This window comes from Anabrus simplex, chromosome X, assembly GCF_040414725.1.
Source record: "Anabrus simplex isolate iqAnaSimp1 chromosome X, ASM4041472v1, whole genome shotgun sequence".
In the NCBI taxonomy this organism is placed as follows: Eukaryota; Metazoa; Arthropoda; class Insecta; order Orthoptera; family Tettigoniidae; genus Anabrus; species Anabrus simplex.
This window is the reverse complement of record NC_090279.1, coordinates 112,212,206-112,356,384: the sequence shown is the minus strand read 5'-3', so window position 1 is coordinate 112,356,384 and position 144,179 is coordinate 112,212,206. Positions and strand designations below refer to the sequence as shown.

Genomic DNA, 144,179 nt, shown 5'->3' with positions numbered 1-144,179 from the left:
CCATCACAATCTTGGCCAGACGGGTGGTAGAGGTGCTGGTAGATTGCGTACAAAAGCCTGGATTCATTACAAACCTCACCACATTGCTCATTTAGAGTGAGGGCATAGGTCGCATTTATGACGGATGGCGAAGTTGAGCCATGAGCAAATTGCTTGCTGTTTCATGACCGAAGTAGGCTGCATGTCGGCACCGCGTATCACCCTCTCCTTTTCCGCTATCGTTCCTCACGTCCTTCACTTCATCTCATTATCTCCTCTTCTGTACGCTAAGGTGTCTCCTGATCATGTCATGCATCGAAGAGTACGACAAATAATGAAGGATCGTCATGTCCACTCGTAGGATGGTCTAAAATATGAACGTGTGATGTTCTATCTGCCCACAGGTTACCGACTGTTTGATGGTTTCAATTGTTATAAGGGATACAAGGATTTGATGAACTGGAGTGAAGCCAGGGAGCAGTGCAAGAGAGACGGAGGCGATCTCATGGTGGCGGAGAGTGAACGGGAGAGGAACGAGGTGTTCCCTACAATGTTGCCGAGTGTGGGGTACTGGAACCCCTAGATGGGAGTTTACAAGCCCGAAGGTGAAGATCGTTGGGTGTCTGTGAAAGGTGAGTTCTTCTCTAGCTCTCTTCTACTCATGAAGTACCGGATGTCGGACGGAAGACATTTGTCGTATTATGCAACAGAAGCCGACATTTAGCTGTAGTTAGCGATGTCACACCGTATTGCCTATAATCAGGGGAGGAATGAATAAGTCTTACCCATAGAATCTCAGGTGGTAGAGCGCTGGCCTTCTGAGACCAAATTAGCAGGTTCGATTCTCGCTCAGTCCGGTGGTACGACAGACTCGTGTCGTTAGATTTACTGGCACATAAAATAAAGCCTGATGGACAAAATTCCGGCACGTTGGCGTATCCCAAACCATACGAATATAGTTACTGGAACATAAAGTGAATAATATTAGTTATGTCTAAATGAAGGGAAAGAGTCGTAAAGTGAGGGTATGAGGAAATTCATCTGTCGGATGGCGACGTTAATCCTTGAGCAGACCTCTCGGTGTTCTTTGACAGGAGTAGGCTATGTGCCGCACCAAGACGGGCAGGTTTCTCACGGGAGTCAACTAGAGAGTAGGACACACTGTGGTCGTGGTAGGGACATCATCATTATAGACTGTTGTACCCTCGTTTGGTTCCACACCTCTTGTCTTTAAGTCATTAGAAACTGAGTCCTGGTCTCCTCTACTGCTCTTACCCTCGATGACCGACTCCGTTATTCTCGCAGGTAACCCATCAACCTCTATTTATCTCACGCGACCTCAACACTGGAGTACCGCTTCATCCAAGGAAATTATGTCTAACTCAGCATTTGTCTTCTCATTGTGGGTACCTTCCTGTCATTGTTCCCACCCGGTGTTTCCAGACATCATTCTCATTATTTCAACGTATATTACAACTAACGTATGGACGAGATATCCAAAGTTCTCCGAGCTTGCACTCCCACACAGCGAAGTTGTCCTGAAAACAGACCGTTTCATCCCAGAGTTCACTGCATTAGCTTTGCTGCACCTTGCTTCCTGGGAGAAGTGATCTACCTGTTCCACTTTTGTATCTGCAACCTGACATTCAGTTCTCGAAACTTTCTTCCCCACTGACATGACTTTATTCTTGGTAATAAAAAAAGCAAAGACATCTGTGTACAGGCCATGAAGGCCCTGGGAGTGGTGGAAGGTAAAGGCTTCCACCTCGGCACTTGATGGGGTAGAGTGGTTAGCTCTACGCCCGGTCGCCTTTGCCCCGCAGAATTAACCCGGTACTCATTTTTGGTGTAGGATGAGTGAACCTCAGGGCCATATGCACCTCCGGAAGTGGAAATCTCATTTCCTTAATTTTACAACTTTCTGACGGGGATTCGAACCCACGTCCTTCCGGGCGAACCGAGTGCGCCTTTACCGCCTCAGCCAGGGAGCTTCTTTATTCTTGGTAATGCCAATATTAATGTCCTACTCACTGCACCTATTTTAAGTTCCAAGAAATTAGACTGCAGGCTTTCAGCTCTGTCTGCCCTTAACACCAAAATGCTTACGACATTTCCGCATCCCTGGCGCTTTATACTTCCAGCAGATGATCCTTGTAAACTATGAACAACAACATTGAAGATTGCAGCCATATCCCACCCCTGTAACCTTGAACCAAGATCTCATTCTACCATCAACGTTTAGCGTCAACATAAGTGAGTCTGATTGCTTTTATTCACCTACGCTTAATATTACTTTCTCTCAGTATGGCTAACATCCTTTCCTGAAGTACTCTGTCATATGCCTTCTCCAGATCTACGAGACATAAACACAACTTGCTATTCATATCATAGCACTTTTTAATTATCTGACGAATACTGAAGATCTGACCATGAAAACCCCTCTGAGGTCTGAAACCACACTGGTCTCATCCAACATAGCATAAAACATTTATTGGTTTCTCCCTCCAAAAATACTAGTGAATACCTTGCCCGGGGCTCGAATGAATCACCATCATCAGTGTCATTGAAGTACCTTGATGGTACTAGCAGTCTTTTGATAGCTTACAGATAGCTGCAATTACTGCTTTCGTCAAATCAGAAGGATCTTTACTAACTTTCCAGGCTCACTTTATTACTCTGTGAGCTCGGTTGTTCACGACGTCAAGATACATATTTCCTCTTACATTTCTTCCACCTGTACCGTGCTATGAGTTCAGCAGATTAACTCAGAACATTATTTATTTACGTTTTCCCTCCGTTCCCCCCATACACTGCCAATCCCTCTTCAACACTTGTTAAAAGCATTTGATTTTCTCCTATCCCTTCCTCATTATCACTGCTTGCCGAAATATCATTATTTCCTAACTCTTCCTAACTCGCCCATTTCTACTTTATTTGTTATGTTTTCCCCTCTATTGTGGATGGATAGATGTATATCGAATACCATTTAGTTCATCTCTTTGCTTCCAATGAATCTGGCACTGTCAAAAGGAATTGGAAATCCTTTACTCCCATAGGCTTGCTTAAAATATTCTCAGCTCGGTAAATTATGTGAAGCAGGCTGCTAATCTACTTATACATAGTCCAATTGACAGTCTCTTCTCTGACAGGTTAGCGATCTGCGGTTGATTGTATAGTCCTCGCCTCTTGAGCACAAGGAGGGTCATGACTCAGAATATGTCCGAGGTACCCAATACTAATTCCGACTCAAGGAGGACCATGACTCAGAATATGTCCGAGGTGCCCAATACTAATTCCGACTCAAGGAGGACCATGACTCAGAATATGTCTGAGGTGCCCAATACTACTCCCGACTCAAGGAGGGCCATTACTCAGAATATGTCTGAGGTGCCAATACTACTCCTGACTCAAGGAGGGCCATGACTCAGAATATGTCCGAGGTGCCCAATACTACTCCCGACTCAAGGAGGGCCATGACTCAGAATATGTCTGAGGTGCCCAATACTAATTCCGACTCAAGGAGGGCCATGACTCAGAATATGTCCGAGGTGCCCAATACTACTCCCGACTCAAGGAGGGCCATTACTCAGAATATGTCCGAGGTGCCCAATACTACTCCCGACTCAAGGAGGGCCATGACTCAGAATATGTCTGAGGTGCCCAATACTACTCCCGACTCAAGGAGGACCATGACTCAGAATATGTCTGAGGTGCCCAATACTAATTCCGACTCAAGGAGGACCATGACTCAGAATATGTCTGAGGTGCCCAATACTACTCCCGACTGAAGGAGGACCATGACTCAGAATATGTCCGAGAGAAACGGGTGTGAATGCTCCTGCATCGCGTAGGAGAAGTGAATTGCATTTAGTGATGCACATCCTATTTAATAAAAATTCCTCGTCATGGAGTTCTCGTTGTGAGTATTGTTACTACCAACTAGCAGGTACAGGGTGTTTCTTCATCAACAACACCATCATGGCGAGAAGAGGACCCGCATGAGCGACGATAAGTATTACAGGTAAAGCTCGTAGACAAACAGCCCGAGTGAATAAGAATGTGTCGCTTCCTGTATAAAGGTACTGCATGTCGTCATATTTTATTATTCTCTTTTCACACACACTACCAATCACCAGCAGCTGTCAGTTACTCCGATCCCTATTTATAGCTCACGTCGTGTTTTACCGATTTCTTACTGAACATTTCCTTATTTTCTGCGACTCATTTGAAGTAATTCGTGAGGCAGGGCCCAGAAATATGCTTACAATATCCATATTTCAATTTGCTACCCGCTCAGATGGTCTCGAAAACAATATTTTTATATTTAACAAACGGTTTTGAACGATGACGACCGTACGTAAATGCTGTCTCTGTTTCAGGATATATATCGCCGTGAATTAGCTAGAAGGATACGCGTATCACCGTTATCACCGTCATTGATATTACTGAGCAGATCCAGAGCAGGAATGTCTTTACTTTGACACGTGAAAATGTTTGAGGAGCCCTCGTAGACTTTAACAGTTCTCACAGGCAGCAAGCTACAACTTCTAGATTGCCAGATTACCAGGTCCCATTTACATCAGAGCCAGAACTTTATATTCCTCCAAGATACTGATTTATCTCAGTCTCAAGTGCAGAAACGCAGTCCCGTGTTTTGTCGCAGACTTTCTCATTTCTGATTGGTAGAATGTGTGGCGTTGTCCTTACCGTTTGCACTCAAAGACAATGAACAGTTCCGTTGGGGATAAAACAGCACTTGTCCGGTCATCACATTCTCCTCAGACACATACGAGGTCATCTCTACTCTCTGGTGGGGTCACACAGTTTTACAGGCGGATGGCCTCCGTGATGTGGGGAGAGGTGTTCTCTATTGTGTGAGCTGAGAACTTTCTTGTGACGACAAAACGGAAACCAGATTTTGAGTAGTACCGAATGCATCTCACAGTGGACAAAGACCAAGTGTTCGTAAACCTCCGCTGAGAAACTCCTTGGTGTGTTTTGTAAATGAGTTTTTCAAATTATTTATTTAAATAATGTAATCATACGTTGCAAATATATGGATCTTATTGTTCAGCAAATGTCTACAAAGCGGAAAATCTCCGAGGACTGGAGGAAATCCTGAATAAAGACATTATATAAAGGAAAGGACAAGGCGACAACTGAATCTCATAGCGAGGGATTGCTCTAGAGAACAATATATTCAATGTCTTCTGCAGTGTAATAGCAGAAAGACTAATGAACTTCACTGACCATCAAATATAAGAGTATCAGTTAGGATTAAGAAGAATCGATCACCTTCACGGGCTATAAAATGTCTACAAGAAGACATCTGGGCGGCTTAAGAAACCCCAAAGGCAAATACTGTACAGTGTTCACAGACTTTACAAAGGCATTCGACATGTTGGACAGGAACAGTATGGACTCCATGACAGAAGACAAGGCAATTGTAAAACTCATAGGGAAACTCCTGTCACAAAACAATGTAGCGATAAACGACGAGATAATTATATCAAAATAAATCCTTCAAACAAGTGGAGTACTCCAAGGTGACCCAGTTAGTCCCCTCCTGTTTAACATTGCCACATCTGACGCAGAAAATCCATTGCAAATCTTAAATCGGTGTCGCTCATGACATGGTCCTAGGTTCGCAGACCGATAATGACCTTAAAGAAGCCTTAAACAAACTGAACATTTGAGCTGAAAACAACAAAATCGTCATAAACCAGGAAAAAGTATACATATGGTTTTTCGAAGAGGGGCAGGTTACCGACCGAAGACAAGATATTACTAGGAGCAAATACTTAGCACTAACTCTAGAGACATCGGGACCGTCATACAGGATCCACATCAGGGAAAGAGCGATAAGAGCCATGTACGATCTGAAGAATATAACGAAGCTCTCTATGAATACAGCTATGACTCTGTTCAGAGCTAAAATAGTGCCAATTATCACGTCTGGCTTGGAACTGATCTAGGAATTTCTAGACACAATAGAAAAAGTAAAAGCCCGCTTCCTAAAATGAGCCCTCGGAATAGCAAAAAACGCGCCCTCAATGCTTGCCTATGAACTTGAAAAAGACACCTTCTTCATTGAGCAGTTGAGATGTCACTTAATGCTGCCATCAACCAGTCAAGAAAATAATTATTGACGCTCCGGCGAGAAAAACGTATGAAAATAGACGAAAATTTCTACTCTACTGACGCCATGATTGGTAGAGGATGGACAGAAGAAACCACGAGATGCGTTCCGCACTGACAAGGCTGGCGATACATGAATACAAAATACCATAAACCCAACACATATTGTTCATGTAGTTTGTTTGATCACTTCTCCTGGTGCAAGAATTGCAGGAGAACCCTACTATAAGCCACACTTCTCTATGTGCGTTCGTATGCTCTTATTAATTAATTGATTAAAAAGTGCCAGCATGGCTCGTCGTGAAACCTCACTTTGACATAATCGACAAGAACTCTCTCTACTCGAACGTGAACAGTAATTTACAAATTGAGATGCTAACACTTCAGAGACACAGAATGAAAGTTGTGTGGCAATATCGTCCATATCCCTGGTATCGATTACGGAACCTCAGACCAAGTAGTGACATCGTCGATAATAAGACGACCAAAGCCAACTTCGTTGTTCTAATAGTCTCTGCGATTTGATCCCGGAAATGTTTTCTTATGAACACATTACGTCTAGCCGTGAGCCGCGGTGTCTTCACTTGACCTCAGGTTAACTCATCGAAATATATCTAATTGCTCTCTTCACCTTCACATCATCGTCTTCCGAAGCAGTTTCTACTTTCTGGTGCGTTTGAATTTTCATACTTTTTTGTGATATTTGAAGCCATCTCCTACCCGTTTCTTCTCAGTTATAATAAAAGTAAATGCTTGTATTTGTTGTGAATCTGCCTGTGCTGTATTTTCAGTTTACTTATTGTAGCTACTACAATTTCCGTTTCTCATTGAGTCTGCGATTTGCACGTTTCGGATTCTTATTCTTATTCTTCTTCTTGCGTTACGGCCTCTGTAGGACCATGGACAGCTCCTTTATGGATTGCATTTTCTTCTCCTCCCAGAACCTCTTCATCCTTTCTCTTCTTCTCTCCCGCTCTTCTTCCGCGATATTCAGTATCCTCTTCTCTTGTCTACTCCACTGGTGACTCTCAATACTTTTCCTGTACCCATCCCTATCATTGATCTCTGGCATATTAGTCGGTATGTACTTGCTTCTCCAATTTTCCTTTTCTTCCACCTTGATCCCCAATTCCGACCAATCTTTCCGGAGTTCAACTACCCACTTGGTTCCTGTCTTTCCTCGTGTCCTCGCTGTTATTTCCCATACTCTTTTCGTCATTCTATCCATATTCATCCTGATTACATGTCCCGCAAACCTTGCCCTTTTCAGTCTGATTTCTTCTGAGATTGTCCTCATGTTCCGGTATAGTTCTTCCCTGGGTCTCCTCATCCATCTCTCACCTCCTCTCTTAGGGCCTAGTATTTTCCTCAATATTTTTCTCTCCTCTTTCTCTAGTTGTTCCGCACCATTTCTTCCTAGTGCTATTGTCTCAGCAGCATATAATACAGCATTTCTCACCGTTGCCTTGTAATGTCTAATCTTTGCGTCTGTAGATATATTCTTTTTATTGTATATATCTCTGATCGCATCTTCTTTATCCTCTCTGTTATTCCCTCATTGCTCCTATTCCTTCCTGTTATAAATTCTCCTAGGTACTTGAATTTGTCCACCTTTTGCACGGTGCCTGAAGCACCAGACAGGGCAGGTGGGGAACCCTCAATGCCTTTCTGCTAGCACAAGCACCAGCTTCGTAACATCAAAGTTATCGGATTGATAACTGAAGCACCAGACAGGGCAGGTGGGGAACCCTCATTGCCTTTCTGCTAGCACAAGTACCAGCTTCGTTACATCAAATTTATCGGATTGATAATTGAAGCATCAGAGAGGGCAGCTGGGGGAACTCTCAATGCCTTTCTGCTAGCACAAGCACCAGCTTCGTAACATCAAAGTTATCGGATTGATAACTGGAGCACGACATAACATCCAAGACTTCCTTATAAGCTTCCACAAAGTGCCTCAGCTGCCTGTGAAAAGCGTAGATAAAATTGACATCGCTCTAATTCGTGGATCTGTGAACATATTCCGATCTCATTTACACGGACCTGGTTGACTTCATGATAAAAATATGTAATATCAGTCTGACGAACCGCTCACGTGGTAAGTTGTTGCCATCGCAACAAATTATTCTTAGAAACAGATTACTGGTGGCTTCACAGTGCAGTCAAGTAGAACATCAGTGAATATTGTTTTAATAGGAACAACCTTCCTCTATTAGCACCAATCAGAAGCGGTCAGGAACTTCTAAAAGTTGAAGGTACCGGAAAGATAGAGAAGCCCCACGACGGTCGTGATTATGAAAGACTCCCAAGCCGTCGGTGTTGGACTGGAACAAGTGTTGACCAAGAGAGGTCGCACAAGAAAGACAAGAGAGATTAGCCTGACGAAAGTTTATTGGGAACGATGCCAGGCTCAGCTAGAGTACCCGTGATGCTCCTTTTATTCTCTTACCACAAACATGGCATATCGTGGATGCTCTTCTAACTCCCAAACCCACTGGAAGTCTGAAGGCTGAGGTTCGAATCCCTCTCTATACTGGGTTGATATTTTCATACAGAAATGGGCGTGTCAGGAAGTCCATCTGGCCGTAAATCTGAGGCGAAAACCAAAATGAGCCTGGGGTGTTCCAGTGACCGCGGAAATAACTGGGATAATCTGAAGAAAGACAATGTGTTATAGAACTACTGTACGACACTTATGTTCTGTGTTTCCAGGTGAGCCTGCTCTCAGCAGTTGGTGGAAGCCTGGTGCACCGGATGGCGCAGCTGATGATAAGTGCGCCGTTGCTGACAGGAGAGGTCTGCTGTGGTACTACAATTGTGCAAATCTCCGGCCCTTCATCTGCGAGATCCCGCTGTGAACAGATCTCTTGTACAGTGTTGATACATAAAAAGATACTTGTAAATAAGTCGTGACGTTCTTTCTCCTGTTTCAACACTAACTACAGGGGAACTTTACAAAACAACGCGGTCATCAGACATGTAATGTTCTACCTTCCCAGAAACAACAAGGTCATCAGATATGTAATGTTTTACCTTCCTTTAAAACGACAAGGTCATCGGACATATAATTTTCTACCTTCCCTAAAAATAACAAGGTCATCAGATATGTAATGTCCTACCTTCCTTTAAAAACAACAAGGTCATCAGACATATAATGTTCTACCTTCCCTCAAAAACAACAAGGTCATCAGATATGTAATGTTTTACCTTCCTTTAAAACGACAAGGTCATCAGACATATAATTTTCTACCTTCCCTCAAAAACAACAACGTCATCAGATATGTAATGTTCTACCTTCCCTCAGAAACAACAAGGTCATCAGTCATGTGTTGTTCTACCTTCCTTTAAAACAACAAGGTCAACAGACATTAACGTCCTACCTTTCCTCAAAAACAACAACGTCATCAGTCATGTATTGTTCTACCTTCCCTCAAAAACAACTAGGTCATCAGACATGTCATGTTTTATGTTCCGTTAGAAACAACAATGTCATGGGACATGTAATGTTCTACCTTACCTGAAAAACAACAAGGTCATCAGACATGTGATGTTCTATATTCCATTAGATACAACAAGGTCGTGAGGCATCTAAAGTTCTACCATGCCTTAAAAAACAAGGTCATCAAACATGTAGTTATCTACGTCCCTTAAAAACAACAAGGTCATCACCAGCGTAATATTCTACTTTCCTTTAAAACAACAAGATCACCAGACACGTAATATTCAGCCTTTCCTTAAAACCGACAGAGTTATGAGACATGTAATGTTCTAATTTCCGTTATAAACAACAAGGTCATCAGAAATGTAATGTTCTACCAACCTTTAAAAACAACATGGTCACCAGACACATAATGTTCTACCTTCCCTGAAAAACAACACGGTCATCAGACACGTAATGTTCAGCCTTCCCTAAAAGCAACAAAGTTATGAGACATGTAATGGGTTACCTTCTTTTATAAAATACAAGGTCATCTGGCATATGTAGTGGGCATTGAGGTATCACGCGATTGTTGATAGAAGTGTGCAACTGTGGTTTTCTCTACTGTCTCTCGACTCGTTCGACACTTCATTCAGGGACCGTCACAATTCTGGAGCTCAAATGTACAGCTGACAGTCTACGTATAGCGATGGAACGACTGCGAACAGAGCGGCATTCAGTAAAGATCTCCATGATTTTGAACGTAATACACGAACCGGAAAACGCATGAGGGACATGAAGTCCCCTCAATCCCCTCTGTGTTATGGTGGAAATACCACCAGGTACCGTTCTGAGACATTCCCAGGTAAAAATAAAACACGGCGACTAAGTGCTACTGCCGAGGAGCAGCCTCCTGAATTGTGATCCACGGCAGACCGTCACACACGTCAAGAAACCTCGCTCATCGAAGGCCCGCAAAAGCCTTCCATTATCCATCCCTACAGGCAGCTTTCAGAGGCATAATCTTTACCTGGCTCGGGAATTGGAATCCCAGTGCCCTTACGCCATATGCTGTTGATCAGTCACTCAAATGGTTATGGATTTTGTACGCCCCAGGAGTCGCTTTGCTGCACTCCTCAAGTCCATCTCCATGAAGGGCGCCTGAGATTGTGTGCCACAACCTCGCGCTTTATAGCCAAAACTGAACATACCTGCCGAAAGTGACCGGAGATAGAGATGAGTAGGTGAATTGTGTACTCCGACGATACGCGGGAGTTCTGCCCACACTTGCGATGATGGAGTATGTGCCGTCACGGAAGACACATACTATACCTGCCATCTCGAATCCTTTAGCCCGTAGGTGTTTAATTGCTATATGTTCGGTCATCTGACTAATTGCGAGAGATGCCGGAAGAGGAAACACTTGTTTGTTCTGCCGCAGTCGCAATTCCCAGCGTGGTTTTCAACAGACCCGCAATCACTTGGCGTTTGGAAAATTACGGCCAGTTTTCCCATGAGGCAGGCAGTGTTTCGACAAACGGACTCTCTTTGTTACCGCCATCCATTTGCTATGGTGATGTTATCTGAGTTCGCGTTACATTGAAGAGCTAGGGAAGGAACGCAACTGGAAAGTACTCCAGTGTAACCACGGGGGAACCAAGAAGACTTACGTACTTCAGGTTTCAAGTCAAAAGTAACAAAACCTAAATTCAACAAATTGCCTAATCATTTGCTTGCATCCCTGAAATCTGCAGGACTCCCAAAGTGAGGGCTGGTCCTGCTCAATGATGAAAGGGATTAAATAATTCTAATATTCTAATTGTTCTGTTTAATATTACTCTTCGTGTTTGCGATAATACAACAGGGTTTAAATCTATGTTTTTTCTATTGTAACTAAATCAGATTATCGTTTACCGAGCCAGTTGGCTATGCATTATATGCACAGTGTGTTTTTGATATTTACACTAGGCAGATCATTGAAATTGTACTTTTGCTCTGAACACATCAAACAATGTTCTGATTACATGTTAAAGTTAACAGCAACAATTCTAGTCTTGTTATGTTTCAATCTAATCTTCTTAGAACAAAGGTATCCCCTAACATGTTCTAAACCCATGTTGTATCGAGTACATTGTTCGATTCTAGTCTTAATGACTTATGTAGTGTTCCCAACACATCAATCAATATTCTGATCACATGTTGAGGTTGACGATATCGATTCTAGTCTTGTTATGTTTCGCAAATCTAAACATGCACGATGATGTTATCGCTGCACACTCTTGCCTTCGCGATGCAGGTTTAAACTTGTTCGATAGAGCTATGCCTTGACAGAGGAAGAGGCCTTAACAGCTTATGTATAACCGCTATTGTTTAAAGATGACCGCTGTTAGCTGTCAAAAAAGCACGAAGAATATTTTTAATTACTCACCACCACATTTCAAAGGTAGTAGCTGAAGATAGCAGCACGATGCTCTGTTGATTATGCACATAGAATTTCAAATTGTCCTCCACCGCATGCATAACAGCAGCCGTCATCTTGCACAGTAGCCTCTAAGCTAGCCTTCTTCACACGAGTAGCCGCCATCTTGTGAGAGCACCCTTAAGCTGTCTCATAAGGAGCTATGTATAGCCACCATTCTGTGTCCGCCATCTTGCGTAAGCATCTCTAGGGTGTCTCAAGCCATCTTGTGCAGGCACCCTTAAACTGTCTCATAAGAAGCTATGTGTAGCCGCCACCTTGTGGAATTAGATAGCTGCCAATGCCACAGGGCTTAAGTAGGAATCGAACCGTTGATCTCATCATTAGACTATTTTTTTCTTATGCTATCATGTTCCTAATACTGCGAACCTGGTTATTAGGCGGAAAAATTTTGTCCGTTTTGCTCTACGATGCACCGTTTTCGAGATTGTTACCGTGTTTTGGTGGTAGTTATGCATGAAAGAAGGTGCTGGGTGGTGAATGGGTCTCAAGCTACTAAAGTGAAATTAATTTTAAAATTTAACAAGGTTATATTTTCTTTTCAAAATTAGGTAACAACAAATAGAACAGGTACTTAGTAGCCGAAACACGATTGACAAATACATTTACATAGGTACCCCATTTGGGGCTTCAAAAGTCAGAAACATAATTCTTGAGCAATGAGCCCAACCTTACAATGAACACCATACAACAAAGGGGCCGAAAACCCCCAAACATGCCAGAAACATCTGCTTCCAATTACATCCAAAAGCCTCCTTGAGGCAGAAACACAATTTTCAAAAAGGGCAACTTCCCCCTAAAATACAAGCCTATCATAGGCCACTCCGAACTCCACCTTTAAGCCGTCCTCAAAGGACATATACACAGGGGCAAAATACCCAACCTACTGAGGTCTGTTAAATAACAAGAAGATTAATACATGACCTCTAAAATACAATTTGAGAGGAGGCGAACTTGCACTCCTAATACACTTTGCTTAAGACCTACTTGGCACTAGGCCGTTAATACAAGGGCTAATCCCATACTACAGAGGTGACTTAATAGCAATTTACATTACATTACGGAAGAATTGGTTGAGAAAAATAAGTTCACCTCAGGACGATGTGAGTGGGAGCTCGAGAGGGTTAAGCACTCTCTATCCCGATATGTCGTTTTAAAAGAGAATATATGAAAAGAGTAGTTACATTTTAGGAAAAGGTTGCATGGTTGAACGCTTAGAACCCGCCCCGAAAGTTAAACTGCTGAGCTAGCAAAGAAAGAAGTTATTAATCGGCCATTACCTTGTTGTTGACCGCTGCCGAAGAAAGAGGCGCTTCCCGCCCCCTGCTATGTACTTAACACACTGAAAGATGGAACACAAGTGGCCCGGAGACCCGAAAATCAGCAGTTTATATCCTCTCGCGGAAGGTTCTAGGCGTTAGGGGAAAGAAAACACTCTCCCACAAACTCTTTATTGGGTAGGACCCCGCAACGGATTCAAGTTGGGGGAAGATACACCAGATTGGTCAGAAATTAATAGAAGAAATTCGGGATTGGATACATTCATAACAAGGGGAAGAAAGGGGTAAATATTGCCAACTTAAACAATGACAGAAAGAAATTTAACAAAGAACAAATTCTTGAAATTAAATTTTCTCCAAAAAAATAGTTCTTTGACTCCGCACTAGGTTGCACTATTGTAGATCTTCAGTAGTGTCCTCTAGAAGAGATAGTTCACACTTCTTACTTCAAGCGAAACAAAAACACATCAAAAGTGACACAGTTCTAAAACTCCAAAATTTACAGGTAGTGACATCTTCTGAGAAGGTAGAAAATTAATAACGTCAATAAAGTTCAGACTTCCTCCAGCAGAGGAGTTTTAACTGGCGCGCATTTAAATTAGCGGCGTGGAGGTGTACCACCCGGTACAGACCTCCCCCCCCCAAAAAAGTTCCTCCAAGGGGTAACACAGAAGAACATAAACTTTTGTTTGAAAATAAGGTCCAAGTTTTGATGTTGATATTAAAATAAATTGCAGAAGTATTTGAGAAATTTCTTAATTCAGTTCCAAAATTTTTGTTGTAATTGGTAACGTAAGGTATTTATGTTTGTAGAAGGCGAATTTCTGAAGATAATCTTTTAAAAGGTGATGAAAAATTTTGCAATGTCCACCAAATTTGTTGTTGAATTCCCAAGTGTAGTCATCTCTAATAGTGACTGTCCATGTAGTTGATGTAGGCTAAGTTGGATGGCCAGACCGGCCGTTGCAGCTTGCGTCCAAAGGGGGCCGCTCGGACCCCTCAAGTACCCTGAGATACCGCTCGCCCGCACTATGAGGGGAGCAGAGGTGTTGAAGCACGCCGCGCCCGCGGTGAACATATACAGGCTGCGGGCAAGTAGCAGGTCGTGCGCCGCACATCAGCCTTGGCCGGGAGGAGAACTCCGGCTCGCCGTGCACACGTCGTCCTCGCTGGGGCCGAGGGGGCCCGTCCTCTGCTCCAGTAGCTGCACGGCGTCGCGCGGCTGCGGGGGCACTGAAACATTAAAGCTTGGCGGCAGAATTGTGTTGGACTATCATCTTCTTTGAGGGTACAGGCTTGTGGAGAGGTTGAGGGGCCAGCGGCGTGCAAATATCCATGGCATAAGTTAAGCCACTGTGTAAGGTGGAGCAGGGGACGGGAGCGTGGTAATGGCCGAGGCAAGGACAGAATGGCAGTTTAACGGATCGGGGAAGGTTTTACAAGAGGCTTACATATAAGACAAAATATTATAGAAGGGGCAGAAAGCCTTAAAAGTTGAACTCAAAAAAAAATATAACCTTCATATTCCTTTCAAATTATATGAAGCAAGTTGACACAAAATTTACACTGGTTTCACCTGTGACAGGTGAACCCTAAATATCCTCTCGGTGGCTGGATTGCTTAATAACAACGTAACCGGGGTGAGGAAATCGAGAATAACACATGGCCCATGGAATCTGGGAGCAAGCTTGCCCGCGGGAACAAAATTTTTGACCATTACTTGGTCACCTACCTTTAAAGGGGTGGGTCTCCGTCCACGATCATACCTTTCCCTAACCTTTTCATGAGATACTTTAAGATTAGCTTTAGCCTTCTTCCAAAGATCTTTAATGTTGTCCGGATCTATTGTCTCGGGCAGAATGTCACTCAGAGACCAGAGGTTAGAGAGCGGCGTGTTGGGAACAAACTTAAACATCAAAGAAGCTGGAGTACACTTGTGAGATTCATGAACCGCTGAATTCAAAGCAAAAGCTAACCAATGCAGGGACGTGTCCCACCTGGAATGATCATCATGATGATAGGCAATCAGTGCGGACCTGAGATTACGATTAACCCGTTCAGCGAGAGATGGTTGAGGGTAATAAGCAGAAGTAGTTACATGAGAGATGGATAAGTCAAAACAGAATTTACGAAATAAATTAGATGTAAAAGCCTTAGCATTATCAGATACAATATATTGGCACGGACCAAAAGAAGCAAGAATAGAATTTAAGCAAGTAATTGTAGACTGAGCGGTAGCCAGCTTAGTCGGAAATAACCACGAAAATCTTGTAAAACCATCTACACATACAAAGATGAATTTGTTGGCATTTCCCTTTGACTGGGGGAAGGGTCCTACATAATCAATATACAGGCGTTCCATGGGGCGCGATGCTTGATGCGAAGACAAGAGGCCTACCTTGGTGGACATGGTTGGTTTACTGAGCAAACAAGATTTACAAGCATTTACAAGTTCACGAATTTCGCCGTCCATACCTTTCCAGATGAACATTTCACGAATCTTTTCGCGGGTTTTAAAGATTCCAAGATGCCCTCCTAATGGGGTCTCATGATAATACTTGAAGATCATAGGTACAAGAACCGCTGGAACAACAACTTTCATCAACTTATCATGCCTCGAAGGGCAACACAGAACACCATTCCTCAGAACATAAGGGACAGCATGTTCCCCAGAAGAAAGGGTTTCCATTATCGGAGCCAGCGTCGGATCTTCACGTTGGTATTTCTCAATATCCCTAAAAAGCATGGGAGCATCTGTTAAGATGGCATTAACACCAGATAGTATGGACTCGGAAGGTGATGAACTATCGACCGGTTCGTGGGTCTCGACGTCGTTATGAAACATACGGCTGAGTCCATCAGCAACAACATTTTCAGTACCTCTGATATGTCTAACATCAAACTGGAAGGCGGAAATACGAATAGCCCAGCGGGCTATACGACCAGTACGACGCGGCCTACCTAAGACCCAGCTTAAGGCTTGATTATCTGTCTCCAGGTCGAATTTGACATGTTCCAGATAGAGACGGAACTTTTCTAAGGCAAATAAGACTGCCAAACCTTCGAGCTCATAGATGGAATACTTGGCTTCTTGAGCCGATAGAGTCCTAGATGCATAGGCGATGGGTCGCCTCCCTAGTTCAGTCTCTTGAAGAAGGACTGCAGCTACAGCTGACGATGACGCGTCCGTTTGGACGATGAATTTCTTTGAGAAATCAGGCATAGCAAGGACAGGGGCATTACTGAGAGCTAATTTCAGATCTTCAAAAGCGGCTTGTTGAGAAGGTCCCCACTCGAATTTGATGCCTTTCCTACGAAGAAGGTTTAAGGGCGCCGCTCTATTAGCAAAGTTAGGAATGAACTTTCTGAAGAAATTCACCATACCAATGAACCTGGCGATACCTTTAATGTCCTTGGGAGGTTTAAAATCACGGATGGCCTGTGTTCTAGAATGATCGACTGCTACACCATCGGGTGACACAATATGCCCTAGGAATGACATAGAGGGCTTAGCAAAGGCGACCTTGGACAACTTAACGGTTAACCCAGCCTTACGAAGGCGATCGAGAATTTCTCGCAGATGATCTAGATGTTCTTCAAAAGTCTCTGAAAATACGACGACATCATCTAAATAGTGATATAAGTACTCGAATTTGATGTCGGAGAAAACCCTATCTAGTAGCCTAGTGAGCACAGCTGCTCCCGTAGGGAGCCCGAAAGGCACGCGGTTGTATTCATATAAATTCCAGTCCGTGGCAAACGCTGTAAGGTGTTTAGACTCTTCGGCAAGGGGAATTTGATTATAGGCCTGATTTAAGTCCAAGATGGTGAAGAACTTGGCCTTACGAAACCATGAAAAACAAGAATGAAGGTCAGGAAGGGGCACAGATTGCAACACCACCTTCCGATTGAGAGCCCTGTAATCAATGACAGGCCTGAAGCCTCCTTGGGGTTTCGGGACTAGAAAAATAGGCGATGAATACGCCGACTTAGAGGGCCTAATAATACCATCCTTCAACATCTGATCGATAATTTCTTTCAGAGCCTTCATTTTAGGTGGAGATAGCCTATACGGTGGAAAACGAACAGGAATCGAATCCGTGACCTCAATTTTGTATTCAATAAGGTCAGTAACACCAAGAGTATCAGAGAACACCTCGGGAAACGACTGACACAGTTTGCGAATACTATCAGCCTGCTCCTCAGGTAGATGTCTAAGGTCTAACAACATCTCATCCTGGGTAGGCGAAATAGAAGAACATGACACAGAATTACACTTTAATAGTGGTATTTTACAACTAGAAGCAAATTTGAATGTGAACGACTTAGACTGGAGATCGAGCACAAGACCAGTGTGAGAAATAAAGTCAGCTCCCAATATAATGGGGCAAGACAATTGCTTGGCCACAAACAATTTAATTTTCCATGTAAACTTAAAAATACGAATCTTGACCAGTAAGGAACCTAGAATTTCTAATGGAGATGAATTAGCCGAAATGTATTGAACAGGAGAAGAGACATAGTCAGGAAGTTTACAAACCGATTTCAATTTAGAATACCATTCAGCCGAAATAATCGAACAAACACTCCCTGAATCTAAGAGAGCTGTTATAGGCTCGTTATTTAACTCAATCTTAAGAAAAGGAACAGGTGCGGGTGTATCCGCCGCAATCCTAAGACATTCTTTAGGGCATTCAAAAGATGAATTTGAAGGCTGATCGTTCTCTGCATTTACAACCTGTTTACTAAGGGCTGAGTCTCGGGAAGATGGATTAGTCGACTCAGCCGGAGCCACAAGTCACTTTTTATTATTGGCATAGGTGGAATTTGCACCAGAAGTTGAGCAGGAGGGGGTGCTATTTGAGTTGGGACAATTCTTGGCAATATGTGAGAAAGCCCCACATTTAAAACAGCCTTGTGATGACCCGGCTCCATTCCTTGTCCCACTTGACTTGATCAGCGGACACTTGTTGCGCAGATGGTCAGGCGACCCGCAAGCATAACATTTACGGGGATTGACTGGTCGGCGAGGTGGAGGCCGAGTGTTACTAAAGGAAGGCGGGGGTTCTTTCGCGACACGCAAAGAATCGGCGTATCTAACTCCTTCCGCTGAGACGGCCAATGCTTCAAGTTCAGAGAAGGTTTGCGGGCACGCCGCTAAACACAAATATGACCTATAGGGGGGTGAAATTCCCTCTACAATAGCCTGTACAATCTGATCTTCAGGAAAATGAAGGGCAAACACCCTAGTATAAAACTTAATGTCCTGTATGAAATCAGCCAAGTTTTCATCCAAGCGCTGTACACGATAATAGTACTTCTGAATAAGGGAGGACCTGGCCCTAGCCGGGATGAAGTTAGCTAGCAAATGGGCATGGAAATCCTCAATAGAAGATTGCTCGGCAATGGCTCTAACTATTTTGTCAGAGAGAATACCAATAGCATACGGATAGATAATTTGCAAGATTTGACATGGAGAAAGAGAAAAAACAAGGGCATGATCCTGAAATTCCACTAGAAATCTTAAAAACGAAATTACGTCACTGGTGGTATTAACGGAAAACTTAGAAATACCTCTGAGCAACATTGCCAATGGATGAGGCAAGCTACTAAACCCGGGTGACATAGTAGGTAAAGGTTTCAATGGCAAAGAAGTTAATTCAGAACGGATGTTACTCAGCGATGCACGGCGTTCAGACTCGTTGTCCAATGGGGCAGAGATAGTTTGAGCAGCGATGGTTTTCCTATTTACTTCTCCCTTAGCAGGTTCTTCCTCGCTACCTACATTCACTATGGTGGGCTGATCAGATTTGGGAGGAACTTCCCCAGTTAACAATTGAGTGACCTTACTAGATAATTCGGAAATATTTTCCAGGAGCGTACTAGCTTCCTTCCTCTGAACATCATTCAGTTTTAGAGACAACAGATCGTTAACCCTATTGGAAAAATGATATAGCCTGCCTTGCACACGCTTAATTTGATTCGGAGACGGATCATTTTCATCAAAAAAACTAACTACAGAAGCTAGCCCAGTAACATTCTCCGTGATCGTGGAAAGAGAATCGTCAATTTCTTTCTCTCCCAAATTGGGGATGGAAATGGGCAAATCAAGGGACTCTCTAAGCTTGTTAGTGTCTACTGCAACCGTGCCTCCAGATTGCACATTTCTGATAGTTAATTCATAGATCAACTCCTCCTTGCGCAAATAGTTAAGAAGGAGAACATCGCGAGGGCCGGGCATGATGACAGACCAATTTTGAAAAGGTCAAAAAATTCCAGCAACTGAGAAAATGGTTAGAGTTCGGAACAAACAATATTTAGCCGTCAAAAGGGGCTAAATTGAGACCCATTCAACCACGCTCTGCTACCACTTGTTACCGTGTTTTGGTGGTAGTTATGCATGAAAGAAGGTGCTGGGTGGTGAATGGGTCTCAAGCTACTAAAGTGAAATTAATTTTAAAATTTAACAAGGTTATATTTTCTTTTCAAAATTAGGTAACAACAAATAGAACAGGTACTTAGTAGCCGAAACACGATTGACAAATACATTTACATAGGTACCCCATTTGGGGCTTCAAAAGTCAGAAACATAATTCTTGAGCAATGAGCCCAACCTTACAATGAACACCATACAACAAAGGGGCTGAAAACCCCCAAACATGCCAGAAACATCTGCTTCCAATTACATCCAAAAGCCTCCTTGAGGCAGAAACACTATTTTCAAAAAGGGCAACTTCCCCCTAAAATACAAGCCTATCATAGGCCACTCCGAACTCCACCTTTAAGCCGTCCTCAAAGGACATATACACAGGGGCAAAATACCCAACCTACTGAGGTCTGTTAAATAACAAGAAGATTAATACATGACCTCTAAAATACAATTTGAGAGGAGGCGAACTTGCACTCCTAATACACTTTGCTTAAGACCTACTTGGCACTAGGCCGTTAATACAAGGGCTAATCCCATACTACAGAGGTGACTTAATAGCAATTTACATTACATTACGGAAGAATTGGTTGAGAAAAATAAGTTCACCTCAGGACGATGTGAGTGGGAGCTCGAGAGGGTTAAGCACTCTCTATCCCGATATGTCGTTTTAAAAGAGAATATATGAAAAGAGTAGTTACATTTTAGGAAAAGGTTACATGGTTGAACGCTTAGAACCCGCCCCGAAAGTTAAACTGCTGAGCTAGCAAAGAAAGAAGTTATTAATCGGCCATTACCTTGTTGTTGACCGCTGCCGAAGAAAGAGGCGCTTCCCGCCCCCTGCTATGTACTTAACACACTGAAAGATGGAACACAAGTGGCCCGGAGACCCGAAAATCAGCAGTTTATATCCTCTCGCGGAAGGTTCTAGGCGTTAGGGGAAATAAAACACCCTCCCACAAACTCTTTATTGGGTAGGACCCCGCAACGGATTCAAGTTGGGGGAAGATACACCAGATTGGTCAGAAATTAATAGAAGAAATTCGGGATTGGATACATTCATAACAAGGGGAAGAAAGGGGTAAATATTGCCAACTTAAACAATGATAGAAAGAAATTTAACAAAGAACAAACTCTTGAAATTAAATTTTCTCCAAAAAAATAGTTCTTTGACTCCGCACTAGGTTGCACTATTGTAGATCTTCAGTAGTGTCCTCTAGAAGAGAAAGTTCACACTTCTTACTTCAAGCGAAACAAAAACACATCAAAAGTGACACAGTTCTAAAACTCCAAAATTTACAGGTAGTGACATCTTCTGAGAAGGTAGAAAATTAATAACGTCAATAAAGTTCAGACTTCCTCCAGCAGAGGAGTTTTAACTGGCGCGCATTTAAATTAGCGGCGTGGAGGTGTACCACCCGGTACAGAGATATTTAACATTTTGCATTTAAGCCCCAAATTTAATGAATCGAACTAGCACGACACGTTAGCCTCTAAGCTAACTTTCTTCATAAGACCAGCAGCCATCCTGCGCAAGCACCCTTAAGGAGTCTCATAAGGAGTCACGTATAGCAGCCATCTTTTGTCCGCCATCTTGCGCAAGCATCCCAAGGGAGTCTTATGAGACCCTGTGTATAGAAGACATCTTGCGTAAGCACCCTTAAGGAGTCATGTACAGCCACCCTCTTGTGCAATAAGCGTCGAGAGATTGCTCCTGTAGAATTATTTTAAATTTTCTGCCACCATATTTCAAAGGTATGTAGCTAAAGAGTGCAGCCATAGGTTTGTGATGCGAGATGGCGGATGACAGCTGTCAAAAAGCACGTGAGTTTGTTTCCAAACAAGAACACGTGGAATTTTTCAATTCGCCGCCACCACATTTCAAAGGTAGTAGCTAAAGATAGCAGCAAGGTGCTGTCTTGATTAAAGATGGCGGATGACTGCTAACGGAACTTTTCAAATTGCCCCCTACTACGTGCTTACGGTAGTAGCCGTAAAAAGGGCAGCACGGTGTACTGTTAATTAAAAATGGCGGATGACAGCTGTCAAAAAACACGTGGCTTTGTTTCCAAAGAAGAGCACGTGGAATTTGCCGCCAGCACACGTCAAAGGTATCTAGCTAAAGAGTGCAGCACTGAGGTTTGTGATGCAAGATGGCGGATGACAGCTCAAAAAAGTACGTGAGTTTGTTTCCAAACAAGAGCACGTGGAATTTTTCAAATTGCCGCCACCACATTTAAAAGGTATGCAGCTAAAAAGGGCAGCACGGTGCTCTGTCGATTAAAGATGGCTGCTGTCAAAAAACATTTTTCAAATTATCCGCCACTACATTTCAAGGATATGTAGCTAAATAGGGCAGCACTGTGCTCTGTTGATTAAAGATGGCGGATAACATTTGTCAAAAAAGCACGTGGATTGTTTACCGATTCAAATCTCGCGCCAGTGAGGTTAAGTTGGCAGCACTGAGGTTTAGACCCGTCATGATAGCTGCAGTGAGGTTAGCGATGCTTTGTTGTTGATGATAGCTGTCAAAAAAGCACGTGGCTGTCAGAAAATCACGTGGTTTTGTTTACCAATTCAAATTTCGCGCTAGTAAGTTTAAGTCGGCAGCACTGGAAGAGGCCCCTGGCTTCGGAGGAGCGGGCCCATGGTACGGCCTCCCGGGCTGCGGCGGAGGTGGAAGTCCCTGGGAGCCCCGTGGAGGTGGAGGAGGCAGAACTGTCAAATATACCTACTGGGCGCTGCCGCAAAATCACGGCTATGTAATTGCGCGAGATGACTACTATACTTACGCTCTTATGAGACGGCCTAGGGACTCTTGCCAAGATCATGGCTATGTAATTGAACGAGATGACGGCTATCTAATTGCGCAAGGTGACTGCTATACATACACTCTTATGAGACGGCTTAGGGACGCTTGCGCAAGTTGGCGCCTATCTAATTGGGCATGATGACTGCTATAAATACGCTCTTATGAGACAACCTAGGGGCCCTTGCGTAAGATGGCGGCTATACACATTCTCTTTTAAGACGGCCTGTTGACGCTTTTGCAAGATGACAGTAGTGTAATGTGGAGAGTTCGGCGGCCTCCTTCTCCTCAGGCCCTCCGCTGAGGCTTCCTCCTCCCTCGTGAAATTTGAATTTCAGCGGGATATTTGAATTTTGGCGCGAGATTTGAATTTGTAAACAAAGCCACGTGCTTTTGGACAGCTGTCATCCGCCATCTTTAAACAAGAACGTATCGCTAACCTCAGTACTGCCATCTTGACCGGCCTAAACCACAGTACCGCCAACTAAACCTTACTAGCGCGAGATTTGAATTTGTAAACAAAGCCACGTGCTTTTCGACAGCTGTCAACCTCAGATTCCTGATTGTATGACACTACTGTATGTTATTTTGATATATACTTTCCCTTGCATATTGTGTATAATTTCAGTTTTTATGTTTATCACTCTTGTGTACTCTCCTCCACATTTCCCATTCTGTTTGACGGTATAGAGAATATACAAGACCCTGTGTGTATAAACCCTCCTTGTGTTGATCAACAAAACGTTTCGGGCGCATCAAATGATAGCTCTTCTATACATTCAAATAAGGAGAACAACAATGCCAGTGCTATGGTAAACAATCGATCTAGTGCATTTATCTCTCGTACCAACAGTGAGCCTGTTTGTCATACTTCACACCCGGTTACTAACCTAACATTGCTCTTGATATTATCCGGAGGTGGAATTTGAGGTTCTCCTGTGAGGAGAAACGTTTTTCAATTATTGAATATGTGTAGAGGGTCGAAGATGTCGCTGCATGTGCCTCGATGCCCCTAGATTCCTTTATTCCTGTTATTCCTCTTATGTTAGAGGAAAGTGCGAGCAAATGGTTCCGGTTCGTGAAATATAAAATCCATAGTTGTTCCGACTTTACTAAGGAGCTTAAATGAGACGGAAATTTTTGATACATTCTATCCAAATCTTGCCCCAAATTACAAATTGTTTATCAAAAGGTCGGAAGTAAACTTCGTCGATGACATTGTGAATCTAGGCCGTGAATACGAGTGTACTCTTCAATCGAATCACCTAAGCCTACTTCTGCCCCCGCCCTCCAGTTGCTCTTTTCCTCATGTCGCCTGTCGTTCTGCATCATATGTTTCTTTTTCCAAGTCACCCCCCGTGCGTCATCTACTAAACGCCATTCCGACTGTTTCGAATCCCTCGCGTGTTCCGTAACATTTGCCCGCGATGTAACGGAAAACCGAAAATCTAACCTCGCACCAACGTGAAGGCCCGTTGTTGGTGTCTCAATCATTTTCTCATCGCCAAATTTGCGGCCTCCGCTTTTCGTCACCGTGGGCCAAAGTTCATTCCGGTTCGCGTTCTGTATACGCTTTACTTGATACTGGATCCTCTACTTCATTCGTAAATCAATCTGTGTTGGAGGGAATGATCTTCGAGATCGCGAAAGTTCTACAACCTACATGTCACGCGACGGTCGACGCATATGTGCCAAAGAACGTACCAAAACACATTTCAAAATTCATAACTATTCTTGTGATTGGAATTTCTACATCGTCCCCGAACTCTCTGTTCCCCTGATCCTTGGTGCTGATTTTGTGTTAGCTACTGGTTTCCATTGGCTTCTTCAGCCACTCATTCGCTTTTCGTTTCCGATCTAATGAGAACTTTCGAGTTGAGTACCCTACCAATAATAGACCGTTATGTTTTGTGTCGAACCACAGTCCTCTTATCGATTTATCTAATCTCTCCAACAATCAAGCCTCCGTGCGTAACAATTTCCTAATTGATTTCCCCGATGTGCTTACCGCAAAATTAGGTTGTGCTAAACAATGTTCGTACTGTATTAGACTGAAAGACCATACTCCCGTTAGACACTTTCCTTTTAGTTTCTCTCCTCCCAAGCTTGCTGCCAAGAGGAAATACATTAATGATTTGTTGGAGAAAGGTGGCATCAGCCCCTGTAAGCCTTCTTTCAGTATCCCCGCCTTTCTTATTCCCAAAACGGATGGCCAGCCCCGCCTCGTGATCGATTATCGATCTCAGAACCTCAATGTAGTATTCGGCAGCTTCCCTCTCCCGACCATCGATCTGCGCTTCAGTCTTTTGGAATAGCCCAGTATTATTCTGTTTTTGATTTTAATTCCGCCTATTTTCAAATTCCCCTCGAACACAGTTCCCGAGAATTTATATCTTTTGCCACTCCCTTTGGCTTGTACCAATTCAATAATGTACCGATGGACATTTCCATAGGTGGTCGAGCGCTGAGTCAAATTCCTGATTCTGTCTTCGGTGATTTGAAATTTTCCTGTCTGTTTTCATGCTTAGACGACGTCGCGAGTTATTCCAACACCTTTGAAGAGCATATTAGTCATCTTCGGGAATTCTTCACCAGATTGAAAAGACACGGACTCACAATCAATCCTGAGAATGTACCTAAAAGTTCCAAAAGAATTAAGTTTTCGAGTCATGTTGTCTCCGGGTCCGGCCGGGATTTCTCTTAATCCCGACGAGTTAAATGTATTCGTGACTTCCCCAGGCCAAGAAATCTCCGTGGTGTCCGTAGATTTCTCGGCATGATTCGATTTTATATTAGGTTCATCCCTAACATCTCTGAAATTGCAGCCCCTTAAAATTCTCTAAAAAGAAGTGTGTTCGGTTCTTCTGGAGCGATGATCAGGAACAAGCCTTTTGTCAACTTAAATATGCCCTATGTCGAGCGCCGGTGTTACACAGTCCCGACTTCAATGGCGAATTTGTCCCTCAGTGTGACGCTAGTGACATAGCCGTCTCGGCTGTACTGAATCAAAAGCTTCAGGATGGTAGCCTAGCTCCTATTGCCTATTTTAGCAACAGATTACTGGACTCTGAAACAAGGTATTCCATATATAAGAAGGAATGTTTAGCCGTAGTCCTCGGCGTCGAAAAATTCCATTCCAACCTCGAGCATCAGCATTTTTGGGTCCATACTGACTATCAGGCATTGTCTTGGATGAGTGCAAATGTTAGGAAGAACGGCTCGCTGGATTCTTCATATAATTTTACTCTTGTACACGTCAGGGGAAAAGACAACATTGTTGCCGATTGTTTATAGCGCATGTCTGATGGTGTTGAAACAGCTGATTGCGAGATTGGATGCAGTCCCGATAATTATCTTTCTGCCTGTCTACTTCAGAATTACTCTTTTAGTTTCACTGATTTGTCCGAGTTCAAAAGAATGACGATGAATGTGTTCGTCTGATTGACAAACTTTCTAGGAAGGAACAGGGTTGTGAGTCCTTTGAATTGAAACAGGGACTTCTGTACCGCAATAATCCTCGCGGCCACTCTTCTAAAATTTTCATCCCTCTCAATTTAAGGCCCATGATTTTAAATTACTACCATGATTCCTATTTAGGCGCTCATCTTGGCCAACTAAGGACCTTTCACAATATTGCCCGTATCTACTACTGGCCAAACTTGAAAATATATGTCTTCGAATACGTCAGATCATCTGACGTCTGTCAGAAATGCAAACCAGCCCAGAATAGTCAGGTCGGTCTGCACTCTGTCGACGTTGCCAATTTTCCAGTGGAGAAATTATTCATTGACTTCTTCGGACATTTAACAAAATCTCGAAATGGCAACATCCGTTATTGATGCATTCTGTAAATTCATCTGGCTGTTCCCAGTTCGCAAGATCAATTCCAACGTTACTATGAGCTTGCTCTATAAACATATTTTAGGAAGTTTTGGCCCGCCTAGAGTACTGCTTTCCGACAACTACTCTGTTTTCACCAGCCCGAATTTTCACAATCTTAGCTTTTCATGGGGGATCCGCCATGTTCGCCTCAGTCCCCATCACCTTCAGCCGAACCTTGTTGAGAGGTTCCACCGTAATTTAAAAACATGCTTGTCTGCTTGTCACTATAACGCACAATCCCTCTGGTATTGTTGCCATTCTCTTTTCGACCTGGGATTCAACACTGCAGTCCATGAATCCAGCCGGTTCACTCCTGCCCAGTTATTCCTGGGCAGAGTCCTCAACGATCCGCTCTCCCGGGGGTGGAATATCGGGTATCATTCAGAGCACTCCCGCAGCCCGAGTGTACTGGAAAAATGGAAGATAGCCTCCGAGCACCTGCTCAAAGCCCGAGATAGGGTGGCAACGGAAACAGTTGTACTTTTACTACTTAAAATACACTACATTTGCAACTATCTCTTAAACACATTAAATGACATAATTATTGTTATTAATATTATTACTGTTATTATTTTAATTACTTTTAAGTTTATGTCGTGGTTTGCCGTGGGATGAGAAGTGTTAGGTTTCAATGAGTGGACAACTGAATACCACTTGGACTACTTTGGCAAGGATATCAAGACTAGCGGTACTCTATGTCAATAATCAGGAAAAAACAAGCCAGAATGAATGGACTCTCAATGAACATATACTCCGACTTATATATGTTTATCTCAATATTAACATATCTCAAGATTTCAAGTTTTCAAGCTGTTTTTCGCATTGTAAAACCATACTGGGTGGAGGGCTGTACCGGGGGTACATCCCGCCCGGCCAGTGCCTTCTACAATGCACGTGAACTAGTGCACTACAAGACACTTTGGTATTCATCTGTTCTATTTGCACCCTCTAGCGGGATGAACTCTAAGTATTGAATTTTAAAAATTTAATTTTGCTGATGGCAAACCTTAGGTTTTGAGTATTATTTTGTTTATGTATCAGAATTGTCAACACTTAAGCTGGTTCCTTATTCAATAGTAATCAGCCAATCAGAAACTTGTAAATATTTTCTCTCGCCAATTAAAATTGAATGGGTGAAAACCATAACGGTATAAGTGACATTAAAAAAATGAGTTAAGTGCAGGATGTGTCCTTTCACCAGCAAGGAGATACAAGTGATAGCGGTAATATTCTGCGCTCTAGTGATGGGTGGTATAACTACAAGTAGCATGCTTTATATGAGTGTTAAGATGTTTAAATGCCTTTTTCTCTGAATGACCAAAATGCTACTTATACCGTTATGGTTTTCATCCATTCAGTTGTGGGTGTGTCCTGTCATCCAGCCTATCAGTGAGGTGTACTGGAACCTTTCCCTCAGAAGTGCTAAGCTTTAAGGCCGTGATGTCTGAATTACTCCAGTGTGAGGAGAGTGTATTGACGTGAACCAGGAGGCAGGGGCGCGGGCCCAGCAACTCAAGTAATGGCAGAATTCTCATAGCTGCTGCGCTTGGTTTTAGGGGAACGTTTCAACCTCTTAAATGTCTAAATTTGGTGGTTTAAATGCGTGAGGACTCAAACGTATTCCCTACTGGGAAATTGTAGTGTAAGGGATCAAGGATTAATTACCCTCTGTGGGTTCCCATGGGGTGACAATATCTGTAAATGTCTTTAACACTTCTTACTTAGTCACCTCGCTGTATCGTTGTGCAATAAGCCCACTTACGGCTTTAACACTTCTTACTTAGTCACCTCGCTGTATCGTTGTGCAATAAGCCCACTTGTTCTCTGAGGATTGCGAGTGGTTCCCCTCCAAGCCTTTTGGTTTATGGCCAGTCATGTTCAACATTATCTTTTTACATTAAGGCAATCATTCCCTGTTTATTCGGTAAATGTGTGTAGTTCCCTTTAGGAACAGTAAGTTATAAACTATTTGAGCAATAGAAAAGCTACGTGATGAGGACAACTGATGGATTGTCACGTGGAACTTAAGTGCGGCGAGGTTGGACTGCAGTACCTTTTGAAGCTCAGACTTGTATGTTGTATAAATGATCGGAGCAAACATGCTCTTTCTAAAATATTGTTCCTGTCAAGAGCATTAACAACCTTTCCTATGTAAATCAACCAAGCTATTAACAACTGTAAACTTTGTACCTCATTTTCAGACTTCTAAATCCTTCTTCTTGCTACAGATTACGAGACCATTAATACTGTTGTTGTTCACTCAGATTTTCTATTTATCAATTTTTAACTTTAAAAAAAGGGATACAAATAAAAGTTCAAAATTTGTGGTATTAAGTTGTCCACTTATTGAAACCTAACAGTTCTCATCCCACGGCAAACCACGACATAAACTTAAAAGTAATTAAAATAATAACAGTAATAATATTAATAACAATAATTATGTCATTTAATGTGTGGAAGAGATAGTTGCAAATGTAGTGTATTTTAAGTAGTAAAAGTACAACTGTAAAATGTAAGAGCCTGTTGCAAGATCAATGAGTAAACAATGACTACTTCAAAACGTTAGATACATCAGGAAAATTACATAATTTGTATTAGGAAATATTTAAACACTACGGTATTCTGCATTGTATACGAATATTGAATTAAATACTGTAAATAAGATTGTTTTAAAATAGCATGTCTCTTAGGCCCGGTTTCACAGTTTGAGTTTAAGCCGAAGCTTTAGTAAGCCACGCACGCCGCTTAAGCAAGGCTTACTCTTTGGCTTAAACACTACGAGTTTCACAGTAGGGGGACCATGTGCAGCTTTACTAAGCTGAACATCTCCGAAGTTGGTAATGCTTGCGCATGCGCAGTGATTCAGTTCTCATCTTTGTTTACATCCGTAGCCTATGATTGATTGACTTGTAGGTTATACATCGTTTCTAGAGGGCAAACGGTTGGAAATAGGTATATACCATCGCGGACTTTTTTGTAGAGGTTTCTATGCTCTACAATTCGTACACTTACACTTGGGGTCTATCGTTGATGGTTCGCGCAGCGTAAGCCAAGAAAGCAAGTGACCGACCGACATTTTTGTCTCTTGAGCCTCGAAATATATTCAGAAATATAAGTTATTTATTAATGCAATTGGTTTTACGTCCCACTAACTATGAATTTGAGCACCTTCACCACAGGACTGAGACAGGATCGAACCTGCCAAGTTGGGCTATAAGAGGGCCAGCGCTCTACCATCTGATCTGAATCCTTAGCTTAAACCTCAGTTTCATACAGCTTAAGCCAGTCACAGATAAGCTCGGCTTACCACTTGCACTCCCCACTGTGAAACTCGTCCAGAGTTTAAGCTCCCGCTTAAGCCCGATCCAAGGCTTAAGCGTATACTGTGAAACCGGGCCTTAGCGTTATCCAAGAAACAGCATGGAGAGGTCCCCATACGTTGCTTACAATGTAAAGTGCTTGTTGCGGATTTGTGATGATAACGGCAGGCTCACTTGCCTATTGCCATTCACAATCGAGTTGGGAAGTTTACATTATAATTGCAGGCCCCATTGCCTACTGCGCGGTCACAATCGATTTGGGGAGTTTCCGTTACAATGACAGCCCCATTTTTCTACTTCCAGACATATTACAAATTGAGGAGTTATTATTATAATGGCAGGAAACTTCCCTACAACCAGTCAAAATTGAGTTGTGTAGTTATCATTATAATGACAGGCCCCTTTTCCAACTGCCAGCCAGCTTACTGCCAGTCACACCAAGTTGGTGAGTTTCCATCACATTAGCAGGCCAGTATGCCTAATGACAGTCACATTTTAGATGGATACTTCTGTTTATAACTGCGGGAACGCTTGCCTACAGCTAAACACAATGGGGTAAGTGGAGTTTTGAACAAAACTGCATGCTCCCTTGCCTTCTGCAAGTCAAGTCGAGAAGTGGATTATTCATTACAATGGTAGGCCTGCCTTATTAATGCCAGTTACACAGGAATTGGAGAAGGACCCCATTCCTACTGTCAGTCAAAGTCGGTGTGGGGAGTACTGATTGCAATAGCAGACGCCGGATTTAGCGGCTTAAATTGCTGGTCTTATGATATCTCATCGATTCATGGGTCAGATTGAGTGAGAAACGTGGAATAGGGTAAAATTTGCGTAAGATTATCTCACATTGCATTTCTTTTCGGATAATTGACAGCTACATACATAGCATTTGGCTCACATATGGCTACTGGGTGGACCAATTTTCGTGCAGAGATTCATGATTCTATCTTTCCTATAAGTGATGGAAGGTATGAATCATGTATGTGAAAAGTCCAAATTTACTTAATAGAGAAAAATCAAACGTAAAAGGGATGGAAATACGACAAAAAGTCATAAGACCAAGGTTGTAGATCACTCCAAATTGAACGGATATTGTGCCATTCGTTATGTGATAATACTTCCCGAAGGTCTGCACTATCATTAAAATTGCCTCCATATTTCGATATTCTTCGGGGTAAAAAGGGCAAAATTTATAGATCTTGGAAGTTTTCCGTCCGTTACAGGCTAAAACGTATAATTTTGCCAAATTTCAATATCCTTCTTCGACTGGCAGATTATGCCGCAATCTGGGTTTTCGGTGAAGAGTGTAAAAATTAGGACTTTCAATAAACTAAACCAAAAAATATGCAGATGGTCATTATTACCCCTTAAACGTGTAGCTGTACGAAAATTTCGCCAAAATAGTCAATGTACAGGCACACAGTCGTTACGATTTTATTTACATAGATAGATAAGGAACCTGCTCCACGTACAACACCTTTTGGGCTATACCCGCTGGACTTAACCTGAAAAAGTAACCATTCATGATATCTCCCTTATTAATCCTCCTGTCGAAAAAATGCACATGAAAAAAAGTTTTAGAGATGGAATTCCATCACGTTTGGTCGATTTCCAGTCAGGTTGGTCTTGTACTGTATATATTGTGTAAGAGTAAAATAACCATTTCGGTTCCCTATAAACCGCCAGTCCATTCCGGGAACATGAAATGTTATTGATGATTAACACCTGCCGTTGGACAGGTGGATGTTAATGTAAAGTTTGACTCAAATATCTTCAGTAGTTTTCAAGTTGTAAAAAATACGCTTTACACTCACCCGCTCTTGAGTTAAGTCCGGTGGGACTTGTACCGGAGAACGGTCCGTTAATGACATCTCCCTTATTAATCCTCGTATTGAAATGATGCACATGAGGAAAAAGGCTTAGAAATTAATTTCCATTAAGGCAGGTAAATTTACATTAAGTTTGGTTGTGTATATTTTGAGTGAATGCAAAATCACGGTTTCTGTTTCGTATAATCCCCCAGTCAATTCAGGGATTTAGAAACAATATTTGCCCTAAAACTTACCAAAGGACAGATGGATTCTAAATATCAAGTTTGGTGGAAATATATCCGGTAGTTTCCAAGTTACAGACAATAAAAAAAAAACAAAAAAAAACAAAAACAGATAGACACCAAAACTGAATATATGCAGATGGTCATTATTACACCTGAAACGGATAACTGTACGGAAATTTCGCCAAAATTGTCAATGTACAGACACACTCTAGAAGTGCAGACCTTTATTTCGATAGTTACTGCACTGAAACTGTACGACGTATCTACAAACGGACTTTACCATCATACGCCACTTTCAGTGCTCTACATGGTTGGTCCTGTGACATCTTCTCGTATCTCCTATATTTATGGGTTGGATTGAGTTAGAGTCATTGAGTGGGGTGAAATTTTGTAAAGTTTTCATATACTATATATTTTTGATAGTCATGTGACAGCAAGAATCATAAAATTTGGCTATAACATGGCCAAGTGTCATGTCAATGTGCGTGCCGAATGTCATGATTCTACCTTTCCTGTAAGTGTGCCAAATGATAACATATACGTGTTAAAGTACAAAATCAACTTGAAATCGAGAAATACAGCTGTATTTAACGTATTAGGGATAGAAATACGACGAAAAGTCATAGGACAAAAGTTGTAGATCTCTCCAAAATGAAACGCCATTTGCTTTCTGATTTGTGATACGTCTTACTGATTAGCCACCAATAACCTCGAAACGAAGGTCTGCACCGTCGTTAAAATTGCATCCATATTTCGGAATTTTCCTGGGCCAAAAGTTATACATTTGCATAAGTAGTATAATGGGAGAGTTCTGGCGCCTCCTCCGCCGCACGCCTCCGCCCGCCTCCTCCTCCGCCGCCGCCTCCGCCTCCGCCGCCCGCGGGAAATTTGAATTTTGGCGGGAAATTTGAATTTTGGCGCGAGATTTGAATTTGTAAACAAAGCCACGTGCTTTTTGACAGCTGTCATCGACAACAACGCATCGCTAACCTCACTGCTGCCATCTTGACGGGCCTAAACCTCACTAGTGCCAACTTAACCTAACTAGCGTGAGGTAAACAAAGCCACGTGTTTTTTGACAGCCACGTGCTTTTTGACAGACAACAACGCATCGCTAACCTCAGTACTGCCATCTTGACGGGCCTAAACCTCAGTAGTGCCAACTTAACCTAACTAGCGCGAGGTAAACAAAGCCACGTGCTTTTTGACAGCCACGTGCTTTTTGACAGATTTGTAAACAAAGCCACGTGCTTTTTGACAGACAACAACGCATCGCTAACCTCAGTACTGCCATCTTGACAGGCCTAAACCTTAGTGGTACCAACTTAACCTAACTAGCGCGAGGTAAACAAAGCCACGTGCTTTTTTGACAGCTGTCATCCGCCATCTTTAAACCACAAAGCACTGTGCTGCCCTCTATATCGCAGTAGCTGCAAAATTCGTCACCTGTCATCGGCAGTGCTGCCATCTTGACGGGTGTAAACCTTAGTGCTACCAACTTAACCTAACTAGCGCGAGGTAAACAAAGCCACGTGTTTTTTGACAGCTGTCATCCGCCATCTTTGAGCACAGTGCTGCCCTCTTTAGCTACTTACCTTTGAAATGTGGTGGCGGATAATTTGAAAACTGCTTTTTGACAGCAGTCATCTTGCATCGCAAACCTCAGTGCTGCCCTCTACGTAGACAAATCCACGTGCTTTTTGACAGCTACGTGCTTTTTGACAGCTGTCATCCGCCATCTTTGAGCACTGTGCTGCCCTCTTTAGATGTTAAATTCTTCACCTGTCATCGGCAGTGCTGCCATCTTGGCAGGCCTAAACCTTAGTGCTACCAACTTAACCTTACTAGCGTGAGATAAACAAAGCCACGTGCAGCAGTCATCCGCCATCTTTAATCTATAGAGCACAGTGCTGCCCTCTTTAGCTACTTACCTTTGAAATGTGGTGGCGGATAATTTGAAAAATGCTTTTTGACAGCAACCATCTTTAATCCAGAGAGAACAGTGCTGCCCTCTATGTGGTGGCGGCAAATTGAAAAATTCTACGTGCTCTTGTTTGAAAACAAACTCACGTGCTTTTTTGACAGCTGTCATCTGCCATCTTTAATCAACAGAGCACAGTGCTGCCCTCTTTAGCGATTCCACATGACAGCAGCCATCTTTAATCAAGAGAGCACTGTGCTGCCATCTTTAGCTAGATACCTTTGAAATGTGGTGGCGGCAAATTGAAAAATTCTACATGCTCTTGTTTGAAAACAAACTCACGTGCTTTTTTGACAGCTGTCGTGCAGCTGTCATCCGCCATCTTTGAGCATAGTGCTGCCCTCTTTAGCTACTTACCTTTGAAATGTGGTACGTCATCCGCCATCTTGCATCGCAAACCTCAGTGCCGCCCTCTATGTGGTGGCAGACAATTCTACGTGACAGCAGCCATCTTTGAGCACAGCGCTACCCCTCTTTGTGGCGGCGGGAAATTCCACGTGCTTTACAAACCTATATGCTTTTCTGACAGCTGTCATCCGCCATCTTTAATCCAGAGAGCAGAGTGCTGCCCTCTATGTGGTGACGGTAAATTCCACGTGCTCTTGTTTGGAAACAAAGCCATGTGCAGCTGTCATCCGCCATCTTTAATCACCGTGCTGCCCTCTATGTGGTGACGGCAAATTCCACGTGCTCTTGTTTGGAAACAAAGCCATGTGCTTTTTTGACAGCTGTCATCCGCCATCTTTAATCACCGTGCTGCCCTCTATGTGGTGACGGCAAATTCCACGTGCTTTACAAACCTATGTGCTTTTCTGACAACTGTCATCCGCCATCTTTAAGCTGTAAACCCCCGATTCTCGTGTTAGAAGTTGTAAAACAGATTCTTAATCCGAGTTCTTTGACGTCAGGAAGGGCAACCGGTCGAAAACTATAGTGTATGAGGCTAGATACTGCCAGTTTTGCATCAGGAAGGGCGACTAGTCTTAAAACAAATTCTTGCGATTTAAAATCTTAGTTTTGCGTCAGGAAGGGCATCCGGCCGTAAAACAATAGTTCGTGATTTACAATCTAAGAAGTGCATCTAGCTGTAAATCCCCGATTCCCCGTGTTAGATGTTGTAAAACAGATTCTTAATCCGAGTTGTCAGGAAGGGCAACCGGTTGAAAACTATAGTGTATGAGGTTAGATACTGCTAGTTTTGCATCAGGAAGGACAACTCAACAAATTCATGCGATTTAAACACATTTTTATTTCTAAGAGAATCGAACCCGAGACTACTGGGTGAGAGGCATGCACGCTAAACTAAACTGTAGGCTATAGATTTGTTCTACAGTCCTTGAAAGTATCGGCACAGTCATTCTGGGCGAGTTGTGTGGAATGCATGTGTTAGCTGAAATTGTACACGTATCTTCCGGCTCGACCTTGAACGAGGACACTGCGTGCTGATAAGCAGCTTGTAACTCGCGAACGTCTTCTTAGCTGAGTAGCATGTAAGCTCTTAAAACACAGTACTAATTATGGTTGTAAAATATTCTGAAATAGTCCTCCTCTGTAGTGCAGTAGTTAGTGTGATTAGCTGCTACCCTCGGAGGTGCGAGTTCGATTCCCGGCTCTGCCACGGAATGTGTAGCATTTAGCCTATGTAAGTTCCTAACGTAAAATATCATGATTGTACGGAGAGGTTAAAACACACACAGTGCCTACTCCTATCGAAAGAACCTGCACGGTACCGGCATGTAGGCTTCTCCTGGTGAAGGAGCCTGCACATGGTTTAACGCCTCCTATCAACAGCCCTTACTTAATGGTGGCTTTTTTGCACACCCCGCCTCACACCATAGTTTTATACGACCGGTTACCCCTCCTGACTAGGATTTTAAATCAATAACTAGATGTCCCGACATAGCCTACTCCTACCGAAGAAGCCAGCTTAACGCCTCCATCTGACAAATGAATCACCCTCAACACTCTTCAATCATTCTCGCTACTTCGGAAGATAGCGGGTTCGAACTGGAAGCCGCAAATGCTAGGTGAGGGACCTGCGTGATCGTCATTGCATGATCTAGCCGGATGCCCTTCCCGACGGTATAAGTTGCCAGGATTTGAATCGCGTACCCCGACTAGAAGAAGCCTGCACATAGCTTAACGCCTCCATCCGACGAATGAATCACCCTCAACACTCTCCAATCATTCTTGCTACTTCGGGGATAGCGGGTTCGAACTAGAAGCCGTAAATGCTAGGCGAGGGGCCTGCGCGATCGTCATTACATGATCTAGCTTTAGCTCAATACCTACAAGTAAGGAATACCGCGGATGTACCCTCGAGAAGTCGAGGATCGCGCGCTAACTTTCCAAGGCTCGAACTCTTAAATTCTGACACCTCGGCATCAACAGGAGGTTCGAATACGTCAGCCTGCAGGTAGGAGCTCTTGTTGCATAAACACTTCGTTCTGACTGTACCGCAGTTGTCAGCGATTTTTTCACATCCGCTCGGTAACAAGCAGAATATTTAGCCGCTGCAGTCTGCGCGAAGTGCTCACAGTTCTCTGTATGCGTTTATTACGTACACACACATCTCCCGTCTGCAGTGAATATTAATCTTCAGCCTTTATCTTAAGGTAAGGTAGAACTGTTAGTTACTTTTTGCAAAGCAACTTCTACGCTAGACATCTACATTCATATATGTTTGTTCTTTTCTTTTTAGGTACCGTTCGAAAGTACGCAATTTTATTCATCCGAGTAACAGTCTGCAGCACGTGCATTTTTTTTAAAAGGTATGTTTTCGAACTTTGAGTTGTAAAGATAATTAGGTTAGATGATGCACCCTACACTACATTCATATATGTTTCTTCTTTTTTTTTAGGTACGACCAGAATATTATTATTCGAGTTTCAGGCTTGAACGCACGCATTTTATACATCCGAGTAACAGTTTGCAGCGCGAAGATTTTAAGGTATGTCTGACTTCTATTCGTTGAAACTTGGTTTCTTCTAAAACATCGTAACTTTAGTCTATTGATAAATAGTTGTTCTCTTTAATCCTCACGCTATAGACGAGGTGCGTACATAGCTATGTCTGCCCTCAACAGGCTGAAACTTGGTTTCTTCTGTAACTTTAAGCAAATCATAAATAATTGTTCTCTTCAATCTTCATACTATAGACGTGGTATAATTTCAAACACGCGCACATAGCTATGTCTCTCCTCAACAGGTTGAAACTTGGTTTCTTCCGAACATCGTAACTTTAGTCTATTGATAAATAGTTGTTCTCTTTAATCCTCATACTATAGACGTGGTATAATTTCAAACACATGCACATAGCTATGTCTGCCCTCAACAGGTTGAAACTTGGTTTCTTCTAAAACATCGTAACTTTAAGCAATTGATAAATAGTTGTTCTCTTTAATCCACATACTATAGACGTGGTATAATTTCAAACACATGCACATAGCTATGTCTGCCCTCAACAGGCTGAAACTTGGTTTCTTCCGAACATCGTAACTTTAAGCAATTGATAAATAGTTGTTCTCTTTAATCTACATACTATAGACGAGGTATAATTTCAAACACGCGCACATAGCTATGCCTGTCCTCAACAGGTTGAAACTTGGTTTCTTCCGAACATCGTAACTTTAAGCTAATCATAAATAGTTGTTCTCTTTAATCTACATACTATAGACGTGGTATAATTTCAAACACGCACACATGACGTGGTATAATTTCAAACACGCACACGTAGCTATGTCTGTCCTCAACAGGTTGAAACTTGGTTTCTTCTAAAACATCGTAACTTTAAGCTAATCATAAATAGTTGTTCTCTTTAATCCACATACTATAGACGTGGTATAATTTCAAACACGCACACATGACGTAGTATAATTTCAAACACGCGCACATAGCTATGCCGGTCCTCAACAGGTTGAAACTTGGTTTCTTCTAAACATCGTAACTTTAAGCTAATCATAAATAGTTGTTCTCTTTAATCTACATACTATAGACGGGATATAATTTCAAACACGCACACGTAGCTATGTCTATCCTCAACAGGTTGAAACTTGGTTTCTTCCGAACATCGTAACTTTAAGCTAATCATAAATAGTTGTTCTCTTTAATCCTCATACTATAGACGAGGTATAATTTCAAACACATGCACATAGCTATGTCTGCCCTCAACGGGCTGAAACTTGGTTTCTTCTAAAACATCGTAACTTTAGTCTATTGATAAATAGTTGTTCTCTTCAATCCTCACGCTATAGACGGGGTATAATTTCAAACACGCGCACATAGCTATGTCTGTCCTCAACGGGTTGAAACTTGGTTTCTTCTGTAACTTTAAGCTAATCATAAATAGTTGTTCTCTTTAATCTACATACTATAGACGAGGTATAATTTCAAACACGCACACGTAGCTATGTCTATCCTCAACAGGCTGAAACTTGGTTTCTTCTAAAACATCGTAACTTTAGAGTATTGATAAATAGTTGTTCTCTTTCAATCTTTCATGCTTTAGATGAGGTTAATCTTATAATTTCAAACTCACAGCAATATCTGACCTGTACAGGTTCAAACTTGGTTTCTTCCGAACATAGCAACTTTAGTCTATAGATAAATAGTTATTCTCTTCAATCTTTCACGCTGTAGAAGAGGTTAATCTTATAATTTTAAACTCACAGCCATGTCTGACCTCTATAGGTTGAAACTTGCTTTCTTCCGAACATAGCAACTTTAGTCTATAGATAAATAGTTATTCTCTTCAATCTTTCATGCTGTAGAAGAGGTTAATCTTGTAATTTCAAACTCACAGCCATGTCTGACCTCTATAGGTTGAAACTTGCTTTCTTCCGAACATCGTAACTCTAGGCTAGCACACTTACCCTTTTATATCCTATTATTACTATGTGTGATGCAAGTGCTAACGCTACATTTATATATTTATTCTTTTTAGAAAAACTATGGAGAAGATTAACCAGCTAGGTCATATTTCAACTCCAACTACCAAGCCGTTAACAAGTCTACCGCTAAATGAGCAATTTAAAGTAATTTCACTACGAAGATTAAAAACGAAATTTGGAGAAAGGATTGTATGTGTCTGCGAAGACTTTCAAGTTTTTTTAGCTAATAGATTTAGCGTGCTAACTGATTTAGAAATACAAGAACTAAATCAACGTTCTATTTTCATTATATATCACGGCATAGAGAACAAATCTTGTGTTATTAGTTTTACTGATGCGTAAAAGCATGTACATACAAGAATTACATCGAGAAAGCAAAAGTATGCAAACATCACTACAAGTAAAATCATTCATGATAAAACTAGTACATACAAGATGTGAATAAATACTGTAGAATTGGCATATTCTTTTATTTTAGATTAGGTATTACCTTCTCCTCCTAATCCTTCCTCTCGAAGAAGAATAAGAGCAAGAAAGAAGATGTTGATTAAATTCGTAAGTATGTTATCGTCTAGTACAGTAAGTATGTTGAGAAGAGATTTTTTTCCTAAACTGTGCTTGATTCTAGTCTTGTAATATAGTGTACTACAACATCGCACTATAGTATGTGTATATATGTTTTTTGAACAGTGGTATGTATTCAAGTCTAAACTTGCACACTCTCGCTTTGCGATGCATGTTCGATAAAGATGTACCTTGACAGAGTAAGTAAAGGTAAAGGAAGTTATACACATCAATTAATGTTCTGATCACATGTTAAGGTTAACGACATCGAGTGCAGTGTTCGATTCTAGTCTTGATCACTTATCTAGTGTTTTGAGCACATCAATTAATGTTCTGATTACATGTTAAGGTTAACAACATCGAGTGCAATGTTCGATTCTAGTCTTGCTATGTTTTAGTCTCATTTCATATTCTAATCACATGTTGAAGTTAACAACATCGAGTGCAGTGTTTGATTCTAGTCTTGTTATGTTTTACAATCTTGTTTTTTGCAATGCATGTTCGATAGAGGTGTACCTTGAAAGAGTAGGAAGAGTTCGATTCTAGTCCTGCTATGTTTGAACCTGATTTAATGTTCTAATCACATGTTGAAGTTAACATCAAGTGCAGTGTTCGATTCTAGTCTTGTTATGTTTTACAATCTTGCTTTTGCAATGCACGTTCGATAGAGATGTACCTTCACTGAGCAGGAAGAGCAGCTCAGTAAGTATGTTGAGAAGAGAATTTTTTGTTTTTCTAAACAGTGCTTGATTCTAGTCTCGCAATGCTGTGTTCTGCAAAATCGAGCACTAGTATGCAGTTCAAGTTGTAATAAGTTTTGAACAGTAGTATGTGTGTGTTCAAGTCTAAACATGTGTCACTGCGGGTATGCGAGCGGATAACAGCTGACGAAATTGCCCCGCATAGGGCAGCACGGTGCTCTGTTCATTAAAAGATAGCAGATGACAGCTAACGAAATTGCCTGCATGATAGCAGCATAGTGCTCTGTTGGTTAAAGATGGCAGATGACACCTGTCAAAAAGCACATGGCTTTGTTTCCAAACAAGAGCACGTGGAATTTGCCGTCACTACATAGAGGGCAGCACGGTGATTAAAGATGGCGGATGACAGCTGTCAAAAAAGCACATAGCTTTGTTTCCAAACAAGAGCGCGTAAAATTTTTCACCACCACATTTCAAAGGTATCTATCAAAAGAGGGTAGCACAGTGCTCAAAGATGGCGGATGATAGCTAACAGAACTTTTCAAATTGTCCGCTACTACGTGCTTAAGGTAGTAGCTATAAAGAGGGTAGTACGGTGTTCTGCGGATTAAAGATGACGAAATTACCCGCATGATAGCAGCATGGTGCTCTGTTGATTAAAGATGGCGGATGACAGCTGTCAAAAAAGCACATAGCTTTGTAAAGCACGTGGAATTTGCCGTCACCACATAGAGGGCAGCACGGTGATTAAAGATGGCGGATGACAGCTGTCAAAAAAGCACATAGCTTTGTAAAGCACGTGGAATTTGCCGTCACCACATAGAGGGCAGCACGGTGATTAAAGATGGCGGATGACAGCTGTCAAAAAAGCACATGGCTTTGTTTCCAAACAAGAGCACGTGGAATTTGCCGTCACCACATAGAGGGCAGCACGGTGATTAAAGATGGCGGATGACAGCTGCACATGGCTTTGTTTCCAAACAAGAGCACGTGGAATTTACCGTCACCACATAGAGGGCAGCACTCTGCTCTCTGGATTAAAGATGGCGGATGACAGCTGTCAGAAAAGCATATAGGTTTGTAAAGCACGTGGAATTTCCCGCCGCCACAAAGAGGGGTAGCGCTGTGCTCAAAGATGGCTGCTGTCACGTAGAATTGTCTGCCACCACATAGAGGGCGGCACTGAGGTTTGCGATGCAAGATGGCGGATGACGTACCACATTTCAAAGGTAAGTAGCTAAAGAGGGCAGCACTATGCTCAAAGATGGCGGATGACAGCTGCACGACAGCTGTCAAAAAAGCACGTGAGTTTGTTTTCAAACAAGAGCATGTAGAATTTTTCAATTTGCCGCCACCGCATTTCAAAGGTATCTAGCTAAAGATGGCAGCACAGTGCTCTCTTGATTAAAGATGGCTGCTGTCATGTGGAATCGCTAAAGAGGGCAGCACTGTGCTCTGTTGATTAAAGATGGCAGATGACAGCTGTCAAAAAAGCACGTGAGTTTGTTTTCAAACAAGAGCACGTAGAATTTTTCAATTTGCCGCCACCACATAGAGGGCAGCACTGTTCTCTCTGTATTAAAGATGGTTGCTGTCAAAAAGCATTTTTCAAATTATCCGCCACCACATTTCAAAGGTAAGTAGCTAAAGAGGGCAGCACTGTGCTCTATAGATTAAAGATGGCGGATGACTGCTGCACGTGGCTTTGTTTATCTCACGCTAGTAAGGTTAAGTTGGTAGCACTAAGGTTTAGGCCTGCCAAGATGGCAGCACTGTCGATGACAGGTGAAGAATTTAACATCTAAAGAGGGCAGCACAGTGCTCAAAGATGGCGGATGTCAGCTGTCAAAAAGCACGTAGCTGTCAAAAAGCACGTGGATTTGTCTACGTAGAGGGCAGCACTGAGGTTTGCGATGCAAGATGACTGCTGTCAAAAAGCAGTTTTCAAATTATCCGCCACCACATTTCAAAGGTAAGTAGCTAAAGAGGGCAGCACTGTGCTCAAAGATGGCGGATGACAGCTGTCAAAAAACACGTGGCTTTGTTTACCTCGCGCTAGTTAGGTTAAGTTGGTAGCACTAAGGTTTACACCCCTTCAAGATGGCAGCACTGCCGATGACAGGTGACGAATTTTGCAGCTACTGCGATATAGAGGGCAGCACAGTGCTTTGTGGTTTAAAGATGGCGGATGACAGCTGTCAAAAAAGCACGTGGCTTTGTTTACCTCGCGCTAGTTAGGTTAAGTTGGTACCACTAAGGTTTAGGCCTGTCAAGATGGCAGTACTGAGGTTAGCGATGCGTTGTTCTCTGTCAAAAAGCACGTGGCTTTGTTTACAAATCTGTCAAAAAGCACGTGGCTGTCAAAAAGCACGTGGCTTTGTTTACCTCGCGCTAGTTAGGTTAAGTTGGCACTACTGAGGTTTAGGCCCGTCAAGATGGCAGTACTGAGGTTAGCGGAGCGTTGTTGTCTGTCAAAAAGCACGTGGCTGTCAAAAAACACGTGGCTTTGTTTACCTCACGCTAGTTAGGTTAAGTTGGCACTAGTGAGGTTTAGGCCCGTCAAGATGGCAGCAGTGAGGTTAGCGATGCGTTGTTGTCGATGACAGCTGTCAAAAAGCACGTGGCTTTGTTTACAAATTCAAATCTCGCGCCAAAATTCAAATTTCCCGCCAAAATTCAAATTTCCCGCGGGCGGCGGAGGCGGAGGCGGAGGCGTCGGCGGAGGAGGAGCCGGGCGGAGGCGTGCGGCGGAGGAGGCGCCAGAACTCTCCCATTATACTACTTGCATAGCTTAGAATATTTCCTCAAAGAAAAGAGTGTCCAGCATTCGGGATTAGCACTCGCATACATACGTGGTAATTAAGGAAGAAAATAATACGACAAATATGTAAATACCAAGTGAATGTATTGGAAAATCAAATGCTCCTCAATAAATTATGCCGGTGTGAGTTATGTATATAAGAAAGCGGTAATCGGAGAGAAATTTAGGCGCAGGGATTCTTAGGTTATCAGATAAGAAGATGAATATTTGTGTTATTACTTAAGCTATTCGAGGACGGTTATAATCTCCAATGATATTCCACCAATAACCCGCAGAATGGCCGATTGACGACTCTCTTGCTTTCTACCCAAGGAACAACCACGAATTTAAAGGAATCATGAGGAAAATGGCAATATGTCACTTCCCTGCTGGCAAGCAGTCAGAGACGTTGCCATGGTAACCCATATATTCGTTGTCGGTCTGTCGGTCACTCAATACAGAGCGTGGTATCGGCAGAAAATAGTAAATTTCTCCGTCATTTGAAGAGTAAGGTAAATTATGAACATAACGAAAGTTGTTTATAATGAAGAGACCTTTCACATACGGTCCACAGAGTTTACAGAAAATCAATAGTGTAAGAGAAAATCGACGAAAACCGTTGTGGTTTTCCTATAAAACCCCCCGTCTTTTCAAAGATTTTAAAATGATATGCATATCGAAACCTTCCTCGGGATGAGTAGGCCTATACTCTAAATATGAAGTTTGGTTGAGTTCTATCCAGCCGTTTCGACGTAATTATGGAACAGACAAACAGACAAACAAACAAACAAACACGAAAAGTAAAAACCACCGATTCGGTCTTGAGTTGACCTAAAACGGATAAATATTTGAAAATTTGGCAGAAAAAAAGGAATTACAGACAGTGGACCCCCTATAACTTTCTTTATAAGATTTCTTCTTCCGTGTTATGCCAAGTTCATTCCAAACAGCTCTCTTTGTTGATGCACCATCAATAACTACTCATTATTATTATTAACATTATTTTTACTATTGCAGACATTAAAATAAGAGCAGATAACACTTCAAGAATCCACATATTATGTATCGGGAGAAGCAATCGCACTGAACGCCCACACAACCCACTGTCACCTCGCATTGAATTATGTGACATTACGAGAAAATGGCCAGTACAGTCACGTCATGGCATGAAATGAAATATTGAACGTCACATTCCTGTAATATATGATTCTACTTTCCTTTTTCTCCGATAATCGCAAAATTAAACAATAGGAAGTAAATCAAATGCAATATTATCATGTACTTTCCTTTATCTTCCAGCCCAGTAACTACATTGTCATGTCGATATTCACACACCTTCAGGTATATATTCATCAAGGCAAGCACTGGCCATTGTCAGAATACGCCCTACGTCAACATGAAGATCATCTGGGTCCTACTTCTCGTGCTGGTAAGTTCTTTGCTTTCAAATACTTGTATTCTTTTCATAACTTTCTTCTGCATTCATAGTACAAGCAATTCGACCGAGTCGGTAATTCTCATTGTTGCACGAATATCTCTAACAAGTACTGTCTCATGCCGGAAAAAGTTGTGTGTCCAAACGCAAGTACCACTGAAGTGCCACCTGTCGATACAATCGTGTACTTTATTTACTTCGTACTTATGGCTCTGACAGTATGAAAGTTTTTGAAGCAGGCTGGTCTTGAATACGACTTCACACTGGTGTTGTTATTAGGTGAGGAAAGCAATGGCAAAATCTCCTCCGCCGGTTTTGTGTAATTCCTATACCCGCATATCATTCGGTGGTGCTGCCAGGCTAATTATCTCCCAGAAACAGAACCAGAAACGTTCTCAAGAAATGAAAGTAAATCTCTCTTCTGAAGGTAATTTACTACCTCAATGACGGAGAGCGAAGATAACTAAAGCCGCATCCAGCAGCAAAGAGCCAGGGAATGTACAGAGAAACCACACTCCTCTTATAATGAACAAGAATTCAATTAGACAAATTTCGCTTATCGAAATTCAAATTACAGTCACATAATGGTAACAATAATAGTAATAATAATGAAATTGTATCTCAGTCCCCAGTATCAAACGTTGCTGTAGGCTATGATTCATGTAGCAGGTGCCTGCTGTATCAAAGGGCCTCGGTCACAAGTAAACTGTGACCGAGGAAGATAGCAGATGGTTCTCTAAAAACAAATGCTACACACTTCAGTGTCTAGTACGTCCCAATGTGTTATCGCCAGAGCCATCTACAGTTGAAGCCGGAAGGTACGCTTGGCAACACTGTATCTATCTGTCAAGCGGAGGCCGAGAGAAAAGGGGGCGTGTCCGAATTTGAATTGACTTCAATGATATTCAGCGCACTTAGACCGACATGATGGCTATGAAAAATATACACACTGTGAAAAATGACACTAAGAAACACACACATCAAGAAATGCACTCAGTAAAGTTAGAAATACACATTTTACATGCATAAAAACAAAACCCTTTAAAGAACAGTACTCACAAGCTCAATATTTATGGAGTGTCAACAGCTTCCTTCGTTTACTGATTTTATCATCACTGCTGGCATGACTCTTGTTCTTAATCTGTTTTCTATAATTATTCAACATGACGTTGCAAAATGTGAACAATAAACAGTCTATTAGACTATTATTGTCATGCCCACAGTTACCCTGTTCAAACCAGAACTGTTGATTTTCATCTCTCCCTAAAGCAGCTCTGGATAGAGAGAAGAGAACTTCTTTGTGATTTCCACAATCCAGGTAGTCTTCCTTGTAGTCTTCAGACACCAACAAGGTAAACATTCCTGTCACTGTTACAAAGACACACACAACACAATCTGATGGCACCACTAACCCACCTCTCTGAAGTTCTTCAAAATAGGGGCCATCTGTTTCATTGCACTGCAGGAGACCTAAACATGTGTCACAGCTTATCCTTTTGGATATTGCCCTTACTGCCTACCCAGAAATGTATATTACACCTGACATCTCAAAATGCCCATCAGAAATGTCACATGATAAATGTGAGTCGAACTTTTTTATCACTGCCATATTGAGCCTAATATCATCTGTCTTGGTGGAATCAGACATTTCTAACTGGCTACAGTCGAACTGCACTTTTCCATACCTAGATGAGTGCAAGCCCAGAACACTCTTAATCCTAATTTTCTTCTCACTTTCTATAACTTGAAGTGCAGTAACATTGTAGTTACATTCACTAAGCTGTCTGTACTGACCAAACCTTCTTACCAGATTGTCACTCTGAAACTTCCCTAACAGTAAATAATTTGGTTTCACAGTTTCAAATGAAAATTGGATAAGAGGACAGTTGTGGTATGTACCAAAGCTCTTGAAGTGTCAGTTGTTAAGTGACCATGAACCAAATTTAAATCATCCCAACTGCTTACCCACTCACAGAAATGTTGAAGAAATTGAATGCGGTCATCATCTAGTTTAGTAAAAGGCATTTGATTGTGGTCCCTCTTGCAAATTCCTTTACTTACACTTTTGACGTTTACAATACGCCACCACTTACTAATAATTTCTAAAAAAATTGCAGTGGCATTAGAATCTAGTTGACTGGTTTTTAAAGCAGCTACGGTGGTGTCATGGAACAGATTATCAACAAGTAACACTTTCTGCCTATCAAGATTGTTGGGATACACCGTTTTATAATTAAGTTTAAAAGCTGTAGCAATCAAGTTGGATGCATGACTGTGGTACATAAAAAGGTTCCTTAAATTATTATAGCACGCCTTACGGATAATATGATCTACTTCAAAATCAGGGAAAATAAAAGTTTTGTCTCTGTCTTTCTGATTCAGCCAGTTATTCCTGATGTTCTTAAATATATGTACAGGATAAAACATGAGAAATATCTGTAAATTCTTGTGTTGGGGATTTGGTTCACAATATGGACTTTCACTTCCTAACAATGAACACATACTGCTAAACATATTCTTATTTATCCTATTGTTGTCACATATTATGCACATAACAATTGAGTCGTCTGCGCGAACAAACATCTATGTTACATTTTTGTGGAATTTGAGAGATTCACGGAACAAACATCTATGATGTGTCCTGGATATGTATTTGCAGGTAGATTGAGCATATCTCAACAGATGGCTGTAGTATTCCGGAAATTGTGAAGAGAAATGCACTTGAAAAGTAATGGAACAAAAGTCTATATTACATCGTTTCCCGCGCGAGCGCTCGACAATGTCACGAATTGAATGCAATGTAAAAAACACATTCCAGTCCGGAGATTCTTCTGGTTTGTTCAGTCTTATATTACTGAGTGTATTTAGTTACTCATCGAAACCATAATCATGCAATCAGACGATAGTAGTGGTCGTAATATACTGTTGTCCCGAAGCAGTATATACAAGTTGACGAAAAACAGATGCAGGAAAAGGAAACGTGAGCCTAGTGAGTGGAAAGATGTACGCACCAAATCATTATAATTAGAATAAAACTTTAAAATAACACTATTCTCCTCTGCTTGCATACATTATGTACGAATGAGTGAGCGCGTGCACTTATAACATGTTGATTTACGGAATAAAAGTCTATGTTACATTCTCTCGCGTAGCCATGTCCCGCGATCAACAATTATCTTTATTGCCGTTTTTCTCAATATTTAGGGAATGTGACATAGACGTTTTTTCGCGCATACGACTCAATTAGTCCTGTATTCTGAACAAGTGTCAGAGCATTCATTGTCAGGTTAAATAAAATATCTCCGGACAGTGCTTTCACTGGGGTGAGAGAGATGACTTCTTTAAAGGATCCAAATGCAGAATGCACCATGAAAGCTTGTATTGTTCTTGCTTCTTGTAAAGGGCTATTCTTGGCTTGACCAATGAGTACTCCGTTCTTGTACTCAAGAGAGGGATTCACATAAATTTCATCAAGACTTAAAACTACATATTTTTTAATGTCTGATAAATTCCTTGTCACTCGGTAAAGAAAGTTTCTGTTTTCCCATTCCGAATTAGGTGACACTTGTAAATTTGCTGCTAATTTTTCAAGGTACTTAGGGTGTGGTAGTATCAGTGTACCACTCTCACGCAAAGAACAATAAGCAGCATGAGACTGACAGTTCAACAACCAATGTACTTTTTGAGTAACTCTTTTTCCTTTTAGTACAAAGTTCGAATTGTTCCCTTAAGAAAACAAGGTTAGATGAGAAGTCTGTGCTTTCACTGCTAACCTCACAAAACTCTATGAGCTTGTCAAGCATTTTAAGTACATTATTTTGTACACATTCAACACTAACACTACTGGCAGTGGCTCCTGTATAATTTAATAAATATTCATTTAGCTGAGACCACTTGGAGATTTTACCATCAGCTAAACATTTAATGTCTTTGACTGACACCTGATAACTATTAACATATACAGTCACATGCATATCCTGGTGAATTTTTAGTAAATTACTTACATTTGGCAAATCATCCAGATTTAACCTGTATATGCAAAGAAATTCATTACAGATACTGATCTGCCATACTGACATGTCAATTTTGGTATGAAGAAGGGATCTTAAATGATTAAAGTCAGCTATTAAGTTATCTTGAAGCTTTGATTCCTCCAAATCTGTTTTCCTCTTGTTTTCCCTACTCTTAATTTCCAGTCTCCAATCTTCAGGATATTTTCTTTTTACACTCTTTGATGACAAATATTTGGGCTAATTTGGGAAAATAGTTGGACATGCATTAGGAAGAAGTTCATTAGGTTTAGGTGGTTGTACAGTTATATTGCCTTTACTATCACAAAACGTTTCCCCTTTTGAAAAACTATCATCTGTGAAATGTTTTATAGACACGACTGAATCCTTCCCAGGTTCCCAATTATCATGCTTAACTTGACGAATCCATTTTTGTTTTAATTCCTCATCAGAAGGAAACCTAAATGAGGTAACATAACCATCCTTTTTGATGTCATAGTTGCTACGACACATTTTCTGGGCATCTGCAAATACACGAAACGTGTTATTAATAACCCAAATTCGGGCATGCCTTCACGTATTTCGATAATAGGTTCTACGCATGTCACTCAGTCACCTACCTTGTTACATATACTCGAACATATCCATGAAAAATACAAATAAACACAACACGAAGTTCACTACACATCAACATACACAGATAGCTCCCGCGCTTTCGCCTCCGCCTCCGCTGGACGTTGCCAAACTTACATGACTCCGGCTTGTAAAATGTAGACGGCTCTGGTTATCGCTGGAACCAAACTAATGTCTACCGCGGAACGAGAAAATTGTTTCACTTCATAAAATAGATAAAGAAATTGCTGAGGAAGGCAATGACGGCTGAGAGGCGAGAATGCGCTGGCTGTGATCGAGAGGCAAAATTCAGAACGGGAAGCAAAAGAGACACAATTCCAAGCTGACCGAACGGCGAATAGTTCGAACTTGAAACGCAGCCGTTCTTTTATGTATAACTATCCACACCTTGATTCATAATTACTCTCTGATTGGTTTGAATTCATTGCTATTACTCTTCCTTGTACTTATCAGTGTCTCGTGGCGGAGATACATTTTACTCCCTTTTTAAACATTGTTATTCCTTGTTTTAATTTCGCCACATTTCAAAAAACAAAATGGCGTCAATCTTTTCCCGAACGCGTTTCTCCGTTATAATAATTAGTGGATCGCTCTGATGAGTTGTGTGAGCCTTTCTTTATCATGTTATGGGAGCCGCTCGACTTTATACTTAGTATAACTTTGTCCTTACATTGCGCTCTTTCTGTTTCTCCAGTTTTCTTTCTCTCTTGTTTAATTCCACTTTGGTGCACGATCTATGTTATTGTGCCCTTCAACCTCAGTTATTGACAGAAAGAACAGAGCGATCAACGCCTCCCATCTTTGACGCATAGCCAAAATACGTTTGGTGTATGTGTCGTCTTCACCATCATTTCATCCTCATCACGACGCGCGTCAAGTCAAAAGACCCGCATTTGGCGAGCCGAACTCCCGGCACTAAAAGCCATACGCAATTTCCATTTCAGTGAGTCGGTTTGGAAAGTACGCATTTCCCAGTGATTACAGTCCCAAAGGAGGCAGTTTATATGGACTTCAGGCCGGAGCAAGACGGGCCCATACCCTACGCCGGCAACTCTCGCAGGTTGATATGACGTGACTCGGATGAATGTAGGGCACTGTAACGTTGAATTTTGGGGCAACAGTAAGTGCTTCTCAGATGGTGCTCCATTATGGTGTAGGTGAGTTTGGCGACTGTTGAGGAGGAGCACACGGAGTTTCTGACTCAGGGTTGGAGGGAGGGGCCTAAGAAGGGAAGGTTTTTACAACAGAATTTTAACAACAAACCTAGGTTAACTTAGAATGTAACTAAGAATGTACTTAACTTTTGATTTAAAAAAAAGGAGAAGATGGATTCCTTCACGTTACTTCATGTGACACTTAAACTCATAAATAACCTAAGAAAAGAAATATCATTAATTCAGCAACTTAATCACTTGGTGGCATATAATGAAAAATCTAAAGGTCTTCACGCAGGATTGACTTGAGGTAGGTGAACACAAAAAGTCCTTTAGGTCTCCGGATTATTCACGAAAAGGGTAAAAGGAGTGAGATAGGCCAGGAAATCAAATGAAATATGGGGGCAAACTTGCCTGCGGGAACGAAATGATCTCCGGCTTTTAAATTCGTGGTTTTTCGTCCACGTTCATACTCTCTTACGATATGCCTTAAAATCGCTTCTGGCTTTTCTCCGTAGATTCCGAATATTCTGTCTCTGCTCATTTATAGGCTACAAGTTGGAGACGGTAGTGTTTGAGACACACGTAAACATAAGAGAAAACATGCGCCGAGTTAACCAATGTTAGGACGTGTCACAACGGGAATTATCTTCGTGGTGAAAAGCAATAACAGAGGAACGAAGATTTAGGTTAACCCGCTCAGTAAGAGATGGTTGTGGATTATATGCTGACGTAGTGACATCTAAAGTGGATAGAGCAAACAGATCTTACGAAATAAGTTAAAAGTGAACGCCTTAGCGTTATCTGAAACAACATAATTGGCATGGTCCAAAAGCTACAAGTATAGCAATGAGACAAGAAATAGTAGTTTGTGCAGTGGCAAGTCTGAATGAAAACAGCCATGAGAATCGTGTAAAACCATCCACCTACACACACGAGAATAAAATTTTTCCCGTTCCCTTCAAATCGTGGGAAAGATCCGACATAAGCAATATACTATCGCACCATAGGGCGAGAGGTTTGGTTTGATGACTTTTTTTTTACTTTGGTAGACAACGTGGGTTTTGTTAATGAAATAAGTTTTGCAGGCTTTAAACAAATCCTTAGTTTCGCTGTCCATACTCTTCCAGATAAACAATTATTCTCCTATATTCTTTCTAGTTTTAAAGATGCTCAGATGTCCCCCTAAAGGTGTTTCATGGTAAAATTTGAAAATCGCAGATACTAGATCTGCTGGAACCACTTTTCTTATCTTTTAATAGTGCCTTGAGGGGCAACACAGAACCCGATTCCTCAAAACACAGCGGACGACATATTCAAAGAAGAAAAGGTTTCCAAAATGATAGCCAACACCGGATCTATTTAGCTACCGTATGACATCAGTCAGGATCACACTTATACCAGAAGGTGCGGAAAGGAAAGGCGTACTTCATTCCTCCGAGTCAACAGAAGTAGGATCATTGGAAAATATTCGGCTTAATGCTTCTGTGACCATATTCGCAGATCACCGAATGTATCACATCAACCTAAGAAGCTGATATGCCCGGTACGACGAGCACAAGCTTAGGGCCTGATAGCCGGTCTCTAATTCAAATATAACGTACTAAAAGTAAAGAGCACAAGCAGTCCTTCTAACTCGCATATAGAATATTTGATCCCTTGAGGTGACAAGGTACGATGGGTCGCCTTCCGAGTTCAGATTCCTTAAGAAGAACGGCAGCGTCGGTCTTGGTAGAGAAATCTGGAATAAACAAGACAAGGGCGTTGTAGAAGACTAGTATGTGATCTTCGAAAGCGACCTGTTGAGAGGGGACCCATTCGAACTTGACACATTTCCTGCGAAGAAGATTCGGTGGTGCCACCCGATTAACGTAGTTAGGGATGATTTTACTAAAGAAATGTACTATGCCGATGAATATGGCTGCCCCTTCAACATCTTTGGGAGGGTTGAAATTACAGATGACTTGCGTTGTGTAATGATCAGGGGCGATTTCTCCGAGCATGCTACGCTTGCTGCGCAAGCGCAATATTTTTCTAAAGCAGGCGAGTTAAAAAAATTACAATATATACCGTATCTGTAATAGATCTGCATTATACAAATCGCATGTTGCATTTATCTTGGCGAGTCCAGCGAGGCTTGCTCGTATCTTAGGAGCTTCAGCGGAGCTGTCGACACAGCGAGAAATGTATGCGCGCGCAGGTTTCTTCTCTCCAAGGCCGGTTGCAAGCTGTTACGTTTGTAATGTGTAGTTGGAAGCTCTGGTCTGAGAGCTACAAATCTGGTGTGTTGTGTCAGTGAGTAGTGTACTGTAAGTTCCTGATCATCTATTCTGAATGATTTGACGTGCTGCAATGGGTTCCGAACCGTGCATTATTGACAGCTTGTTATCAAATCTATTTTCTCGGAGGACTATCGAAGAGAAAACAGACATTATTAAGAATGTTAGGCCCTGTCCGGCGCTGCCAGATTTAAAGACACAGCACAGGGAGAAAAACAGAGAATATGTACGTTCGTTCTCTGTATCTCAGCTATGTTGTCCATTGAAAAAGGATTGCTTACAAAAATTAGATTACAGTCCTCTTTCTATGATGAAGTTATTGATGGTTTTGTAAAGAGAATCCGCAGAGTAGAGTTTGTTTTCAAGTAGGAAGATCTAATAAATAGTTGCAGTTTTTCTGTGTACATAGTTTGACGTTTACTTCTTTAAATTATATAATCACTGGCTTGTCATGATTTGTTAATAATTATAAAATTTGTCTGATTGTTATTCTTTTGGCCATTCTTGAAGGTGTGACGTAACCAGTTTGAATGCATGATTAAAATGTTCATGTGATTTAGCGATTTTTGGGTTTATAAATTTTATTCATTCAGAACTATGCATGTCCCACCCCACCAACTTTCACGAATGGAAGAGCAAGCCTGACTTTCATGACCAGCATTCGCCCCTGGTAATGATCTACTTACACCCCAACAGGTGACACAGCAAAATATACTTTTGACAGCTTGACCTTCAAACCTGCTTTATGAAAGCGTTTTAGTTCCTCCCCCAGATGAGTTGGATATTCTTCGAAGGTCTCAGCATCATCTAAATATCGTTAAAGATATTCAAACTTAATATCAGGGAAGACCTTATCTAGCAGCCTACTCAGAACAGCTTCGCCCGTGGAGAGCATTAAAGACCCCGGGGTATCTCTGGAACGCAGAGAGGTGAAAGGAGGTGTGGGCTTGAATGGGTCTAACTACAATATCAGGAACGCATTTAATACTTTAAGAAAGGGTTATATTTCTTTTCAGAGCTCAAACTTAACAAAACTCTTCACTCAGAGAAGGGAAACCAATGCATCAGGTACAATGACAATTTTGATACCAGAATAGAAAAGCCCAGAATTGGAAATTTAACAGTTTTGGGGTTCAAATATACAAGTTTGCATTGTCGCCAAATTAGCGTTTAATTACACACAATATTCCAAAGCATATTGCTCCAACCGATTCAATTTACAGCCTTGCAAAAGCACCGCTTCATAGAAACAGAGACAGTTACAAAATCGTAGTCACCTCACGATAAATTGAAGGAGAACTCAAGAGTGTAATGCACTCTCTATCCTCGATTTACAGTTTAAATCTTTATTAAATTTTACATGAGAAGAAGTATTTTACATTCCTAGGAAGGGGATGGTTAGACAGTTCCCCTCTGGTAAGTCTGCGGAGATAGTTACAGAGATAGGAAACTGGTGGCCAATTACCTGGGCTGATGTTCTGCCTGCCGCTCCCTGTCCTAGTTAACACACACACTCCGAGCCTCGTCGATCAATATGACAAGGTAACTTGGAAATGTCGAGGCTTATATACCCTAGAGGAGGGTTCGAGAAGGCTCCAGAATAAATCCGGACACACCCTCTTATTTTATTTGATAAACCAAAAACCTGCAATATCCCTGTGATTGGCTGAAAAGTAATTTCAGAAAATTTGTTATTGGCCAGATTTAAAGCTGGCGCGATGATAAGGAAGTGTTGAAAACCTTGAAGTACCAAAATAATGAAAGCCAATTCTGGTGAGAAAGCCTATGGGAAACGACTCAGCCGGTCAGCTGTTGTTACTAGAGGTTGAACGTGGAGGAGTACTACTTTGTAATTTACAGGTGTGTACATGATCCACATAATTTTTGAAACAGCCTGAAGGAGACGAAGGTTCATTTGTTTTCAATAGAGGACACTTGTTTCTTATGTGATCGGCCCACACTCACAGCATTTGCGGGGAATGAAAGTTTGACGAGGAGGTGACCGAGATTAGAAGAAGGTGGTGGGTCGTGAGCGACTCCCAGAGCATCGGCATATTTTACTCCTTCCGCAGACACGCACATGGCCTCAAGTTCCCTAAACGTTTGCGGACGGGAAGCAAAACACAAATATGATCTATAGAGGACGAAATCCCTTCAAAGATAGTTTGTACACTTCGACTTTCATAATAGTGCATGCAGTCAGCCTTTGCACTCGGAAATAATATTCTTGAATTTGAGGTGGCAGGGCTCTCGTAGGGATAAAGTTACAGATGTTAATTTACAGAGAAGAGAGCTGAGTTGCAAGAACCAAATTTACAAGATCACTATTTCCTCTTATCCTTTACACAATATGGGAGATTGCGCATCGTCCAACCTCACAGAGGCATCAGTTTTTAAATAGAAACTTCCACCCTATCGGTTGCTCTTAATTAAAGAACTCACACAAGGTAGCCCCTACGACAGCTTGTCTATTGCTTAACAGTTGATAACTTTCTGTCCCCCAAGCCAGTTCACATCATTTACACCAGACTCAATTCTACACCCCAAAATGGATTTACAGGAGCATGAGAGCCCATACCGAATGGCCTGGTTATAACCGGCAATAACAAAGTGAAAGAGGCAGAAAACCTGCATTCCTTCTAGAAATACTCAAACCCTAAGTGGGCCTATGGCCCAATGATACAGAGGCTAAGCCTATTCTACAGCGGTGTGACTAAATGAGAACATTAAATTTCAAAAGAGTGTTAAGAATTTGAACGGTTTAGAAACTTTCGTCACCCCAAGCCAAGTTGCAAGGGAACCAACAGAGGGCCACCACTCGTTGTTCCCGTACAGTACATATTTCCCCGTAGGGAACAGGACAGAGGGTCACCACTCGTTGTTCCCTTACAGTACATATTTCCCAGTAGGGAACAGGGCAGAGGGTCACCACTCGTTGTTCCCTTACAATACATATTTCCCAGTAGGGAACAGCACAGAATGTCACCACTCGTTGTTCCCTTACAGTACATATTTCCCAGTAGGGAACAGGACAGAGAGTCACCACTCGTTGTTCCCTTACAGTACATATCTCCCGGTAGGGAACAGGATAGAGTCCTCAGACTGGCTGAACATTCTACATTTAAGCCATCAAATACATGAAATAAAAGACGTAAACATTCCTCTCAAGATATCTACAGGAGCTATCACATGTTTTTAAAAAAATCTGCCATTACGTTGCTTTACCGTGTCATCCGAATACCGCCCGCTGACACCGCCTACGTTAGGACACGCGGCACTCAATTGACTGGAGCTATGAAGAAGACAAAACTTCCCTGATGCGCCTAGGATTTATAGTACTTTTGAGGGTAAGATTCGAGAACTCTTTAATTATAGGCTGAATTCTTGTACCCCCCCCCCCCGACTTTAATTGGCTAGAGAAAATATTTACAAAATTCTGATGGGTTGATTGCTATTGGGGAAGAAACCAAGAGAAGTATTGATAATTTTGATACATGAACAAAGCAATCTTTAAAGGTAAGGTCAGTCAATGGTAGAAATCAATTTTCCCTTAACAATTTGTTACGGAGTTATCCGTGCTAGTTAGAGGTGAAAGAAGGTGCGGGCGAGTATAAGTCTCAACTTACGAAATTAAAGTTAATTTAAAACTTTAACAAAGGTTATATTTTTTTTTCAAAATCAACAAATGACAACAAATAACAAAGATGTAACAGGTACCATGTAGCAGGTTAACAATTTCAGAATTTACAGAGCCCCCAAGATTAATTTCTGAGCTCTCAGCTCACCACCACAATAGTTACAGGGCACAAAACCCCTAAGTACAAGGAGCACTTGCTCCTAATTGCCAAGTTAAGAGGATAAGAGCAGACCCGCTCTCAATTTTACCAGCCTATCAAAGGCTACAACAACCTTCATTCCTAACTGCCCTTAAGGCACACATACAGTGAAACGGGGGTATCTTGTACCCAACCTACAGGGCCTTCACATGAAGAAAGCAAACACTAGGTTAATTAAATGGCCCAACAAACCAACTTGACTGGAGGCGTAGCTTGCACTCCTACATGAAACTTCTTAAAACCTAGGTGGCACTCGGCCAGTTATACAGGGGCTAATCCCATACTATGGAGGTGACACGATAAGAAAACTTTATTACATTACGAAGAGAAGAAAAACGGTTATGAAAACGTAGTCACCTCAAAACCATATGCGTGGGAGCTCGAGAGGGTTAGGCACTCTCTGTCCCAATTTGTAGTCAAAGAGACGACATTTTACCAAATGTCTATTACATTTTAAAGATCGGTTACATGAGAAAAGCTTCGAACCTGACCCGAGGGTTAAACTGCTGAGCTAGCAAGAAATAAAGTTATTAAACGGCCATTACCTTGTGGATGAACTGCTGCCCGAAGAAAAAGGCGCTTCCCGCCCCCTGCTATACCGTATATGTTCACACACTGCGAAAGATGTTACTGAAGTGGCCCCGAGACCATAAAATCAGCCGTTTTTATACCCTCGTGGAAAATTCGAGATCTTTCAAGAATGAAAAAGAAACACCCCTTCAACTTTATTGGTAGACAAGGAATTACACATGGAAACCTGAGGAAGAAAGCTATGATTGGAGGAAAATTAATTACAGAAATCACCGATTGGTTAAATTCAAAACTGGCGGAAAGAGAAGGGTTATACTGCCAACCCAACAAATGACTGAAAGAAATTTAACAAAGAACAAACTTATGAATACCAAATTCCGTGAAACCTTTGATTTAATACAGATTTTAAAGTTCAGAATTTCTCCTGTAGGGAGGTTTCAACTGGCGCAATATTTGAATTAGCGGCGTGGAAGTGTACCGCCCGGTACACAATTAACTATCGTTTTCCCGCCAGCGGGGAGTTGGGCAATTAAACAGTTGATAGAGACATCTAACTGTAGATAATCAAACCTTCTTGTACTACATAAGTTCAAGTTAGTATACAGAGAGAACAGAGAGAACTGGCCCCAGAGAGTGTGCCCTGGTACAGTATTAATGGCGAATGCCCTCCGAGCAGGCCTGGTGTAGGTCTTACAGGCGACCTGCATGTCTCTGGGGATGCGAACTCTACTTAGGAAGACAACACAACACCCAGCACTCGATTAACCATTTAAAGTTAAAATCCCGACACGGCAGGGAACCGAACTCGGTACCTGTTTCGCCAAACCAGACTAACCATTTCACCATGGAGATGGACAATTTAGTGTAATGGAATTTAATACAATTTGAGAGGGATATTTTTTGATTGAAGAATGTTCAAACAAGGGAACGTGTTGTACTGTCAGTGGTGGAGATAAGTGGGAGGAGAGCATTGCAGCAATAGCGGGACAACAGTACATTATTCCGTGCAATGATCAATTCCACTTTTACCTTTGGACGCTAAGTCTCCCGGATTAATTAGCATCACAGTGCCGTATCCGTCACGGGACTTAGGCGATCCTAGTTTTGCTGTTGGCTGAACCGAAGTCGCAGGTTTCCCAGCCAAGACGTGCGGGGTCTCCCAGGCCCCTTCTTCCCTCGATCCTCCGTTGTATATTTATTTGGAGGAAGGCGCCTCATGATATGAGATCTTCATGATCTTAGCAGCCGAGCACATTTCTACAGATAGACCCACATTTCAAGTGATGCTAATGGTTACAGTCCAGGACTCGACTCCATACAACAAAATGGAGAGCACACAGCTCCGCGCTATCAGCACTTTGGTCCCAGCGCTCGCTGGCGACGATATTCTCGACCCTTTGTAGCGGACTGCTTCACTACCTGGAGCAGTGACAAGTAGACTAGCAAAGCGATATCTACTGCCACAAGTAACAAGTAGTCCAGCCAGGTAAATTTACTGCTACCCTGCCTCGAGCCGTAATAAGTAGTCCAGCTTCGCGATATCTACTGCTACCCTGCCTCGAGCCGTAATAAGTTATCCAGCTCAGCGATATCTACTGCTACCCTGCCTCGAGCCGTAATAAGTTATCCAGCTCCGCGATATCTACTGCTAGCCTGCCTCGAGCCGTAATAAGTTATCCAGCTCCGCGATATCTACTGCTAGCCTGCCTCGAGCCGTAATAAGTTATCCAGCACCGCGATATCTACTGCTACCCTGGCTCGAGCCGTAATAAGTTATCCAGCTCCGCGATATCTACTGTTACACTGCCTGGAGCCGTAGTAGTCCAGGACGTACGCACGAGTGTGAAGATGAAGGATTGTTTCAAGTGGGTGTCCTTGCTCATCTTAGAAATACAGTGGATTGTGAACTAAGTGCAGGCTTTAATTTTCTATGTCAAAAGTTTCCGATCTTCGTTACAGGTTGACATGCGACGATTCGCATCAACGGAGAACCATGATAAATCTTCTCATGATAGCAGTGAAATGAAGCAGCTGGATTCGGTGACTTCTGTACATTCACCATTACACGGTAAGCCTCATTCACAGTCGGTATGCCTTAACTCAAAGGAGTAGGACCTCATTCTGTGTGGGCGGAATCTCCTCTCTATCCAGGGGCTATCAGCTAGGGAACGTGCTTGTGTCACACTCCTCCATATTCAATATAGTATACTGCGTTCTGATATTCCAGAGGGGATTGGAATTAATTTCAGCGAACGAAGAACAACAGAAACTGTACTGGTCAGAATAATGGAAGTAACAATCCACCAGCGTGTGAGACAGGTGTGTAGTCTGTCTATCTTACAGTTCAAAGTGTATATACAGCAGGCAATGTGGGATATGAAGAAGTAGTCATTGTTCTGGTGGAAATCAAACAAATCCTAGGGAAGTGCAGTGGAATGTAGTAGATAAAGTCAGGTGAAGTAAGTGATATAAACTAGTAAATGTACTCACTAAGGAAGTGGAGGAATTTCGAGAGCTAGGAAATAACAGACGACACTAGCTGGTCATTTATCGAAGATCAGCATTTGGTAAATTACGCCTTCTTTTAAACGAAACTTTCTAATCATCATAAATATACAATTCAGGGTGTCGTTCGCGAAAGTATTTACCTGAAACATGAGACTCCATGAGATAGAAACATGCTTATCAGAGAAAGAGGGTAGAGCCTTTGAAATGTGGTGTTACAGAAGAATTCTTGAGGTAAGTAACGAAAACTCGTGTACTTGCCTCGAGGTTGTGCAGTTCTTTCCAGCAGCACTCCCAATGCGGGTGAGCATATTGAACTACATACCTGCAGCACTGCCAACATTACATTTCTCGAAATAGTGGGAAAGAATCGTGGGCCCTCTAGCATTGCAAGTAATTGCGCTAACCGTTACACTGTGAAGCTTAAGGTGAGATGCACTATCATAGAACAAACCAAGAGCACTTGACTGGTGGGAGTTATGGGATAAGTATGGACAAGTGTTTAGGCTTATGACGGAGAACAGGGGAAGTTCGGAAAGACAGGTAGGCCTAATATTTTGAGGGGTAGAGAAGTGAGGGCAAAGGGATCAAGGCAAGGGGAATTTTGACGAGTGTATCTATGTGTCGTCGCTGGTAAAACACAGAGGGAAATATCAGAGTGTTACAGGAAGGTGACAGGTAAGAATAAAGAGATACGTAGAGACTAGTACGGGACGCGATCTGATGAAGTGGATGGGGTCGAGGATCTGTTCATTAAGGACTCTATAGTTATGCTCGTGGAGAAAGTACATGGAGGAAAGGGAACCAAGGTAGAGGAATGAGAACGGTAAGAATTTTGTGTGACAGTTTTCCATGTTGGTACGAAGAACGTACGGCAAGCAGGAATAACTACCAACATAGTGTGGGTACTTTACATGAACTAAGGAGTAGATATATGTGAGACTGGGAGTGAGTGTGTATGCATCAATCAGGAGAGAGATACAGAGGACAAGTGACATAATGATGCGGAAATTGTATGAAAGTTTACTGTAGAGATAGAATGTAACCGATAGCAGGGGAAGTATTTATTCGGATTAAAGAATAATTAAAAGGTTAAAGATGAGAAACACGAAGTTCAAGAGATGATAGTTTGGGGGTACAGACTTAGATAGATTGATACAAACGCGGAAACAATGATTTGGGTAACGGCACAGAAAATAATGTGAATGTGTTGATCGGTCAACTGTCAACTCGGAAGGTAATGCAAATGACAGAAATTTAAATTAACCTGTGAGGAAGAGGTGGATGACAAAGTGACGGAATCGAATAGATGAAGGAATATTATTGATGTGATGGTGGCAGAACCAGATGAGTATTTTGAGAAAATGCGGTGAAGGTGTTTCTGTTCAGCAGACGTACATATTACAATAAAAGTGTGAAAATGTAGACGCATGCATGGAAAACAGAGGGATTGTATGGACCTCTTGTAAGAAGGGAATAATTTATTTTCAACTATAAATAACTACAGTTAGGAACATGCATTTTAGTACGAGTTTCCTAATAAATTTTCACTCGGCCCTAGCGAGAACCTTGGTTTTCCACTTTCTCTCTCGCTCTTTTCCCAACAGGTCAAGTATCATTGCATGTAATTTAGTTACTGGCAAATAGTACCACCCTTCGTTTAGATCCTGTGCGGCAGTATGAGCAAGAAGAGTCTCTCTGACATTATGGAATACAAAGAACGCAAAGTGTCGCCCACTGACGTCTGGTCTTCTTCAGTCCACCGGAGTGAAAAGGCTTGTGGTACTTCAGCTTTATCACAACATTGAAGGACTAAAATCTAAGAATGTTTCCTGTTTTTAGCATTCTGAGTCTCCTTAAGAAACACGTTCACTGCTCGGTGAATGCTGGGATGGTACCTAATATTCTGTGTTCCCCGTCCAAGGGACAGTTCATACGGTGTTGGACTGGAAGACCTCGTGGGCTCACTACTGCAGGAGAGGAGGAGCAGGCCACATGTTGTTAGCTGTGTTCCAAACAGAATGCTACACACGTAACTCTCCAAACGTATAATACGGAACTTTCCGGTGAAGTTTTTCAATACACTTCACAACCGGAAACCAGCTTTTTAAAATGTGCATATCCTATCAGTTGCGAACATTTTCTCAGTTCACAACTTGAAAATTTATTCCCCCCTTTTCTTTCAGGTCAGACAGAAAAGAAAACATTCGATATTAATTTTTGTAACTTGTTTACGTGGCATCAGCTGTAACTGAGACAATTTATATCTTGCTGTAAATTCAAGGTTCCTCTCTGTAAAACTGACACCAGCATGTTTTAATATGACCGCTGCTCCTTTGAAACTACAGTAATAAGTATTAATATCTACTATAATAGCCTTCTACTTGTGCAACAGGAACTAAGTAAGGAATCTTCACCTTCAAGAATGATAAAAGAAACCAAATACACCTTTCTTATCATGATGAGGACAACAAGAAATCTTTAATAGAAAGAGTGAAAAACATACAATAATCTTGGTACATATTTTGTTAAACATAACAATAATTAGAAGTGGCCCTTTTTTGGTGAACCTGAAATAATTCTTTCTTTATATTATTTACATAGTTTCTGATAGATATTCAGGATCACAATTTATCAGAAATTAAATATTTGGTGCGTGTTTTTCTTCCAGATACCTCGATGTCTGCTACTAAAGCAAAGTCCTGTCCTCGTTCAGGTGAGTAAAAAACTGTTAATTGGTTAAACAGGTTAACTGTGACTTGTGTACGGGAGAGCAAACGAATATTCGTTTATGGCTCACATACATTCGAACCGAAACCATTCATTTCCTCAAGAGACGTTTAGAGATTTTGGCATTCCTAGTCCTGGATATCAATAAACTTAATTCGATGAGAGGAATAAAAGGAGAGAGGTGTAAACACAGACAATATAAAGGTGGCCTGGCATATTACTTAAAATCATCCCCCCACGTAGTAGGGAATTTCACGCACTTTCAAGAGATGGATAAAAAATAAGTAGAATATTAACGGAGACAGTTTCAATTGGTCATTCAGTGACACGACATATAACTAAAGAGTTGTTTAACCTGAATTACTCTTGCCGGACTCTTACACTCCACGACCCTTGAACTTCCCACAGCACAAACGTTTCACAGATAAAGTGCTCACTCTGTAGTTGCAGTATAGATGCTTGCTTGGAGCAGCAGTCTGCAGAACGAGTGCAGTAAACATAATATGATAAACTTGTTGTAAGAGGAGATACGAGAGGACCTTGCGTCTGATCTGAAGGTGGGATCCGGTGAGTGTCACGTGAAAACGACTGTAGGCTTGTATTTCAGAGGTCGTGGATGTGATTTTCCGTGGCTCCTCAGTTCGGCACGAGACAAATATCTGTGTGTGAGGTTATCTGAGTTTGTGTCATGTTGTATGGAAGGAGAGCAACAAGAACCTAGTCAATAGAACTACTAGGGATCTACACTTCCAAGCGAAATGCAATACATCCACAATTTAGCAAACAGCCTCCATGGTGTGCTCAACTCTGTCTCACTCCTCAGCTGCTAGAGGATCTAAGGGAGGTGCTAACTCCACGTATTTATTACCAGCACTGTACACGTTCCTCAAACAGCAGTGGAATACAAGACGTCTCCAAGAATTTGCGGTTCAGTTCAAATACTAATTCCGGTGTTTAAATGATAATTTCATCGGAAGCTTGTGGCAGTTCTGTGAAGTACGACAAACCTCACCCAAACGCGGACAGAATCTCAACAACGGTACAGTAAAACACTGTGACTGAACAATCAAGAAACACGTTGTTATTGATGTCTCCCTTTTTCTCTGCGCTATCAAAAAAATAAATTGACTGCTTTGTTCCATCTGTAATGCGAACGCGATGTGATATGGGCACAGCATTGCACAGGACTGCAACTAAAAATCATATCCGATATTATCCGGTTATAAGGTCAATTTGTACGTGAAAGAATCGAACAAAACCTGCAATTCCTACAACTTGTGTTATATCACATTTTTTCAGTGAACCAAACCTTAACTCAGACAACTCCTTAGACCTCCCGAAAGAGAACTAGACTATGTGATGACCCTAAAGTCACATACAGCCAATAACTGAACCCTAAATGCTTACACACCTGTGACTTATGTCCCGCCGTGTTCCAGCGTTAAGTGTTTCCTTTAACATTATTCTCGTATCATCAGTACTAATGAAGTTAAGAAAGTCTTGTATTCTATTAAATCCAAAGCAAGCCGTGTCGACCTTCATACATAATATTATTGGCGCTATTCTATCCATTCTCACCCATATTTTTAATTACTGTCTCAAAAACGGCACATTACCGACAATTTGGAAGTACGCCAATGTAATTCCACTTCCTAAAAACCCAGGTTCGGCACTCCTATCCGATTACCGTCCCATTTCGATTCTCCCTGCTCTCTCCAAAGCGTTAGAACGGTTGGTACGTGCGCAAATATTGGAATACCTTCAGGCTCACTCTCTTCTTGTCCCGCTGCAATCTGGCTTCAAGAAGGGTCATAGCACAGCCACAGCCTTACTCAAAGTGACTGAGGACATCCGACAAGCAATGGACGAAAGACAAGAGACTATACTCACACTCCTTGACGTCAGCAGTGCTTTTGACACGATAAACATCCAGACATTGCTGATGAAGCTCAAATCGTTCTTCGGTAATGTTGCTTTAAAATTTTTCACCGCATATCTCACAGATCGTATGCAACGTTTTACAGTACAAGATACTGCTTCTCAGTGGCGACTCCAGAAGGCAGGAACCCCCCAAGGTTGTGTTCTTGGTCCCCTTTTGTTTGTCCTCTATATAAATTATATCTCCTCTAAAATAAAGTATAATAGATATCACCTCTTCGCCGACGACCTCCAGATTTACTGCCACGTTAATATAAACGATATATCGAATGCAATAAGAGATATTAACTCCGACCTTCAACAACTCAGTGAGTAGTATAATTGGAGAGTTCGGGCGCCTCGTCCTCCTCCTCCCGCGGGAAATTTGAATTCTGGCGGGAAATTTGAATTTTGGCGGGAGATTTGAATTTTGGCGCGAGATTTGAATTTGTAAACAAAGCCACGTGCTTTTTGACAGCTGTCATCGACAACAACGCATCGCTAACCTCACTGCTGCCATCTTGATGGGCCTAAACCTCAGTGGTGCCAACTTAACCTAACTAGCGTGAGGTAAACAAAGCCACGTGTTTTTTGACAGCCACGTGCTTTTTGACAGACAGCAACGCATCGCTAACCTCAGTACTGCCATCTTGACGGGCCTAAACCTCAGTAGTACCAACTTAACCTAACTAGCGCGAGGTAAACAAAGCCACGTGTTTTTTGACAGCCACGTGCTTTTTGACAGTCAACAACGCATCGCTAACCTCAGTACTGCCATCTTGACGGGCCTAAACCTTAGTGGTACCAACTTAACCTAACTAGCGTGTGGTAAACAAAGCCACGTGCTTTTTTGACAGCTGTCATCCGCCATCTTTAAACCACAGAGCATTGTGCTGCCCTCTTTATCGTAGTAGATGTAAATTCATCACCTGTCACCCGCAGTGCTGCCATCTTGACGGGTCTAAACCTTAGTGCTACCAACTAAACCTCACTAGCGCGAGGTAAACAAAGCCACGTGCAGCTGTCATCCGCCATCTTTAATCTATAGAGCACAGTGCTGCCCTCTTTAGCTACTTACCTTTGAAATGTAGTACGTCACAGCTGTCATCCGCCATCTTTAATCCAGAGAGAACAGTGCTGCAATCTTTAGTTGAAATGTGGTGGCGGCAAATTCCACGTGCTCTTGATTGGAAACGAATTCACGTGCTATTTTCTGACAGCTGTCATCCGCCATCTTGCATCACAAACCTCAGTGCTACACTCTTTAGCTAGATACCTTTGAAATGTGGTGGCGGCAAATTCTACATGCTCTTGTTTGGAAACCAACCTATGCGCTTTTTTGACAGCTATCATCCGCCATCTTTAATCCAGAGAGCACCGTGCTGCCATCTTTAGCTAGATACCTTTGAAATGTGGTGGCGGCAAATTCCACGTGCTCTTGTTTGGAAACAAACCCATGTGCTTTTCTGACAGCTGTCATCCACCATCTTTAATCCAGGGAGAACAGTGCTGCACTCTTTAGTTGAAATGTGGTGGTGGCAAATTCCACGTGCTCTTGTCTGGAAACAAACCCATGTGCTTTTCTGTCATCCACCATCTTTAATCCAGAGAGAACAGTGCTGCACTCTTTAGCTGAAATGTGGTGGCGGCAAATTCCACGTTCTCTTGTTTGGAAATAAACCCATGTGCTTTTTTGACAGCTGTCATCCACCATCTTTAATCCAGAGAGAACAGCGCTGCACTCTTTACTTGAAATGTGGTGGTGGCAAATTCCACGTGCTCTTGTTTGGAAACAAACCCATGTGCTTTTTTGACAGCTGTCATCCACCATCTTTAATCCAGAGAGAACAGCGCTGCACTCTTTAGTTGAAATGTGGTGGTGGCAAATTCCACGTGTTCTTGTTTGGAAACAAACCTATGCGCTTTTCTGTCAGCTGTCATCCACCATCTTTAATCCAGAGAGAACAGTGCCGCACTCTTTAGTTGAAATGTGGTGGTGGCAAATTCTACGTGCTCTTGTTTGGAAACAAATTCTACGCGCTCTCCAGCTGTCATCCACCATCTTTAATCAAGAGAGCACCGTGCTGCCCTCTTTGTGGTGGCGGATAATTTGAAAAATTATTTTCGACAAGCAGCCATCTTTAATCCAGAGAGAACAGTGCTGCCCTCTTTAGCTACTTAACTTTGAGGCGGTTAATTTGAAAAATTCTTTTCGACAAGCAGCCATCTTTAATCCAGAGAGAACAGTGCTGCCCTCTTTAGCTACTTACCTTCAAGGCGGTTAATTTGAAAAATTCTATTTAACAAGCTGCCATCTTTAATGAAAAGAGCATCGTTGTGCTATCTTGCGGGTAATTTTTTACATCACAGCTGTCATCCACCATCTTGCATTGCTAACCTTAGTGCTGCCCTCTTTAGCTACTTACCTTTGAAAAAAAATCTTTTTGACAAGCTGTCACCCGCCATCTTGCATCGCAAACCTCAGTGCTGCACTCTATGTAGTGGCGGATAATTTGAAAAAATATTTTTGACAGGCAGCCATCTTTAATCCAGAGAGAACAGTGCTGCCATCTTTAGCTACTGCCATCTTACATCGCTGACCTCGCTGCTGCCCTCTTTAGCTACTTACCTTTGAAAAAAATCTATTTGACAAGCTGTCACCCGCCATCTTACATCGCTTACCTCGCTGCTGCACTCTTTAGTTGAAATGTGGTGGCGGTTAATTCGAAGAAGTTTAATCACGCATCGGGCAAGCTAGAGTAAAGACGTGCTGCAGTGATGACGTCATCATGCATGTTTAGACTTGTCCGTTTTCTTAAGAGTAAGTCGGTGTAAAGGAATGTGGTAGCGGTAAATTCGAACATGTTTAAACATGCATCGGGAAAGCTAGAGTAAGCACGTGCTGTTGTGATGACGTCATTGTGCATGTTTAGACCTGATCGTTTTTCTTAAGAGTAAGTCGGTGTAAAGCAATGCAATAAGTACAACATTTTTGAATGCGATTAAAAATATTTATTTACAAATGTACTACAACAGTGTTCGTTTTTGCTGCTGACAAGGTTGGTGTGCTCCTTAACAACGTATGCTTCTGAAATGCCTCCTGCAACATTCAAATTAAACAAAGCATATAGAAATATATTATACTAAGTATGTTATGCTTTACAGAGAAGATCATATACTTCTTACCTTGCTGTTATTCCTTTTCGGAATCATCATCATCATCATGAGGTACTAGAGAAAGTTCATTCATACACTGTGTACAGTGTTCAATCCTCGGATTTGGTCCATCCCAATCATCATCACCATTTTCTCCTCGATGCTTGTAATGTCGTTCACAAGTTCTGCATAAAGCTACTTCGATCGACATCTTACTGTGTAGAGGAAGGATGTCCCAAAAATTATGTACGTAAGAGGCAGCGTACGTATATAAAATCCTGGTGGTAAGTATTGAATAAGATGTTTCGGCATCGACGATCTATGTTTATAGAACATCTTAATAGCCTCACTCACTCGTGTATGATAAATAAGATGTTGCGTGTGAGCATGCAAACAGCATGCACATTTACAGTTTTGTTCCATAGCGTACGATGTCGAAGCACACACTAATGAAAATGATAAAGATCTATTCTTATTTATAGCCTCGTAACAATATTCGTTAGCGGATGGTAAGTAACATCACTCATATGAATAATAAGACAATAGGCTGCTGTGTTAGCAGGAATGTTTTCAGACGTTTCAAATTCTAAACGAATCTCAACTGGAGATTCTTTTATAGATTCTTCATGATAAGAGCAGTCTATAACTACAATCGGTGCATTATTTTTAAATTCTTGAGGTGTAAATAGCGGTCGATCTTCTTTCTGATAATATGATGATTGAAATTTACAAAACATGTCATAGAGCATCCCAAACTTATTTTTCTCAAAGTTAATGTCTATGTTTTCGTAGGGATACGTAATTCCGTTGAGATATAGTCTAACGTGTCTTAATTTACAGTGATCAAACAGTGAGCTATCTTTTTCGTGATTGAATTTACGATTAGTTTGAAATCCAAAAATAATGTACAAGGGCTTCTCAGTAAAACGTGATGTTTTAACAGCCCAGTTATGCTTGTTTGTAGGTGGTAACACAGGATATTCATGCAGCTTCCAACTTCTAAAACGTATAGGTAATGGTATATCATTTTCTACAATCTTGAGCAATCGAAGTTTTTCACGATCAGATAAGGTTACATGTGGAATCCGCCACAGTATACGATGCAGTGTTATTTTCGATTCTACTGGCGTTTCTACTGCTTTAAGAGAATTGTAATCACTTCGATCACGGATTAGAATAAGCTCTTGTTTTGCGTTGATTATAATACGTGTAAAGTCTTCTGCGAATCCAAAAATATGTTTCAGTGATAACATACCCATAAAAGTTCCATCCTCATTAATCATCCAGTTGTTAGTAGCTTTTGGACGCCATCCAGCCATCCGCAAAAGATTACTTTCTTCATCACAGAAAGAAGGGTAGAGTTTCATTGCACTTGTAATACCAACATTCTTCGTTCGATCTATTTCAACATTATTTACTTCATATCGCGCTTCAGAAAAGAGAAAAGCTAGAGCATGGTTGTTTAGTTGTGAAGTGCTTGGTCCACTTCCATCAGACTTTTCTAGTCGTCCTTCAATATAGAGGTAGCTTTCGTGTGGTAAGGTGTAAACATCTTGTTGATTAATAATAAAATGATTTTCATCATTGTTATTTAATCCAAACGTAAAAGGTTGATAGGAATGAAGCTCACTTCGTACTACACCTTCACGACTTTCTACTGTATTCGTAATGTCTAGCATTTCTTCCATTCTGTTGTAGTAGTGTATATCCTAAATCTTGGAGTATCTGCTTATGGGTATCTGTTAACTCGATGAGTCTCTGCACACATGTAGTATGTCTTCGGAATGTACACCGTGTTTTATAGATGGTTTTCATACTGGTTTAAGATGTAGTTTGTAAGCTACGTACGCGTGCTGATCTAAATGAATAAGCTGATTATGTTTATTTACAAGTATAAGAGTAATGTTGCTAATGTGTTTTACAGACACAGGATGACAAAGAACTACTGCTGGTTTCTCACAAATAGTATATCCACGTTCCTCTGTAACAATAAAGTCGTGCAGGACTTGCGAAGGTTGTAGATTACTATTCAAGTGTGTAATAATATTACAAGTAATGTTCACATTATAATCATCGAAGAGTTTTATAGGTTGATCAGACTCGTAACGTACGTTCGGTAGGAGCTCCCTCGATGAAAATCCAAGCAGTGGTCCAATCGAATCAGGTTGTGATTTGAAGTCAATCTTAAATGATGATTCAATAACACATTTATGTGTAATGTTGCTTATAGTGATTGAGAACTTGTAATTATGATTACTAAAACTATCTTCCCCAAACTGATCAATTAACGTACTTTCAATATAGTCGTGAATATCGTCTACTGTATAACTACCTGAGGGTAGTGTTAGCACATACTCATCGTAATAGAACTTGTTTAAACCATCACGCACATTATAGATTTTATTGTAGCTTTCAAACGATACTAGTCCAAGACTATGCGGCTGATAACCAAGTTCGATTGGTGGATTAAAACATACGGTTGTTTCAGGTCCTTCTCCACGTACAGCAAACGTTCTTTCACTGTTCGTCATCACGTAGACACTAATGCACTTTCTCTACTGTCTGGGTTTGATATCTATATATATAAAAGCAAGTCGGGCTGGAGCGATGTATATATAAATATTTAAAAATGAAAAAAGACGTGAATTAATGAGGCACTTCCAGAAATCTCAGAAATTTGAAATTTGGTACGAGGGAAACTGATGACCCCAGGATCCGTAGAAAAATCGGAAATCCTCAAAATTCCCTGAAGGGGGCACGCTGGAGGGGCTCAAATTTTGGGCTCAGCATAAGAACACAGTCGTATAGTATATCCAAAACGATAACCTATAGGTTTCGTGGGCTTAAAAATTTTCGGGAATTTCCTCATTTTTATCCCCCAAACCCCAAATCAAGATGGCGGCACAACCTGCGAGACGAGGTAGACAATTGAAATTTGGTGAAATTATAGCTTTTGGTCCCTAACCGACGGGAAAATTTCAAGATGTTCAAATTTTTCACTTTTTACCCCCAAAGATATCGAAATATTGAAGCAATTTTAATGACTGTGCAGACATTCCTTTCGAGCTATTTTTTGGCTAAACGGTAAGTCGTATCACAAAACGGATGGCACAATGTCGCTTCAATTCGGAGTGATCTACAACTTTGTTCCTGTGACATTTTGTCGTATCTCTCTCCCTTATACGTTAAATTTGGCCCTATTTCTGGATTGTTCGTAAATTTGGTGATTTTTACAAGTATATTCTATTGTTTGACACACTTATAAGAATGATAGGATCATCACTTTGTGTACGCACATTGGTACGATTAAGGGACATATGTGTACCAAATTTCGTGATTCTAGCTTATACATAAGTAGGCAAAATGTAATGTAAAATGTTAAAAATGCACCCAAATTTCACCCTATTCAATATTTGAACTCACTTTACCCCCTTAATATGGGAGATACGAGGAAACGGTTCAGAAACAAACATGTAGAGCGATAAATGAGGCGTCTGATGGCGCAAACCGTTTCTTAATATCATAAACCGTTTAGGAGATATGAATCACGAAGTGGAAGTCTGCACTTTTCAACTTGCTCATGCTTATCCGTCATCTAAATAAATAAAATCGTAACGACCGTGTGTCTGTACATTGATTATTTTGGCGAAATTTCCGTACAGTTATCCGTTTCAGGTGTAATAATGACCATCTGCATCATTTTTAGCTTTGGTGTCTGTTTGTCTGTTTGTCTGTCCTTCTATAACTTGAAAACAACTGGATATATTTCCATCAAACTTCATATTTAGAATCCACCTGTCCTTGGGTAGGTTTTAGCGCAAAAAGTAAAATCGTAACGACTGTGTGTCTGTACATTGATTATTTTGGCGAAATTTCCGTACAGTTATCCGTTCCAGGTGTAATAATGACCATCTGCATCATTTTTAGCTTTGGTGTCTGTTTGTCTGTATGTTTGTCTGTTAGTCTCTTTGTCTGTTTGTCTGTTTGTCTGTCCTTCTATAACTTGAAAACTACTAAATATATATTTCCACCAAACTTCATATTTAGAATCCACCTCTCCTTGGGTAGGTTTTAGCGCAAATATCGTATCTAAATCACTGAACTGAGTGGGGATTTTTACGAAACCGAAACCTTGGTTTGCTCTCCCTCAAAGTATACACAACCGAACTTAATGGAAATCAACCTGCCTTAATGAAAATTAATTTCTAAACCTTTTTTTCTCATGTGCATCATTTCGATAACAGGATTTAGTAAGGGAGATATCATTAACGGATCATTTTTCGGTACAAATCCCAGCGGACTTAACGCAAGAGCGGGTGCGTGTAAAGCGTACTTCTTACAACTTGAAAACTAACAAGATATTTGAACCAAATTTTATATATAGCATCCATCTGTCCAAGGGTAGGTTTCCTTGGTGTCTGTTAGTTAGTTAGTTAGTTAGTTTGTTTGTTTGTTTGTTTCTTTGTTTGTTTGTTTGTTTGTTTGGTCTGTTTGTCTTTCTCTAACTTGAAAACTACTGGATATATTTCCACCAAACTTCATATTTAGAATCCACCTATCCTTTGGGGAGGTTTTAGGGCAAATATTGTTTCTAAATCCCTGAACTAATTGGGGGTTTATACGAAACCGAAACCGTGATTTTGCACTCCCTCAAAATACACACAACCAAACTTAATGGAAATCTATCTGCCTTAATGGAAATTAATTTCTAAACCTTTTCTTCTCATGTGCATCATTTCAATCACTTACAGGAAAGATAGTATGATCAAACTCTACACGAACATTGGCCCACCCAGTACCCATATGTGAGCCAAATGCTATGTCACATAATTATCCGAAGAGTAATGCAATGTAAGATAATCTTACACAAATTTCAACCTATTCAACGTTTTTGATTCAATCTCACCCATGAATAGATTAGATGCGAGAAAATATCATAGGACCAGCCATTTAGATCGCTAAATACTGCGCCTTACGGTACAATCCTTTGTCGATATGACGTACCGTTTAGCAGCAGTTAATCTGTAAATGAAGGTCTACAATATTGTAAACATTCGTATACTTTCGTATGTCCATCTGTATATATTCATTGATGTCGATTTGTAGCGATCGAGAAAGGATGTGTCTGCTATTGTAATCAGTACTCCTTACACCGACTTTGACGGCTGGCAGTAGGAATAGGGTCCTTCTCCAACTCCTGTGTAACTGGCATTAGTAAGGAGGGCCTACCATTTTAATGAATAATTCACTTTTCGATTTGTCTTGCAGAAGGCAAGGGATCATGCAGTTTTGTTCGAAAGTCCCCTACTCTATTGTGTTTGGCTCTAGGCCAGGGTGCCCGCCATTATAAACAAATTTTCCAATCTAAAATTTGACTAGCATTAGGCATAGTGGCCAGCTATATTCATGGAAACTCACTAATTCTGTGTGACTGGCAGTAAGCTGGCTAGCAGCAGTAAAAAGGGACTGTCATTATAATGATAACTGCAAAACTCAATTTTGACTGGTGGTAGGGAAGTTGCCTGGTATTATAATTAAAACTCCTCAACTGTAACCTGTCTGAAAATAGGAAATGGGTCTGCCAGTGTAACTAAAACTCCCCAAATCGATTGTGACCGCGCAGTAGGCATTGGGGCCTGCAATTATAATGTAAACTTACCAACTCGATTGTGAATGGCAGTAGGCAAGTGAGCCTGGCGTTATCATCACAACTCCGCAACCCTCACTTTACATTGGAAACAACGTATGTGGACCTCCCCATGCTATTTCTCGGATAAGGCTAAGAGACATGCAATTTTAAAACAATCTCATTTGCTGCACGCACAGTATTTACGTCGATATCCGTATACAATGTAGAATACCGTAGCGAAGCACGGGTACATTTGCTAGTAAGAACATAAGACATAATCGTCCGCACATGCGTGTATTAAAGTTTTGCACACGGTTTTTATTGTAAACAATGTCTGCACTGCTTCCGAAATAACGTATGAGCTCAAAAGGAGGAGGTAAATCTCCATAGCTATCAAAATACCATACTTTAGATTTACGTTTTACATAAGCAACGTAATGAGTTCCAGGTCCACGACTGTCGTCCAAGTTAATTACGGCACTTTCACGTTCACGTGGGCGCGCTGGTAGTTGATCGCGCATATACACTCCTCGAAAATAATGAATTCCTAGTTGTTTAGCAAACGTAAAAACTTCATCATGCGTTAGAGCTCGACGTTTTTTGGAGAAATGTAGATACCAAGCCCTTTCTTGTATGGCGCTAGCGTCATGTTCACACCTTTGCCTCGTAACGCAATTGCCTCCATCGTCTTGTTATGACGTTCACTCTCTTTCAACTGTTGTTTCGCTTCTTCTACAGCTTTGACAGTTCTCGCTACAGCACTAGCACCACCTAGCAATGACCCTAAAGCTGCTAAGCCAGCAAACAGCGCAGGAAGAAATCCTCCTCGTTTTGGTACAGGAATAATTCGTGCACGTTTACTAAATATTGCTCTGCACTTTGGAGAAATTCTCGCTCTTGCTGCGCGTAACGCTTTAATAATAATTACACGAGGATTGTATTCCCCTCGAATAGCTTTTTGCGCAGCCTTTATAACATCTTTCCATCCAACAGTTTTTACTTTCTTCTTCTTCTACATGTCGTTTGGATATTGTTGTTTCACCATGCTGGACACGACTTTACTAGTCAAGAGCAAATCATAAACTAACCGTTACCTCTTGTTTCGTTTAATATATATATTACTATTACGTACTTTATGATTCAGTTATCATGAAGATTATAAAGCAGCAAGACACGCTACCTGTTACCGACATTGTACCACATCTCTTACCTAGTTCTAGTACAACTACAGGAAAACGTCATGGAACGTTGTTTCCTTTCACTGTTCGATGTATTATATCAGGTCCATCGGGATGTGGTAAAACAAATCTTTTACTCACACTTATTACTTCTGTAAATGGTGTACGCTTCGAGAATATTTACGTTTTCGCAAAGTCACTCTATCAGCCGCTATATACTATTCTACAAACTGTAATGCACGATCTAGTTAAAGATGGAATAAGATATTTTAAATTTAATTTACATGAGCAAGTACCATCACCAGACGATGTGCCTCCTAATTCTCTTATGATCTTTGATGATGTCGCAACAGAACAGCAAAACGTTATTCGTGCATTCTTTAGTATGGGTCGGCATAAATATGTTGATTGCATCTATTTGTGCCAAACCTATTCTCGTGTGCCTAAGCAGTTGATACGCGACAACGCAAATGTTATTGTGCTTTTTCGGCAAGATGAGCGCAACATGCGGCATGTGTATAACGATCATGTTAACACTGATATGACATTCGATGACTTTAAGCGTATGTGTGCTAAATGTTGGTCATTACACCGTTACAGCTTTTTAGTTATTGATAAAGAAAGTGATGTACAGCATGGACGATATCGCATGGGTTTCGATCATTTTATATGCATTAACACAGAATTACAGTAACTACTTGATTATAAACCATCATCATGTTAACATCTAGCAAGGAGATCACAAAACATATCATCCAAGCTCGAAACAATATTCGACGGAAATTTAAAGAGCTTAAACGTATTCAAGCAGACACGGATTTATTTTTAAGAACACAACTAAGTACACCACTGAAAGAAATTTTTAATTCTACTTCATTACCGCAGTCTACTTCAAGTTTTGCTTCTATGCAAACATCATATCATAAAGAGAAGCATGAAGAAGAAAAGCATGAAGAAGATACGGAAGAGAAGAAGCAGGATGTAGATCAAGAAGAGGAAGAGGAAGATAAGGAAGAAGAAGAAGAAGAAGAACTTAATGATACATCACCATCTAAGCGTGTTGAGTTTTTAACCACAGATGTTATTGCTGAAACACCTACTACATCGACGCAAAATCTACCATCTTTGTCTGAGGTTATGTTTACACCAGAGTATCGCAATCAGTTTAGAACTTTTATTCAAGATACCTATGGATCTCTCTTTGCACCTTATATAGAAAAACTTTTTACAGGACAAACTGACACTACCTACGGTATTCGCTACGAAGATGACTGTTTCCGGATAGGAAATTCAAATGTTAAGATTAATAGCAATAAACTCATTGTAAAAGGTGTTACCTATAAACCTACGAAAGGACTCTTAGAACTTCTTTTCTCACGAATACCTGACAAGGATATAATTTTACAAGGTGATCTTAAAAAATATAAAGCAATACTTTTTGCTACTGACGCAACACGACGTAATTACAAGATAACAGAAGCTGTAAATGCGAATAAGAGTTACAAGTATCGTGAGTTTATTTCTAAGCTGTTTCCGACTGCACGTAGTTTAGATGTTATCTACAAGCCTTTGTTGCCGTATGTGGATGTAAGATACTGGAATGACCCAAACTTACTCGTTGAACGATTACAACTTTTAAGAGCATCGCAAGAGGCTGGTCACACTGGTCACGGATCAGAAATTCTAGAAATAGAAAGAGAACTACGTTATGCCGGTATTATTTTGTAATGGCTCGTCAAGAGAAGATCTCACCTGTAAAGGTAAACATCGCACATGAGTTACATAAACCAGCACGTCGCACCTACTGTCGCAGACGCGTTATTACACGAGGAAAAGATGATCTCTGGCAAGCAGACTTAGTAGAAATGATTCCATATGCTTCTAGTAATAAGGGGTATAAGTATCTACTTAATGTTATCGATGTGTACTCGAAGTTTGCTTTTGCACAACCCGTGCGTTCTAAAACAGCAGCTCAAGTTAAAGAAGCATTTAAACATATTGTTGAAGAATCGAAACGCTGCCCAAGGCTTCTTCAAACTGATCAAGGTAAAGAGTTTTACAACAAGGATTTTTCTTCTTACCTCAAGTTACTTGGCATTCAACACTACTCTACGTTCAGCAATCTCAAGGCAAGTGTTGTAGAACGCTTTAATCGTACACTCAAAACAATGATGTGGCGAGAATTTACAGCGCAAGGTTCATATCGTTGGATTGATCTGCTACCTAGACTTTTATCTACCTACAACGATACACCTCATCGCACTATCGGAACAAAGCCACGTCTTGTTACAAAGAATACACCTCGTATAAATGCTATTCATCTTGTAATTAAAACAGCTGATCCAGGTCGTCATCGCTTTAAAGAAGGTGATTTTGTTCGCATCAGCAAACACAAGTCTATCTTAGCAAAAGGATACACACCTAACTGGAGCACTGAAATTTTTCAAATCAGAAGTGTTAAGCTTACTAATCCAGTTACGTATTTACTTCGCGATCTCAGAGGACAGCCTATTGAAGGAGGATTCTACATCGAAGAACTGCAGAAAACAAAATATCCTGATCACTATTTAGTTGAACGTGTTATTCGACGTCGTGGCAATAAACTGTATGTTAAATGGCTTGGTTTTAATAACAGCTTTAATTCATGGATTAATAAAGAGGATGCACTTTAAATCTTATGTGTGTTTTCTTTTAATCCTCTACGTTTCCTTTCTTCTAAGTCACTAGGACATGCTGTAGGATTAAACAACACCTGTAATATATTTTGACAATTCATATTTATTTTAGAATATGTATACATTTTTATCCTTTGTTTAATTTGCGGTCTTTGTCACTCAGTTTTCGTTTTATTACACCAACAACGACAAGTGCTGCTATATTCTTCTGAGCAGCTAAAGCACCAGGTAATAACACACACACACACAGCATAACTCTACGAAGCAGATTTTAACAGCTACACGACATACTCTATGCAGGCAGCATGTAACTACGTGTCAGGCGAACGTGTTCTAGGGCCGCAGGGGAGATGAAGCACGAAGAAAAGAAGATCAATCACTCTATTGATGAGTCCAGGCCCAACATGCTTCCTCATCTTTCTCCCAGCACGTTTCTTCACCCTTTCCTTGTTTACTCTCTCCACAGCCATGATAAGTGTTTATAAGCGAAGACAACTCGTTAGTTTTAGGTCCGTGATACAGTTTAATTAGTTGACATGTACGGCACTGTCTCACAGAAGGTCGTCTACCTAAACTCACGTGTTCATGATGTAAACTACACGTTTGAAGCTCTGACAAAACAGGATCTTGAGTCCACTCACGAGGCACCTTATCCCAAATCTTCTTTACAGCATTCGCAGCTACATTAACCAAAAATGCCTTTGGTAATGCATTTAACTCTTCTTCTGTAAAAGTGTTTAGTTTCTTTTTGCATGCATAAAACTTTACGATCGCCTTTTCAACTGCGTTACACTTAGTATCTGTTAGAAATGACATGATGTCTTTACTCTAGAAATGTTTCTTTTACACTAAGGTTATTTCGACACTGCAGTTTACATATGTTGTTCACTTCCCGGCATGCACTGCGACACAACCAATCAAAGAGCATACCTACATGTTGTAAAGACTGTTTACTTGTTTCTCTACTATGCTCCTTCGGAAGAGTTTTAAATGATGGGCACCCCAATTCATGCATGTCGATAATTTCACATGATGGTGGTAGAAAATCACGCAACCATTCTTTCTTTTCACAACCCTTTAAAAGAACAAGATCTGCTCTTGACAAATGTGCATTCATCATTAAAGGTAGAAAACGATAAGGTATTCCTTTTTCTTCCCACTTCAAACCTAAATTGTTTTCAATCCACTGAGTCTGCTTTTTATCTTCATCTGTTTGCAAACAGTAAGGGAACGGTTGGCTAAATACTAAACTAACAAGTTTTGGAGCACACAACACACTGCAATCTAACACAGCCACCTCTTTAAACACAAATTTGTTTCCGTTTACTTTAAAGCCTTGCACATCAACTATTAATGTTTTCGTCATGTTTGCACTCCACACTCTATCACTGTTTCTCAAAGACTAAAGCTTTTAGTCAGCGAACGGGGTTAAACATGCACAATGACGTCATCACTGCAGCACGTCCTTACTCCAGCTTGCCCGATGCGTGATTATACTTGTTCGAATTAACCGCCACCACATTTCAACTAAAGAGTGCAGCAGCGAGGTAAGCGATGTAAGATGGCAGTAGCTAAAGATGGCAGCACTGTTCTCTCTGGATTAAAGATGGCTGCCTGTCAAAAATATTTTTTCAAATTATCCGCCACTACATAGAGTGCAGCACTGAGGTTTGCGATGCAAGATGGCGGGTGACAGCTTGTCAAATAGATTTTTTTTCAAAGGTAAGTAGCTAAGGAGGGCAGCACTAAGGTTAGCAATGCAAGATGGTGGATGACAGCTGTGATGTAAAAAATTACCCGCAAGATAGCACCACGATGCTCTTTTCATTAAAGATGGCAGCTTGTTAAATAGAATTGTTCAAATTAACCGCCTCGAAGGTAAGTAGCTAAAGAGGGCAGCACTGTTCTCTCTGGATTAAAGATGGCTGCTTGTCGAAAAGAATTTTTCAAATTAACCGCCTCAAAGGTAAGTAGCTAAAGAGGGCACCACTGTTCTCTCTGGATTAAAAATGGCTGCTTGTCGAAAAGAATTTTCCAAATTAACCGCCTCAAAGGTAAGTAGCTAAAGAGGGCAGCACTGTTCTCTCTGGATTAAAGATGGCTGCTTGTCGAAAATAATTTTTCAAATTATCCGCCATAACAAAGAGGGCAGCACGGTGCTCTCTGGATTAAAGATGGTGGATGACAGCTGAAGAGCGCGTAGAATTTGTTTCCAAACAAGAGCACGTAGAATTTGCCACCACCACATTTCAACTAAAGAGTGCGGCACTGTTCTCTCTGGATTAAAGATGGTGGATGACAGCTGACAGAAAAGCGCATAGGTTTGTTTCCAAACAAGAACACGTGGAATTTGCCACCACCACATTTCAACTAAAGAGTGCAGCGCTGTTCTCTCTGGATTAAAAATGGTGGATGACAGCTGTCAAAAAAGCACATGGGTTTGTTTCCAAACAAGAGCACGTGGAATTTGCCGCCACCACATTTCAAAGGTATCTAGCTAAAGATGGCAGCACGGTGCTCTCTGGATTAAAGATGGCGGATGATAGCTCTCAAAAGAGCGCATAGGTTGGTTTCCAAACAAGAGCATGTAGAATTTGCCGCCACCACATTTCAACTAAAGAGTGTAGCACTGAGGTTTGTAATGCAAGATGGCGGATGACAGCTGTCAGAAAATAGCACGTGAATTTGTTTCCAAACAAGAGCACGTGGAATTTGCCGCCACCACATTTCAACTAAAGATTGCAGCACTGTTCTCTCTGGATTAAAGATGGCGGATGACAGCTGTGACGTACTACATTTCAAAGGTAAGTAGCTAAAGAGGGCAGCACTGTGCTCTATAGATTAAAGATGGCGGATGACAGCTGCACGTGGCTTTGTTTACCTCGCGCTAGTGAGGTTAAGTTGGTAGCACTAAGGTTTAGACCCGTCAAGATTGCAGCACTGCGGGTGACAGGTGATGAATTTACATCTACTACGATAAAGAGGGCAGCACAGTGCTCTGTGGTTTAAAGATGGCGGATGACAGCTGTCAAAAAAGCACGTGGCTTTGTTTACCACACGCTAGTTAGGTTAAGTTAGTACCACTAAGGTTTAGGCCCGTCAAGATGGCAGTACTGAGGTTAGCGATGCGTTGTTGTCTGTCAAAAAGCACGTGGCTGTCAAAAAACACGTGGCTTTGTTTACCTCACGCTAGTTAGGTTAAGTTGGCACCACTGAGGTTTAGGCCCGTCAAGATGGCAGCAGTGAGGTTAGCTATGCGTTGTTGTCGATGACAGCTGTCAAAAAGCACGTGGCTTTGTTTAAAAATTCAAATCTCGCGCCAAAATTCAAATCTCCCGCCAAAATTCAAATTTCCCGCCAGAATTCAAATTTCCCGCGGGAGGAGGAGGAGGCGCCCGAACTCTCCAATTATACTACTTCAGTGTGTACGCCAGTGAAAACTCTCTCCTCCTCAACCCCCAAAAATCTCAAACAATTATTACCGGTTCTCAGAAATTATTAAACATCATGTATATAAATTATGCTATTCCTCCGGTGATATTAAATGCCACCGTAATCCCGTTCAGTAAGGAAGTTAAGAACCTAGGTATGACCCTGACTGAAACTCTTGACTGGTCTGCACACGTAATAAATACATGTAGAAAGATGTACGCGACGTAAGACGTAAAGATAAAACTACTCCAAACTTTGATACTACCAATACTTGACTACTGCGACATTGTCTTCATTGATGCAACCCGTGAACAAACTATGAAACTTCAACGAGCACTGAACTCTGGACTTCGATATGTTTTTAACTTGAGTTACGATGCTCACATAACCCCTAGCTACACATTTCTTTCCTGGCTGAAACCCGAGGGGCGACGGAAATTCCATGTACTTACGTTGATATATCGAACTCAGAAGGAAAATCTACCCAAATACATCTCTTCAAAATTCCATTTATTATCCTCATTCCATAATTGTAACACTAGATCTGGCACTTCCCTCGCTATTCCCGTCAACCACTCTTCAATATATAACAGATCATTCGTTGTGGCTGGGTCACGATTTTGGAATTCACTCCCAGCTGCTGTCAGGAACTCAAACTCAATATCGAAATTTAAGATTTCATGTAGAGATTACCTGTTGAATACCGTTGATTGTCTCGTGTGTATGATGACGTATGATAGGTTGTGTGATTGTGATTATTATTATTATTATTATTATTATTATTACTATTATTATTATTATTATTATTATTATTATTATTATTATTATTATTATTATTATTACTATAGTGTAATGTACATAATTTTAGCTTCTTACTCATGTACATAGATCACTTTTATGGCCATACTTATATTTCCATTTACTTTATTACTTATTGTGTTCTCTTTTTGCATTGCTTATTTTTTTTTTTTTTTTTTTGTAGTTTGTATCTTACTTTTCATTATGACTTTGTCTCTTTCTCATTATCTATACGCTCCGAAGTTTATTCTATTTTGTTTCTTGAACTCTGCTTTCTTTCTTCATTATATGTTGTCCAAATCTGTAATTTTTAGCTTTTTATCTTTGATTTTATGATAGAATAGTACATTTGTTGTATATATGTATTATATGTAGATTAATAATGTGGTTAAGTGTAAGAGAGGGCCACTAGCCCTAACTTCGCCACTGCTAAAGTCAATAAATAAATAAATAAATAAATAAATAAATAAATAAATAAATAAATAAATAAATAAATAAATAAATAAATAAATAAATAAATAAATAAATAAATAAATAATTTGGCTTGAGAAAGGCGGTTCCCTTGACGAGTGCTGATGTCATGTATGCTACTGTTTTGTATAAGTCCTCGTTTATTGTACAGTAGTGTATAACATGGGCCTCGCAGGCCAACACTGTGTTAACTTGTTTAAAAGCTTAGATTAACCATTTAATATCTTCCAAGCGCCTGGCTTAATTCAACCAAAATGTGTACAAATGATGACGTTAACAAAATGTGGTTCACTCTTAAGAAAGAATAATCAAATATGGATCAATCTTTGTACACACAACCTACTCTCCATTTACATATTTTGAAGTGGTTCTAATGCTGCCAACTATATGCAATATTTAGAAGAAGCTTTGCAGTTACTCTTGTGGGCTGATCCGACTTTGACTGAACACTGTACGCTCTAACAAGTGATGTGTGTATGTTTAGATGGTTCCAGAATTATTAATATTGAGCAAATGGAGGTGTCAACGAAACACGGGAAATGTAGCTAAATTAAAATAAGTCATAATTACAGGTTTTTGTTAATTATCTCGCACATCTTTTACTCACGATACAATGTTAAGCCACTGATATCTCAAACAGTCAGCTCGCACTCATGAAGCTCACTGTATTGCACTTGTTACGCACTTCAGTTCCCTTCCCGTACCGTGAAGGGGTGGGACGGGCCTCTCTCAGACCAAACCGTCAGCTCACTGTATTCAACTTGTTACGCACTTCAGTTCCCTTCCGGTAACTTGAAGGGGTGGGACGGGCTTCTCTCAGACCAAACCGTCAGCTCACTGTATTCAACTTGTTACGCACTTCAGTTCTCTTCCGGTAACTTGAAGGGGTGGGACGGGCTTCTCTCAGACCAAACCGTCAGCTCACTGTATTGAACTTGTTACGCACTTCAGTTCTCTTCCGGTAACTTGAAGGGGTGGGACGGGCTTCTCTCAGACCAAACCGTCAGCTCACTGTATACAACTTGTTACGCACTTCAGTTCCCTTCCCGTAACGTGAACGGGTGGGACGGGCCTCTCTCAGACCAAACAGTCAGTTCGTAAACACAGAGCTCTCTCTATTGAACTTGTTACGCACTTCAGTTCCCTTCCGGTAACGTGAAGGGGTGGGACGGGCTTCTCTCAGACCAAACCGTCAGCTCACTGTATACAACTTGTTACGCACTTCAATTCTCATCCCGTACCGTGAAGAGGTGGGGCGGTCCTCTTTCAGTCCAGGGAGGTTTGTGGTGTGGAGAAATAGAAAATTATATTCGATAAAATGTTAAAGAAATGCCAACTGGAACTTAATAAAGGAATGAGTTGTCTTGGATTCTCTTCGTTTAAAAATGAACTCTACCAGTGGTTAACAGTACTGCACGACTTACCGCCACTTTGTCTTCTGAAGCTCATTTGAGGATACTAGTGAAGATTATTTAAATGATGTAGTACTACAACGTTTTAGTGGGAAGCAGGAGCATGCTTCATGAGCTAAAGCTCATTCTGTATAACTCTTATTCGTTGTGAGTGAAGGTTTATTTATTTTTTAGCATTTACTTCAGAGGAAAGCACGGATCAGTTAGCAAATCATGCTCTGGTACGAAACAACACATGCTGCGCCCAACGTCGCCCCTCATACCATCAGAGCAGACGTGTGGCAGCCAGTCGAATAAAATGTTATGGACTTTTTTTTTGCTAGGGGCCTTACGTCGCGCCGACACAGATAGGTCTTATGGCGACGATGGGATAGGAAAAGCCTAGGAGTTTGAAAGAAGTGGCCGTGGCCTTAATTAAGGTACAGCCCCAGCATTTGCCTGGTGAAAAAGGGGAACCACGGAAAACCATTTTCAGGGCTGCCGATAGTGGCATTCGAACCTACTATCTCCCGCATGCAAGCTCAGAGCCGCGCGCCTCTACGCGCACGGCCAGCTCGCCCAGTGTTATGGAAATCCATAGGAACATCCGGCAACATAAAAGAATCTAATATGTTCAATTTTCAATCCAGCTGAATCTAGCAGAAAACTGTGGGCTTTTTCAGAAGTGATTTAACACGATTGTGATATTGTCGATTATTCATTTTACACATGTCCGGAATAAGAAATACATCAAACACGGTTAAATCATCTCGAAAATACTGCGAACTGTCCAGCTCCTGAAATGAGTTGCACACATCAGTTTATCACGTAGATAGAAGCACTGGCAGTTCAGTCCGCACACATCAGTTTATCACGCAGATAGAAGCACTGGTACAGTCCGCACACATCAGTTTATCACGTAGATAGAAGCACTGGTAGTTCAGTCCGCACACATCAGTTTATCACGTGGATAGAAGCACTGATGGTACAGTCCGCACACATCAGTTTATCACGTAGATAGAAGCACTGGTACAGTCCGCACACATCAGTTTATCACGTAGATAGAAGCACTGGTGCAGTCCGCACACATCAGTTTATCACGTAGATAGAAGCACTGATGGACATCAGTTTATCACGTAGATAGAAGCACTGGTAGTTCAGTCCGCACACATCAGTTTATCACGTAGATAGAAGCACTGGTACAGTCCGCACACATCAGTTTATCACGTAGATAGAAGCACTGGTAGTTCAGTCCGCACACATCAGTTTATCACGTGGATAGAAGCACTGATGGTACAGTCCGCACACATCAGTTTATCACGTAGATAGAAGCACTGGTACAGTCCGCACACATCAGTTTATCTGTAGATAGAAGCACTGGTAGTTCAGTCCGCACACATCAGTTTATCACGTAGATAGAAGCACTGGTACAGTCCGCACACATCAGTTTATCACGTAGATAGAAGCACTGGTAGTTCAGTCCGCACACATCAGTTTATCACGTGGATAGAAGCACTGATGGTACAGTCCGCACACATCAGTTTATCACGTAGATAGAAGCACTGGTACAGTCCGCACACATCAGTTTATCACGTAGATAGAAGCACTGGTGCAGTCCGCACACATCAGTTTATCACGTAGATAGAAGCACTGATGGACATCAGTTTATCACGTAGATAGAAGCACTGGTAGTTCAGTCCGCACACATCAGTTTATCACGTAGATAGAAGCACTGGTACAGTCCGCACACATCAGTTTATCACGTAGATAGAAGCACTGGTAGTTCAGTCCGCACACATCAGTTTATCACGTGGATAGAAGCACTGATGGTACAGTCCGCACACATCAGTTTATCACGTAGATAGAAGCACTGGTACAGTCCGCACACATCAGTTTATCACGTAGATAGAAGCACTGGTACAGTCCGCACACATCAGTTTATCACGTAGATAGAAGCACTGGTACAGTCCGCACACATCAGTTTATCACGTAGATAGAAGCACTGGTAGTTCAGTCCGCACACATCAGTATATAACGTAGATAGATGCACTGGTACAGTCCGCACACATCAGTTTATCACGTAGATAGAAGCACTGGTACAGTCCGCACACATCAGTTTATCACGTAGATAGAAGCACTGGTAATGCAGTCCGCACACATCAGTATATAACGTAGATAGAAGCACTGGTACAGTCCGCACACATCAGTTTATCACGTAGATAGAAGCACTGGTAGTAAAGTCCGCACACATCAGTTTATCACGTGGATAGAAGCACTGGTCTGCCTGCTAGGCAAGATTGTTGAGGCGTGAAGTCTATGTGGTGGTTAGCCGATTCGAATCCCGCTATCAGAATGTTGGCCGGCAGCGATGGAGTGTTGTGGTGTACAATTTCTAATGACGAGATTGCGTACCAAAAGCCTCTCGACAGCGATCGTTTGAAGCGAGGGCATATAACACTTTTGATGGTGATTAGTTCGTCGGATGGAGAAGTTAGGCCATGAACAAACACCTTGATGCTATTTTAGGCTATGTCACGTTTCACCCTCTCCTTTCTCTTACGTTTCGTCCTTCACTTCAGCTCATTAACTCCTCTTCATACACTGACCATGTCATGCATCAGAGAGTACAACAAATAACAGAGGATCTTCATTTTAAAACGTAGGATAGTCTAAAATCTGAAAGTGTGAACTAATTGTTTAAATGGGATGTTCTATCTGCCCACAGGTTATGTGCTGTTTGAAAGATTCAACTGTTATAAGGCATACGTTGAAAGAAAGAACTGGACTGAGGCCAGGAAGCAATGCAAGAGAGACAGAGGGGATCTGATGGTGGCGGAGAGTGACGGGGAGTGGTTCGATGTGATCCCTGCAATGTACAATAATTATTCGTTGTCCAACCCCTGGATGGGAGTTCACAAGCCTGTAGGTTGCTGGGTGACTGTGCATGGTAAGTTCTTCTCTCTAGCTCTCTTCTGCTCATGAAATACTGTATGTCGGACGGAAGACATTTCTTATATTAAACATTTAGCTAGTGATGTCACTGGCTGATGAACGCACGAGGAGTAGATAACCATCTCCTATTAATTATAATCAAGCGAGGAACTAAGGAGTCCAACCCTCAGTAGCTCAGGCCGCAAAGAGCTAGCTTTCTGAGACCAAGTTGGCAGGTTCGATTCTCGCTCACTCCGGTGCTACGTCAGACTTGTGTCCATAGATTTACTGGCACATAAAATTTTATCCTGAAGGGCAAAATTCCGGCACGCTGATGTGTCGAAAAACCATGCGAATATACTTATTGGGGCGTAAAACCGATAACATGAATTAAGTCCAAAGAAAAGGAAAGAGCCGTAAAGGGCATGAACACCGTGAGAGTATGAGGACTTCTTGGTGCTGTTGGAGAAGTTATCTATATGTTCCAGTTTTGTATCATCGACCAGACATTCATTTCTCCAAACTTTCCTCCCTACTGACATTACTTTAGACTTTGTTCATGTCATTCTCACTCCACCTCTCTTCAGCTTCCATGATGTTAGATTGCAGGCTTTCAGCTCTCTCTGTCATTAACAAAAAATCATCGGCGCAGTACAAACTTCTTATGACATTTACACCTGACTGAATCAATCCCTGGCACTTCCATTAGCTGAACTGTAGTCATGTGCAACTCCCACTGTAGCCGTTCTCAAAATAAATGAGTTTGATTGCTAGTAATATTCCCTCAGTATGGCTAAATCATTTCCCGCAGTGCTCTGCCATATGACTTTTGTAGATCTACGAATCATAAACATACATTTTTATTCATCTCGCAGTACTTTGCAATAACCTGGTGTATAGTAAATCTATGATAGTGACAACCCCTCTGCGGCCTGAAACCTCACTGGTTCACATCCGGCTTACTCTCAACCATTGATCGCTCTCTCTCTTTTCAAAAATACACGTAAACGCCTTTCCTGGTGCACGAACGAGTCGCCATCAACAGCATCCTTGAAATACCTACATAGTTCTTGGAATCCTTCCCTTGGTTACAGATAGGTGCAATTACTGCTTCCTCCAATCAGAAGGTACCTCTTTAACATTGTTACTCTGTTATACCACTGACAGCCTTCCCAGGATATTTCGAGCCTAATTTCGTCCAATTGCTGCTGCTTTGAGACAATAAAGTGTATTTACCATTCTCATGGGCGACGTCCACTTACACAGAACAGGGATTTCATTTATAAACGATCTGGCCATTCTCACAGCACTCGGCCTACCTTGCTGTCGTAACGTGCCACAAAGTGGAGTTCTGGACCATGGTTGCCAACTGTTGAACTAATCTCGAACATTCGTGCTCAGTATTTATCATCAAGTGTGTATCGGCATGTTCGTCAACACTGCGCTAGATCACTTGTTAAAGATACCGTAGTGATGTAAACTGTTATCTATCATTATCAATAAGTTATTTCGTGATGTTTTATTGCACCTGGCCTTCTTTTCCACCCAACCAGGCACTGAAATACACGTACGTCACATTACTATAATTGGATAGAATACAAAGAAAATTACAATAAGAGTGATGAGTGATGAAATTAAATTAATTCGAAATAAATATAACTAGATAGCGCATGAAATGTAATAAGACTTGAAACATAAAACGATCAATAGCTTTAAGCTAATCTTCTACCATGACGACAGAATGGTTGTGATTATCAGCTTAAAGTTTATTGGCACTGAATGTCTCCAGAGTGCTTCTTTGAAAGTACGAACAGCGCTTAACTCTCTGATACTTTGAGGAACACTCGGAATGTAGCCTCAGTGTACACATTTACGATAGTTTAATCACTCCTTTACCAGAACTGCCGGCTGTTCCTGAGTCCTGTCGTAAAGTTTATCACAGTCTGGGTCATTATCTTAACATGATTGTGAAGTAAACACCATCGCTTTTGCCCGGTATATCATCTTCAGCAGAATTGCGTCGGGAGAACACTACAAACACGCAAGCATGAGGTGTTACTTGAAAGGAACCTTCAATCATCACAAGTTGAATTAATTTCCTGTGTTAAACAAAAAACGTTTTGAATTATGCGACCACCCACCTACTAAAACACCACGCGAAGGCCAAAAACAGCAGACAAAATTACAAGAAATATGCAGTTAAAGAGAGAAACCGTTGAAGGCTAAACGATACGTTTGGAAAGAGGTTACGTTAAGAATTGTAAGCCATAGGAAAGAGAGATTTGCACACATGAGGATGAGATAGGCACGACTCCTACTGGCGCAGCAAGGGGGAAGCGAGCCGTTGATTTACGTTCGGCGCGAACAAATTAAGAATTTATGCCGAAATGTTAAATTAAAGGAGCGAAAAAGAATATGTTAGCATGGCTCAGTACTGCTTGAAGGAGCTTGAATGAAAGCAAAGCACTTAGGACTGTTCGTTTCGCGGTCTAGCTCCTGTAAGGCAGGGTGGACAGCATTTGCCATGTGTGGGTAACTGCGTGTTGTGTGTAAGCTGGCGACAGCACAGACACCCAGTACTCGAGGCAGGGGAATTAACTATTTAAGATTGAAATCCCCGACACGGACGGGAATTGAACCCGGAGCCCTCTAGAACAAAGGTCAGCACGCTAACCATTTAGCCACGGGGGCGGACACTTAAGGTGTGTGGGGGTATTTCCCCTTTCGGCCTTTGTGTAGGGAATATAGCCGTGTGTTGACAAATGTCAGGAGATGAGGCGAGGGATTTCTCTGTACGCAAGTTTACAACATCGTGTCAGCCCTTGTACATCGGTTCCAGGAAACAACAATATCCCAGAGGTCCTGGCACAGCGTGGGTTGTACCGTGGATGAAAGATGTGCTGTGTTTAAGTTACGGTGTTGGGAAGACTGTGACAGGATTGTGAGCTGCACGTTAGTTCCTCGTTTTTCGCATATTACTGACTTGTTTGAATATGGAACGTTTCGTCTTAAAGAAGCTGTAAATGTGTACATCCTCGGTAAGTTATGAAAATGTTTTGTGCAGCACTAGCATGTAGTAGCAAAACATGATCGCGCATGCGTGCCTAAGTTCTAAAGGTAGGTCTGTCAGTTTGTCAAATGGCCGGGGACTGATTATAACCCCTAATGGCTCCATCAAAAGTGCAGGTAACTATTTTGTACTGTAACTGGCGAGCGTCATAACTCATTTCCAATGGTTCTATGTTCTCACCAAGACGGCCGAGGCTTGAATTACGGTCGATGCATGGAACACTTTTAAAACGGAAAGTCAGGTTCTGTTGATTCCGATTCTTCTTAAAACCGTAGATCACGTCGCTTACTTTCCGTTAGTACTTTTGAGAAATAATTGCATCATTTACGGTTGTGTATATCGAGTATCCAACAATTCTTCAGGCTTACCTTACACCTTAAACGGTGAGTGGATGCCGTGACGCACCCAGAAAGTGGGGCATAAGTCCAGGCCAGTAGTGTGGGGCGACTTTTCCTTGGGAGGATATATGAAAAGAAAACCTGTTCTACCGAGTGATGGGTCATCCGTACATATTGAAGGTTTTGTTTGGTACCATGTATGAGGGCCATTCAGAATGCAATGAGCCCGAGGCTACAAAATGAAAACCGCTGAAGGGTTCATAATGCAATTGCCTGCGGAAGAAGGTGCGGTCCCTACAAGAGCGCTGAGGTCCTAAACTCACTGCCGAATAGACCTGCAGAAGAAGGTGCGATCCCTATAAGAAAGCTGAGGTCGTAAACGCACAGCTGAAGGGACATGCGGAAGAAGGTGCTCTCCCTATAAGAGCGTTGAGGTCCTAAACTCACCGTTGAAAGGATCGTAATGCAACTACCTGCGGAAGGATGTGCGGTCTCCATAAGAGCGCTGAGATCTTACACTCACCACGGGAAGGATTGTAATGCAATTGCTTGCGGAAGGAGGTGTGGTCCCCATAATACCTCTGAGGTCCTAAACTTACCGCTAGAAGGATCGTAATCCAATTGCCTGCGGAAGGAGGTGCGGTTCCTATAAGAGCGTTGATGTCCTAAACTCACCGTTGAAAGGATCGTAATGCAACTACCTGCGGAAGGAGGTGCGGTCCCTATAAGAGCGCTGAGGTCCTAAACTCACAGCGGGAAGGATTGTTGTAATGCAATTGCTTGCGGAAAGAGGTGTGGTCCCCATAGTACCTCTGAGGTCCTAAACTTACCGCTAGAAGGATCGTAATCCAATTGCCTGCCGAAGGAGGTGCGGTCCCTATAAGAGCGTTGAGGTCCTAAACTCACCGTTGAAAGGATCGTAATGCAACTACCTGCGGAAGGAGGTGCGGTCCCTATAAGAGTGCTGAGGTCCTACGTTCACCGCTGTAAGGGTCGTAATGCAATTGCCTGCGGAAGAAGGTGCAGTCCCTATAAGAGCGCTGAGGTCCTAAACTCACCGCTGGAAGGATTGTAATGCAACTACCTGCGGAAGAAGGTGCAGTCCCTATAAGAGAGCTGAGGTCCTAAACTCACCGCTGGAAGGATTGTAATGCAATTGCCTGCGGAAGAAGGTGCAGTCCCTATAAGAGCGCTGAGGTCCTAAACTCACCGCTGGAAGGATTGTAATGCAATTGCCTGCGGAAGAAGGTGCAGTCCCTATAAGAGCGCTGAGGTCCTAAACTCACCGCTGGAAGGATTGTAATGCAATTGCCTGCGGAAGAAGGTGCAGTCCCTATAAGAGCGCTGAGGTCCTAAACTCACCGCTGGAAGGATTGTAATGCAATTGCCTGCGGAAGAAGGTGCAGTCCCTATAAGAGCGCTGAGGTCCTAAACTCACCGCTGGAAGGATTGTAATGCAATTGCCTGCGGAAGGAGGTGTGGTCCCCATAATACCTCTGAGGTCCTAGACTCACCTCTGGAAGGATCGTAATCCAATTGCCTGCGGAAGAAGGTGCAGTCCGTATAAGAGCGCTGAGGTCCAAACTCGCCGCTAGAAGGACATGGCTTCACACCACGTTACGACAGAGCGAGCACGCACATGCGTTGATCGCCCACGACACCCAGTCGTGCTGGAAACAGTGAAATGGATGCTTCAGAAGAAGAGCAAACGGTGTAGGGCTTCTCCTGACAGCAGAAGGAGTGATCGAAGAATGGCACAAATGTACAGAGAGCACTGCATGGCCGCCGCAAGGGTCAAGGCATGGCCCAACCGTTCAGGATGTTGTTGGCCGGTGACGAACGCCACACCGCATTACCGATGCCATTGTGCAGGAGGTGGATGCCCTCATTGAGTTACGGTAGCAGCCATTGCCGCAGAGGTCGGAGTGTGCTTCGGAAATATTCGTGCCTTAATTAAAAACAGATGGAAATTTCGCAGGTGGAATTGCGCGTCTCACAGTATTCAAGCAGCACAGGAAGCATGTCGAATGGACTTCGCTCCCGAACATTTGCTGCGCTATGCCAAGCAAGCCACGAGTGGTCGCTGGAGACGAGACTTCGACCTCGAGTCAAAACGACAAAGTCTCTAGTAGAAGCATGCAGGGTCACCGCCAAGGTGAGCTAAAGAATGCTCTGAGAAGCAAACAATTTTCCTCGCACGACGTCAAGCAGCGTTCGGAACTGTTTTACAACACAGCACCAGGAATTTCACAAGACGGCCATACAGTGGGAAAAGCTCCTCAACAGTACCGGGCAATACTTTTGAAATAACGGTACTGGTTTTGAATTTATAGCCTCCGGCTCTTTTCTTTTTGAATGGCCCTCATAATGCTGGAGTTGGTTTAATAATGAATATGAAAATAGGGCAGTGGGTAAGCTACTACGACCAGCATAGTTAAAGAATTATTGTCGTCAAGATAGACACCAAACCAATGCCCACCACAACAGTGCAGGTCTATATGCCTGCTAGTCCAGCGGATGATGAGAAATCGAAAGAATATACGAAGAAATAGAAGATTTATACAATATGTAAAAGGTGACGAGAATCTAATTGTGACGGGAGACTGGAATGCAGTGGTAGGCCAAGGAACAGAAGGTAATACAGTAGGAGAATTCAGATTGGGACAGAGGAACGAAAGAGGAAGTCGGCTGGTTGAATTCTGCACTGATCATAATTTAGTCCTTGCCAATACTTGGTTCAAACACCACAAACGACGGCTGTATACGTGGACGAGACCTGGAGACACTGGAAGGTATCAAATAGACTTCATTATGATTAGGCAGAGATTCAGAAACCAGGTGTTGGATTGCAAAACTTTCCCAGGAGCAGACGTGGACTCTGACTACAACTTGTTGGTCATGAAATGCCATCTGAAGTTGAAAAAATTGAAGAAAGGAAGGAATGCAAAAATATGGGATCTAGACAAGTTGAAAGAAAAGAGTGTGCGGGATTGTTTCAGGGAACATGTTGTTCAAGGAATAAATGAAAAGGCTGAAGGAAACACAATAGAGGAAGTGTGGATGGTCATGAAAAATGAAGTCAGTAGGGCTGCTGAAGAAATGTTAGGAAGGAAGAAAAGACCAAGTAAGAATCAATGGATAACTCAGGAGATACTAGACTCGATTGATGAACGACGAAAATACAAGAATGCTAGAAATGAAGAGGGCAAAAAATAATACAGGCGCTTGAATAATGACGTGGATAGAACGTGCAAGGTAGCTAAGGAGAAGTGTCTGAAGGAGAAGTGCAAGGATGTCGAAGGTTGTATGGTCTTAGGAAAGGTAGATGCTGTATACAGAAAAATCAAGGAAAACTTTGGAGAAAGGAAATCTAGGTGTATGAATATTAAGAGGTAAGATGGAAAGCTACTTCTAGGGAAGGAAGGAAAAGCAGACAGATAGCAGGAACATATCCAACAGTTGTATCAAGGTGAAGATGTAGATAATTTGGTTCTGGAACAAGAAGAGGCTGTTAATGTTGATGAAATAGGAGACCCAACCTTTAGGTCAGAGTTTGACAGAGCTGTGAGTGACCTAAATAGGAACAAGGCACCTGGAATTGATGACAATCCCTCTGAAATACTGACTGCTTTAGGGGAAACCAACATGGCAAGTTTATTCCATTTTGTGTGTAAGATGAATTATATAGGAGAAGTCCCATCCGATTTTCGGCAGAATATTGTTATACCTATTCCCAAGAAAAGCGGTGCTGACAGGTGTGAAAACTACCGCACCATTAGTTTAGTATCTCATGCCTGCAAAATTTTAACACGTGTTATTTACAGAAGAATGGAAAAAGAAGTTGAAGCTGAGTTGAAGACCAATTTGGCTTCAGAAGAAATGTAGGGACACGTGAAGCAATCCTGACCTTACGTTTGATCTTAGAGAATCGAATTGAGAAGGACACGCCCACGTAAATGTTATTCGTAGATCTAGAAAGGGCATTCGACAATGTTGATTGGACCAAGCTATTTAAGATTCTGAAGGTGATTGGGATCCGGTACCGAGAACGAAGAATTATCTACAATCTGTATAAAAATCAGTCTACAGTGATAAGAATCGAGGGCTTTGAAAAAGAATCAGCAATCCTGAAAGGAGTGAGGCCATGCTGCAGTTTGTCCCCCCTTCATTTTCAATGTTGACATACAAAAGACAGTAAAGGAAATCAAAAAGGACTTTGGAAAGGAAATCCATGGAAAGGAAATCAAAACCTTAAGATTTGCCGATGATGTTATTTATATGAGATTGCAAAAGATCTCGAAAAGCTGCTGAATGGTATGGACGAAGTCTTGGGTAGGGAGTACAAGATGAAAATAAATAAGTCCAAAACAAAAGTAATGGAGTGCAGTCGAAAGAAATGCAGGTGATGCAGTTAATATTAGATTAGGAAATTAAGCCTTAAAGGAAGTAGATGAATGTTGTTACTTGGGTAGTAAAATAACTAACGATGGTAGAAGTAAGGAGGACATAAAATGCAGACTAGCACAAGCAAGGAAGAGCTTTCTTAAGAAAAGAAATTTGCTCACTTCAAACATTGATATAGGAATTAGATGTTTTATAAGATTTTCGTGTGGAGTGTGGCATTGTATGGAAGTGAAACATGGGCGATAACTAGTTCAGAGAGAAAGAGAATAGAAGCTTTTGAAATGTGGTGTTACAGAAGAATGCTGAAGGTGAGATGGATAGATCGAATCACGAATACAGGGATACTGAATCGAATTGGTGAGAGGAGATCGATTTGGCAAAATTTGACGAGAAGAAGAGATAGTATGAGAGGACACACTTAAGATACCCAGGACTTGTTCAGTTAGCTTTTGAAGGAAGTGTAGGTGGTAAGAACGCTGGGGGTAGACTAGGATATGAATGCAGATTGGAGCAGATGTAGGATGCAATTGTTACGTAGAAATGAAATCTTCGGCGCAGGATAGGGTCTCATTGAGAGCTATATCAAACCAGTCTATGGACTGATGACTGAAACAACAACAAACCCTTACATTATATATATTGTGTGTGTTTGCCGCATTATTTGTATAAAATGTCGCTTCTATACTTGTCCACTACTACAATAAAATTACCGTATTCATTCTAAATCACAATATTTCATCTTTACTCAAACTATTTATACTTGCATTAATTTCACTTGTATTCGAAGTATATGAAACGCTTCAGTTACGTTGGGATGGGAAAAATAGATGAAGAAAAGGCCGTATTCAGAGGTGGGAATTGACCAGAACCCCAGGAGTTTTAACGAATGCATTTCTATTAACCATTGTATATATAACTAGCTCATGTAACCATGCTTCGCTGCGGAATTCTCAGAAAGACTGCTTTTATGGTTTTTCCAACTGAAGTCATCATAGGTCATTGCAATGACGTCAGTAGGAATGTCGCGATTAAATGCAAAACTATTCTTTGAAATAGTTGATCAAATGAAAATCCGCACACTTTTTCACTTGTAACGAACAGTACTACGCTGCCGATGTAACAGTCAAAATTCCAGAGCTGGAGTGACCAGGCCGCAGACAGCCGCGAACACTCCTCTGCCATTGTTCCGTTAAGAGTGCAAACTTCTAATTCAAATCAGCGCCTCAGAGTACGGATTGAATTGGTGGAATACTATGATGTGTTACGTAGCATTAGTGTCAAGAAATTTATGAACCATGGGAATTGCATACTAAAGAAGAGAGAGATCTAATTCCCCAACTACTTCGCGCCAATATTCAGGTAGGATGTTGTACTCGATACGGAGTAATAATCCCATCTATCGGAGATGAATGGCAGCAGAAGACACTAAGAACACCACAACAAGCAATGGTCAATGTAATAATATTGCTGTTCAATTCTATGAGCTTTCTATATTCCAAGCCTTCACATTTAGTTTTCTTCACCATGAATAGCTAGTTGTTTTTTGGTCATGATCTTCCGATATTCTCTGATAAGAACGTTGTATCGCCGCAAATGAGGTGGAGGGTTGTGACTGAGAATAGGGAGCCATTATGTGGGAGTTGACATAATTTTTCCTGTAATCATGTTGTATTTGTCGATAGCACCAATAATAATATAAATATTTGAGAACAATATTTGGCCTTTCCCTGAACTACCATTTCACTCAGCGTGAATAAAACTATTTATGGTCTAGACTGTAACGACTTATTCCCCGACTTTAACACCGATTTTTATTAAATTCTCTTCAGCAGTTTTCTCTTGACGGGCATACGTAGTTACAAACGGACAGACAGGCAGACAGACAGACAGACAGACAGACAGACAGACAGACAGACAGACAGACAGACAGACAGACAGACAGACAGACAGACAGACAGACAGACAGAAAATACGGCAAATTCGAACGTGCATTTCCTTGTTATTGCTGTCACGACCGATACAGATATATCATTATTTTAAAGTTAAACTCTTGTTTTATGTATATTTAAATACCCACACGAATCCACCACACTCACGTGGAGCCTTATTAGGAATTCTATAGCCCCTGAACTCTCCGGAAGTTCGGACAACCACCAAAATAACATTTCCGCCTTAATACCCCCACCCAGCTGAAATCCTGACTACGCTACTGACGTCTCCCCATTACGCTCTTCGAGCATCTGACCAGCCATTCCATCTTGCTTGGCGGAGATTGCTGACATCGCGTGCCTCACAATCACAGAACTGCTCTTGTGCACTCAGGTTTCCAATATTCCACTTTATAGCCAAACATTAATATTTTGAAATCAATAAGGAATATAAGATATGTACATCTTACTTCAATCAATCAATCAATCAATCAATAAATCAATCAATCAATACTGATCTGCATTTAGGGCAGTCGCCCAGGTGGCAGATTCCATATCTGCTGTTTTCCTAGACTTTTCCTAAATGATTTCAAAGAAATTGGAAATTTATTGAACATCTCCCTTGGTAAGTTATTTGCCCCAGTTTGTACTCTTGCATTCCAAATTTATCTTCATATTGTGATCTTTCCTACTTTTATAAACGCCACTCAAACTTATTCGTCTACTAATGTCATTCCACGCCACCTCTCCGCTGACAGCTCGGAACATACCACTTAGTCGAGCAGCTCTTCTTCTTTCTCCCAATTCTTCCCAGCCCAAACATTGCAACATTTTTGTAACGCTACTCTTTTGTCGGAAATCATCCAGAACAAATCGAGCTGCTTTTCTTCGCATTTTTTCCAGTTCTTGAATCAGGTAATCCTGGTGAGGGTCCCATACACTGGAACCATACTCTAGTTGGGGTATTACCAGAGACTTATATGCCCTCTCCTTTACATCCTTACTACAACCCCTAAACACCCTCATAACCATGTGCAGAGAGCTGTACCCTTTATTTACAATCCCATTTATGTGATTACCCCAATGAAGATCTTTCCTTATATTAACACCTAGATACTTACAACGATCCCCAAACGGAACTTTCACCCCGTCAACGCAGTAATTAAAACTGAGAGGACTTTTCCTATTCGTGAAACTCACAACCTGACTTTTAACCCTGTTGATCAACGTACCATTGCCTGCTGTCCATCTCACATAATTATCGATGTCACGTTGCAGTTGCTCACAATCTCGTAAATTATTTATTACTCTATAGAGAATAACATCATCCGCAAAAAGCCTTATCTCTGATTCCACTTCTTTACTCATATCATTTATATATATAAGAAAACATAAAGGTCCAATGATACTGCCTTGAGGAATTACCCTCTTAATTATTACAGGGTCAGATGATGCTTCGTCTACTCTAATCCTCTGAGATTATTCTCTAGAAATATAGCAACCCATTCAGTCACTCTTTTGTCTAGACCAATTACACTCATTTTTGCCAGTAGTCTCCCATGATCCACCCTATCAAATGCTTTAGACAGATCAATCGCGATACAGTCCATTTGACTTCCTGAATCCAATATATCTCCTATATCTTGCTGGAATCCTACAAGTTGAGCTTCAGTGGAATAACCTTTAATAAAACCGAACTGCCTTCTATCGAACCAGTTATTAATTTCGCAAACATGTCTAATATAATCAGAAAGTATACCTTCCCAAAGCTTACATACAATGCATGTCAAACTTACTGGCCTGTAATTTTCAGCCTCATGTCTATCACCCTTTCCTTTATACACAGGGGCTACTATAGCAACTCTCCATTCATCTGGTATAGCTCCTTCGGCCAAACAATAATCAAATAAGTACTTCAGGTATGGTACTATATCCCAACCCATTGTCTTTAGTATATCTCCAGAAATCTGGTCAATTCCAGTCGCTTTTCTAGTTTTCAACTTTTGTATCTTATTGTAAATGTCATTGTTATCATATGCAAATTTTAATACTTCTTTAGCCTTAGAGTTCTCCACTATCTCGACATTATCCTTGTAACCAACAATCTTTGGATGCTGCTGACTGAATACTTCTGCCTTTTGAAAATCCTCACATACACACTCCCCTTGTTCATTAATTATTCCTGCAATGTCCTTTTTGGAACCTGTTTCTGCCTTAAAATACCTATACATACACTTCCATCTTTCACTAAAATTTGTATGAATGCCAATTATGCTTGCCATCATGTTATCCTTAGCTGCCTTCTTTGCTAGATTCAATTTTCTAGTAAGTTCCTTCAATTTCGCCTTACTTCCACAGCCATTTCTAACTATATTTCTTTCCATTCTGCACCTTCTTCTTAGTCTCTTTATTTCTCTATTGTAATAAGGTGGGTCTTTTACCATTCCTTACCACCTTTACAGGTACAAACCTGTTTTCGTATTCTTCAACAATTGCTTTAAACCCATCCCAGAGTCTGTTTACATTTTTATTTACCGTTTTCCACCGATCATAGTTACTTTTTAGAAACTGCCTCAAGCCTGTTTTATCAGCCATATGGTACTGCCTAACAGTCCTACTTTTAAGACCTTCCTTTCTATCACATTTATTTTTAACTACGACAAAAACAGCTTCATGATCACTAATACCATCTATTATTTCAGTTTCTCTATAGAGCTCACCTGGTTTTATCAGCACCACATCTAGAATATTTTTCCCTCTGGTTGGTTGCATCACTTCCTGAATCAGCTGTCCTTCCCATATTAACTTATTTGCCACTTCAGTGAATGGCTCCTAACATTTGGCAACGGTGAACGAAGTCAAAATGGCACGAGATTTCATAAAACCAGATTTCAAAAATATAGTACGGGATTTATTTAGTTCTCATATTCACTTCTTTCACAGCAGCAATTTTGTGCTCAATCAGTCAACAGGTTCTGAATTGTTCGATGCATGACTGATGTTAATAAAACTTATTTGTGAAACGGAGCAGGACTGACTGTAGTGAAGCTAGACAAAAGTGTCGTTCATACAGAAAATCTGATGGGCTCAAATTCACGAAAAACAAAAAAGCTTTGTTTCGAGAAGTAATTTAGCACAACTTAATCCCAATATCTCGTTCGTTCTTATGCAACTTAGCCTTCTCTATTGCAATGACAAGGATAAATCTCTCCTCTCCGGTGTCTAGTCGTGTATGTAGCTTTCTCAAGAGAACACAATTACACACGATATGGTTTGTAATACTAGTAGGGGAACAGTGACAGTCCCAAAAGTTGGCGTCAGCAATTTTTCTGCTGACTCAATACCCGAGGTTGTTGACCCCACGGTCTTAACCCCATGACGTCATGACCACGTGACCGTGACGTCACATTGTTGTAAACAAGGGCACGTGCTTAGCCTCGTGCATTTTGACAGCTGTCATCTTGACGGGCCGTATCCTCACTTTTACGGACAACAGAGCATCGCTAACCTCACTGCTGCCATATTGACGAGGCTAAATCTCATTGCTGCGACCTTATGCACGTGGTGGCGGGCAATTTAAAATCCACGTGTTCTTTGATAGCTGTCATGTCCTAACCACGTGCACTTGTCTTGCTGAGGAGTTTAAAGAAGTGAACATGGTTAACTTCAGTGGTGCTATCTTAACAGACCCAAACCTCACTGCTGCCATCTAGGGGAGCGGAGTTCAAAATCCACATGTTTTTTGACAGCTGTCAAGTCTTAACCACGTGGGTGCGAAGTTTGATCGAGTAAACTTACTGCTACCATCTTAACAGACCCAAACCTCACAGCTGCCATCTACGGGACCCGAATTTTAAAGGATCTTGACAGGGACTCAGCCATGCTGCAGAATTTTTCGAAAGATCCTAAAGCCAGGGTGCCTAATCACAGTGGCACTTCCCTTCTCGATCTTAGAGGCCATAGTTTTATGGCATGCTGCCCTTCTCGACATACCATCATCATAGAGGTCATAGTTGAAGGCAAGCTGCCCTTGTACGCCATCTTGCGCAAGCACACCTAGACCGTCTCATAAGAGCAGCCGCTATCTTGCGCAAGCGACCTAAGGCTGTCTCACAAGAACCTGTTTATAGCTGGCATCCTGCGCTAGATTCACAAGTTGAGAATCCCAAACACCTAGTCTCCGATTTAAACCTAGAACCGTCAGCCTTCTCCAGCATTTGGCTGAAAATATGCAGCCCCCGAGCTAAACCGGCTCTTGACAGGCAGGTAGATACACAACTTGTGAATCCATTTTAGTTGTCTTTGACCGGATTCTAAGAGACGTGAGCGCTAAGTAACATCACTCATATAAATAATTAGGCAATAGGCTGTTGTTTAGCAGCAATGTGCTCAGGTGATAGCTGCATAAGGTCACCCGCTGACATCTAGCGACCGTTCACTTGGTAGATCACTGTCGAATGCAATAATCTCAGGTATGTGCTCTGTAATCGGCAACCTACAGACTCAGCTAAGCGTCCCGTAGTCGTTAACTACACAACATTCTGTTGGTAAACACCTATAGTTGGGACAAGAGACTTCGTTTCGGGACATTCTGTGTTCTAAACATCACTAAGAGAATTGGCTGCGCAGTTTAGGACACGTAGCTATCGCGGGTTCAAGCCCCACACTCAAGATGCGTTACCGTGGTTTCTTATTTTCACATTAGACAAATGCTGGAGCTGTACCTTCTGTTAAACTTATGAGTAGTATAATTGGATGGTTCTGCGGCCTCCTCCTCCTCCCGCGGGAAATTTGAATTTTGGCGGGAAATTTGAATTTTGGCCCGAGATCTGAATTTGTAAACAAAGCCACGTGCATTTTGACAGCAGTCATCGACAGCAACGCATCGCTAACCTCACTGCTGCCATCTTGACGGGAATAAACCTCAGTGGTTCCAACTTAACCTAAATAGCGCGAGATTTGAATTTGTAAACAAAACCACGTGCTTTTTGACAGCCATCTGCTTTTTGACAGACAACAACATATCGCAAACCTCAGTGCAGCCATCATGACGGGCCTAAACCTTAATGCTACCAACTTAACCTCACTAGCGCGAGATTTGAATCGGTAAACAAATCCACGTGCTTTTTGAAAGCTGTCATCCCCCATCTTTAAACTACAGAGCACGGTGCTGCCCTCTTTATCGCAGTAGCTGTAAATTCGTCACCTGTCATCGGCAATGCTGCCATCTTGGCGGGTCTAAACCTTAGTGGTACCAACTTAAAATAACTAGCGCGAGATTTGAATCGGTAAACAAATCCACGTGCTTTTCTGACAGCTGTCATCCGCCATTTTCAATCTATAGAGCACAGTGCTGCCCTCTTTAGCTACTTACCTTTGAAATGTGGTGGCGGATAATTTGAAAAATGTTTTTTGACAGCAACCATCTTTGAGCACCGCGCTGCCCTCTTTAGCTAGATACCTGTGGTGGCAGACAATTCCACGTGACAGCAGCCATCTTTGAGCACAGTGCTGCCCTCTTTGAATGGCAGCAAATTCCACGTGCTCTTGTTTGGAAACAAACTCACGAGTAGTATAGTAGGACAGTTCTGCGGCCTCCTCCTCCTCCCGCGGAAAATTTGAATTTTGAGCGCCATCTTACATCGCAAACCACAGTGCTACACTCTTTAGGTACATACCTTTGAACTATGGGGGCGGATAATTTAAAAAGAAAAAAATCTACAGCAGCCATCTCTCGACGCTAATTGCACAAGATGGTGGCTATACATAACTCCTTAAAAGTGCTTATGCAAGATGGCCGCTATACATAGGATCTTATGAGACCCCTTGGGATGCTTGCGAAAGATGGCGGTTATACAAGGCTCCTTATGAGACGCCCTAGGGATGCTTGCGCAAGATGGCGGTTGCTCTTATGAGGCGGCTTAAGGGTTCCTGCACAAGATGGCTAGAGACGTCCTAAGGATGCTTGCGCAAGATGGCAGACGCAAGATGGCGGCTATACACGAATCCTTATGAGACGCCTTAAGGGCGCTTGTACAAGATGGTCGCTGCTCTTATGAAGAAAGCTAGCTTGGAGGCTAACGTGTCATGCTAGTTCGGTTCATTAAATTTGGGGCTTAAATACAAAATGTTAAATATCTCGAAAACGGTGCATCGTAGAGCAAAACGGACAACATTTTTCTGCCCAATACCTCGGTTCGCAGTATGAGAAACATGATAGCATAAGAAGAACATAGTCTAATGATGAGATCAACGGTTCGGTTCCTACTTAGGCCCTTTGGCATTCGCTCTGTTTTAGCTTGAATTGAAGCAAGTCTTCGTGACATGATCAGGTCTAGCTATGGTAGAGAGTATAACGTGCCGTGCAGGTTCGATTCATTAAATTTGGGGCTTAAATGCAAAATGTTAAATATCTTGAAAACGGTGCAACGTAGAGCAAAAGGGACAAAATTTTTCTGCCCAATACCCACGTTCGCAGTATGAGGAACAAGGAAAACATAGTCTAATGATGGGATCAACGGTTCGGTTCCTACCTAGGCCCTTTGGCATTTGTTCTGTTTTAGCTTGTATTGAAGCGACACTTCGTAACATGAAAAAGTCTAGCTATGGTAGAGAGTATAACGTACCGTGCTGGTTCGATTCATTAAATTTGGGGCTTAAATACAAAATGTTAAATATCTCGAAAACGGTGCATCGTAGAGCAAAACGGACAACATTTTTCCGCCTAATACCCTGGTTCGCAGTATCTGGAACAAGGAAAACATAGCCTAATGATGAGATCAACGGTTCTATTCCTACTTAAGCCCCTTGGCATTGGCAGGTATGTAATTCTACAAGATGGTGGCTGCTCTTATTAGACACAAGATGGCTTGACGTCCTAGGGCGGACACAAAATGGTGACTATACATAGCTCCTTATGAGACAGCCTAGGGGTGCTCGCACAAGATGGCGGCTACTCTTAAGAAGAAAGCTAGCTTAGAGGCTACTGCGCAAGATAACGGCTGCTGTTATGCATGCGGTGGAGGGCAATTTGAAATTCTATGGGCTTAATCAACAGAGCACCCTGCTGCTCTCTTTAGCTGAAATATGGTGGCGGATAATACGAAAAATTCTTTTGACAGCTGTCATCTTTAAACAATGGCGACTATACATAGGCTGTTAAGGCCTTATCATTCTCCTCCTCCTCCTCCTCCTCCTCCTCCTCCTCCTCCTCCTCCCCCTCCTTCTCTACCTCCTCCACCTCCGCCTCTTATGTCAAGGCATAGCTTTATATCGAACAAGTTTAAACCTGCATCGCGAAGGCAAGCGTGTGCAGCGATAACATTATTGTGCAAGTTTAGACTTACGAAACATAAGAAGAGTAGAATCAAACCCTGTACTCGATACAACATGTGATCAGAACATTGATTGACGTGTTCAGAACACAAAATAAGTGATCAAGTCTAGAATCGAACACTGTACTCGATACAACATATGATCAGAACATTGATTGATGTGTTCAGAACACAAAATAAGTGATCAAGACTAGAATCGAACACTGTACTCAATACAACATGTTAGGGGGTACCCTTGTTTTAAGAAGATCAGAATGAAACATAACAAGACTAGAATCGGACACTGTAATCGATGTTGTTAACTTCAACATATGATCAGAACATTGTTTGATGTGTTCAGAGCAAAAGTACAATTTTAATGATTTGCTTAGTGTAAAATCAAAAACTATGGAAACACACTGTGCACATATCGCGTAGCTAACTCGCTCAGTAAACGATATTGCAAAACTACAACTTCAATGATTTGCCTAGTGTAAAAATCAAAAACACACAGCACACATACTGCACAGCTAACTCGCTCAGTAAACGATATTGCAAAAGTACAACTTCAAATGATTTACCTTCCATCATTCGTCTTCTGTGAAGATCAGTCGAACAAGTTATCGCGTAAACGTTTAACATGAAATATCAGTCAATCTTTTGGCATGGGTTACAAGCATGTAGCTTATGCGGGAAGTAAAATTAAACAGAACGCTAGTGCTATAAGAAATACTCTGCTTACATTTAAGTCCCTAGCTGTTGAACAAATTATTACATAAATATGTAACATGAAATATCGGTTCGGTAACATATTGTTTCAATCTATTGACATGGGTTACAAGCATGTAGCTTGTGCAGGCGAGGGCTACTATGCAAAATGCTGAGCCGAAAAAAATAATCGCGATAGGGTATGGAACCCAGCGGTTACGTCTTATCAGAAGGGCAAAAAGGATGAAAGGACTCTTCCTCCTCCTTACCGCACATTCCTTGTAGGGCTAATTGGCTAATGCGCTAATGGGCAAAAGGGCTAATGGGCAAAAGGGCCTAAGTGCTAATAGGCAAAAGGGCTAAAGGGCAAAAGGAGCAACAACCTCATCGATCGCTATCAGCAAGAAAGCTTGTACTTTGGTAAGTGTAAAAAATTAATCTTTATTGGTAAATGGCTTTATGTTCAGAACAAGGAATGGAAACTAGGGGTTACGTCTTACCTAATAAAATCCCCGAGGTGCGATGAGTTACGCTTTTGTAACTAGTGTTTGGAACACGATGCACCGTTTTCGGGATATTTTACATTTTGCATTTAAGCCCCAAATTTAATGAATGGAACCAGCACGGTACGTTAAACTCTCTACCATAGCTAGACCTGATCATGTTACGAAGACTCGCTTCAATGCAAGCTAAAACAGAGCAAATGCCAAAGGGCATAAGTAGGAACCGAACCGTTGATCCCATCATTAGACTATGTGTTTCTTGTTCCTCATAGTGGGAACCTGGGTATTAGGCAGAAAAATTTTGTCCGTTTTGCTCTACGGTGCACCGTTTGCGAGATATTTAACATTTTGCATTAAGCCCTAAATTTAATGAATCGAACTAACGCGACACGTTAGCCTCTAAGCTAGCTTTCTTCATAAGAGCAGCAGCTATCTTGCGCAAGCATCCCTAGAGCGTCTCATAAGGAGCCTTGTATAACCGCCATCTTGCGCAAGCATCCCAAGAGGGTCTCATAAGATCCTATGTATAGTGGCCATCTTGCATAAGCACTTTTAAGGAGTCATGTATAGCCACCATCTTGTTCAATTAGCGTCGGGAGATGGCTGCTGTAGAATTTTTCTTTTTAAATTATCCGCCACCATATTTCAAAGGTATGTATCTAAAGAGTGTAGCACTGAGGTTTGCGATGTAAGATGGCGGTTGACAGCTGAGAAAAAGCGTGCGAGTTTGTTTACTAAACAAGAGCACGTGGAATTTTTCAATTTGTCGCCACCACATTTCAGAGGTATCTAGCTAAAGTTGGCAGCACGGTGCTCTCTTGATTAAAGATGGCGGATGACAGCTAACAGAACTGTTCAAATTGCCCGCTACTACATGTCATAAAGAGGGCAGCGCGGTGCTCTGTGGTTTAAAGGTGGCGGAAGACAGCTGAATAAAGAGGGCAGCACAGTGCTCTATTGATTAAAGATGGCGCATGACAGCTGTCAAAAAAGCACGTGGCTTTGTTTCCAAACAAGAGCACATAGAATTTTTCAAATTGCCGCCACCACATTTCAAAGGTATCTAGCTAAAGAGGGCAGCACTGTGCTCTGTTGATCAAAGATGGCGGATGACAGCTGTCAGAAAAAAGCACGTGAGTTTGATTCCAAACAAGAGCACGTGGAATTTGCCACCGCCACAAATTGGGCAGCACGGTGCTCTCTTGATTAAAGATGGCTGCTGTCACGTGGAATTGTCTGCCACCACATTTCAAAGGTATCTAGCTAAAGAGGGCAGCACGGTGCTCTCTAGATGAAAGATGGCTGCTGTCAAAAAGCATTTTTCAAACTATCCGCCACCACATTTTAAAGGTAAGTAGCTAAAGAGGGCAGCACTCTGCTCTATAAGTTAAAGATGGCGGATGACAGCTGTCAAAAAAGCACGTGGATTTGTTTACCGTTTCAAATCTCGCGTTAGTGAGGTTAAGTTGGTAGCAATAGGTTTAGGCCCGTTAAGATAGCAGCACTGCGGATGATAGGTGACGAATTTGCAGCTACTGCGATAAAGAGGGCAGCACGGTGCTCTGTAGTTTAAAGATGGCGGATGACAGCTGTCAAAAAGCACGTGGATTTGTTTACAAATTCAAATCACGCGCTAGTGAGGTTAAGTTGGTAGCACTGAGGTTTAGGCCCGTCAAGATGGCTGCACTGAGGTTTGCGATACGTTGTTGTCTGTCAAAAAGCACGTGGCTGTCAAAAAACCTGTGGCTTTGTTTACCGATTCAAATCTCGCGCTAGTTAGGTTAAGTTCTTACCACTGAGGTTTAGGCCCGTCAAGATGGCAGTACTGATGTTAGCGATGCGTTGTTGTCTGTCAAAAAGCATGTGGCTGTCAAAAAACACGTGGATTTGTTTACAAATTCAAATCTCGCGCTAGTGAGTTGAAGTTGGTAGCACTGAGGTTTCGGCCCGTCAAGATGGCAGCAGTGAGGTTAGCGATGCGTTGTTGTCTGTCAAAAACGCACGTGGCTTTGTTTACAAATTCAAATCTCGCGCCAAAATTAAAATTTCCCGTCAAAATTCAAATTTCCCGTGGGAGGAGGAGGAGGCCGCAATACCATCCAATTATACTACTCTTGTGTAAGCGTATGCGAGCGTGTAATTTAAGTTTGTACTGTTAGTCGTGGTGATTATTGATACACCGCAACGCTGCGTGTTGTAATAGGTAACATGGAAGTACTTCCTACCCATCGTAAGTAGCACCTAATAAGATACTCGTGGTAGTGGTGATTATTGTTTTAAAAGAAGTATTTTTTCTTCAAAGGTAAGTGTATGAATATTTTTCCTCACTGTATTCTATAGTCGTAACAGCTATAACTTCCTAGCATTTGGATGCCAACATCGCTAATATTTTTTCTTTTTGGAATGGGATTATAATTTTAGACTGTAGGGTTAGCGACGTGTTAGCCTCAGTGTCGCAAGATATTCGGTTTAAACTGTAATGTTAGTGGTGATTATTAAAGTGACGATTAATTCTGTGTTTCGTTTTAAACGTTCAGTATTCTAAAACACCTGTTGTGAAAAGCCCTACTATGAGCTAGTTCATGAGGCATATAGCTTGTGCACGCTAATCACATTGTGGTAATTATTGTTTTATGAGGAAGCACATCTATCCTCTGCAGGTCTATAGTTCCGCTGACTACGCATTTACCTTGGTGTTGCCCTCCTGCCAGTGATAATAACGTTGTAGATGCGCAACTAGTATTCACGTGTTCGATTCCCGGGATTAAAAAGTAGTAAGTATAGACTGTTGTGTTGAATATCGACAGAAGATATAGTGCCGGAAAATGGTATTACCTTGCGTTAGAAGAACATCAAAGGGGACAGCGCCGTAATCTTCTCCGCAGCGAGAGGAAGCTGTTGTCGGGTGGGGATGGGGCTACCTCACAGCATTTGCTTGTCACACAATCATTAATCAAGTAGTGCATTTGTTATCTTTCACAGCAGAGAGTGTCAATGTTCATTTTCTACTAGGTAGATCTTACAAAATAATATATCATTTTTGCATTAATCCAGTGAGATTCCTTCTATTAGAGATTTTTTCTTCACGATAAACAGAGTTCGACATCCATGTTAAACGAATCAATTACAGTAATAGAATGAGATTATTTTTATAGTGTTGGTATTAATAAGATTTCGATTCTAGAAGGGGGTTCGAATCCAAGTTTCTTAAAATCTATCATTCACTGGATGGAGTAGTGTTCGAATCCACTACAGTAATATAAAGAGATTTGTATCTACTTCCCTTCGCGCACCCTCCTCCTATTACACATTATTAACATGTCTGTTTGACAATCAAGGTACGTTTTTCAAAACACGATGCTGAAGATAGCATCCGTGCTCTGTAAAAGGATTGAACCTGTTAATCTTGTCGGATGGAGACATACAGCATTTGCTTGTCCTACAATCAATTCTATATTTTTGCGTGTATGCAGAAGTGCGTTTGATACTTGAAAACTGAAAAGGGAAAAATGTATTACCTTCTCCTTCCTCCTCCTACGGCTCCCTCTTATGCGTTACAAGAGAACAACGCTACACCATGCTTTGCAGTCTACTGTAACAGGATTGTACATGTTCTGTCTTGTCGGATGGTGACGTACAGCTTTAGCGTGGGGGTAGGGCATCTGTCGGTAAAACTGTGAGGAGGAGGCACGCAGATAAGCATGTCGGAGGTGGAAGACGACTGTGCCTCCTACTTATCTAAATTTATGATAAGATACCCCTTCCCTCCTCCACCTCCTTAATCATCTCTCCAAAATGTTGTCGGGGAAGGGTCATGTCGAGAGGGGAAGCTTGCTTTAAAACTATCGTCCTCTCTCCAAAATCCCCCTAGCTAGGATCGTTTCCTTTTTCAAAAATTCTGTGTCTGCACGTGGCTAAGTCCTGATAGCAGTAAGGTTATAAGAATCGTTGCATTCCCTCCTCAAAAATGGTGTCGTGAGGGGCCTATGTCGGGAAGGGCAGCTTGCTTTAAAACTACGACGTGGCAGGGATCATGCTGAGAAGGCAGCTTGCACCGCGCACCCTCCTCCCAACACATATTTTTATCATGTTCTGCCTTAACGATATTGTACCCATCCCGGGCATATCAGGACAACAATTACATAATGCGGCTTAACAAACAGATATATAAATGGAATTCCTGGATGAGAACATTCGGAAATCACTTCCTGGGGCTCGAAGTCCCATCCTCCTTACTCTCATTGTGACGTACCCACTCGGCCCACAGGTATGTGACAAAATTATAACGTGGTGGGTCACTTTAATATTAATATAAATAAATGATATCCCATTGTTTCTCCATAAACAATATCCCATGGGCGCCAGCCTTCAAGCTTATGGCTTGAAAACGAAAGTCGATAATTAATAATAATAATAATAATAATAATAATAATAATAATAATAATAATAATAATAATAATAATAATAATAATAATAATAATAATAATAACAATACGTAATGGGACTCAAAAACCTCCCACGGGTTGGGTGACGGGACACAAATCATTAGGTACACAAACTTGGAATTTAAGGATCATTAATAATAATTTCAGAAAATACAAATTAAAACAGCTATTTATTAGGATGAAAAACGTGACGTAACGGCGTATTAACGAAATCTGAACTTATGGAAGCAAAAGAAAAAGTGAATGAAATTAACTCTGAGAAACTGAACTGTTGCGCGAAGACTTGCAGTAACTTATGCCATAAGCTCACCATATGTAGACTCTGTTGTCTTGAAGCTGAAGATGGGTGGATCTCTCGTACAGGCTGCCTCATCTGTTGTTGGATTCCAGTCCTACTTCTGCTTTTCCTGCCTTAAACACTTCCTACTGTACTCTTTACATAAAGCCGTAATGAGTCCTAGTTTTAAATGCAAATCCACCATAGGTTATGTTCATGGAGAGAATACACTTGTTTTCTTCCGTATTACGGAACAGTAGCGTAGCTAAATTCATAATAAAAGCCCTCCTCCCCTATACTAGTCAAAACCGGTCTCCCGTTGACTACCTCTCGTCATTGAGATAACGAAGTGAACTAAGTTAAAATCTTCTCGGATGTGCAGACGTAGAATCGTTGTAAGAGTGTCTTCCAAGAGTGTCTCAGTGTCTAAGAGTCTTCTCCAGCTCTTGTCTTCGAAGTATATAGGTTCAAAAGTCTCCCTCCATCAGCCATATCACATGATCCAGTAAGATTCGAGGTCTCATCCCTTTTCATATGTATTGCTGTGAATCCATCACGTTGCTTCATTACGTCCATTCACATAGGCTGAACTTTCCCGCGAAATCAAATCGTCAGGTAGCTAACTTCGAAAAGTCGGCGTTCATAATGTTTCAACTGTCTCTTCAGAAGGTGGAGAGGGTAAGGTCTCCCGTAACCTTGATGACGTACTTTTCCTGGAAATGGCCTGAAATTAGCCTGCTGACTCTGGTCACCTCACAACGGCTATTGGAAATGTTCTGAGGTATCTGTGGAACAGCAGAGGTGAAAGAAGGTGCGGGCTGGAATAGGTCTCAACTACAGAATTAAAGTTAATTTAAAACTTTAACAAAGGTTATATTTTCTTTTCAAAATCAACAAATAACAGATAACAACATTCAACAATTTCCACTAGGTGAAATAACAACGAAAGGCAGGTACAAAATAATTTTTCCCGTTCAGGGGTTTTTTACCAGGTTTTGGGCTTCGAGCCCCACACTCACAATCTTTGAGCGATTAGCTCAACTTTACCAAGTTACCAAATGAACAAAGGGGCAGAAAACCCCATCGTGCCAAGGACCACTAGCTCCTAATTACAATGTTAAGGAAAAGAGCATACTCGCTCTCAATTTTACAAGCCTCTCAAAGGCCACAACAAACTTCACTTTTATCTGCCCTCAAGGCACACAAGGAAACAGGGGTAATTAATATCCAACCTACGGGGCCTTCGCATGAAGAAAACAAAACATCAGAAAACTTTACTACATAAAAGGAGAGAAGAACGCTTATGAAAACGTAATCACCTCTATTTCAAAATGAAGGGGAGTTCGAGAGGGTGAAGCACTCACTATCCCCGCTTTACAGTGAAAGATATTTGTAGATTATACATAGACAGAAAAGGAATTTACATTTTAAAAGATGGGTTACATATTAAAGGATTCGAACCTTCTCCGAGAGTTAAACTGCTGAGCTAGCAAGAAATAAAGATGTTAACAGGCCATTACCTTGTTGGAGATCTGTTGCCCGAAGAAAGAGGCGCTTCCCGCCCCCTGCTACATATCCACACACTAAGAAAGATGTTACTGAAGTGGCACCGAGACAAGAAAATCAGCAGTTTTTATACCCTCGTGGAAAATTCGAGACCTTTCAGGAATGAGTAGACACACCCCCTCAATTTTATTGGATAGCGAAAAGTTACACATCAACATCGAAAAAGAAAGACACTATTGGTCAGAAATTAATTACAAAAATTAGTGATTGGTTAAATTCAAAACAGGCGGAAAGAAAGGATAACTGTTGCCAACCCACAAACCACAGGACAAAATTTAGTAAAAACAAAACTTAGGAATACAATATTTCTTCAGGAGAGTACATTCCTTTACACCAGAGTGCGTTATCATAATTTTTGGTAGAGACATATGTTAGAGAATGTCCAAACTTCTTGATACGGAGCAAACAAACACAAATCGAAATAGACACAGTTCAGAACACTTCAAAATTACCAAATTTACAGTAGTGACATCTTCCGAGAAACCGTTGAGTTAATACAGTTTGTTAAAGTTCAGGCTTTCTCCTGTAGAGGAGTTTCAACTGGCGCAATATTTGAACTAGCGGCGTGGAGGTGTACCGCCCGGTACAGGAAAATTTACTGCAAGCTATTAATACGAATGATGTTGAAATACTTTACTCACTACGTGGTTCGTTCAGAATACGTTATAGCCGCAATACAAAGAAGTGAAATGATGATGTGAATCGGATTATTAAAACCCTATATATACATATTAATTTAAAAATGACCTACCAGTGATTAAATATATACATCTTATCAATTAATTATGTAGTTAAATATTTAAATACTTGCAGTGATGTCCCAAACATCACATTCGTCCCTCTGAGCCTGAAACAAGTAGCACTTCGTTGAGGGATCATCTACACCTTGCCACTTACGTTTCACTTGTTTTTAAAACAACTCTACATTCATTCATTACTGTATACAATATAACAATATTTTACAAAATTTCATCTTGATTATTCCACCTACAACTTAATTATAACAAATAATACATAACACTTCGAAATTTCCTTTAAAAACACAATATTACAACTTAGCGAGTTTTTGATGTCTCAAATTTTCTCAAATGTTCATCATCTCTTGCTGATTTCATGAATCCAGTGTATGCAACACTTGACCATTCAATTTATATCTGTACAAAATTTACACAAACAAAATGCATCGTATTACTCTTTCAAGTGTTTACACGTTCTTGCTGTATGACTATCACTTCACACACGCCAACACATTCACGTGGTGTTAGCGTAGGATAAAATTATTGCAAGTCTTTATGAAGACATCATATAGTCTACGGGGAATTTACAAATCTTACGCTTCAATATTAATGATCCTCGTTATATATAAATCATACACTAGATAACCCATACATGTCATTACATAAAGAAAACAGACGTAACCTTGGTAATGAACTCGTGTCAATCGTATACACACACATCGTGTAGCAAGCAAAACATAACTTGGGAAACTCCACCTTCCAGAGAGCGGTCAAATCCACGCTGCGACAGGTGTATATTATATAAGAGATAAGTGTGGCCTGGCCCAGCTCTACCGAAAGTCCACTGGACTCGTAATATATCTACGGAGAATGCTAATGTTGTACGAACCCAGTAAAATGCAATCGCCGTCAGATAATTTATAAGCACAAGGGCCTAGTTTCTTATGTATACGATATAGTCCTGGATATAAAAGGAAAAACTTTTTTGTGACTTTATCTTCACTATTAGATAACTTGGAATCTCTCAAAAGAACAAGGTCACCTACCTCAAATTCATCCAGTACCTTACGTTTTTGCTGATTCTTTCGAAGGTTGCCAGCTTTTACGAGGTTTGCTCTGGTCAATCTAACATAAAATTTAGCATTACGCTGCGGCACCTCAGTAATACCCAATACTCTCACCAATTCATTTTGTGGCTTAGTACCAAAATGAACATGCAAAGGTGTCAGTCAAGTGCTCTCGTGCTGTACGGCATTGATCCGTGTCTCAATAAGGGATAATTGCACTACCCAAGCGGAATGCCTCTCGTGCACTAGTGACCTGAACATGCGCGCCAGATCTTTCATCACCCGCTCACACATGCTCCCCTGAGGATTTCTGATGGATGAATGGACCTGAGTAATACCTACAGCAATTCACTGATTACGGCTTTCCACTTCTTCGATGTAAATTGTGGTCCACTGTCTGACAGTATTCTCTGAGGAGTACCTAATTCAGTGACATATCTTGGATTATACGACTACAGGATTTTCCTGTTGCTTTCCTCATACGGTATAATCTGACCAGTTAAAAAAAGCGCCTATCAAAACAAAAATAAATTGAGAGCCGTACTGCCCTTTTACAATTGGACCGAAAAGGTCGATACACACCAAGTCACCAGGTTTTTCTGCAATTACTGCATGACGAGGTCCTTCTAAATAACGGTTCGGTATCTTACTTCTCTGACATAGATCACAAGTGGCAAGAACCTTTCTGATTTATCTTCCCATCTTGTCCCAGATAAAATTTTGTTTGATTTCAAACAGAACCTTATTAGCACCATAATACCCTAATTCCCTGTGGATGAACCAAATTAATTCCACACTTAGCGATTTGGGTACACAAATAGCCCATTTATGTTCGCTACATTTTCTAGCTAGAAATCCGTCTAACAATTTAAAAACGTGCCTACCGCGAGTCATAGTAACCTGCTCACCTCCCTGGAGTACAGACAAAGGTTTCCTATATTCTTCGTTCACAGATTGTTCCACCAACAGATTGCGTAATCTGTTTAGAGCAGGCTTATTGTCCTTACTAAGGCATGAACAAATTAGGATGCCTTCCTGTGTTTTCAGGAAACTTCCTTCATCACACAATCTCTGATCTCTGGACAACAGATCAGCAAGGACATTGTCATTTCCTTTTATATGCACTCCAGAAAAATCGTACTCCTGTGAGGCCAGTATCCACCTGCTAACCCTATTGGATGATAGCTTACATGTAGGTATAAATGAAAGAGCATGATGATCACTCCTAATCTCAAATTTTACACCTAAAACATACATTCTAAATTTACTTAAGGAATACACAATAGCTGGGAATTCAAGCTCGGTAATGGAATACCGTTTCTCCGGTCCACTTAAACCTCTAGACGCTAACGACACAATTACTAAGTATCCATTGTCATCCTCTTGACGTAATACTCCAGCCAGCCCAAAGTGAGATACGTCAGTGAGAAACACATATTTCTTATTTGCCACGGGGTACTTAAGAACAACCGCTTTCCAGAAACCTTTTAAATCATTAAAAGCTTTGTGGTGACCTTCTGTCCATTTCCACTTACTTCCGGCTTTTAACAAGTCTCTAAACGGCTCAAGTAAGTTTGCAAATCTTAGTACAAAGTGTCTAAAGAAATTGCATACTCCAATATACGACCTAAATTCCTTGATATTTCTAGGTGTACTGATATTCAATATCTTCTCAATCCTTGTACTCTCATGCGTAACCCCTATCGCAGATACACGGTGTCCCAAAAATGTTACCTCTTGTCTACCAAAAACACACTTATCTAACTTCAAAGTAAAACCAGCACGCCCTAACTTAGTAAACACCTTCTCTAAGTGATACAAGTGCTCTTCAAAGGTCCTAGAAGCGATCACCAGATCATCAATATAAAACGTGGCGAAATAACCTGTATCATCACCTAATGCATTATTTAATGCTCTAATTAAGGCTGCAGAATTTGTCTTCGTTCCGTAGGGAACGTGCTGAAACTGATACAAGCTATACTTATGACTAAATGCTGTCAGAGGCCTGTCCTCCACTCTTAAAGGAATCTGCCCAAAACTACTTCTTAAATCAACAGATGAAAACCATTTTTACCCTGAAAACCCCGAATTAACTCTTCAATTGTCTGCGATTTTGACTGGTCAGCACAAATACGTCTAACCTCACCAACCTGGGCCCAATGTTTGGGAAGCCAGGCTCTGCCTGTCACAAGTCAGGACAAAGGGCGAGTGATAGAGGAGTAACACTTCTTTAAAAAAACCTTGGTCCAGCGGACCCGGCTGGTAGTCCCATGTAAGGGTCCCTTGCCAGGGTTACGGCGAAGACTTCAATGGCAGTGAAGGCGGAGAAGAGGGACTTCGGAACGGTGGAATTGGCGGAAGGGGCAACACTTCTATTCTGGGTAAATAAAATAGGAACTGCTGCCTTGCAGTAGAAGTGGGAACTTCAAAGGCTAAGGGAAGAAACCCCGACAGAAAAGCAGCCTGGTGCCTCAGGCTTAAGATGGCAGCCCCGTCAAGGCACTCGGAAGCATTGCGTTAATCCCTCGCTCTTCTTAAATTATCTGATTATAGAAACTGAAGCGAAATTACAAAACCGGACGGATAATCTGACGACGACCTTTGGCATGAAGAGGATAGCTGGAACACTCAAGGCACCAGAAAGCGAGGTCGGCCAAAGAAGACCTGGAATAGGACGATCGAAAAGGAAATCGCAGAGGTTGACAAGACCTGGAGCGAAGTGAAGAGAATGGGCAGGAACCGCACTGTGTGGAGAAAGGGAGCAACAAGAAATAAGTCAAGTCAAGTAAGTCAAGACAAATACGTCTATTCATATTTCTCGCGTCAATTCAAAGTCTGACGCTCCCATCAGTCTTAGGCACAACGATTAAAAAATTTAAATACTGGCTATTAGACACTTCAATAATCCCATCGGCTAACATAGATTGTATTTGATCGTCAACTGCCTTGGCACATTTGTGTGTGACAGCATACCGTGGCCCACTGAAAGGACTGTCATCCAGCACTGAAAAAGAATGCTCAAAAACATGTGTTTTACCGGGTCTCTTAGAAAAAATCTCAGCGCGTTCACATAACACTGCCAACAATTCGTCCCTCTGGACTTCCTCTAATTTGCTGTTACTCGCAGCTTCAAATAAGGCATCCTTCTGACCCTCTTTCAACCACAACTGGCATAAATTAAACACCTCACTGGGTTTCTCCTCATATCTAGAAACCTCAATAACACCCCACATAGCACAAATATTCGCTTTCCTCTGAATATCACTTTTCAGTTCGAGTTTGACATACTTATTATCCGCTTCAGATTTACCATTGGATCTTTGTAATCTAACTGAGCCGATTTCAAAGTCAACCATTCACATCCCAAGATGAGATCAAATACCAGGTGAGGAATAACCAAGAATACCTATACTGAAATTTAACCCTCTGTACAAATCGGCACCGCGACTTGCTTGCATATTTATTTCGACTTTTTACCAACAGCTGTAATAATGAATGTAGACTTAACAGGCATCTCTTCCATCATAACACCCTGTTTAACTAAAGAGTCATACCATTCTGAGCTAATACATGATTTCTGACTTCCTGTATCAATTAACGCATTAACATACGCCCTCCATACTTCTAACTGAACCACAGGACTAACCACTTCATCACCCGAATCTAAATAATTATGGTCTGGTTCACACATAAGATCTTCCTTAACATCTAGGTCATATGGCAATAGTTTCATAACACAATTCCTAACTACTTCCTGGTAAGGCTGGAATTCTGACCCATCATTACAGCCTGCATTTAGTTTAAAGGTTGCGATCGCGTCCCTACGCATGGCTCGTTAGTAACTTGTCCTCTGACTTGGTGGGCATTTCCCGTTCTATTTTCAGGTGCTCCGCCCTTACCGTTATTCCTTGGCTGAAACTGATTACGATTCTCGTAGTTTGGCTGTCTCCTATTGTCCCTTGGATCACTATGAGGAACAAAATTATGTGAGTTTCCTGTTCCCTGCCCAATGTTTCCTAGTGCATCAAAACTCCCTAATAACTGCTCCATATCCTGAATAGTTTTAATACTTTGCATACACGCTGCTTCGCGTACCCTGTCCGGAAAATGTCGTAACAGTAATCTGACTACATCTGAATCAGCCGTGATTCCGTCTAAATTCTGGCAAATCATAACATGTGACAAGAAATACTCAGTCATAGAGACGCTTCATTATGTTTAAATTTCCCAAATACTACCATTTCTCTTTCACGGCTTTGAACGTTTTCGTTCCAATTTTTGTCTGTGAACTTCGTCTTAAATTCTTTCAGACTTTTCATGTTACTTTTATAGACTGGAAACCAGGAACGCATCTCTCCCACAAAAGCATGATCAATAATGTCGATCACCTCTTCTCAGTTCATAAACCCTTCCTCAATCCGTTTCCCAAACAGTTTTTCTACTATTTTAAGAAATTCTAGTGGGTTAGTTTGTTTCCCATTGAACTTCAGTAATTCGATTACCTTACTGTAAATCCCTCCTTGACTTTGCCTTTCTGTTACTTCCCGCCGCATGCATCCTAGTTTTAAATGCAAATCCACCATAGGTTATGTTCATGGAGAGAATGCACTTGTTTTCTTCCGTATTACGGAACAGTAGCGTAACTAAATTCATAATGAAAGCTCTCCTTCCCTATACTAGTCAAAACCGGTCTCCCGTTGACTACCTCTCGTCATTGAGATAACAGGCCCCAACGAGAGTAACTTTTGAGTAATATACCACTCAGATGCGAAGTGAACTAAGTTAAAATCTCCTCCGACGTACGGACGTAGAATCGTTGTAAGAGTGTCTTCCAAGAGTGTCTCAGTGTCTAAGAGTCTTCTCCAGCTCTTGTCTTCGAAGTATATAGGTTCAAAGGTCTCCCTCCATCAGCCATATCACATGATCCAGTAAGATTCGAGGTCTCATCCCTTCTCTTATGTATTGCTGTGAATCCATCACGTTGCTTCATTACGTCCATTCACATAGGCTGAACTTTCCCGCGAAATCAAAGCGTCAGGTAGCGAACTTCGAAAAGTCGGCGTTCATAATGTTTCAACAGTCTCTTCAGAAGGTGGAGAGGGTAAGGTCTCCCGTAACCTTGATGACGTACTTTTCCTGGAAATGGGCTGAAATTAGCCTGCTGACTCTGGTCACCTCACAACGGCTATTGGAAAATTTACTGCAAGCTATTAATATGAATGATGTTGAAATACTGTACCCAATACGTGGTTCGTTCAGAATACGTCATAGCCGCAATGTAAAGAAATGAAATGATGATGTGAAATGGATGATTAAAACCCTATACATATTAATTTAAAAATGACCCATCAGTGATTAAAGATATACATCTTATCAATTAATTATATAGTTCAATAATTGAATACATGCAGTGATGTCCCAAACATCACATCATTGCGTCAACGGCTAAAGCTAAGAAGTATCCGGTAATGGAAGGTTCGTAAAAGAAAATGGGCAATAAATTAAATATAACGGAAGTAGGGTTCTCTATAATGTAAGAGGAATACATTTATATTATTAAATCAGAAGAGTTTTGTTCCCAATATTTACTAAGCATTTTATTTAACTGATAGAACCACACGATAAATACATGAGATAATGGCATATTATTGCACATAAAGAAATAATCAATAGCAAAGCAATCATTTGTATACAGTATACCTCAACGTCTTTGTCATTTCGCTCACTGTTGAGGTTATCGCTTGGCATACCTTAAATCACCTAATTCAATACGTTGCGATAGCCATCATTATTCTAATTCTTTTTCAGTCTGTCATATCAAATATTTCACAAGTCTCATCTTTCCCAATGTCACGCTCCTGCATCTCAAATCCATGTTATAAATTTATATACAAGACTCTATTCCCACAGGTCATTTAATTAATTACATCTCACTCGCGTATCTATATAATTAACAAATTGCACCTCGGCTTGAACACCTTTAATGATCATATTTTTATAATTATGGGATTTATAAAATACCTGCATACTCTATATTCAAATTATTATGAAGATCCTTACCAGTTAGTAACATTAGGAAAAAATATAAATTTAGCTGAAGTGCCATTCTCTCTTAAAATATATGCTTCACACGCACCCAAATTTATGGGACCTTATGTACTTGTACCGGGAGGTACACCGCAACTCCGCACATTCAAAAGATGCTTCTTAAAGAACTCTATCTATCTATCCAAACGTGAAACTGCTACTACATGAAGTTGGAACTTAATCAGAAGATGTCACTACTGAAGTATTGAGTAATTGAGCTGTTGTGAAGTTTCCTAAACTGACTGGATTTATTTGCTTTGTGTTTTTTTACTTCAAGAAGTTTAAACTTTCCTCCACAGAAGTCATTTCAAAAACTCTGGTCATGCACTCTGGTGCAAGATAGAAGAAATTATAAGTTAAAGAAGTTTTGTATTTCTAGATTTTCGCAACTGAATCTATATTCATTTATTTTTGGGTTGGCAACACTTCCTTCTCATTCCGCCGGTTTTGAATCTGGCCAATCGTGAATTTTTGTAATTAATTTTTAACCGATCCCGCATTTCATGTTCACTTTGAATTAGCCAATAAAATTGATAGGGTGTGTCCGGATTAGTACAGAATTCTCTCGAACCTTCCCTGAGGGTATATAAGTTGCGGCATTTCAAGTTTCACTGTCTCATTGATCGTCGTCGTTATGAGTGTGTGTGTGTGTTAAGGCAGGAGGCGGGGCGCCTAATTCTTCGGCAGGCAGAACATCAGCCAGGCAATGGCCAAATAAATTCTATCTTTCTTGCTGTTTCCGCATACTTATCCGAGGGGAAGTTCCGAATCTCTAACCATGTAACCAACATTTTCTAAAATGTAAAGTTCCGTTCTGCTGTTGTAAAAATTTCATAAAGTCTTTAACTGTAAATCGTGGATAGAGTGCGTTACCCTCTCGAGTTCCCCTTCAGCTTGCTTCGAGGTGACTACGATTTTGTAAATGTTTTGCTTATTTTCTCTAATGTCTTAGTAACCTTCATTCGAGTCACCTCAGTAGCTTGGGATTAGCCCCTGTGTCTCTGGGCCGAGAGCCCCGTTAGGATTTTCTTCTTCATTATCGAGGAGTGCAAGTACATGCCTCCCTTCATTTTGTGTTCGGGCCAGTAATGTAACCTGTTCTTTTTCCATGAAGGCCCAGTGGGTTTTGTAATAGATATCGCTGTGTAAAAGTAACTTCTATTGTAAATCGTGCCTAGAGAGGCCAGAGAGAGTAATATTTTTAATTTAATGTTGCCTTAACCGGGCTGTTATTAATTCGTTAATGTTGGAGAGCATGTAAGCTCTTTTCTAAGTTTTGTGTAATTGTGAGGAGTGCCCCTGGAAGGCTAGATATTGTAACTTTTGGAGACAGTGCTTCAGAATTGGATGATTTCTGCCCTTGCCTAAATTATACCTCATTTATAAAATTGTAAATTGTGTGAACTTGAGCTGGTAGCTCAGAACTTATAAATCTGGGGCTTGTGGCCAAAGTTGTTAAATTCCTTATTCTGGGGTTCTCTTTTTTTAATCCCCAAAATTGTCATTGTTATTTCCCTAAGTGAAAAATTTGTTAAGTTTGTTGTTTTTGAAGAAATATAACCTTCAGTTCAAGTTTTGAATTAATTTTGATATTGTAGATAGACCCATTCACCCCAGCACCTTCTTTCACCTATCTGCGATCCACCAAAACTCGGTAACAGTACTAATTCATGCAAATAAGCCCGCTGAAATATTAGTGATTATCCTTAAATCACAGAAGAAATCCTACTTAAATTAATAAAATAATCTTTCCCAGTCATACGCGTATAGTGTTCCCTATATTTAATATTATTACTTTACATAAAATAAACAAGATTTATATTTACAAATAAAAGTCGATATCGACGTGTAGATCTTATGATTTAGTATTTTAGAAAATGTACTTATCGATACTGCATGTGGTTTGATGTCATCTAGAGGGTACATCTGGGCTTTTTAGACCTGCATGACGACAGCTTCACTGTTAAATAGTCCTTGGTTCCTTTCCCTTGTGGTACTGTGGTCTTCTACTGTTGGAACCTCTAGACGTTCCCTGAAGAGATGAATGCTGGCACTAGGCGCGACTATCACTGGCTCCACGATCACTCACGAACATACAGGCAAAAATAGGAAAATTGGTTAAAGAACACTGTTTATGTATTTTCAAAGAACCTACTGGTGATTAGATCTACTTATTGATTCAAATGGACCAACCGGAATAGTGGTAAGTTTGTATAAATCACTATGCATTTCCCCTTTAATCATACAGTCTGACTAATTGTGGCCATGGAGTATGCAAGTGTTTCTCCTATCACGGACACCGTTCTTTCAATTTACTGAGCGTCACTCACTGTTTAAATGCTTTTAAATCGGCTACTATTAATTACTGAATGTAATCGGCTGTCTCACTACTTCTAAACAACCTGATGCGATTGCCCGTTCTCTGATGATTGCATCATAAGCCGTCATTGAAGTCACCAATATTTTAAGGATTAGATGTTGATATAACACCTCTATTAATCACTACTGTACTTTATCTCGTACCACACGGCTTATTTCGCGATTTTACACCGCAATGATCTGATTTTCTACGACACAGCACTTCACACAGTGATATCCATAGTTCATTACTGACACGTAAGTATTGCGGCTGCACAAATTACAATGGGATCCTGCATCTAGGTCCGGCTTTTATTTATAGTATTTGGGCTGAGTGGTTGGAGAGGTGGTAAACCACGCCCCAAACAAAATTCGCCTCCAATAAACGGAATCTTTCAGCGACGTGAGAGTTATCAAATTATAGCTCTTGTCGCCTGTTTTTATACTGATCTAGTTTTAAGTCTATCCGATCAGCGGGTCGTTCACAATCTCAAAAGCGTCCTTTTATAAATTCACGCGTCATGGTTTATTTCGTATGTACTCACACGTTGACCAATCTTAGCACTCGGCTTGAGTCTGCGCTCTACATGACATGCGTCATTACCGCATCAACATTTTGCATAAAGTACGTCGGTTCGAATGAGACCTGACTTATAAATTTCCATAGGTTATATCAGGTTACAATATGAACAAGGTATGTCGTGACACAGGTTTTGCCACGACGAGTAGTGATGAATAATCAGATTGTTTCCCCGAGCGGTAGGGATGTTTATTTCAATGGGCCTGGAAGATTCGCTACGTGTGAAGAAACGAAGTCCTCTGCTTCCCAAAACCTTCTTTAATTGTAGACTGATGAGTATATATAATTATATACAGTATTTACAACTTCTTCTCAACCTCGAATATCAGTAACATGGAAGACTTGGCGTGGTCAAAATGCAGTAGTGAGTATTCTAAGTCCTGACTCGGACCTTATTATTGTTATTATCGGAGACCTGACGGACAGCGCTTCCACCCGCACTCCTGGTAGAGACGTTCTAAAAAAGACTCGACTAGGGTGTGTATCCCTGTTTTATACCCTCTCTACGTTACGCCCTTCTTCTAGAAAGCAATAGAAGTTCTCTTCCTATGGTAAATGTCCACAGACACACTAAAACGGAAACGCCTCTTTCCGTTCACTTACTTCCCACCTTTTCTAGAGATATATTGCGCACTTTTAGCAGGGTGCAGTTTCCTGCTTCATGACTCAGCTTTTTTTCTAATTTCACAACTTGTTATTTCCAGCATTTGTGTGCCTTCAAAATCTTAAATCCTATATGATTCTTAATTTACTTATATTCTTCTCCCAGTATTATCATTATGATACCTTGGCCGCACTGCCATTACATAGTCATTAGTATGAACTCTTAATTTTCCCCATAACATCAACGCATGTCTCAGTGACACCATTCCTCCTACGTTCCCAGTCACGGGTTCGATCCTCGGAAGAGTGAGTCCTGAGCTCGAACTGGAGCGGACACGACACCTACCCCCACCACTGGGGAAAAATGAATGTAATACCTCCTGCATTCATTTTTGCTCTTACATCCTGTTGGAGTCTCTATGCTCCTGATCGTGGGTGCGCTGCGCCGAGTTGTCCCTGACAATTGCTCTGCCCGTAGTAGGGCGCTCATATAATTCTAATCCCGGTAGCGATCCTGAGCGACTGTACCGGTCGAGGATGCTGAAAATGGACTGTGATGTCCTCATCAGAGACCTTAGCTCTGTGGTCATTAGTGATCACGTTTTGAAAAACACATAAGTTGGGACAGCGCTCCCGATTGTAGGCTTTACGCCTTCTACAGCACCACAACAGTAACAACAATAGCAACAGACTATTATAAGCACTGCTATCAAAATACTTCCAGTTACAATTTGATATACACTTGTATACTGTTGGGTCATTTGCCTTTTAAATTCCTTTCTTTCTGTAATACCAGTGCTTTTACGTCCTCATTCTTATGACTGGCTACCCTTAGGTCGCTTATAAGGTACAGTAAGCTACCTACTGTGACCCTATTTAATTCGGGTACATCACCTAATTTGATCCCACTATCCAATTGCTCATAACAATCATATATTAGCATCACTTCTGGTACTAAGTCGTTTTTCGTAGTAGTATACACTGAACCTGTACTCTGAATTTTACTTGTGGGCCTGTAAATTGTACATAAGTCTTATTCCCACACCATTCAAACTTATATCACTGGTAATATCCTGACATACACTGGCTACCCTTGTTTCTTGAGGCGAAACAAAAATATACATATTATCATCAATAATGAGTTCATAAACTGACATCACACTTTTCTTGCAGTTTTCCAGAATAAAACTAACACCAGTTAACAACTTGATAATACAACTACCCTTTGACATTACATTATTAATGGGAAAATTTGCTTTGCATAATCTCTGTCCATTGTCAGTCCGCTGGCATTGTTTCACTTGTTCATCACTTAACTCTACATATGTCTGTCTTTCTTGATCCGTTAATACCTACTGTTTCTCATTAGATATATACACAAAGTGGTTTGGATTACTTTTCATGGGAGAGGGGAAAGGTATACAATGGTACAAATTGTACTTTATTTTGTTAGTGAGAGGGGTGCGTAAAATATACACCAAAGTATCTTGAGTTATATACACACTCACTGATGATATTTTCAAAATCAAGTACCCATAAGTGACTTGCAATTCATATGGCAGATCATAACCTTTAGGGAAATCCCTTTGGGCTTTCTTATATGCCCTTATTAGATCATCGGGACTTAACACTAGGACACTCACTGTGCCTGACTGAGAACTCACAATACTATCTAATAAGATCTCATAATGCTCACGTAATTGCATCAGAAACCCTTGCAACTCAATTAAGTGTTTATTTAGTGATATTTGAATTTCTGACTGTCTAAAAGCCTCATTTATACCCGTTGTTTCATTCTGAATGAAACTTTTAAGTTGCTCAAACTGTTCACTTACTTTGAGTTAATTCGCCGTGATGTCATACAGAGTGCTATTGACAGACTATAAAGTTGATTTGCTACTTGTATCATGGACAATTGTAGTAAATAGCATCACTCTCGTCCAATGTGCCAAGCGACGTCTTCGCGATTGCATTAATCAACCCGCGCTTGCTTCGTTTCGCGTTGCCTTCCGGCGTACCGGCCCTAGTAATTTTCCTAATTAAGTCCATCATCTCTTGGATCCTTTGAAATTGTTGTTCTACCAACATTATCTCATGTTCGCACTTAATATGTATTTCCTTTTCTATCTGGATACACAGGGTTTTAGTCTTCTGTAAATTTCTGCGGGCTATATTAAATAGATCTGCCAAACGTGTAGGGTTAACATAAGTGATCAGTTTCCACTCTGTAGTGTACAATTGTACTTCTTGATAATTCAAATAGATTCCAGCTGTATTTCCATACTGGTTCATCTTGAAATCTAATTGACTGGTGGGTATAAACACACCTAGCAACATAACTGCGACGACCAGCGCTCCCCATGTCGTGTGGCTTGTCATCCCTTCCATTCGCCCAGTCTGTTCACCTCCCTGTAAGGTAAATAACGACTTTCGCTTTCTCTTTATCTCTACCTTACACACTATGCTGTTAGGTGTTGTGGAACCTACCCTCAACTGTTTGTCTGTACCTGAATGCACACTTAATGTGACTCACTGTCTTACTGTGCGTTTGTCTTTTCGTAATTATGCTCCCCACTAGGATACTATTATTCTGGTGAATAATTTTACTAAGATCTACGAATTCCTTTTCGTAACTGATATATCTGTGAAACTTCACCTCTGGGCAGCTCCAACAAGATTTTACAGGTATCACTGGCCCGTTCAAAAATTCTCTTTCTCCCTGATTGACGTTCCTGCGTCACTTTTCCTGGTCTCATGGACAGATGAAAGACATCATTAACTGTCAGTTATTTACTTGCCTATCGAAAATACGGTATCTATGCAAATGCTAGTAGTCTATTGAAGTAACCTCATCACGCTCTACCCCAATCTCGGAGTTACTACTAGTGGAATGGTTCTCAATGTGGTGAGAACATTCCCTTCAGTGGATTCTGTTCCCACGAGAATCACACTGTTGTGGAAAACCACCGGCCTAATGGTGATATTTCCCAGGCAGAACCCGCCTCACTGAGTTCATGCCTCACTCAGGGCGCCCGTTTTCGTGCATGAAGGACTAAATACAAGGCCACTCCCTAAGTGGAACCTTTAGTCGCCTCCTACGACAGACAGGTTCGAGCCGTGGCGTTATTCTGGTTGTGTAACTGTATGGGAAGAAAAGTACCAAAGTGTAGAGTGTTGTTTGCGTAAATCGCCGACACCACACGGGGTTATGCTCAAGATAACGTCCCTTATCCAGATGTCACCTGGATCACGTAAAACGTCCACCCGTGTGGAATTTCGCTGTACAATGAATGAATTTCGTTTCGCTTGGCATCGCGCCCTTTCCAATTTAATAATTGCGAGCAGATCTCATTTACTTTATACACAACGCTACTTAAATTATTCATCTAATATCCAGTGACAGTAAGTGAAGGAATCCTCAGAACGTGCACACAGTAAGTGTAAATAATTTTATTCCTCAATTAAAATTTGAACTCTCTCTACACGCAGTTCCGAAAACTGCGGTTCCCTTTTGACGAGTCTCGTCACCTGTAGTCCCTCTACTCACAATGGTACTCCCGTACCAAAATTCCTAGGCTCCTCTCTCACTCAGGTTAAGATTTCCAATACTTTCCTGATTTCGACGCGACCTGACCAAGTATTTCAACTAACTCTATCAGCGGTACACGATAATCCACAATGCCGCTGGAGTGAGGGAAAGTGTAACTCACTGCGACCTAAATGGGAACCATGCTTTTACATTTCTTCTCTAATTAATGAACATTTTTAGCCTGTTCTGGCGGACCACAATTTGCTTACCACGCTTATTTACCTGTAACGTGCAATTCACTCCCGATATCTTAGTGATTTTATAAGGGCCTTGATACGGTGGAGAAAGTTTCCCTGAACGTCCCCTTCGTAGGGCATCGTTGCGTAACAACACAAGATCTCCTACCTTGAATTAAACTTCATTCTTAGCTTTGTCATAATACTCCTTATCTTGCTCCTTGGTTTTAATTAACGTTTTCCTAGCTATCTCATGGCTCTCTTGCAGTTGTCTGGTTAACTGCTCCAAGACATTCTGACATTCATTATAATTCGGTTCTGGTTTCCTTTGGAGAACACCAGGGATATTTGCCTTTCGCCCAAATATTAACTTAAATGGTGTATAACCTGTGCTAGTGTGTTTGGTTGTGTTATACACAAACATTGCCATGGGAAGATAACTATCCCAGTCATCTTGTGAACTACACACATAATGTCTCAAATATTCTGCCAGCACTCTATGAGAGCGCTCCATACTGCCGTTAGATTGCGGTCGAAATGCCGCCGTATGGACTTTCTTGATTCGCAATATTCTGCATAATTTCTTAAAAACATCTGACATGAAATTGGCACACTGGTCTGTCAGTATGATATTTGTTATACCGAATACACTAATTAATCTACTAATCAGAGTTCGTGCTATATAGTTTCGGCACTTTGGTCTGGCATAGTACTCGCAATTAAATACTTGGACAGCTGATCTTGACAGGTGAATATATATTTACTTCCTGCTTCCGTTACATTTTTGTTGCTAGTTGTTTTACGTCGCACCGACACAGATAGGTCTTACGGCAACGATGGGACAGGAAAGGGCTAGGAGTGGGAAGGAAGCGGCCGTGGCCTTAATTAAGGTACAGCCCCAGCATTTGCGACCTATTGTCTCTGAAATTGAAGGAAGATCATGGTAAGGAGGCAAGTAATCTTGTTGAATACCTTTCTAAAATGTCAAATAAAGTTAGTCAATTGTTGTCTGGGGCTGCTGCCCCCAAACCCGACCAAGCCACTGCTATAAACATTGCAAGTGACGAGGATTCTTCCAAGAATGTAGAAAGCAGAAAATCTGTAGCAGCCCAACAATATTCTGCCCCATTAGAAAATGAGCCTGATCGTCGTACATCCATTCCAAACTTCTTTTTAAATAATGCTATGTCCGAAGCTTCTTCATCACCTAGGCCGTTACCTACTATATCACCTGGGTTCAGTAGTTTGCCTCATCCTTTGGCTATGTTGCTTACGGGAATTTCTAAGTTTTCTATAAACTGTACTAACGAGGTCATTTCATTTTTACGATTTTTAGTTGAATTTCAAGATCACTCTCTTGTATTTTTCTCTCTCTCATTCCCAAATTCTTCAAATTATTTACCCTTACTCCATAGGCATCCTCTCGGACAAAATAGTCTAAGCAATAGCTGAACAATCTTCCATGGAAGACTTCCATGCTCACATTCTGGCGAATTTCATTCCGGCTAGGGCAATGTCCTCTCTAATAGAGAAGTTCTACTTCAGACTACAGCGACTGGATGAAAATCTGGCAGACTTCATCCAAGATATTAAGTTCTACACCAGGGTATTCGCTCTTCATTTCCCTGAAGATCAAATTGTGCAGACGATTGTTGAAGGCATTTCCCCGCCCTACAGGTCATATCTGTGATTCGCGTCGCGTCCACAAACTTTTGCATAATTAGAGGCTATGGCGGCCTCAGCCGAAGGAGTTAGGTATGCCCACACCTTAATAGTCGCGAAGGAGCCCCCTCCGTCTTCCAATAGTTTTCGGCCTTCACCTCGCCGAACATTTACCACCCGTAAATGCTATGCTTGTGGGTCTCCGGATCATCGGCGTAACACGTGCCCAGTAATAAAATCGAGTGAGACAAAGAATGGAGCAGGGTCACCTCAAGGATGTTTCAAATGCGGCTCTTTTACTCATATCGCCAAAAATTGCCCTAATGCCAATAGCACCCCCTGGTGCTCAACTTCTTGTGCAACCTCCACCAACTCAAATAATAGGAAATTAATAGTGTCTCCGGCTGAGTCGGCGTGTTCATATTTTCAAGGCTCAGCCCCTATTAAACCCTCCGAAAGCTCAGGTACGGATCAGGTTCTTCTAATTCATTATGTGAATGTCCTAAAGGATGCCTTAGGATTGCAGCGGAGTCCCTCGCACTGGTAACGTTTCTCAAAATTGAGTTGAATAGTGAACCCGTTACCGCTCTCTTAGACTCAGGGTGTGTTTGTTCTATTATTTCGGCTGAATGGTATTCGAAATTAAAGTCTGTCTCTAATTTTTCTGATTGTTGTCTTCAGTCCAATGCGTTTCGGCTAATTCCTCTCCCTTATAAATTTTAGTTTTTCCTATTCGCCAAAATTCGTATTTATTAATTTACATGGAAAGTTAAATTTTTTGTGGCTAAGCACTTGTCCTGACCCATAATATTAGGAGCAGACTTCATATCTCATACCCGTCTACTACTCGAAATTCAGAGCAAGTCGTGCACTTTCAAATTTGCCAATAATTGTAAAATTCCTTTGCTTAAGTGTAATTCTGTATCATGTTCATCTGTTTCGCCTACCCAGGATAAGATGTTGTTAGAACTTAGACATCTACCTGAGGAGCAGGCTGATAGTATTCGTAAGATTTGTCAGTCGTTTCCGGAAGTATTTTCCGATACTCTTGGCGTTACTGACCTTATTGAATACAAGATTGAAGTTACGGATTCGATCCGGTCAGGTTTCCACCTTATAGGCTATCTCCACCTACAATGAAGGCTCTTAAAGAGATCATCGATTAGATGTTAAAAGATGGTATTATTCGACCTTACAAGTCGGCGTATTCATCACCCATTTCCCTGGTGCCGAAACCCCAAGGTGGCTTCAGGCCTGTGATTGACTATAGGGCTTTAAATAGGAAGGTGGTGTTACAATCTGTGCCCCTTCCCGACCTTCATTCTTGTTTTTCATGGGTTCTGAAACCCAAGTTCTTCACCATCTTGGATCTTTAGCAGGCGTACAACCAGATCTCTCTAACCGAAGAATACAAATATCTAGAAGCTTTTGCCACGGTTTGGAACTTGTATGAGTATAACCGCGTGCCTTTTGGGCTCCTCACGGGGGCAGCCGTGCTCACGAGACTGCTAGATAGAGTCTTCTCCGACATCAAGTTTGAATACTTGTATCATTATCTTGATGATGTCGTATTTTCTGAGACCTTTGAAGAACATCTAGATCATCTGAAGGAAGAACTCAATCGCCTTCGTAAGGCTGGGTTGACTGTGAAGTTGTCTAAGGTAGCTTTTGCTAAGCCATCTATATCATTCCTAGGCCATATTATGTCGCCCGATGGTGTTTCTATCGATCATTCCAGAACACAGGCCATCCGTGATTTCAAACAACCTAAGGACATCAAAGGTATTGCCAGGTTCATAGGCATGGTGAATTTCTTCAGAAAATTTATTCCTAAATTCGCTAACAGATCGGCGCCCTTCAACTTACTCCGAAGGAAAGACGTCAAATTTCAGTGGGGACCGTCTCAACAAGCGCTTTTGAAAATCTGAAATTAGCTCTGTGTAATGCCCCGGTCCTTGCTATGCCTGATTTTTCCAAGAAATCCATTGTCCAAACCGACGCCTCATCATGGGCGGTGCCTGCTGTCCTTCTTCAGGAAACTGAACTCGGAAGAAGACCCATTGCTTATGCGTCTAGGACATTATCAGCCCAAGAGGCAAAATATTCCATCTATGATCTTGAAGGTTTGGCGGTCTTATTTGCATTAGAGAAGTTCCGCCTCTATCTGGAACATGTCATGTTCGACCTGGAAACAGATAATCAAGCCTTAAGTTGGGTGTTGGCTAGGACGCGTCGTACCCGTTGGGCCATTAGGATTTCTGCCTTCCAATTTGAGGTAAGACATATCAGGGGATCTGGAAATGTGGTGGCGGATGGACTAAGCCGCATGTTTGCTCATGATGTGGAGACCGCCGAACAGGATGATAGTTCTTCTCTCCCCACGCCCGTACCTTCGGTTGTTAATGCCATTCTAACTGATGCCCCCATGTTGTTTAGGGACATTGAAAAATATCAACGTGAATATCGTGTTCTGGCGTCTGTTATTGAAACTCTTTCTTCCGGGGAACATGTCGTCCCTTATGAGTTCAGGAACGGGGTTTTGTGTTGCCCGTCGAGGCATGATCAGAAGATGAAAGTAGTGGTTCCAGCTGTGCTTTCCTATGATCTTCAAGTACTATCATGAGACCCCATTAGGGGGGCATTTGGGCATCTTCAAAACTCGAGAAAAGGTCCGAGAGATGTTTATTTGGAAAAGATTGGACAGTGAAATTCGTGAATTGGTACAAGCTTGTAAACCTTGCTTGCTTAGTAAGCCCACCTTGTCCACTAAGCTCGATCTATTATCATCTCATCAAGCGTCCCGCCCCATAGACCACCTGTATATAGACTACGTCGGACCCTTCCCCCAATCAAAGGGGAACGCCAACAAATTCATTCTCGTCTGTGTAGTTGGTTTCACTAGGTTTTCCTGGTTATTCCCGACTAATCTGGCTACCGCTCAGTCCACCATTCCCTGTTTATATACTATACTTGCTTATTTTGGCCCGTGTCAATATATAGGTTCTGATAATGCTAAAGCATTTACTTCCAACCTCTTCCGTAAATTCTGTTTTGATCTGTCTATATCACATGTAACTACTTCGGCGTATTACTCTTAACCATCCCTGCCTGAACGGGTCAATCGTAATCTTAGATCGGCTATCAATGCATTTCATCATGAAGATCATTCCAGGTGGGATACGTACCTGCATTTGTTGGCCTTTGCCTTAAATTCGGCAGTTCATAAGTCTCGCAAGGTCACTCCAGCTTCTCTGATGTTTAAATTTGTGCCTAACATGCCGCTATCTAACCTTTGGTCACTTAATTATATCTTACCGGAGACAATAGATCCCGATAATACTAGAGATCTGTAGAAGAATGCTAAGGCCATTCTTAAGGTGTCCCATGAAAAAGTTAGGGAAAGATATGATCGTGGACGGAGGCTCACCAATTTAAAAGTCGGAGATCAAGTTATGGTTATAAACTTTGTTTCCGCGGGCAAGTTTGCCCCCAGATTTCATGGGCAGTGTATTATTTTAGATGTTTTAACACCAGTTGCATTATTAGTGAGCAGTCCAGCAACGGAGAGGATCTTTAGAGTTCACTTATCGCAGGTTAAACCTGTGTAATGTAATTGCTAGCTTAGTCATCAAAGTTTAGCAGGAGTCTGAAGGTTATATATATATTTTGAGGTCTTCTGCACTATTAATTTTTGTAATTGTGTATATGATTTGTATGTACGATCTTCCCCTCTGGTTTTCCTGCTGTCAGTTCCTTTGTGGCCATTACCAAGCCCCCGTCTCCTGCATATCCACACTATTGGCACTAAAAGCCTTCCTCGCCGCCCGCCCCTCCAAATCACCAATAAAGATCGAACTATCAAGTCTGCGACAACACTTCTCTGTCGCCGAGATCTTGCTGTTTCAGTGCCCCCTCAGCCATTCGCCGTCGTACTGCAACTGAAGTGGGGTACGGGCCCTCTCCACTCCCGTGAATGCTCCTTGTGGACGGCGCGCTGTAGTCCATCTCCCGGCAAAGGCTGAAGTGCGGGGCCCCTACCGCCAACTCATCTGGGGACTGTATATATACTTCTAATCTGCGGCGGACATCACCACGACTACCCCTCGCATAGTAGCGGGTGAGGTGTATCTGAGGGTACTTGAGGGGTCCGGGCGACTACAACTGGATATCGGCAGCGGCGGCAGGACTTGCCGTCAAAACTAATAACATGTATTTAACACTCTATGACAACAAGGACACTAAAGGTGGAGTTAAACATGTTTCTACCTATCAACAAAAAACTTAGAAATTTTCTTCAACTGGAAATGATTTTTTCTTTTTCAAAATTCTTCGGTGTCACCCCCAAGGAAGGACATTTAGGGGGGGGGGGAGGTCTGTACCGGGAGGTACACCCCGAAGCCGCGCATTTAAATTCAGCGCCTAAATGAACTCCCCTATTGGTAAAACAGTGAAACTGATACTAAACCAACTTTGAACTTTATTCAGAAGATGTCTCCACTGAAGTATTATGTAATTTTGTTATTGTGCAGTTGCCATACCTGTGTGAATTTCTACTTGTTTTGTTTACCATTCATCAAGAAGTTTGGACATTCTGCCATAGATGACGCTAACTAAATGCCATGATCACGCACCCTGGTGCAAAGTGTAAGAAGTTATAATTTAAAGAAGTTTTGTATTTCTAGGTTTTTGTAACTGAATGATATTCATTTATTTTTGGGTTGGCAATATTTCCTTTTTATTTCCGCCAGTTTTTAATCCAGCCAATCCCTAATTGTAAAGCGAGGGGCTTGAAGCCCAGGACTTGTGGAATTTACAACATTGTATTTTCCTTGTCGGGTTTCTAAATTGCTAATTGTACCTGTTACGCTGTTATTTGTTGATTTTTGAAATTCTAAAGAAATAGAACCTTTGTTAAAGTTTTAAATTAACTTTAATATTGTAGTTGGACCCATTCACCCCAGCACTTTATTTCACCTCTTTCTGCTCCACGGGTATCCCCGTAACAAATACAATTAAATATAGAAGAGTGGAACAAGAAAGTGGAAGTACACCTAATAGAGTACAGGCGCATGAAGAACTTGACTGGCAGCACACGGCGTATCGACATGACAGTCCACATAAATAACAGGTTAGGGCTCATTATCCCTCTCAGTGCGCGATTCAAGTACCAGACTGGGCGGCCGGGGGAAGTAAATCTACGATTGCTAGCTGTAGCACGCCGTGACTTGCCAGAATTCTTTATACCGTTCAACAAAGCGCTTCAGTTGCCTGTGAGAAGTGAACATATTCCGATCTCATTTACACGGACCGGCTTGACTTCGTGATATAAACAGGTGACGTCAGTTTCACGAAGTTGTTGCCTGTGCAGTCGAATAGAGAATAGGAGATTGCTGGTGGCTATTGTTTTAATAGGAATACCACGGGGCGGCCATCTTCTATCAAGGTCCGGCACTTCCAAAAATTGGAGGTATTGGCGAAAGATAGGGAAGCACCACGAAGGTCGTGAATATGAATGACTCGGGGTCGGACGACAACAAGAGTTGACCAAGAAAGGTCGGACATGAAAGATAAGAGGAGGTAAGTGGAAAATATGCCAGACTCAACTAGAGGGCGTCAACCCACGGGCTCAAGTGAGAGCCATCAGTGCATCTCTTAGTCTTCTCTTACGGCAGATAGGGGATACGGTGGATTATCTTCTAACTCCCCTATCCACTGGGGGTCCAGAAGGCTGAGGTTCGAATGCCGCTCTATCCTGGGTTGATATTTTCATCTCAAAATCGTCGTGGTGTCGAGAAGGACATCCGGCCGTATGTCTGCGTTCAAAACCATTATGAGACTCGATGCCTGCAGTGAGCTCGGAAATAACTGGGATAATCTGAAGAAAGATAAAGTGTTATGGATCTACTGTACGACACATATACCAAGACCGACTACAGGATATCAGACCTAATGCTACTATCGATTGGGAGTAAAATGGCGCCTTCGTGGGCGAACGTGTGAGACATGTGGTTGTGTTTACGTTCTGTTAAAGAATGTTGTTTTGATCTAGTTATTGAAGTATAATCTATAACGGTTTATTAGTTCGTTATTGGTTCGTTCCTGCTGGGTTCGTGGTTGTACATCGAATTATGGCGTTGTTGAAGCTTTTACATTCCCTGAAAGTAGATATTTACGGGAGAAATGGATAAGCAATTTTCATTGGGGAAATTTGGAAGTCAATGAACAAACTATCGGATGTGTGTAACCAACCGAAAATAGTGAGCCTATTCGTTTTTGTTTTCTTATTCAGTCGGATAAATTTCATGAAATTTGACTATTAATGTTAGTTTCCTTGTAGAATATAAGTTTATGAGTGTATTCATATGGGTCAGTGGTCACTTAGAATCTCTAATTATGCGCAGTCATGTGAGAATGTGTTTGTGTTGATCGTGTTGCGAACCGGATTTAAATCGAACTATGGCAATGCCTCTCATAAAACTATTCTTTAGTTTTCTAAGGAGTAAAACATTAAGAGAGAAGTGGATTAAGAACATACATCGTGAATATTTGTATTAAACAGTAATGTGCATATGTCATCTGAGAGTAAGTCTGAGGTTAGAGAAGACTTTTTTTATAATTCTAAATGGTGGACGTATTTGTATTCCTCGAAAACAATTCATTTAGATAGATGATAATTGATACAGTCAGTCGATTGGAGCCCTGCAAACGAAGCAGACGTGTGTGCGGAGTGCTGGGTGTTGTGGCGTAAGCATAATGGGAATAAGCATAGAACTCTACCGAGCGGTCATCGGCCGATGGAACAATCGAATAAAACATCAGGTATGTGGTTTAAAATGTGATATAAAATACTCTGAAATCGTGCTGGCAGCGTTAGTGATTGCTGCATTATTAGTAATTGGAGGAGTGGAAAGCAACCCTGGGCCACTGAATTGGGAAGATATAGCTAAGATCAAGGAGGTGATAAAAGAGGGCAGCCAAACAGACACAACGAGGGAGCTCATTATGGCACAGAATAAAGATATTCAGGATATGAAAGACTGCCTTCGAGGTGATATGGCAGGTATAAAAGAATCTCTAGATAAACACCAGGAAGAAATGAAAATTGCTAAGGAACACCGACTGGTATTGGAGCAGCGCACACGGGAGCTGGAGATGCAGGTCCGGAGATCAGTGCTTACCCAACGTAGCAGATGTCTGGTCATACATGGGATTAAGGACAATAGAAGCGAGGACAAACTGGCGTTACTAGATGCTGTGTTGGAAGTGTTCACACAAGGAGTGAAAGTAAATTGCACGGAATCCGATGTTGACGACGTGCAGAGAATAGGAAGGATCCAAGGGAACAGACCGATTAAAGTACAATTGGTATCTGGAATGAAAACCCACCAAATTCTCCGGAATGCCAGGAATTTAAAAGGGACGGAAGTCTGGATCCAGAGAGACCTGGGAATTGAAGAAAGGAAAGAGATGAAAATCCTACGATTCCACTTGGGGAGAGCAAGAAGAGAGGGCCTTACAGCGTTTATTAGAGGCAAGAGACTATTCATCACAGGCGATGGTTGGAGAAAGAACTACACGCCATCCCAGCTGGAAGCACTGGCGCGAGGAGGAAGTGCGGTACCGGCGCAACACGGAAGAAAGAATGATGACGTGCAGAAAACAGGAGCAGAGCTCGTGTCGCCAAGGTTGCTGACACCTACTGACAGTGAGGGCGTTGCCACTACTACGGAGAGACGACCTGTAAGTAAATGTTTAACACCTGATGAGGAACCGGGTAATAGCTCGTGTACTACTCCGGTAGCTGAAAAAAGCAGCTGCAGGACAGAGGACGTTAAGAAAAAGAAGCAGGGACAGAGCTTGAAGGACTTATGGGCTAAGAAGGGAGTGTTCTCAGATGGAAAAGGTAATAAACGGGAAGGAAAGAAGGTAGGGGAAATTTATAGTTCCCCTCATGGAAGTATAGTACAAATTGATAAAACAATAAACACACGTAGAAAAAGAGGTAGTGTCTCGGATAATAGGAAAGATGATAATTGATACAGTGATGTTCCGTCAGCGTCCATGTGTCGCGTGATTTAGATGCAATTGTATTTTGCAAGAATCTGTGCTTGCCTGCAGAAACATTTAGCTGGATCTTGAAGTATAACAAAACTTATAGTGTGACAGATGGAGCAATTTGTACAGTTACAGAGAAGAAACAGTGACTTGCAGGGATTAGCTTAGTTTCTAACGCACGGGTTTTATTGTACCAATACCTTCTGATTCATGCTGTGGACATCTGTTATCAAGCAGTCTACACCAAAGTGAAGCTCGTCCATGTGGGTTAAAGACATCACTGTTTAGAGTCAATAGAGTTTTTATATTCATGTTCTTAAATGGGTTATTCCTTTACATAATTAGTGTCTCAACGTTTCATTACTAAGTTTATCATCATTGTTGGAAGTTCAGCTATACCATACGTCAACATATTATTAAAAAGTTCCCAGTAAGGAAGGCTTAACATCACCAGGGCCATTCATTGGGCTAGCATGATCATTTCAGGCGTACTTCCCTTTCATTGAGTGCTGAACATTAGAAATTGTCTCCACCACTCCGAAACTAAGGCAACACGTTATGTTTCTTAGTTCCCATGAGAGGTAATAAATTGAGGAATTTCGCACCTTAAATTACTTTTAAAAATTCAAAATGATGTCATAAATATCATTTTAACAGTTTTGTAATGGATTTCCATCTACCCAGCGAAGTGAAATCTAAGAGAAAAAGTTATTTGGGTTCGAATTCCACTGTCGTCAGCCCTGAAGATGGTTTTCCGTGGTTTCCCATTTTCACACCAGGCAAATGCTGGGGCTGTACCTTAATTAAGGCCACGGCCGCTTCTTTCCAACTCCTAGGCCTTTCCTATCCCATCGTCGCCATACGACATATCTCTGTGTCAGTAAAGCCACTAGCCAAAGCGTTATTTGACTAAGTGAATTGTCTAAATCTATTCTAGCAGAATATGTGTTATTCTAGTTGATTACATGTGCTGACTAGTAGTTGGAGAAGCGTTTTCATAGGTTCAACAGTGATTTTTCCTATGATGTTACATTTATCATGTTAAATTACCACCGTTGACAAAATATGTACGTGAACTTTTCGTAATTTCTGGGGGACTGAACTACATATTGTGTAGGAAGCTCTTTCATTGGTATTAAGACAAGTAATTTAATGTGACGTCGGGTGGAGTGACCCAGACGGTTCAAGCTCTAGCCTTCTGACCCCAACTTGCCGGGTTTGATTCGGCTCGGTCCGGTAATATTTGAAGGTGCTTAAATACGTCAGCCTCGTGTCGGTAGATTTAATGGCAGGGAAAGAACTTCTGCGGGAGTAAAATCCGGCATCTCTGAAAACCGTAAGTTAGTTAATCATCGAAATGATGTTATTGCTTGCTACCTAACTTTCATAAGTCTGCATCAACTGCGCCCACGACGTCCACCATCTTGGTTTTGATATTATGGTCTGATATATTGTAGTCTGTCTTGCATATACCCTGTATTTCATGTGAGCCTCCACTCAGCGATTGGTGGCTCCATTGACCTCGAAAATAACTGGTATCTGAAGAAAGATAAAGTGTTATGGATCTACTGAACGACACTTATGCTCTGTGTTTCCAGGTGAGCCTGCTCTCAGCAGTTCGTGGCTGCAGTGACCTCGAAAATAACTGGGGTAATCTGAAGAAAGATAAAGTGTTATGGATCTATTGTACGGCACTTATGTCCTGTGTTTTCAGGTGAGCCTGCTCTCAGCAGTTCGTGGCTGCAGTGACCTCGAAAATAACTGGGGTAATCTGCAGAAGGATAAAGTGTTATGGATCTAGTGTACCACACTTATGTCCTGTGTTTCAGGTGAGCCTGCTCTCAGCAGTTCGTGGCTGCAGTGACCTCGAAAATAACTGGGGTAATCTGCAGACGGATAAAGTGTTATGGATCTAGTGTACCACACTTATGTCCTGTGTTTTCAGGTGAGCCTGCTCTCAGCACTTGGTGGCTCCAGTGACCTAGAAAATAACTGGTATCTGAAGAAAGATAAAGTGTTATGGATCTAGTGTACCACACTTATGTCCTGTGTTTCCAGGTGAGCCTGCTCTCAGCAGTTCGTGGCTGCAGTGACCTCGAAAATAACTGGGGTAATCTGAAGAAAGATAAAGTGTTATGGATCTATTGTACGGCACTTATGTCCTGTGTTTTCAGGTGAGCCTGCTCTCAGCAGTTCGTGGCTGCAGTGACCTCGAAAATAACTGGGGTAATCTGCAGAAGGATAAAGTGTTATGGATCTAGTGTACCACACTTATGTCCTGTGTTTCAGGTGAGCCTGCTCTCAGCAGTTCGTGGCTGCAGTGACCTCGAAAATAACTGGGGTAATCTGCAGACGGATAAAGTGTTATGGATCTAGTGTACCACACTTATGTCCTGTGTTTTCAGGTGAGCCTGCTCTCAGCACTTGGTGGCTCCAGTGACCTAGAAAATAACTGGTATCTGAAGAAAGATAAAGTGTTATGGATCTAGTGTACCACACTTATGTCCTGTGTTTCAGGTGAGCCTGCTCTCAGCAGTTCGTGGCTGCAGTGACCTCGAAAATAACTGGGGTAATCTGAAGAAAGATAAAGTGTTATGGATCTAGTGTACCACACTTATGTCCTGTGTTTCAGGTGAGCCTGCTCTCAGCAGTTCGTGGCTGCAGTGACCTAGAAAATAACTGGGGTAATCTGCAGAAGGATAAAGTGTTATGGATCTAGTGTACCACACTTATGTCCTGTGTTTCAGGTGAGCCTGCTCTCAGCAGTTCGTGGCTGCAGTGACCTCGAAAATAACTGGGGTAATCTGCAGACGGATAAAGTGTTATGGATCTAGTGTACCACACTTATGTCCTGTGTTTTCAGGTGAGCCTGCTCTCAGCAGTTCGTGGCTGCAGTGACCTCGAAAATAACTGGGGTAATCTGCAGAAGGATAAAGTGTTATGGATCTAGTGTACGACACTTATGTCCTGTGTTTCAGGTGAGCCTGCTCTCAGCAGTTCGTGGCTGCAGTGACCTCGAAAATAACTGGGGTAATCTGAAGAAAGGTAAAGTGTTATGGATCTAGTGTACGGCACTTATGTCCTGTGTTTCAGGTGAACCTGCTCTCAGCAGTTGGTGGCTGCCTGGTGAACCGGACAACAATGATGATCGCAGGTGCGCATTCGCTCGCTCCTCTGGGCTGCTGTTGAACGTGTATTGTAAAGTGTCCCGGTCCTTCATCTGCGAGATTCCACTGTGAAGAAATCTCATGTAGCGTGTTGACATCTAATAAAGCTACTTGTAAATAAGTGGTGAAGTTCTTTGTGCTGTTTGAACACTAAACTACAGGAAAACTTACAAATCATCAGGGTCATCATAATGTAGTGTTCTACTTTTCTTTAAAAAACAAGGTCATCAGGGATGTGACGTTCTACCCTCTTTAAAAACAATAAGTTTATCAGTTATATAATGTTCACATTCCCTTAAGAACCACAAGGTCGTTCGGCATGTAATGCTTTATGTTACATTAAAACAAGGAAATCATCAGACATCTAATTTTCAACTTTCCTTTTAAAACCACAAGGTCAACAGACACGTAATATTTTATTTTCCTTAAAACAACAAAGGAATCAAATATGTAATGTTCTACTCTCCTTTAAAACGAGAAGGTCATAGGAAATGTAATGTCCTACTGTGCCTTCATTTAAACAACAATGTCATCAGACATGTAATTTTGTACTTTCCTTAAGAACAACAAGGTCATCAGACATACGTAATGGAAATTGATGTTGACAGAAGTGTGCAACTGATGTTTTGTCCACTGAAAATATAAAATCACATCAATTCGGTCAAGAGCTTGCGCGGCGACCTTCATCATTGTGGAGCTCAAAAGAAGAACTAATCGTGGAAATTACAAGGAATCGAGGCACCGATTCACACTTTCCATGCTCAGTAAAAGTTGTGTAAATCTCTTCTTCTCTTACGTTGGAGCGATGCTGATTGAATGCTGGCATGGGTGCTGATATTTTCGGTTCCGCTGACTGAACTTTCGCCATATTCTCTTTAGAGAAATTCCGTATCGTCCTTTTTACATTGAACTTTACCAGGTTTAGGATGGTTTCCTATCAATAAGCTAACCGACTTCCACTCTACACCTTTCCTACAGCCTCCTGAGCTACTCCGGGCAATGTACGCCTGACACTAAAAGGACACTCTTCACTTTATTATCGGCATAGCAATAGTCAAATGACAGAATTAAGGGCCTTGTGGTGGTGGAGGAGGGGCGGGGGTGGGGGGTGGGGGTGAAAACAACCAAGGTAACTCTTGTCTTTACTAAGAGGCGACTAAAAGGGTCCCTAGAGTTTCTTACTTTGAGATCGCTGGCTAGCGACCATTGTACATCTAGCTGAGTTCTGGCACAGCACTACTTGTGGCATGCTCCTGACTTTCTCCATCCTACCTGACCTTTCCTTGGCCAACACTAGATCTTTTCTGATCCCTAATATACAGTATTAGGTATCGAAGCCTGGGTTGTCTTTCATTTTCAAGGCCTTCGTTGCTCGTGTCTGCCTTTGGATGATACCTCCATTTTCGACTTTGTCACTTTAAACTCTGATTGGAATAAATAGAGAATGGTTGTTATGTAACCACCACCATCACCACCACCACGTCGTGAAGCAGATTTTCCGTGCTAAGAGCAGATGGAGGATGGCTCTTTATCGCTATTTTAATAAAAGCAAAACCAGCGTCTTCAGTCGGATTGCCACTGAAGAATTAGTGAACCTGAATTACAACCAAGTGCTACTTCACTCTTCTCACAGTGTTTTCTCTTGAGCAGATGTGAACGTAGAGTTTTAGGGTTTTTTGCTGCGAACTGTGAACAGAGACACATTTCGGACAGAGGTGTGCCCAGACATCTGACAGCCATTTCACTTCACTTCTGCTTAACCTGTCCGTAGGCAGTGAGTTCTCTCTGAAGAACATCACTTTCACATCACTGTTTTTGGAAGCATTTTCTAAAGTATTTACGGTCATGTGCTTCAGTTTGTCGCAAGTCTCACTGTGATGCCTTTCCACTTCGTTTACTGTAGATACTAAATTTTCGGATTCTGTACGAGTCTGATATTTTCAGGCCTTAGAGTTCTGTGTTCCCTGTACTGACGACATATCTGTGGGTTGGTGACACATCACTGCCTAACACACACTAGCGCTACGCCTGCATCAAAACTAGGATTTTCATGGCTTCTTGGTCGCTCACGATTCGCTGCTTTTTTATTTATTGTAGCTGCGAGACCATAGTGATACTAATTGTTACAGGGTTTCCGTGGAACAGAGAGGTGAAAGAAGGTGCTGGTTTGATTGGGTCTCTCTGCGACAGTAAAAAGATTCATTTAAAACTTTAAAAATTTAAGGTTATATTTCTTTCCAGATATTATATTTTAACAAACAACAAGATTTCAGGTACAGAGCTAGTTTGGTACAAAATAGAAAAACAGAAAAACCTAGAAAATATTAGTTAGACTGGCAAGGAGACGAATTTCCCAATTTGTTTTACAGGAAATTTTAAATCACAATTTTCAAGAGCACTTTGCTCCAAAGGTTACATGTTATGGCCTTCCAAAGGCACCATTCAGTATCGCACAAAGGAAAGAGCCTCATTGCTCTGCAATTCTACCAAGGACGCTCCCAAAACCTTACAGCATATTCAAGGCAACCATTAATATTTCCAATTGGGATTGGAGCGTCTTTGATCAATAAAATTACATTTTCAGGCCCCTCGAGGTACAACCTACATTTAATAGTTCAAACAGACAGCATCGTCTTCAACACTCAACAGTTTAACCACTTAACAGAAAAAGAAAAATTTTACAAGAGTATAGAAACACTCATTCTACCGGGCTTTGGTGGGAAGAAAAAACCAGGTTAACGTTACTTACCGGAAAAATCAAAAATTTATGCGCCCCTTCAAATCAAGGATCGAACCCATACTTGGGCTTGTGGCCCGACGATGCAGAGGCTAATCCCCAACTACTGAGGTGACTAGATAGACAAGTTAAGTTACAATTGACAATAGTGAAATCAGTTACAAAATAGAAGTCACCTCAAGATTAATTGAAGGGGAATTCGAGAGGGTAACGCACTCTCCATCCCCGATTTTCAGTTTAAGTACTTTTGACTTACTTGAACTTTTACATGAGAAGGAAGAAAGTACATTTTAGGAAATTGACTGTTACATAGTTGAAGCTTAGAAACTTCCCCTCGAGTCAGCTTGCGGAGATAACTACTGATATAGAAAAATAGCGGCCATTACATTAGCTCATGTTCTGCCTGCCGATGATTGAGGCCCCCGCCTCCTCTCTTAACACACACACTCAATATCACGACGATCAGTAAGACAAGTTAACTCGGAAAGGCGTCAGATTTTCTACCCGAGAGGAAAGTTAGAGAAGGCTCGGGGCTAAAACCATACACACCCTTTCACTTCATTGGCAGATAAAATAGGTACAAGAAGCATTTGATTAGTTGAAAATAAAATACACAAAATTTTTGACTGGGCAGAATCCAAAGTTAGCGGGAAAAGTAAGAATTTGGCAAACCTTGAGGAATCAAAATCAAAGAAAGTCAATTCAGTTCAGAAAACCTATAAACACAAAATTTCTTTAAATTTCTAGTTGTTCCACTTTGCACCAGAGTGCATGACATCAGTTCTTCAATAGAGACACCTATGGAGAAAAGTCCCAACTTCTTGAAATAACTGTTGTAAACTTTCTATGTTAGATAGCGTTGTGAAGACGCTTCATTTAAATGCACGGGGTTGAGGTGTACCTCCTGGTACAGACCTCCCCCCACTTAGTCTTTCCCTGGGGTGACACTGTCGAATTTTGCTACAAAATAAACTGTTAGAATTTTACAGATGGAAAATTTCTTGCTGAAATTTCATTTTAGTCTTTTAGAAGTTGTCGAAGTCCGTGACGCCTTGTTCAAGTTTGACCGCAATAGCGGCCGCCGTTGGCGATACCCGGTTTGGGTTCCCCTGACCCCTCATATACCGTCAGATACACCTCTCCCGCTACCATGAGAGGGGTAGTCATGGTGATGGTCGCCACAGACCAGATATAGTACTGCTGCTCGAAGACCGGTAGGCGGTTGGGTTACCGCCCCTCAGCCTTCGCCGGAAAAGATTGAGCTCCGGCGCGCCGTTCAGAAGGAGACTGGGCCAGAGTAGAGTGGGCCATACCCCACGCTGGCATCGCTCGCTAGATGTTGAGACACGGCCGCCGACGGTTGAGAGGGCACTGACACAGTCATTTATTATTTATTTATTTATTTGGCGACACAGATTGTTTGCTGGAGATTGAGAGTACTATATGTTTTATATTGCCGCTTATGATGAGGCGTGCGGCCTAGAGGATGAGTGTGTGAGGTTCTGGATGTGCTTAATGAAAGAAAAACAGGCGAGAAATAGGTTCTTAGAAGTCCATAGAGTGGGAATTCTTGTTTCCCTCTGTTGTTTATCACTGGCACGTTACGATAGCGGAGGGCTACACGATGGGCCGGGCATAGAGGAAACCACTTTACCCCATTAAGTGCGGAAGTTACGGATAGTGGAATCCTTTAACCTCCACCCCTCCAAGGGCCTTCATGGCCTATACGGAGATGTCATTGCTTTGCTTTTATTATTATTATCATTTTCAATTGACGTCGAGATTTAAGGAAAATATGTTTATGACAGCGAGATAGAGTTAATCGGTTTTCTTCATATTCAGCTCTGCTATAACCTACCCCGCACAGGTTATTATTTTATTTTCCAAATGGTATGCGATTACCTCGTGAGGTAATTGTTGCCACTAACAGTAATATTTTACGTGAGGGAACTGGCTATTAGTTGATCCTTCCTCCTGATTGACCACGTCGTTACGGTGAAGGAGATCAATTCCCATATGTTCGATAGTAAGTGTGGAGTAATGGCTACATTAGAGGAAATAACCAAGTCGCTACATGAGAAAACTAGACAGGTGCATGAGGATATTAGGCAGTTGAAGGAAAGGACTGAAGAGAACAAGATGCAGACACAAGGGAAACTGTTAGATGAGATAAAAACTTAGAAACTAGAATGCAGTGCAGGTAGGTGCAGAGAAGGTCTCCGAGCAAGGAGCCCAGCTGGGGGAAAGGATTACTGTCACTAGTGCCGATATACAAGTGGTCGTAAAAAGCTTAAATGGAGTGCGAAACGAGGTAAGCACGCCCAAAGACGGTATGGAACAGTTCAAGGAGGAGGTTAACGTCTCGGCCGCATAAGTTTCTAACAATTTCATATATGGGGCGGCAGGATAGAAAATGGAATTACTGATGGTAGTAGAGGCTATCCAGAACACGGGATATATGAAGACATTGCAGCTGGGATTAGGAAGGAAATCCAAATCTAGTCTATGGAAGGAATTTAACGGCAAGGACGAAAGTAGCCAGAATAGCATAGAGCTAGGGGAAGGCATCACATCATAGACTGAGCGACAGTAGAAGGCCGAAATCAAAATAGAGAGCTACGCCGCCAAGATAACGGGCATTAAGCGTGATTTAGGGACGTACGCTACTATGATATTAGACCTCAAGAGGGAGATGACGCAGTTAAGTTTGCAGGATGGTAGGTCAATGACGAACAAAAAGTCAATGTCATACCAGCAATGTTACTACTGAATGAGACTGGTAAGCTAGGTCCACCACCAGAAGACACAGCACGCGATATTCACAGAGTTCCCAGTAACGTAGAGGGGGCGTACTGTTACGTGCTCCCGATCTGAACTGTTCTCTTACATTGTGCATACTTCATCGCTCCGTTCCATTAGATATTATACTGCTCTGCTTTCGTCCCGCCTGCTTGCTAGTCTCCCTCACTACTGCTTGGGCTTACGCGCCTCCTCGCGTCACATCGTGACGTCATTTGTCTCCAGTACTTTCTAGGCCTGCCTTCCCTGGCCTATATAACTCGCCGCTTCCCTTCGACCGGCGATGAGGTGTGCTTCGAATATTGTAATTAAGCAGTGGGAGCTTGTGCTTTCCGCACGGCTGGTCCGTGTTGGTTTTAACCTGACTTCAATCTTCTTCTTCAGACCGGGTGAGCGGACTTATTATTATTATGCTTTCATATTTGCCCTTCTCTTGCCTCGAAAGGCTTTGCCACTGGTTCGGACACTGAACTTTAGTCCCTTCAGGACTCAACAAAAATTATGGTGCACTAAATCTTGCTTCTGTGTCCTATTTTCGGACTGTGAAGGAAAAGGAGTTGTGGATCGGCAACCTCATAAGTGACGTGGAACTTTTTT

The 144,179-nt window shown here is 41.5% G+C and overlaps 1 protein-coding gene across 1 annotated transcript; it reads left to right on the top strand.

Annotated features, from left to right (window-relative positions):
- Positions 1 to 44,111: 44,111 nt before the first annotated feature.
- LOC136886205 (C-type lectin lectoxin-Lio3) lies at positions 44,112 to 138,141 on the top strand. The gene is made up of 5 exons (XM_068230689.1): positions 44,112 to 44,151; positions 58,560 to 58,668; positions 61,777 to 61,821; positions 85,208 to 85,429; positions 137,973 to 138,141. The coding sequence occupies exons 1-5, from the start codon at positions 44,119 to 44,121 to the stop codon at positions 138,116 to 138,118; spliced, it is 555 nt and encodes a 184-aa protein (XP_068086790.1). The 5' UTR covers positions 44,112 to 44,118; the 3' UTR covers positions 138,119 to 138,141.
- The last annotated feature ends 6,038 nt before the right edge of the window (positions 138,142 to 144,179 follow it).

What these genes read in the sequence shown, in the direction of transcription:
- LOC136886205 (XM_068230689.1), top strand. Translation starts at nt 44,119, where the DNA reads ATGAAGATCATCTGGGTCCTACTTCTCGTGCTG. An exon ending in GGGTCCTACTTCTCGTGCTG is followed by an intron (nt 44,152 to 58,559) that starts GTAAGTTCTTTG and finishes TCTTCGTTACAG; the next exon opens with GTTGACATGCGACGATTCGC. An exon ending in AAAGTCCTGTCCTCGTTCAG is followed by an intron (nt 61,822 to 85,207) that starts GTGAGTAAAAAA and finishes ATCTGCCCACAG; the next exon opens with GTTATGTGCTGTTTGAAAGA.